Here is a 144,179-nt window from a genome sequence, read left to right on the forward strand (position 1 = left end):
CATCCAATCATGTACAAGCAAAAATGCTGTTTTTTTATTTTCCTTGCATGTCCCCCTCGGATCTGCAGCGACTTTAATTCCAAGTGCACTTGAAGTGCAAAGTGGATTTGCCTTTAGTAAATAACCCCCATTGGTTTTTTTTCAAAATTTTTGCTCTTCTTTTGTTTATAGCGCGAAAAATAAAAACCGCAGAGGTGATCAAATACCACCAAAAGAAAGTTCTATTTGTGGGAAAAAAAGGACGTCAATTTTGTTGGGGGTACAACGTTGCGGGACCGTGCAATTGTCAGTTAAAGCGACGCAGTGCTGAATCGCAAAAAAATGGGCTGGTCATTAAGGGGGAAATCAGCCGGGGCTGAAGTGGTTAAAGGCCGAGTTCCAGGCAAATCAAGGCTGTTTGTACACAGTGGAAGAAATCCCTTATGAAGAGGGGGGAGGAGAAGTGTAGTTCTGTTTTAAGGAAGTTTACCTCAGAAAAAAAAAACCCCAAAAAACCTGCAAGGCAAAGACGTTTACTGCAAGTGTGCATCACATATTAGATCATCATCAAATACCTACTGTAGAATGAAGCGCACACTAATGACACGGCCGACATCTTTCCCGGAACAGATACTGAGAATTACACCCGGCATACAGGACAAGAGAAGTGGTACTGTGCAGAGTCCATACATACAGAATAAGAACAGATACTGAGAATTACACCCGACATACAGGACAAGAGAAGTAGTACTGTGCAGAGTCCATACATACAGAATAAGAACAGATACTGAGAATAACACCCGGCATACAGGACAAGAGAAGTAGTACTGTGCAGAGTCCATACATACAGAATAAGAACAAATACCGAGAATTACACCCGACATACAGGACAAGAGAAGTAGTACTGTGCAGAGTCCATACATACAGAATAAGAACAGATACTGAGAATAACACCCGGCATACAGGACAAGAGAAGTAGTACTGTGCAGAGTCCATACATACAGAATAAGAACAAATACCGAGAATTACACCCGACATACAGGACAAGAGAAGTAGTACTGTGCAGAGTCCATGCATACAGAATAAGAACAGATACTGAGAATTACACCCGACATACAGGACAAGAGAAGTAGTACTGTGCAGAGTCCATACATACAGAATAAGAACAGATACTGAGAATTACACCCGACATACAGGACAAGAGAAGTAGTACTGTGCAGAGTCCATACATACAGAATAAGAAGAGATACTGAGAATTACACCCGACATACAGGACAAGAGAAGTAGTACTGTGCAGAGTCCATACATACAGAATAAGAACAGATACTGAGAATTACACCCGACATACAGGACAAGAGAAGTAGTACTGTGCAGAGTCCATACATACAGAATAAGAACAGATACCGAGAATTACACCCGACATACAGGACAAGAGAAGTGGTACTGTGCAGAGTCCATACATACAGAATAAGAAGAGATACTGAGAATTACACACGGCATACAGGACAAGAGAAGTAGTACTGTGCAGAGTCCATACATACAGAATAAGAACAGATACTGTGAATTACACCCGACATACAGGACAAGAGAAGTAGTACTGTGCAGAGTCCATACATACAGAATAAGAACAGATACTGAGAATTACACCCGACATACAGGACAAGAGAAGTAGTACTGTGCAGAGTCCATACATACAGAATAAGAACAGATACTGAGAATTACACCCGGCATACAGGACAAGAGAAGTAGTACTGTGCAGAGTCCATACATACAGAATAAGAACAGATACTGAGAATTACACCCGGCATACAGGACAGGAGAAGTGGTACTGTGCAGAGTCCATACATACAGAATAAGAACAGATACTGAGAATTACACCCGGCATACAGGACAAGAGAAGTAGTACTGTGCAGAGTCCATACATACAGAATAGGGACTGAGTACAGGATTTGTATCCAGTATTATAATTCTAAAATGAAAATGAAAGTGGAAGTTGTTCTGTTCCTGCAAGTCTGATCTTGCCCAATCTCCCTGCCTATATATATATATTCTCTACAATCTGCAGATTAAAGTCTACAGAGAAATCACTGAGAGATCCTCATCAGCTGCTCACAGTTGGATTGTCCCCTCTAATAGGGAGCGTGAGTTGGGATTGGACGCTCCTGGGACAGGTTAGTTTTACTGATGATTTGTTGTCACAATAGTAACCCTGCCAGGTAATTATGAGAGATTCTAAGCGCTTTCTCCTTGGGATGTGTTATGAATGGAATTGATCCAAGTATTGGTAGTGATATTATAAGGTAGAGCTCTGATTATTTGTCAATTGAATATTTTTTGGGGTGAGCAATTTCTATATGATACAATGTGGAGATTTTCCAGCTTTATGATTATTGAAAATCTGATCTGTCAGAATGGGTGACCAGGATGCTTTAGCCCCGGTTTACACTACGAATCGCCTATTAATCGCAAAAGGAAGCGCACTTCCGGTATCGGTGGAACGCACGCCGCGAACTGCGCTTTTCTAATCACAGCTCCATGTTTTTTTGCCTTTTGTAAGTATTCATTTTTATGCGCAATAAAAGCCAAAGCGGTATTTCACTATAAGCCCTTGTACACACGGTCGGACATTCTGACCGAAAATGTCCGATCGGACCGCGTTGTCCGATAATCCGACCGTGTGTGGGCTCCATCGGACTGTTTCCGTCGGAATATCCGACGGACAACATTTTAGAGCTGGGCTAGAAAACTTTCCGACAACATGATCCGATCGGACTTTGTCCGATTGTGTGTAGATAATTCCGATCGGACAAAGTGCCACGCCTGCTCAGATCAAATTCCTAGACCAAAACTATTGGCTACTAGCCTGAACGTAGTCCCGTCGTAACGAAATAACGTCATCACGTTACGTACGATCGGATTTTCCGACAACTTTGTCCGACCGTGTGTATGCAACAGTTTCGGAACAAACTCTCTTTCACTTTTATTAATGTTGTGTTTGCTAGCGCTGTCATTTATATTTGTATTGTATTTGGTCACATGAATAGCACTTTGTGTACAGGAGCTGCACCTGATATTCCACTTCTAGTTTATTTTTATTTTTTTACATTTGTTACACCATTAGCGCAAGTTTATATAGCGACAATATGTTTGTTCACAAACCAAACATTGGTGACACACAATGAACAACGGCCCAAACCAAGTAAATACAGGAAACACGATATGCGAAGCGTAGTTGAAGCAGAGCCAGGGTCATACACGATTAGGCAGGGAGCTGGGGACAAGACAGGATGGGGAGAGGGTAACAGGAGATGGAGAGAGCAGGTAGGAAGGGATCAGGCTGCAGGGCCAGGTCAGGGTGCAGGAACAGGATCGGGAATGCAGGAACACAGGAAATGCAGGCCAGGGGCACATGGAGACAGAACACCAAGGCAACAGGAGAAGCACAGGTAGGGCTTAACCACTTCCTGCCTGTAGGACATCATATGACGTTCTGGACTTTGGGTGGAGATATTTGAATAATGCCCGCAGCTACAGGCATTATCCAGATACAGTGGAGCCTCGGTTTACGTTAAGTAAACGTTTAAGTTAACGAGCGTGAAAGACAAGCAACTTTAAAAAATTCTGACTCAGTTTGCGAGTGTTGTCTTACAAAACGAAGCAGAATTCAAGCTAATGGGCGGTTCAGTACCACATTTGGCCAGAGGTGTGGGGGTCACAGGGGATACTCAGAACGGTTCAGAGTCGTTCGGAAATACTCAGAAATACTCTGTTCCCGAGTGTTTCTGAGGCTTTCCGAGCTGTCCCCGAGTATTTCCGAAGCTCTCCCCTACCACCTCTGGCCACATGCGGTATTGCATGTAATAGAAGTCAATGCGGAAGAAATTATCTTCGTTTCCATTGACTTCTATTGGGAAACTCGCTTTGAAGTGCAAGTAATTTTGATTACGAGCATTCTCCTGGAACGGATTATGCTCGTAATCCAAGGTTCCACTGTATGTTTTTTTTTTCAGCCAATGATTCCCTGCAGTACAAAAGCCATCAAAGCGGCTGTTTAGTCGCTTTATTGCTTTTAAAGACCTTACCATGGAGCTGGCCATGGACCAGATGGTTCCCGGCCACCTCTATGACCCTTGGAGGCCGGAAGGGACGCCATCGCTTCTGGCTCTGACAAATGTAAACACTGCCATTTTTTTTTTTTTGCTGGAAAGCTTGAAATCAATTGGTTTTTTTTTTTTCAGCCAACGATTCCCTGCAGTACAAAAGCCATCATAGCGGCTGTTTAGTCGCTTTATTGCTTTTAAAGCCCGTGGGAGGGGACCTTACCATAGAGCTGGCCATGGACCAGATGGTTCCCGACCACCTCTATGACCCTTGGAGGCCAGAAGGGACGCTATCGCTTCTGGCTCTGACAAATGTAAACACTGCAATTTTTTTTTTTTGCTGGGAAGCTTGAAATCAATTGTTTTTTTTTCTGATCTCAGCCTTTCCACCATAGAGGAGGGATATGGGGACTTATAGACCCCCCCGATCTCTCCATAAAGAGGACCTGTCATGCCCTATTTCTATTACAAGGGATGTTTACATTCCTTGTAATAGGAATAAAAGTGATCTAAAGAAATAAAAAATCAAAGAGCAAGTGTTAAAAAAAAATATATTTAAAGCACCCCCATCCCCTCGTGCTCGCACGCAGAAGCAAACACGCATGTAGGGCACACCTGTAAATATAAACGCCGTTCAAACCACACATGTGAGATATCGCTGTGATTGTTAGCGTGAGAGCAATATTTCTAGCACTAGATATCCTATGTAAACGGGTAGCCTGTACAATTTTTTTAAAGTGTTGCCTTTGGAGATTTTTTAAGTACTGTAGTTTGGCGCCATTCCACATGCGCAGTTTTAAATCGTGACATGTTTGGTATCTCGATTTTATTGGATACGCTCATGAAATGGCGACAAGCTACGGTACATACAAAAATGATGGTGCCAAATCCGGTGCTAGAATTATTGCTCTCACTATAAAGATACCTTGTATGTGTGGTGCGAACACCGTTAACATATGCATGCGTGACCGCCGTATGCGTTCAGCTTTGCGTGCAAGCACGGAGGGGTGCTTTACATTTTTTTACTATTAGATTTAAAAAAATGTTTTTACACCGCCTCTTTATTTTATTAGCACTTTTATTACTCTCACAAGGGATGAACAACATCCCTTGTGATAGCATGGACAGTGACAGGTACTCTTTACTGAGACATCTGGGGTAAGGCAGCAGAAGGCGGCGGTGGGAAGGGCCCCCCCCCCCCCCCCATTCTGCCACATGCAAAAGTGATGCAGCAGCTATTTAGCTGCTAGGATCACTTTTATGATAAATAGCATTGCCGGCTGAAAAAAAAGATATCGGGGTCATAACTAGACATGTGCACACTGAAATATTTTGTTTCGGAATTTCGTTTTCATCCGAAAAATACATTTATTTAGTAACTCCCGAAATTCGTTTTTATTTATTTTTTTAAAAAATGCATTCGTCCGAAAATCCGAAATAATTAAAGCGGAGGTTTATTGGAACCCTCCCCCCCCTCCGGCGCCACAATTGGCACCTTTCAGGGGGGAGGGGGGTGCAGGCACCTGTACATTACAGGTATCTGCACCCACTTCCGGCATAGTTTCTGCAGAAGCTACGCCCCTTTCCGCAGAATCTACGCCCCTTTCCGAAGGTCCCCCGCTGCCTGCTGGGAAACACATGGATCCCAGAGACAGCGGGGACCATCCTTATTGCGCAGAGCGACTCGCGCATGCGCAGTAGGGAACCGGGAAATGAAGCCGAAAGGCTCCACTTCCTGATTCCTATACCCAAGATGGCGGCGGCAGCACCCGAGAGACGATCGAGAGATCGGCTTCGGGTGCCGACATCGCGGGCGCACTGGGCGGGTAAGTGTCATTATTTTAAAAGTCAGCAGCTGCAGTATTTGTAGCTGCTGGCTTTTAAAAAAAAAAAAAACGGCGGACTCCCGCTTTAAGGTGGAATCTGTCATTGAAGACTTATGGTGTCTGTCGAATGTTCTAAGAAGATTCGACCACGGAGCAGCTAAACTGATTCGACATAGAGAGAAAAGATTCGACATAGAGAGAAAAGGTTCGACAGAGAGAAAAGATTCGACATAGAGAGAAAAGATTCGACATAGAGAGAAAAGATTCGACATAGAGAGAAAAGATTTGACATAGAGAGAAAAGATTAGACATAGAGAAAAGATTCGACATAGAGAGAAAAGATTCGACATGGAGAGAAAAGATTCGACATAGAGAGAAAAGATTCGACATAGAGAAAAGATTCGACATAGAGAGAAAAGATTCGACATGGAGAGAAAAGATTAGACATAGAGAGAAAAGATTCGACATAGAGAGACTTCACCCTGTTTTTAGCCCCGATGAAGGGGGAGTGCTGAGCCCCCAAAATGTGTTGGGTGTTCCAAAATAAAAAATCTTTGAAAAGTCTGTACAAGCTGGTGTGGCACGCCCATCCTTTCAAAAACGTCAACAAACCCCTCTGGGGATCCAGCAAGACCCCACAGTTGCTGGTGAGCAGCCTCTAGGAACACAAACCACCTATCCCACCTACCCCACCAAAATACATCTTCATAAGGTTCAGCACTCCTACATCACAATGCCTCCTGTGAAGTTGCGGCCAGTAGAAATGCAATGAGTGACTGTCCTGTGTAGGGCATTAGTGCATGCAGCCTGTGGAGGGAGAGAAGCAGAGTGCAGCAGCATGTAGATGTAGCAGGAGCAGGGGTGGGCTGACAACTCATGGGGCCCCCGGGCAATAGAAGGTCATGGGGCCCCTGTGTCCCCACACTCAAGCCACACCTGCACAGGGAGACACGAGGGGGGAGAGCACAATGGGGATACTGGGGGGAGCACAATGGGAGACACCGTGGGGGAAGCACACAGGGGGACACTGGAGAGGAAGAGCATAATGGGGGACACTGGGGGGGGCACAATGGAGGACACTGGGGGGGGCAGCACACAGGGGGACACTGGGGAGGAAGAGCATAATGGGGGACACTGGAGGGAGAGCACAATGGGGACACTGGAGGGAGAGCACAATGGGGACACTGGGGGGGAGAGCACAATGGGAGACACTGGGGGGGAGCACAATGGGAGACACTGGGGGGGAGCACAATGGGAGACACTGGGGGGGGAAGCACAATGGGAGACATTGGGGGGAACACAAAGGGGGACACTGAGGAGGGAGACCACAATGGGGACACGGGGGGGCACTGGGAGGAAGCACACAGGGGGACACTGGGGAGGAAGAGCATAATGGGGGACACTGGAGGGAGAGCACACACAGGGGGACACTGTGGGGTGGGGGGACCAGGGGAGTATCATGGGCCTTCCTGCAGTCATGTTGGGGCCGGGCCCATACATCTGTACTCGCCCCCCCCCCCCCATGATGGCCCTGGTGTCTCAGCTTCACTCACCAAGTCAGCCGATGCCGATAATAATACTGCTAACGGCTTGCTGCTCCCCGTCGACCCCTCCACTCTTCTTGTCCATCCCAGGTGATGTCACGAAGCATACAGTACAAGCATCTACGACGGACGGGAGGGAAGGAGGGGCTGGCGGGGAGCAGCGCACCGTTAGCAGTATTATTATCGGCATTATTACAGCCGCTTCAAGTGGCCTCTCATGTGGCCAAGTCCGGGCCCCTAATGGCCTCGGGCCGTGCCCAAGTGCCCGACCGGTCAGTCCGCCCCTGAGCAGAAGGTGACATCCTGTCTATGGCAGTGCTGAATGGAGAGGGGGGGGAGAATGCAGGTGGATCAGACTAAATATAGCAGGAGGTGAGGTTACAGGTATTGTAGCTTATATGTACAGTTATGGCATAATATAAAGCTACTATGACCTCATCTAGTTGGATCCAGCTGCGTGCTCAACCTCTCTGCAGTCACCCATGCCACACACACACACACACACACACACACACAATGTCATCTCCTAATCCAGCCATATGCTGCCATTCTCTGCCCCTGCCTCCCCCTAACCCCCCGCACCCTGCACCACCACTGCCATACAACAGACCCCAACACAGGATCTCACCTCCTGATCCAGCCATGTGCTCCCACCTTCATCTCCTGCTCTCTTCACTACTCCCAGCACCACCCTCTGGGATCACAGGAGCTGGTGCAGCAGCTGGGCTTGGCTACTAAGTCACTGATTCGAATCAGTGAAACAACTCAATGCAGAGTTCCAATGGAGCAGGGCTCGAGTCCTGCGGGAACGCATGAGAACGGCGTTCCCCTACTATTTCCACAACGGGAACGCCATTCCCATTAGCCGCCTGAGGCTATTCAGCGCGTAGTCCGCCGCTCCTCTGCCGCCCGAGTGACTGGTTGCTAGGCAGGGGCCGCTACGCGTCTAGCAACCGGTCACATGACGTCGGCCGTACAAGTGGGCAGTGCTCATACGGCCTCCAGCGCAGCCAGCGACAGACACATGCCGCTGGGATCCGGACTGTCCCCTCCCTCCCCTCTACCCAGTGCCAGACAGTCCAGGCCTCCTGGGGCCACAGCCGCTGCACTGCTACCAGTTTACTTCTCTCCCGAGAAGTAAACCAGGTTAGTCACTAGTGTGTTAAGTTGCACTCTGCATTACCCAATACTCTGCATTACTCCGCCAATACTCTGCATTACCCAATACTCTGCATTACCCCACCAATACTCTGCATTACTCCACCAATACTCTGCATTACCCCGCCAATACTCTGCATTACCCCGCCAATACTCTGCATTACCCCGCCAATACTCTGCATTACTCCGCCAATACTCTGCAATACCCAATACTCTCCATTACCCCACCAATACTCTGCATTACCCCGCCAATACTCTGCATTACCCCACCAATACTCTGCATTACCCCGCCAATACTCTGCATTACCCCGCCAATACTCTGCAATACCCAATACTCTCCATTACCCCACCAATACTCTGCATTACCCGCCAATACTCTGCATTACCCCGCCAATACTCTGCATTACCCAGCCAATACTCTGCATTACTCCACCAATACTCTGCATTACTCCGCCAATACTCTGCAATACCCAATACTCTGCATTACTCCGCCAATACTCTGCATTACCCAATACTCTGCATTACCCCGCCAATACTCTGCATTACCCCGCCAATACTCTGCATTACCCCGCCAATACTCTGCAATACCCAATACTCTGCATTACCCCGCCAATACTCTGCATTACTCCGCCAATACTCTGCATTACCCAATACTCTGCATTACTCCGCCAATACTCTACAATACCCAATACTCTGCATTACTCCGCCAATACTCTGCATTACCCCGCCAATACTCTGCATTACCCCGCCAATACGCTGCATTACCCCGCCAATACTCTGCAATACCCAATACTCTCCATTACCCCACCAATACTCTGCATTACCCCGCCAATACTCTGCATTACCCCGCCAATACTCTGCATTACCCCGCCAATATTCTGCATTACCCCGCCAATACTCTGCATTACCCCGCCAATACTCTGCAATACCCAATACTCTCCATTACCCCACCAATACTCTGCATTACTCCGCCAATACTCTGCATTACTCCGCCAATACTCTGCAATACCCAATACTCTGCATTACCAAATACTCTGCATTACCCAATACTCTGCATTACCCCGCCAATACTCTGCATTACTCCGCCAATACTCTGCAATACCCAATACTCTGCATTACTCCGCCAATACTCTGCATTACCCCGCCAATACTCTGCAATACCCAATACTCTCCATTACCCCGCCAATACTCTGCATTACCCCGCCAATACTCTGCATTACCCCGCCAATACTCTGCAATACCCAATACTCTCCATTACCCCACCAATACTCTGCATTACCCCGCCAATACTCTGCATTACCCCGCCAATACTCTGCATTACTCCGCCAATACTCTGCAATACCCAATACTCTGCATTACCCCGCCAATACTCTGCATTACTCCGCCAATACTCTGCATTACCCCGCCAATACTCTGCATTACCCCGCCAATACTCTGCATTACTCCGCCAATACTCTGCATTAATCCGCCAATACTCTGCAATACCCAATACTCTGCATTACCCCGCCAATACTCTGCATTACCCCGCCAATACTCTGCAATACCCAATACTCTGCATTACCCCGCCAATACTCTGCATTACTCCGCCAATACTCTGCATTACCCAATACTCTGCATTACTCCGCCAATACTCTGCAATACACAATACTCTGCATTACTCCGCCAATACTCTGCATTACCCCGCCAATACTCTGCATTACCCCGCCAATACGCTGCATTACCCCACCAATACGCTGCAATATCCAATACTCTCCATTACCCCACCAATACTCTGCATTACCCCGCCAATACTCTGCATTACCCCGCCAATATTCTGCATTACCCCGCCAATACTCTGCATTACCCGCCAATACTCTGCATTACCCCGCCAATACTCTGCAATACCCAATACTCTCCATTACCCCACCAATACTCTGCATTACCCCGCCAATACTCTGCATTACCCCGCCAATACTCTGCATTACCCCGCCAATACTCTGCAATACCCAATACTCTGCATTACCCCGCCAATACTCTGCATTACTCCGCCAATACTCTGCATTACCCCGCCAATACTCTGCATTACTCCACCAATACTCTGCATTACCCCGCCAATACTCTGCATTACCCCGCCAATACTCTGCATTACCCCGCCAATACTCTGCATTACTCCGCCAATACTCTGCAATACCCAATACTCTCCATTACCCCACCAATACTCTGCATTACCCCGCCAATACTCTGCATTACCCCACCAATACTCTGCATTACCCCGCCAATACTCTGCATTACCCCGCCAATACTCTGCATTACCCCGCCAATACTCTGCAATACCCAATACTCTCCATTACCCCACCAATACTCTGCATTACCCGCCAATACTCTGCATTACCCCGCCAATACTCTGCATTACCCAGCCAATACTCTGCATTACTCCACCAATACTCTGCATTACTCCGCCAATACTCTGCAATACCCAATACTCTGCATTACTCCGCCAATACTCTGCATTACCCAATACTCTGCATTACCCAATACTCTGCATTACCCCGCCAATACTCTGCATTACCCCGCCAATACTCTGCATTACCCCGCCAATACTCTGCAATACCCAATACTCTGCATTACCCCGCCAATACTCTGCATTACTCCGCCAATACTCTGCATTACCCAATACTCTGCATTACTCCGCCAATACTCTACAATACCCAATACTCTGCATTACTCCGCCAATACTCTGCATTACCCCGCCAATACTCTGCATTACCCCGCCAATACGCTGCATTACCCCGCCAATACTCTGCAATACCCAATACTCTCCATTACCCCACCAATACTCTGCATTACCCCGCCAATACTCTGCATTACCCCGCCAATACTCTGCATTACCCCGCCAATATTCTGCATTACCCCGCCAATACTCTGCATTACCCCGCCAATACTCTGCAATACCCAATACTCTCCATTACCCCACCAATACTCTGCATTACTCCGCCAATACTCTGCATTACTCCGCCAATACTCTGCAATACCCAATACTCTGCATTACCAAATACTCTGCATTACCCAATACTCTGCATTACCCCGCCAATACTCTGCATTACTCCGCCAATACTCTGCAATACCCAATACTCTGCATTACTCCGCCAATACTCTGCATTACCCCGCCAATACTCTGCAATACCCAATACTCTCCATTACCCCGCCAATACTCTGCATTACCCCGCCAATACTCTGCATTACCCCGCCAATACTCTGCAATACCCAATACTCTCCATTACCCCACCAATACTCTGCATTACCCCGCCAATACTCTGCATTACCCCGCCAATACTCTGCATTACTCCGCCAATACTCTGCAATACCCAATACTCTGCATTACCCCGCCAATACTCTGCATTACTCCGCCAATACTCTGCATTACCCCGCCAATACTCTGCATTACCCCGCCAATACTCTGCATTACTCCGCCAATACTCTGCATTAATCCGCCAATACTCTGCAATACCCAATACTCTGCATTACCCCGCCAATACTCTGCATTACCCCGCCAATACTCTGCAATACCCAATACTCTGCATTACCCCGCCAATACTCTGCATTACTCCGCCAATACTCTGCATTACCCAATACTCTGCATTACTCCGCCAATACTCTGCAATACACAATACTCTGCATTACTCCGCCAATACTCTGCATTACCCCGCCAATACTCTGCATTACCCCGCCAATACGCTGCATTACCCCACCAATACGCTGCAATATCCAATACTCTCCATTACCCCACCAATACTCTGCATTACCCCGCCAATACTCTGCATTACCCCGCCAATATTCTGCATTACCCCGCCAATACTCTGCATTACCCGCCAATACTCTGCATTACCCCGCCAATACTCTGCAATACCCAATACTCTCCATTACCCCACCAATACTCTGCATTACCCCGCCAATACTCTGCATTACCCCGCCAATACTCTGCATTACCCCGCCAATACTCTGCAATACCCAATACTCTGCATTACCCCGCCAATACTCTGCATTACTCCGCCAATACTCTGCATTACCCCGCCAATACTCTGCATTACTCCACCAATACTCTGCATTACCCCGCCAATACTCTGCATTACCCCGCCAATACTCTGCATTACCCCGCCAATACTCTGCATTACTCCGCCAATACTCTGCAATACCCAATACTCTCCATTACCCCACCAATACTCTGCATTACCCCGCCAATACTCTGCATTACCCCACCAATACTCTGCATTACCCCGCCAATACTCTGCATTACCCCGCCAATACTCTGCATTACCCCGCCAATACTCTGCAATACCCAATACTCTCCATTACCCCACCAATACTCTGCATTACCCGCCAATACTCTGCATTACCCCGCCAATACTCTGCATTACCCAGCCAATACTCTGCATTACTCCACCAATACTCTGCATTACTCCGCCAATACTCTGCAATACCCAATACTCTGCATTACTCCGCCAATACTCTGCATTACCCAATACTCTGCATTACCCCGCCAATACTCTGCATTACCCCGCCAATACTCTGCATTACCCCGCCAATACTCTGCAATACCCAATACTCTGCATTACCCCGCCAATACTCTGCATTACTCCGCCAATACTCTGCATTACCCAATACTCTGCATTACTCCGCCAATACTCTACAATACCCAATACTCTGCATTACTCCGCCAATACTCTGCATTACCCCGCCAATACTCTGCATTACCCCGCCAATACGCTGCATTACCCCGCCAATACTCAGCAATACCCAATACTCTCCATTACCCCACCAATACTCTGCATTACCCCGCCAATACTCTGCATTGCCCCGCCAATACTCTGCATTACCCCGCCAATATTCTGCATTACCCCGCCAATACTCTGCATTACCCCGCCAATACTCTGCAATACCCAATACTCTCCATTACCCCACCAATACTCTGCATTACTCCGCCAATACTCTGCATTACTCCGCCAATACTCTGCAATACCCAATACTCTGCATTACCCAATACTCTGCATTACCCCGCCAATACTCTGCATTACTCCGCCAATACTCTGCAATACCCAATACTCTGCATTACTCCGCCAATACTCTGCATTACCCCGCCAATACTCTGCAATACCCAATACTCTCCATTACCCCGCCAATACTCTGCATTACCCCGCCAATACTCTGCATTACCCCGCCAATACTCTGCAATACCCAATACTCTCCATTACCCCACCAATACTCTGCATTACCCCGCCAATACTCTGCATTACCCCGCCAATACTCTGCATTACTCCGCCAATACTCTGCAATACCCAATACTCTGCATTACCCCGCCAATACTCTGCATTACTCCGCCAATACTCTGCATTACCCCGCCAATACTCTGCATTACCCCGCCAATACTCTGCATTACTCCGCCAATACTCTGCATTACTCCGCCAATACTCTGCAATACCCAATACTCTGCATTACCCCGCCAATACTCTGCATTACCCCGCCAATACTCTGCATTACTCCGCCAATACTCTGCAATACCCAATACTCTGCATTACCCCGCCAATACTCTGCATTACTCCGCCAATACTCTGCATTACCCAATACTCTGCATTACTCCGCCAATACTCTGCAATACACAATACTCTGCATTACTCCGCCAATACTCTGCATTACCCCGCCAATACTCTGCATTACCCCGCCAATACGCTGCATTACCCCACCAATACGCTGCAATATCCAATACTCTCCATTACCCCACCAATACTCTGCATTACTCCGCCAATACACTGCATTACCCCGCCAATACTCTGCATTACCCCGCCAATACTCTGCAATACCCAATACTCTGCATTACCCCGCCAATACTCTGCAGTACCCCGCCAATACTCTGCAATACCCCGCCAATACTCTGCATTACCCCGCCAATACTCTGCATTACCCCGCCAATACTCTGCATTACCCAATACTCTGCATTACCCCCCCAATACTCTGCATTACCCCGCCAATACTCTGCATTACTCCGCCAATACTCTGCAATACCCAATACTCTGCATTACCCCGCCAATACTCTGCAATACCCCGCCAATACTCTGCATTACTCCGCCAATACTCTGCATTACCCCGCCAATACTCTGCATTACCCCGCCAATACTCTGCATTACTCCGCCAATACTCTGCATTACTCGCCAATACTCTGCAATACCCAATACTCTGCATTACCCCGCCAATACTCTGCATTACTCCGCCAATACTCTGCATTACCCCGCCAATACTCTGCATTACCCCGCCAATACTCTGCATTACTCCGCCAATACTCTGCAATACCCAATACTCTGCATTACCCGCCAATACTCTGCAATACCCCGCCAATACTCTGCATTACCCCGCCAATACTCTGCATTACCCCGCCAATACTCTGCATTACCCCGCCAATACTCTGCATTACTCCGCCAATACTCTGCATTACTCCGCCAATACTCTGCAATACCCAATACTCTGCATTACCCCGCCAATACTCTGAATTACCCCACCAATACTCTGAATTACCCCACCAATACTCTGAATTACCCCACCAATACTCTGCATTATTCCACCAATACTCTGCATTACTCCACCAATACTCTGCAATACCCAATACTCTGCATTACCCCACCAATACTCTGCATTACTCCACCAATACTCTGCATTACCCCACCAATACTCTGCATTACCCCACCAATACTCTGCATTACCCCACCAATACTCTGCATTACCCCGCCAATACTCTGCATTACTCCGCCAAAACTCTGCATTACTCAATACTCTGCATTACCCCACCAATACTCTGCATTACTCCACCAATACTCTGCATTACCCCACCAATACTCTGCATTACCCCACCAATACTCTGCAATACCCCACCAATACTCTGCAATACCCCACCAATAATCTGCATTAACCCACCAATAATCTGCATTACCCCACCAATACTCTGCAATACCCAATACTCTGCAATACCCAATACTCTGCAATACGCCACCAAAACTCTGCATTACTCAATACTCTGCATTACCCCACCAATACTCTGCATTACTCCACCAATACTCTGCATTACCCAATACTCTGCATTACCCCACCAATACTCTGCATTACTCAATACTCTGCATTACTCCGCCAAAACTCTGCATTACTCAATACTCTGCAATACCCAATACTCTGCATTACTCCGCCAAAACTCTGCATTACTCAATACTCTGCATTACCCCACCAATACTCTGCATTACCCCACCAATACTCTGCATTACTCCACCAATACTCTGCATTACTCCACCAATACTCTGCATTACCCCACCAATACTCTGCATTACTCCACCAATACTCTGCATTACCCCACCAATACTCTGCATTACCCCACCAATACTCTGAATTACCCCACCAATACTCTGCATTACTCCACCAATACTCTGCAATACCCAATACTCTGCATTACCCCACCAATACTCTGCATTACCCCACCAATACTCTGCATGCAATACCCAATACTCTGCATTACCCCACCAATACTCTGCATTACCCCACCAATACTCTGCATTACCCCACCAATACTCTGCATTACTCAATACTCTGCATTACTCCGCCAAAACTCTGCATTACTCAATACTCTGCATTACCCCACCAATACTCTGCATTACTCCACCAATACTCTGCATTACTCCACTAATACTCTGCAATACCCCACCAATACTCTGCAATACCCCACCAATACTCTGCATTACCCCACCAATACTCTGCATTACCCAATACTCTGCATTACCCAATACTTTGCATTACCCCACCAATACTCTGCATTACCCCACCAATACTCTGCAATACCCAATACTCTGCAATACCCAATACTCTGCAATACCCAATACTCTGCAATACTCCACCAAAACTCTGCATTACTCAATACTCTGCATTACCCCACCAATACTCTGCATTACTCCACCAATACTCTGCATTACCCAATACTCTGCATTACCCCACCAATACTCTGCATTACTCAATACTCTGCATTACTCCGCCAAAACTCTGCATTACTCAATACTCTGCATTACCCCACCAATACTCTGCATTACTCCACCAATATTCTGCATTACTCCACCAATACTCTGCATTACTCCACCAATACTCTGCAATACCCAATACTCTGCAATACCCCACCAATACTCTGCATTACCCCACCAATACTCTGCATTACCCCACCAATACTCTGCATTACTCAATACTCTGCAATACCCAATACTCTGCAATACCCAATACTCTGCAATACCCAATACTCTGCAATACTCCACCAAAAATCTGCATTACTCAATACTCTGCATTACCCCACCAATACTCTGCATTACTCCACCAATACTCTGCATTACTCCACCAATACTCTGCAATACCCAATACTCTGCATTACCCCACCAATACTCTGCATTACCCCACCAATACTCTGCATTACCCCACCAATACTCTGCATTACTCCACCAATACTCTGCCTTACTCCACCAATACTCTACTCCACCAATACTCTGCATTACCCCACCAATACTCTGCATTACCCAACACTCTGCCTTATTCCACCAATACTCTGCATTACTCCACCAATACTCTGCATTACCCAACACTCTGCATTATTCCACCAATACTCTGCATTATTCCACCAATACTCTGCATTACCACACCAATACTCTGCATTACCCCACCAATACGCTGCAATACTCAATACTCTGCAATACCCCACCAATACTCTGCATTACTCAATACTCTGCAATACCCCACCAATACTCTGCAATACCCCACCAATACTCTGCATTACTCGATACTCTGCAATACCCCACCAATACTGCATTACTCCACCAATACTCTGCATTACCCAATACTCTGCAATACCCCGCCAATACTCTGCATTACCCAATACTCCGCAATACCCTGCCAATACTCCGCAATACATACCCTGCCAGTACTCTGCAATACATACCCTGCCATTACTCTGCAATACCCCGCCAATACTCTGCAATACCCCGCCAATACTCTGCAATACCCCGCCAATACTCTGCAATATCCCGCCAATACTCTGCAATGCCCTGCCAATACTCCGCAATACCCTATACTCTGCAATACCCTGCCAATACTCTGCAATACCCTGCCAATACTCTGCATTACCCAATACTCTGCAATACCCTGCCAATACTCTGCATTACCCAAAACTCTGCAATACATACCCTGCCAATACTCTGCAATACATACCCTGCCATTACTCTGCAATACCCTGCCATTACTCTGCAATACCCTGCCATTACTCTGCAATACCCTGCCATTACTCTGCAATACATACCCTGCCAATACTCTGCAATACATACCCTGCCAATACTCTGCAATACATACCCTGCCAATACTCTGCAATACCCTGCCAATACTCTGCAATACCCTGCCAATACTCTGCAATACATACCCTGCCGATACTTACTCTGCAATACTTACCCTGCCAAGACTCTGCAATACTTACCCTGCAATACCCAGCAATGCCCTGCCAATAATCTGCAATACCCAGCAATAATCTGCCATACCCTGCCAATACTCTGCAATACCCTGCCAATACTTATCCTGCCAATATTCTGCAATACCCTGCCAATACATATTCTGCTAATACCCAGCCATACCCATCCATGCTCAGCCAAAATATTATTGTTGGAGATGACGTGGATATTACAGTGGGGGAGATGTATATTGCAGTGGGGACTATATGGTGGTAACATTTTCACAGGTTTTTGCAAATTCAATTATTATTTGCTGATCCGAAAAATGATCCGATCTGTGACTCTGATCCAAGGAATGATCCGATCCGTGAGTTTTTTGATCCGTTGCCGATAATCTTGCATGGCAAGGGCAACGTTATTCCAGTTTGTGGGATATTTTCTAATTTGCTGTATTTGAATTTGGAACAGGGTGTATTTGTGTTAGAAATTCCCTGCGAGGGAAAGATCATCACCCATTGTGTTGATTATTCTGTTTGACAAGTTAACTTATTTTGTTTTTGTAAACTGGCACTTTACAATAAATGTACTGTATTTTCCGTGAAATATATATGCATATGAGCGTACCTTTATTTTTTTTTTTTTTTTTGGTGGGGGAGTGGATCTTGGGTGGGAGTTCCCACGCTTTTTTCCCCAGGACTTGACCCCTGCCTTGTATCTACAGGTAAGTGTATAATAAGGCCTACCTGTGGGTACTGTGAATATCTCCTTAACTTCCACAGTTTAGAAAAAATTCAATGTGCATACAGACGATGACATCATCGGTGCATGCACTCTGAAGGCCTGGCTTACGGTGCCAGACCTTCAGAGCCCGTGGCGGAAACGGTGGCTCCTGCACGCATGCGCAGGAGTGACGTCATTGCGACTCTGGCAACTCACAGCGCCGCAGCCCACAAACCCGGAAGAAACACCGGGGAAGATGTCAGTCATCGCTGCCGTGTACGAGTGCTGCTGGAAGGGCTTTGTTCTAAGCTAAGTATTTCATAGTGTGCTAGTATGCATGTATCTCAGCCAGTTGGCGGTGGTTTCTTTAGCCCCTTGGCCTGCTGGGAGAGCGTATTTATTTGCATGGAGTCAGGTGATCGGGGGTTCTGTGCCACCTGCACACCTGTCTGGGTGGACGTGTGTTATGCTGCCACAGCAGGGACGGACTGACCATTCAGGCACTCGGTCACTGCCCGGAGGTCCCCATGCCACTAAGGGGCCCCATCAGGGTTGCCAGCCTCAATAAAACCAGGGACAGTATGTAAAAATCAGTTTTTTTTAAATCCCAAGATTATAGCTACCCCGCCTTTCCAGTACCTTTTCAGTGTGTTTATTGTGTGTCTGTGTGTATACTGTATGTGTATACTGTGTGGCCCCATAATCTCCAATTGCCCAGGGGCCCCGTAATCTCCAATTGCCCGGGGGCCACATAATCTTCTCCTATTGCCCGCGGGCCCCATAATCTCCTATTGCCTGGGGGCCCCATGAGTTGTCAGTCCGCCCCTGTGCCCCAGGCTGCTGGGTCGGAAGCCTGAGGGCTATCCCGGGGACATCTGGATGCTAGGCTGTCTGAGGGCCTATCCAAAAGCAGGAGAAACGGCGCAGGGTTGGGACTGCAGGATTGGAGTCCAACCAAGAGTAGCGGTTCAGCCGAACGGTGGAACCAGTTGTGGTCGGAGGTAGAGGGGAAGCTGTTTCCACTAAGGGACCATCAACCTTGTTACCCGGAGACAACTGTGAGTAAGCTGGAGCCAGTACCAGAGCAGTCTTCTCACCAGTCGGGGGTGGTGAAGAAGTGGGAAAACTTCAGCAAGTACCAAGCCAGGGACCCAGTGGGTCAGCAGTAGAAGATGCTTGAGGAGCATCAGTAAGTGCCAAGCCAGGGACCTAGCAGGTCAGCAATAGAAGATGCTTGAGGAGCGTCAGTAAGTGCCAAGCCAGGGCCCAGCGGGTCAGTAATAGAAGATGCTTGAGGAGCATCAGTAAATGCCAAGCCAGGGCCCAGCAATAGAAGATGCTTGAGGAGTATCAGTAAATGCCAAGCCAGGGCCCAGCGGGTCAGCAATAGAAGATGCTTGAGGAGTATCAGTAAATGCCAAGCCAGGGCCCAGCGGGTCAGCAATAGAAGATGCTTGAGGAGTATCAGTAAATGCCAAGCCAGGGCCCAGCGGGTCAGCAATAGAAGATGCTTGAGGAGCATCAGTAAATGCCAAGCCAGGGCCCAGCGGGTCAGCAATAGAAGATGCTTGAGGAGTATCAGTAAATGCCAAGCTAGGGACCCAGCGGGTCAGCAGTAGAAGATGCTTGAGGAGCATCAGTAAATGCCAAGCCAGGGCCCAGCGGGTCAGCAATAGAAGATGCTTGAGGAGTATCAGTAAATGCCAAGCCAGGGACCCAGCGGGTCAGCAGTAGAAGATGCTTGAGGAGCATCAGTAAATGCCAAGCCAGGGCCCAGCGGGTCAGCAGTAGAAGATGCTTGAGGAGCATCAGTAAATTCCAAGCCAAGGACCTAGCGGGTCAGCAGAGGTGACGCTTGAGTATCTGTGAGTGCCAAACCAGGGACCCAGCAGGGAAGCGAGGGTGACGCTTGAGGAAGATACCGAGTTATGGTAGTGGAAGAGCTCAGGGGATCCAGTGGCTATTGGATCTGAGAGTCTTGAGAAAAACTGGGAGCTTGATGAGTAAAGACCTACAGTGAGAGACGGTAGAGTGCGAGGAGAACTACTTGTGCTACCAATAGTTAAATACAACTACCGTAAGTGACTGTTACAAGATTGTTGCCATAGGAGACAGCGGTCCTACCTATACAGAAGTGATGTCCGGCTGGAGGCCTTCCACTGTATAGCTGTCTACCTAGTCTCGGAGTCTGCCAATTTTCATTGCATCTACTTATAGTGGCTGTAAACCCTTTTGTGTGACTTTTATCTATAGGTAAGCCTAGAATAAGGCTTACCTATAGGTAGTGGAAATATCTCCTAAACGTGCGCCGTTTAGGAAATATTTTTCACTTGTAGTGCGCCGATGTCGTCATCGGCGCATTCGTTGTGCAGAAACGGACCGCCGTGCCGTTTCTTCTCCCAGTCTCCCGTGCGCATGACGGAACTCCGGCCAGTCACACGGCCGGAGTCCGCGGCCCCCGAAAGGAAGAGGGGTGAAGATGGATGCGGCCTGCACAGGGGACAGCGTGGGCTTCGTTTGCAGGTAAGTGCCATATAATGGGCTAGTATGCTTTTAATTTGCAGGCCTTGCGGGGAGCAAAAGAGGAAGTAAAACCCCATCAGAGTTTACTCTGGAGTACTTCTTTCTGAATACGTGCCAACTCTGTGTTCTTTCTACAACTATTTTCACATTGGCAGGGTGTCACACTGCTTTAGTTATCACTATTTCTACATCACCCATTCCAGAGATGTGGAAAACGACTAATGCCCTGTACACACGATAGGCTTTTCCAACAACAAAAACCGTAGATTTTTTTCCAACGGATGTTGGCTCAAACTTGTCTTGCATACACACGGTCACACAAATGTTGTCGGAAATTCCGAACGTCAAGAACGCGGTGACGTACAACAACGCGTACGACGAGCCGAGAAAATGAAGTTCAATAGCCAGTGCGGCTCTTCCGCTTGATTCCGAGCATGCGTGGACTCTTGTGCGTCTGAATTGTCTATACACGCTCGGAATTTTTTTTTCTCAATACATTTTTATTGTTTTGCAAAGGTGATACAAGGGTAGGTATTACATGACATATTGATTTTATAGTAGCAATTAGTTGTCAATGCAGTTCAGAAAGGGAAGATGATATAAGTGAACAAGGTAACAAAAGGGGAGAGAAAGGAAAAAAAAAAAAAAAAACGAGGAAGAAAATATGTGGTTACACAAACAACAATGCAAGCACTTGCTACTGCACAGAACTGTTCTTATCAGGACTAAGATCTAAGTTGGAGATCTCTTATATTTGGCGTCCAGATTTTCCATGTCGCATCGAATAGTCTGCACTTCAATGCATTTATGGCTAGTGCACGCTCTACAGTATGGTGTTGGTTTACTCTTCTGATCAGGTCAGAGATGTTTACCGTCAGGGCAGTTTTCCAGTGTTGTAATATCAGGGATCTAGCAGAGAGAAGAATGTTGGAAGTCACAATCCTCATGTCATGGGGAAACTTGTCAATACCTATATGTAGGATCGCTAGGGATGGGTTGGGATGAGTGTTGATACCCGTGAGTGACGTTATCAGTTGGAACACTTGGTTCCAGTAGCTAACTAGATTAGGGCACTCCCAGAACATATGCAGTAGATGTCCTGGTTGTCCACAGTTCCTCCAACATGCGCTCGGGGCGCATGGGAAAAATTTTGCTAGTCTACATGGTGTGTATTGCCATCTGTTGATAATTCTAATGGTCATTGCCCAGTGATTAATAGAGTGTGAGGCTTTTTGGATTTCGCGGAATGCAGTCGTCCACTGGTTGTCCGTGAATGTTTTCCCTAAGTCTGCCTCCCATGTATTGATCGCTTTTGTCTTCACAAAGGACTGCTTATCCTGTAGGAGGGAGTAGAAAAGCGAGATGCCTTTCCTAGTGGGGCGCTCGCGAGTAAAGAAGTTCCATGCAATGGATGGCAATTTTAGTGTGGGGGGAGGGTGGTGTTTTAGAAAGTGTGCCACACGAATGCACATGAACTGATATTTGTTGGGGAGATCATATTGAGCCATGATCTGTGCACTGGTGAGAGCCTTACCATTGGACAGTAGATCCTGGATGGTATGGATACCGTGTTTGGGGAACTGCCTTAGGGACAGCATAGGAATTCTAGTTTTGAGTAGGCTAATTGGAAATTTGTAGTCTACGGTGTTGGGAGGTGTATGGGCATGATCTAAGAAGAACCTCCATGCTTGTAAGGAGGCTTGGATGGTAGGGGCGGTGGAGTGGAGAGCCCAAGGCTTCCAGACATCACTCACCTGTAGTGCCACTAGATCCAGTATTGGGGCTATGTGTTTTTCTAACTCAACCCAAAGCGGTACATCTACAGTCTTAAACCAGTGTTGGAGTTGGTCCAGTCTAGTCGACCATAAGTAATCAGGAACGTCAATTAGTCCCACTCCACCTACTTGGCTGTGAGGGGTCAGGTTGGTAGGAGAGCAACAAGCTTTTTTCCCGTTCCACAAGAATTTCCACAGAGTGGTAGACAAAGCCTTAAGGAAATGGGTCGGGATAGGTAAAGGTATGGATCTGAACATATACAGTATGAGAGGGAGAACCAACATCTTACACGCTGCCAATCTACCCATCCATGACAATTCAGTCTTGGCTATGCATTTAAGTGTTTCGTCAATCTTTAGGAGCAGTGGTTTAATGTTGGTAGAGACCAGAGTTTTCGTGGATTTGGTGATTATAATACCTAAGTAGGGTATGCTGCCATCCTTCCATTTATATGGGAGGGTATTTTGAAGCTGGAGTCTGGTACGCTTGTCAATTTCTAAGTCTAAAATCAAGGATTTAGCGAAATTAACTTTGTAATACGATATCTCACCAAAGTTTTTCAAAGTTTCATGAACTAAGGGAAGAAACCGGGATGGGTTTGTTAGCATCAGGACAACGTCATCTGCGAATAAGTTGATAACTTGACTACGGGATCCTAACGTGTGTCCAGAGATATTGACCTGGGATCTAATGGCCTCCACCAGGGGTTCAATCATAAGATTAAAAATAGTTGGGGATAACGGACAGCCCTGACGGGTGCCATTAGAGATAGAGAAGGGTGTGGAGAGCATACCAGCGGTCAAGACTTGGGCAGATGGATTGGAATACAAAGCCAACGTTGCGTTGGAGATAAGACCGCGGAAGCCAAATCTCTGGAGGACTTCTTTCATGTAGCACCATTCCATTCTATCAAACGCCTTCTCTGCGTCTATGGAGAGCAGCAGAGAAGGCGTTTTAGATATATTGGCATAATGAACAATATTGACAATGCGTCTTGTTGCATCAGAAGTTTGTCTCCCCCTTATGAAGCCCATCTGGTCGCTCTTGATTAAGGATGGCATAAACTCCGCTAGTCTAAGGGCGATAAGTTTGCCGTAAATCTTTATATCCGTGTTCAGGAGGGAGATAGGTCTAAAATTACTAGGAGTAGTGGGGTCTTTACCAGGTTTGGGTATGGTGGTCACGTAGGCTTTTAACATCTCATGAGGAAATGATGTCGAGTCTGCTGCTTGTGTGAAAATTCTTTGGAGACATGGGGAGAGGATAGTGGAGAATGTTTTGAAATACTCATTGTTTAGTCCATCAGGACCGGGGGATTTCCCATGAGGAAGTGAGGTGATAACGAATGCTATCTCAGGAATCGTGAAGGTTGAGTTCAACAATTCAAGCTGTGTTTCAGAGAGCATAGGGAGATCTAAATCTTTGAGGAAATGCTGTATCTTAGGAACAGTGGGTTGAGTAGTGTGGGGGTCGGTATTAAGGTTATAGAGCTCACTGTAGTATTGTGCAAATTGGTTTGCGATATCCTGAGGATTAATAATTTTGTGGTGAGATGTAGGATGTATCAAATGGGAAATCCTGTATTGCTCTGATCCTATTGGCAAGGTATTTACCTGCTCTGTTTGCACTGGTGTAGGTACGCAGCTGCGAACGACGAAGGTAAAAATCATAATTTTGGGCCAAGTGGTCTCTCAATTTTTCCCTAAGTGCAGATAGTTGATTGGTCAGCTGGTGGGAGGGTGATGACTTATTGAGGGCTTCTAGGTTGTGGATGTCGGATGTTATGGAGTCTATGGTTGCTGTATATCTCTTTTTTGCTCTAGCGCCTAGCTGGATAACACCTCTGATAAATGCTTTATGAGCATTCCAGAGCGTAAAAGGACTCTCTACTGAGTGTTCATTTTGTTGAAAGTATGTTTGTAGGTTTTGAGATATCAGTTCCCTAGTACTGGGGTCTTGTAGCAATCTAACATTGCAGTGCCAGATGGGTGAAGAGGGGGAGACACCCTTCTCATGAATAGAAAGTGATATGGCAGCGTGGTCCGACCACGTAATGTCATAAATATTAGAGGATGATATATTTTGTAGAGTCCATTTATCCGTTAAAAATAAGTCTATTCTTGAGTAAGAACCATGCCTATGGAAGAAGAAGGTAAAGTCTTTCTCGTTGCCATGCGTACATCTCCACGCGTCGTACAATCCCTCCGTTTGTAGGATCTTGTTAAGGTATGTATTGCTACTACGGGTGACATTAGAAGTGTCTAGTTGTGGATCCCCATTGACAACGTCAGGTATGACGAAACGCGTCTGGGAAGGCACGCAGTGACGCCACCACGTTGTAGGAGAGGAGGACGGGCTCCTGTTTGCCGGCCGGCTTTTTACATTGCTCCTATATGCTGTGTTTTATCTACGTACTTGTAAGTGCAATACTTTTATTTATTAAATTGTTCCTACGTTATTACGCTATGTCAGTCCCTTTCTTTACCGTGGGCCTCTGAGTGCTTTTTATCGAGACCACTGAACAGATTTCTATCTTGGAAATACCGCTAATAGATGGAGTGCTGACCCAGCTGAGGAAGGTTAACCTGGATGTTATCCACCGACCATTCATATATGCTTCATTTCATATATTTTCTGGTAAGCGTATTCAACATAAGGTGACGGGCACTTCACGCGCTTTGGAAAGTGTTGAATCACTGTGGTGCTGTTATTTAAGAACACCAACGTCCGTTATTTGGATTCACTTATGAACTCTTCTTAGATTGGACTTTTTTCTCCCTTTTTGCCATTTGTTGGCCCTTTTTGTTATTTACACATCATTTGAGGTTTTATTTGTATAATTGTATTAGTCCTATTTTTATATTTTATTTATTATTTCACATTGTATTTATTAGAGGGTTGGCGCAGCTTTATATATACTTTACTACTGTTGAATGCCATATCGCATTTATTGCTGCTGCCTATTTTGTTAGTTTGCTAATTTTACACTATTTTCCCTAGCGCGGTTTACATTTTTCCTATTTCTAGTTGTGGATCGACAATTAGGTTGAAATCGCCACCAATAATGAGACTACCATATTGGATAGAGTCCACTTTACGGAGCAGTCTGTTCAGAAATCTGACCTGTCGGGTGTTAGGGGCATATATGGATACAATGGTGTATGGTTTAGAGTTGATATCACCTTGTACAATGACGTAGCGACCGTTGTCGGCTATGATGGAGTTTTTGAGGTGGAAGGAGACAGTGTCACGGAAGGCGAGAAGAACACCACCGCTTTTTTGTTCGGAGTAGGTGCTATGAACACATGTGGGTAATTCCTGTGTGTGCATTTGGGATGGTTGTCTTTTTGGAAATGGGTTTCCTGCACACATAGGATATCTGCTCTTAGTTTCTGGGCTTCGGACCACAACGAGTGGCGTTTAACAGGGTGGTTGAGACCTCTGGCATTAATGGAAACAAATGTAATAGTCATTTTTCAGGTAGGAGAAGGCTTGTAAGCGTACTCACTGTGTCCTCTGAGAATTGCCAAGGTCAACTGAACTCCATGAGGTCGGCATATAGCGTACTGCCATGGTAGCCGGATATGCAGCAGGTGATGTTCCATAATGTGCAGGTCTGGTGCTATGAAAACATAAGGTGTAACCACAAAAGTAAACAAAAACAAACATAATAATAAAAATAGAATCTTGAAAGCGATCCAGATGCAGACAGAGCTGCATATATGACAAATGTCAGGGGTAAGAACAAGGGAAAGATGAAGAGCCCTTGTGTTCCGAGGAGAGAACTGAATGGTTAATGGTGTATGATCATGTATTTCCATCGGTGGCATTTTTGGGGACCCGTCTGCGTGAAACCACTTGCCACTCATCTGGAATTGAGCGGAGTTGTGTGGCGGGTGGTTCCAGAGGGCTTTGCTGTGGTAGTATGCCCCATTGTCGCAAGAGTGCAATACCTTCAGCTAGAGTGGAGATTGTGTGCGTGGTACCATTGTGTGAGATGGACAACTTTGCTGGGTAACGCCACTTGTGAGGCACATTGTGATTGCGCAAGGCCAGGGGAGGGCTGGCAGCCTTAGGCCTGGGGGGCAAGTCCAGTCAAGTGGCCCATTGAACCACCGAATCAGCTCACCATCCATGCCCACCTGGTTTTATAACGGATGATTGATATTATGGAGCAAGAAAAATATGATACAATGTGGTAATTCAATTTTAAATACTTTTTAATGCAAAAGTAAACAAAGTACAGGAGCAAGTAATATTGCATAAACTATTATTGCATAATATTGCATTACCCTTGACTCACTGGTAAGATGGGATTGTTTGATAGCACTGAATACTTGAATACGTTTTAAAGGGGGTACCAAGGCCTCGGAAATTCCATGACATTACAGTACACATTGCAGCCATCATAACAAATAGTGTCATGGGTGCAAAGCACATAAGTACCTAATGTGTGTCAAATTCAGAACCATGTTCTCATGACTTAGAGACCGACAATGCGTCGTGCAAGTTAACCGAGAACACTCGGGTTTAAAATGTCACAAAACTAAAAACATGAAACCGTAAGGAAAACAAGTCCGTCAATAGGGCATTGTCGTCATAGTGCAATGGCATATATAAAGAACATCCATAGGAAAAATAGCCTCTTTAACTCTGTGTTGCGAGTATGGCAGAGAAATCCACTTCAGATGGAAATAAGCCATTGAATAGTTCTGTCCTAGAACCAAAAGTGCATGGCAACATGGTGGAGTGCTCTGTGCTGATTACCATTTGGCTTGTCACCAAGTTGTTCCGGACTGTTCAACCAATGTGCATAGTCATAGTGAGCAGTCGTACATTCAGGAGGATCATATTCAGCAAAAGATAAAGATGGTATTTGGCATGTAATAAACCTTTTGTGCAACTGCTCCGGCAGCCTAAAACAAATAAGAACAAGAAAACACACTAGAGCGTGCCAGGGGACTGTGCAGCATATTCCAGCAGGGTAGGAGAGTAGAGGAGCCACCCAGGCCCATCGCTAGACTGACATCCAACCGAGAACCCCAAAAACAGTGCCAGGGGTAAGAAACAGGCAGAGAATCCCCACACGAACAGGGTGTTCCTTAAACAGGGCATCTGCGCTGCAGGCAAAGCCAATCCTTATGGATAAACCTTCTCACTTAACTTTTTAAAAAAAATATAGAAGCCAAAGAAATATCTATATAAAATGTTTAAACTAAATACTTGTTCAAACAGTTAGCAAAGACCTCATTAAGGAAGAACTCTGACGAATAAATTCCAATACATCAGGAAACTGGACCAATTCTAGAAGATCTCTCTCCACTGACATGAGCTTTAGGGCATCAAGCAGTTCTTGTCCCATTGTGGCTCGAAGTCGGTTCTTGATGATTTTCAACTTGCTGAATGCTCGCTCACATGATACTTGTGTAAGAGAAAGGGTCAACAGGTACTCATAGGTGATTGAAATATTTTCGCCATAAGCTTCAGAATAAAGGTTGTATTTTAGCAACAACCTATGACAGCAAAAAAAGCACTGCTTGCAAAAACCGCACTTTGATTTGTACCCCAACTAGTTTGTCTGTAGGGGAAATCCTGTCATCGCCATCATCATGATCCTCCTCATCATCAAGAATTATTTCCACATTCTGTGTCTCATCTTCAGAAAGACATCCTGTAAGACTAGGAAATAGGTTGGCAAAACTTATTAATTCAGTTTTGAGAGAACATTCATTTACTCTGGCTAACTTAGAAATTCTCTCTAGTGCCCCTCCATCTAGAATTTTGGGATCTGTCCTAATTTTCTGAAAAGTGCGAGGATCCAAGCATTGGGAATCCATGATCAATTGCTTATTTTCTGAAAACCGCTCAGTTAAGCTTTGTATGATTTGGTCCAGAATTGGTCTAAACACACTAGCTCGAAAGTATTGTATTTCATCCTCAGGTCGTTCATCATATGAAGATTCTCCAGCCAAGCGTTTTTTTTTTTCGTGACACTCTTCGAACTGGAAGCATAGTCTCAACTTCCAAGGAGCTGAGAACGTCACTTTTATCCATCAATTCATTCGTTTTTTTTTTTTGCAAAGTGTTCAGCCTTTTGTTTAAGATGGCTGAAATCAATTTTTTTTCAGTTGCTCAACTGCACTTTCGATCATTTCCCATGCTACCATGAAATCAAGGCCACTGGTTTGTAGATACAGTGCCTTGCGAAAGTATTCGGCCCCCTTGAACTTTTCAACCTTTTGCCACATTTCAGGCTTCAAACATAAAGATATAACATTTTTATTTTTTGTGAAGAATCACCAACAAGTGGGACACAATTGTGAAGTGGAACGAAATCTATTGGATATTTGAAACTTTTTTTAACTAATAAAAAAATGAAAAGTGGGGCGTGCAAAATTATTCGGCCCCCTTGCGTTAATACTTTGTAGAGCCACCTTTTGCTGTGATTACAGCTGCAAGTCGCTTGGGGTATGTCTCTATCAGTTTTGCACATCGAGAGACTGAAATTCTTGCCCATTCTTCCTTGCAAAACAGCTGGAGCTCAGTGAGGTTGGATGGAGAGCGTTTGTGAACAGCAGTTTTCAGCTCTTTCCACAGATTCTCGATTGGATTCAGGTCTGGACTTTGACTTGGCCATTCTAACACCTGGATACGTTTATTTGTGAACCATTCCTTTGTAGATTTTGCTGTATGTTTGGGATAATTGTCTTGTTGGAAGATAAATCTCCGTCTCAGTTTCAGGTCTTTCGCAGACTCCAACAGGTTTTCATCCAGAATGGTCCTGTATTTGGCTGCATCCATCTTCCCCTCAATTTTAACCATCTTCCCTGTCCCTGCTGAAGAAAAGCAGGCCCAAACCATGATGCTGCCACCACCATGTTTGACAGTGGGGATGGTGTGTTGAGGGTGATGAGCTGTGTTGCTTTTACGCCAAACATATCGTTTTGCATTGTGGGCAAAAAGTTTGATTTTGGTTTCATCTGACCAGAGCACCTTCTTCCACATGTTTGGTGTGTCTCCCAGGTGGCTTGTGGCAAACTTTAGACGAGACTTTTTATGGATATCTTTGAGAAATGGCTTTCTTCTTGCCACTCTTCCATAAAGGCCAGATTTGTGCAGTGTATGACTGATTGTTGTCCTATGGACAGACTCTCCCACCTCAGCTGTAGTTCTCTGCAGTTCATCCAGAGTGATCATGGGCCTCTTGGCTGCATCTCTGATCAGTCTTCTCCTTGTCTGAGCTGAAAGTTTAGAGGGACGGCCAGGTCTTGGTAGATTTGCAGTGGTCTGATACTCCTTCCATTTCAAAATGATCGCTTGCACAGTGCTCCTTGGGATGTTTAAAACTTGGGAAATCTTTTTGTATCCAAATCCGGCTTTAAACTTCTCCACAACAGTATTACGGACCTGCCTGGTGTGTTCCTTGGTCTTCATGATGCTCTCTGCGCTTTCAACAGAACCCTGAGACTATCACAGAGCAGGTGCATTTATACAGAGACTTGATTACACACAGGTGGATTCTATTTATCACCATCAGTCATTTAGGACAACATTGGATCATTCAGAGATCCTCGCTGAACTTCTGGAGTGAGTTTGCTGCACTGAAAGTAAAGGGGCCGAATAATTTTGCACGCACCACTTTTCAGTTTTTTATTTGCTAAAAAAGTTTAAAATATCCAATAGATTTCGTTCCACTTCACAATTGTGTCCCACTTGTTGGTGATTCTTCACAAAAAAGAAAAATGTTATATCTTTATGTTTGAAGCCTGAAATGTGGCAAAAGGTTGAAAAGTTCAAAGGGGGCCGAATACTTTCGCAAGGCACTGTATTTTGACACTGGACCTATAACATCAAAAACCTGCAAAAATATGTTTGCTATTAAGATAGTCCTAAACTGACAAAGATTGTGAAAAAGGGATGAGGCCTCAGAAGTGGTTTTTGAATCAAACAAGTTGCTCTGGGAAATTACATATAAAACTTCAATGGTGTCTAAAAAAAACAGAGAATGTTTCTCACCAAAAATCCAGTTAAGGGCCTTTTCTTTTGCCCACCATCTTGTCTCTCCAAGTTTTTGTAACTTTAAAAGTTTTTCCTGTCCATGTCTTTTATCCAGTTGATCTCTGCAGATATTCATTCTCTTGTAGGAGTCTCCAATAAAGGTTGCCAAGCGATTTAGGAGACCAAACAAATTTTTGGCTTCCAATACTTGACAGCAATCTGAGACACACAGGTTGAGGATATGACAATAGCACCAAATATAGACGGCATCTGGCACTACCTTTGCGATCTGTGCACGTAGTCCCACATACTCACTCCTCATATTTGCTGCACCATCAAATGATTCGCCAGCAATTTTTTGGGAAATCTAAACCAAGTACATCAAAACAGGACATCAGAAGTTCATAAAATCCTTTCCCAGTAGCATCTTTAAAGAGGGATTCCACCTACAAAAAAAATATTAAAAGCCAGCAGCTATAAATACTACAGCTGCTGACTTTTAATAAATGGACACTCACCTGTCCCGGGTTCCAGCGATGCCGGCAGCTGAGGCCAATCGATCGCTCGGCCCTTGGCTGCTGCCGCCACCATTTTAGGTGAGGGAATCAGGAAGTGGAGCGAATAGGCTTCACTTCCCGGTTCCCTACTGCGCATGCGCGAGTCGCGCAGCGCAATAGGAATTGTCCGCGCTGTCTTTGAGACCCGTGTGTGTCCCAGCAGACAGCGCGGCAGGACAGGAAGAGGCATAGACTCCTACGGGAGTCTATGCCCGGAAGTGGGTGTAAATACCTGTCTTTGACAGGTATCTCCACCCCCCTCCCCCCTGAAAGGTGCCAATTGTGACACCAGAGGGGGGGAGGGTTCCGATCAGCGGAGGTTCCACTTTAGGGTGGAACCCCGCTTTAACAGGGAGAATCGCCACAAGCCGTTCTTTAATTTCTTCACCTTTTACATATCTCACAACCACTGTTGCTTGATCTACGATTCCAACATCCTGTGTGGAGTCAACCTGTATACTGAAACGTTCCTCTCCTATTTCAGACACAATTAAGGTTTTCAGGCATCGAACTATTGCTGAAAATACTTTTTTTTACTGTCTTACTGGACAAAAATGTTATAAGAGATCCACGTCCAGATGTCTGTTTTCCTGATGTTTTTCTGTCTTTCAATCGCTGTTTTCTTTTTTCACTTTCCTGAAAGCATTTATCAAGGTGATTTTTTTTTAGGGGAACATCATACTGCGATAGAAGTAGGACAATTTCTAGAAAGTTCCCATGGTTTATTTCACTGTTATATAAATTGTACAGTGATTCATTAGTGCACGAAATGGCAAACCCTGTTTTCCAAGCAATTTTACTATATCAAATATTCTGTTTAACCACTTCAATACTGGGGGGGGGGACACTTAAACACCTTCCTGCCCAGACCAATTTTGAGCTTTCAGCGCTGTCGCACTTTGAATGACAATTGCGCGGTCATGCTACACTGTACCCAAATGAAATTTTTATCATTTTTTTCCCACAAATAGAGCTTTCTTTTGGTGGTATTTGATCACCTCTACGGTTTTTATTTTTTGCGCTACAAATAAAAAAATACCGAAAATTTTGAAAAAAAATATTTTTTTGTTTCAGTTTCAAAACATTGTAAATAAGTACGTTTTCGCCTTCACTGATGGGGCTACACTGATGGGCACTGATAAGGCGGCACTGATGTGGCACCAATGATGTGGAACCAATGATGTGGCACTGATGAGGTGGCATTGATGGACATTGATATGTGGCATTGATAGGGGGCACTGATGGGCACTGATAGGCGGCACTGATGGGTGGCACTGATGGGCGGCACGGATGGGCACTGATAGGTGGCACAAACTGGAACGGATTGGCATGGATGGGCGGCACAGATGGGCATGGATAGGCGGCACAGATGGGCATGGATAGGCGGCACAGATGGGCATGGGTGGGCAGATAGGCAGCACTGATGGGCACTGATAGGCGGCACAGGTGGGCACTCATAGGCGGCACAGGTGGGCACTCATAGGCGGCATTGTATTATGTTATACTGCACTAATGGATGCCAATCAGTGCCAAACAATAATGTATGCCAATCAGTGATGCTCATTGTGGGCACTGATTGGCATCCATTATGGGCACTGATTGGCATCCATTGTGGCACTGACTGGCATCCCTGGTGGTCTAGGGAGGATTACCTTTTGCTGGGCATCCCTGGTGGTCTGGTGGCGTCCCTGGTGGTCCAGTGTGGGCATCCTGGGGGGGGGCTGTGCTGATAATCAATCAGCACAGACCCCCCCCTGTCAGAGGAGCAGCCGATTGGCTCTCCTCTACTCGCATCTGACAGACGCAAGTGAGGAAAAGCCGATCACCGGCTCTTCCTATTTACACTGTGATCAGCTGTGATTGGACATGGCTGATCACGTGGTAAAGAGTCTCCGTCGGAGACTCTTTACCGAGATCGTAGTTGCCGGGTGTCAGACTGACACCCCGCAACAACGATCGCCGCGATGCGCGCCCCCGGGGGCGACGCAGCGGCTCATAATCCTGATCACGTCATATGACGTCCGGTCAGGATTATGCAACCACTTTGCCACCGTCAATTGCCTATAGGGCGGGCGGCAAAGTGGTTAATACCTCAATATTTTGAAGTATCTCCATTTTTCTTTTGCAGGCATGAGCCTGATTTATTAATGTGTCAATGCTTCTATTCTTTTTCATGGTGAAATAAGCACTAACAGCATCACAATGGCTTTTAGAAGCTTCATGCTTATTTGCTGCCTGATAGCAATGCCGAAAATTAGTACAAGCACTAGTGAACGAGGAAGAGGAATCAGAAAAGGCAATGCATATAGTGCAAAAAAAAATGCTTCTAACTTTCGATTCTTCATTTTACAGCTTAGCCACGAACGCTTAATACGATCCCCATTAGGCTTTTTGCGGTAATAAAAGTCCACTTCTTGAAAAAGGAAGATCTTCGCATTCAGTCCTGGTTGGCTGAAAAGGGTGTTTTTCAACAAAATGTATTTTTTTTCTCCTATGGAACATGCAGGAGGAAGACTAAAAGGTATTTCTGATGGATCACTTATCACAGTTTCTGATATGTCTTCTTCTGGTGCGATACATTCTAATTCAGGAAGGTCTTCAAAAGCATCTGGGTCATTCATATGTGATTGCTCTCTGCACTCTGGCACCAGCTCCTCCTCATCCACCTGTATTTCTGCTTGTGCGCTCACATCCTCTTCGCCACATACAACTGGCATGCTTGAAAAACGACTTGGTCCGGCAGAAACCTCATCAACAGCATTTCTTTCATGTATACCACCAGTCTAAAATGACATTTTTTTGTCAACTTTAAACTTCCAAAAAAGTTCTAGATGTAACAAAGAAACTCAATGCATGGCAAAAAAAAAAAAAAAACATGGAAGAAAATGATATAATTGATACTTACCTTATATGTAAGATTTTATGAGATTTAAAATAATTAAAAACGTATATTAAATTAAAAAACTGTGATCATCAAAGAAAGTCAAGTATGCACACTCCGTGATCATCCATCTTGAATTTTAAAGTGTTACTAAACCAAGAACTTGCATTCACTATATTTGTACTCCCACAGTGCATAGAACATGGAAATGCAATTATAATAGTAAATATAAACTGCTAAATACCTTTTTCTTATCAGCAGTATATAGCAGTCTTGTGACTTCTATCAGTGTCTGGTAAAAGCTTATGAGGAGTTTTCATTCTTCATCGATCCTCTGTCTGGACAGTGCTGATTGGCCCAGTGCCATTCACATGCACCCTCCCAAGGAAAAAAAAAAGCTCTCCAGCAACGCACACCAAACTGAGCATGTACAGAGTGCCCCCAATGCTCTGTTCTATCAGGAGAGGGATTGGAGACAGTAAAAGAAGGGGAGGATCAGAAAAGACAGGATCAAACAGCTTTTTTCCACAATGCGCAGGTTTAAACCCTTATGCCCCGTACACACGAGCGGACTTTTCAACATCCAAAGTCCGACGGACTGATTCCGTCAGACTATTCGATCGTGTATGGGCTGCAACAGACTTTTGACTCACCAAAGTCTGAAGGACTTTAGAATATGGAACATGCTTCAAATTTTTCCGAAGGAACTCCGCCGGACCCGGTCCCTTCGAAAAATTTGCTCGTGTGTGTGCTATTCCGACGGACTAAAACCGACGCTAGGGCAGCTATTGGCTACTGTCTATGAACTTCCTTATTCGAATCCAGTCGTACGTCATCACGTTCGAATCCGTTGGAGTTTAGTGTGATTGTGTGTGGCCAAGTCCGCTCATTCGGAAAGTCCGTCAGAACTCTGTCGGAACTCCGGCAGAACTCCGACGGAACTCCTTCGGAAGTCTGTCGGACATAAGTCCTCTCGTGTGTACGGGGCTTTAGGTTCACATAGAGTGTAACAAGCATGCATTACTGCATATACAGACTGATTTTACTGTTGTGGGTTTAGTAACACTTTAAAGCGGGAGTCCGCCGGGAGTCCGTTTTTTTTTTTTTTTTTTTTAAAAGCCAGCAGCTACAAATACTGCAGCTGCTGACTTTTAAAATAGTGACACTTACCTGTCCAGCGCGCCCGCGATGTCGGCACCCGAAGCTGATCTCTCGATCATCTCTCGGGTGCTGCCGCCACCATCTTGGGTATGGGAATCAGGAAGTGGAGCCTTTCGGCTTCATTTCCCGGTTCCCTACTGCGCATGCACACTGCCCTATACGAACTGCTGGCAGTGCCAGTGAAACGTTAATGACACCCCCAGATCAGTTCGCATATCGCAGTGCGATCTGCAAAATCGGACAGGAATCGGATCGCATGGTGTGAACATCCATGCGATCCGATTCTGCTGCGGACCAAAAAAAAGGGTCCTGTGCGAGTTTGGGCCGGATGCGATGCAAATTCAGCCATACTATCTGTATGGCTGAAATCGCATCGCACAGAGATCGGATGTGATTCGCACTGGAGTGCAGTGGAATCACATCCGATCTCATACACCGCTGCAGTGTGAACCCAGCCTAAAGGTAGAAAAAGTTCTGAAATTATTTATCTTTGTCTCATTTGTTTACATCACAGAAACATGACATTTTTAACAGGGGTCTGTAGACTTTTTATATCTGCTGTATATTTTATCAGCATCTAAAGTCCAGGGATCTCCAAACTACGGCTCTCCAGCTGTTGCAGAACTACGCATCCCATGAGGCATTGTAAAACTCTGACATCCAAAGACATGACTAGGCATGATGGGAATTGTAGTTCCTGAACTGTATGGCCAAAGTTTGGAGACCCCTGAAACCACAAAATTCCCACAAACACTGAACAATAATGCTGTACAGTACGGGCTGGTTCAAACTGCTGTGATGTCAGACATCGCATGTGATTAGGGTTGCCACCTTTTCTTCAAGCCAAACCCGAACACTTTAGCGGTGCATGGCAAATTTTTTTGTGCTATACTCTATAGGATTTTAAAGACCAGGAGGAGAGCAATAATGCGTCGCACGTAACACTCCGCGGCGAACAGTTTGTGTGGCCAATTTTAACAGGTGGCAATGGATTGGTGTCCGACTATCTTGGTAACTTGCGAAGCCACAGTTCGATCTGAATAATGTGACTGGGTCTTAGGCAGAAATTCAGACACGATTGAAAACCTGAGCTATTCAAGTGGACCCCACACAGGTGGCAATCCTAGGCGACATAATAGAGGGGTCAGTATCACCCCCCCTTTTCAAGACACTGGTCGGTGTTAACCCCCATAACACCGGGTCAGTGTCACACACTTAATATAGGGGTCAGTATTATACCCTCTATAATACAGGGACCCCCATAGAGGAACACATTAGATCAGAATCCCTTTATATCAGTCCTCCCCTTAGAGACCCAAACATTTTTTAAATTGAAACAAAATGCAGCACAACCTCAATAATTGTGAATGATGGTGGAAACCCCCAAGGATAATCCAAGTATTAATACACTCCAATCTTTAAAAAAAACAAAAAAAAAACATAGGTATTGTTCATTTCCACACACATACAATAGTGTATGAATAGTGGTGTAAATCCATTCCAAAATGTGTTGTGCTAATATCCAATTTATAAATACCTTTTGAGTTATATACGTTGGATATTAGCACAACACCTTGTGGAATGGATTTACACCACTATTCATACACTATTGTATGTTTGTGGAAATTGAACAATATGTACCGTATGTTTAAATAAGATTGGAGTGTATTAATACTTGGATTATCCTGGGGGGTTTCCACCATCATTCACAATTTATTTTTTCACATTTGAATTAATATAATTATAAGGGGAGGTTGCACTGCATGTTTTATTTTTTTTTATATTTTAGATCAGGGTCCCCTATATCAGATTCCCTTTAGAGACCAGTCTCAGAGGAGAGGGGGGTCTGGCAGAGAAGAGAGGGGGGTCTGAGAGAGAAGAGAGGGGGGTCTGGCAGAGAAGAGAAGGGGGTCTGGCAGAGAAGAGAAGGGGGTCTGGCAGAGAAGAGAAGGGGGTCTGGCAGAGAAGAGGGGGGGTCTGGCAGAGAAGAGAAGGGGGTCTGGCAGAGAAGAGAAGGGGGTCTGGCAGAGAAGAGAAGGGGGTCTGGCAGAGAAGAGGGGGGGGGGTCTGGCAGAGAAGAGAGGGGGGTCTGGCAGAGAAGAGAAGGGGTCTGGCAGAGAAGAGGGGGGGGTCTGGCAGAGAAGAGAGGGGGGGTCTGGCAGAGAGGAGACCAGTCTCTAAAAAGGGGGTTGATATAAGGACACACTGATCCTTATATCATAATGTGGGTCTCTAAAGGGGGTGCATATAAAAAGAGAGTTATCTAATAGAGGTCTCCAAGTAGGGGGAGGGGGTGCTGATATAATAGGGGGTCTCTAAGTGGTCAACAGCAGTCAGAACCCCCCTCCCCACAGACTCCCCCCATTAGCTCAGATTCCCCTTCCCTTATATCGGTCCCCCCCTTGATAGATCAGGGATCCCCACATCAGTGTCCCCTGACCTGAAAGACCCCCATTAGACTGCCTTACCAAGAGCAGCTTCGAGCCAGGAAGTATGGGAGCTGGAGCATTCACTCACAGGCTGCTGTTGGAAATGATTAGGGCCCCCATCACCTGAGGAGGGAAAGAGGTGGGGGGAGGGAGGTAAAAAAGGGTCAGGAGAGAGATAGAGATACAGGAGAGAGGGGGGTCTGGCAGAGAAGAGAGGGGGGTCTGGCAGAGAGGAGAGAGAGACAGGAGAGGCGGGTCTGGCAGAGAAGAGAGGGGGGTCTTGCAGAGAAGAGAGGGGGTCTGGCAGAGAGGAGAGGGGGGGTCTGGCAGAGAGGAGAGGGGGGGGGTCTGGCAGAGAGGAGAGGGGGGGTCTGGCAGAGAGGAGAGGGGGGGTCTGGCAGAGAGAGAGAGAAAGAGAGACATACAGGAGAGGGGGGACTGGCAGAGAGGAGAGGGGAGACTGGCAGAGAGGAGAGGGTGGTCTGGCAGAGAGAGAAGAGAAAGAGACAGGAGAGGGGGGTCTGGCAGAGAGGAGAGGGGGTCTGGCAGAGAGGAGAGGGGGTCTGGCAGAGAGAGAGAGACACACACACATACATACACACACAGGAGAGGGTGGTCTGGCAGAGAGGAGAGGGGAGTCTGGCAGAGAGGAGAGGGGGGGGGGTCTGGCAGATAGACAAGAGAGGGGGGACTGGCAGAGAGGAGAGGGGGGTCTGGCAGAGAGGGGAGGGGGGTCTGGCAGAGAGGGGAGGGGGGTCTGGCAGAGAGGGGAGGGAGGTCTGGAAGAGAGGGGAGGGGGGGTCTGGCAGAGAGGGGAGGGGGGTCTGGCAGAGAGGAGAGGGGGGTCTGGCAGAGAGGAGAGGGGGGGTCTGGCAGATAGAGAGACAGGAGTGGGGGGACTGGCAGAGAGGAGGGGGGTCTGGCAGATAGAGAGCCAGGAGAGGGGGGACTGGCAGAGAGGGGAGGGGGGTCTGGCAGAGAGGAGAGGGGGGGTCTGGCAGAGAGGAGAGGGGGGGTCTGGCAGAGAGGGGAGGGGGGGTCTGGCAGAGAGGGGAGGGGAGTCTGGCAGGGAGGGGAGGGGAGTCTGGCAGAGAGGAGACGGGGGTCTGGCAGATAGAGAGACAGGAGAGGGGGGACTGGCAGAGAGGAGAGGGGGGTCTGGCAGATAGAGAGCCAGGAGAGGGGGGACTGGCAGAGAGGAGAGGGGGGTCTGGCAGAGAGAGAGAGACAGGAGAGGGGGGTCTAGCAGAGAGGAGATGGGGTCTGGCAGAGAGAGAGAGACACACACAGACAGGAGAGGGGGGTCTGGCAGAGAGGAGAGGGGGTACTGGCAGAGAGAGAGACAGGAGAGGGGGGTCTGGCAGAGACGAACGGGAGTCTGGCAGAGAGGAGAGGGGGGGGGCTGGCAGAGAGGGGAGGGGAGTCTGGCAGAGAGGGGAGGGGAGTCTGGCAGAGAGGGGAGGGGGGTCTGGCAGAGAGAAAAACAGGAGAGGGGGGTCTGGCAGAGAGGGGAGGGGGAGTCTGGCAGAGAGGGGAGGGGGGGGTCTGGCAGAGAGGAGAGGGGGGTCTGGCAGAGAGGGGAGGGGAGTGTGGCAGAGAGGGGAGGGGGGTCTGGCAGAGAGGAGAGGGGGGGTCTGGCAGATAGAGAGACAGGAGAGGGGGGTCTGGCAGAGAGGAGAGGGGAGTCTGGCAGAGAGGAGAGGGGGGGGGGTCTGGCAGATAGACAAGAGAGGGGGGACTGGCAGAGAGGAGAGGGGGGGGGGGTCTGGCAGATAGAGAGACAGGAGAGGGGGGACTGGCAGAGAGGAGAGGGGGGTGTGGCAGAGAGGGGAGGGGGGTCTGGCAGAGAGGGGAGGGGGGTCTGGCAGAGAAGAGGGGGGGGGGGTCTGGCAGAGAGGGGAGGGGGGTCTGGCAGAGAGGAGAGGGGGGTCTGGCAGAGAGGAGAGGGGGGGTCTGGCAGATAGAGAGACAGGAGAGGGGGGACTGGCAGAGAGGAGGGGGGGTCTGGCAGATAGAGAGCCAGGAGAGGGGGGACTGGCAGAGAGGAGGGGGGGTCTGGCAGATAAAGAGAGAGAGAGAGACAGGAGAGGGGGGTCTGGCAGATAGAGAGACAGGAGAGGGGGGACTGGCAGAGAGGAGAGGGGGGTCTGGCAGATAGAGAGCCAGGAGAGGGGGGACTGGCAGAGAGGAGAGGGGGGTCTGGCAGAGAGAGAGAGAGAGAGAGACAGGAGAGGGGGGTCTAGCAGAGAGGAGATGGGGTCTGGCAGAGAGAGAGAGACACACACAGACAGGAGAGGGGGGTCTGGCAGAGAGGAGAGGGGGTACTGGCAGAGAGAGAGACAGGAGAGGGGGGTCTGGCAGAGACGAACGGGGGTCTGGCAGAGAGGAGAGGGGGGGGGGCTGGCAGAGAGGGGAGGGGAGTCTGGCAGAGAGGGGAGGGGGGTCTGGCAGAGAGAAAAACAGGAGAGGGGGGTCTGGCAGAGAGGAGAGGGGGGTCTGGCAGAGAGGGGAGGGGGGGTCTGGCAGAGAGGGGAGGGGGGGTCTGGCAGAGAGGAGAGGGGGGTCTGGCAGAGAGGGGAGGGGAGTGTGGCAGAGAGGGGAGGGGGGTCTGGCAGAGAGGAGAGGGGGGTCTGGCAGATAGAGAGACAGGAGAGGGGGGTCTGGCAGAGAGGAGAGGGGAGTCTGGCAGAGAGGAGAGGGGGGGGGTCTGGCAGATAGACAAGAGAGGGGGGACTGGCAGAGAGGAGAGGGGGGGTCTGGCAGATAGAGAGACAGGAGAGGGGGGACTGGCAGAGAGGAGAGGGGGGTCTGGCAGAGAGGGGAGGGGGGTCTGGCAGAGAGGGGAGGGGGGTCTGGCAGAGAAGAGGGGGGGGGGTCTGGCAGAGAGGGGAGGGGGGTCTGGCAGAGAGGAGAGGGGGGTCTGGCAGAGAGGAGAGGGGGGGTCTGGCAGATAGAGAGACAGTAGAGGGGGGACTGGCAGAGAGGAGGGGGGGTCTGGCAGATAGAGAGCCAGGAGAGGGGGGACTGGCAGAGAGGAGGGGGGGTCTGGCAGATAAAGAGAGAGAGAGAGACAGGAGAGGGGGGTCTGGCAGAGAGGAGAGGGGGGTCTGGCAGATAGAGAGCCAGGAGAGGGGGGACTGGCAGAGAGGAGGGGGGGTCTGGCAGATAGAGAGCCAGGAGAGGGGGGACTGGCAGAGAGGAGGGGGGGTCTGGCAGATAAAGAGAGAGAGACAGACAGGAGAGGGGGGTCTGGCAGAGAGGAGAGGGGGGTCTGGCAGATAGAGAGCCAGGAGAGGGGGGACTGGCAGAGAGGAGAGGGGGGTCTGGCAGAGAGAGAGAGAGAGAGACAGGAGAGGGGGGTCTAGCAGAGAGGAGATGGGGTCTGGCAGAGAGAGAGACAAACACACAGACAGGAGAGGGGGGTCTGGCAGAGAGGAGAGGGGGGACTGGCAGAGAGAGAGACAGGAGAGGGGGGTCTGGCAGAGACGAACGGGGGTCTGGCAGAGAGGAGAGGGGGGGCTGGCAGAGAGGGGAGGGGAGTCTGGCAGAGAGGGGAGGGGGGTCTGGCAGAGAGAAAAACAGGAGAGGGGGGTCTGGCAGAGAGGAGAGGGGGGTCTGGCAGAGAGGGGAGGGGAGGTCTGGCAGAGAGGGGAGGGGGGGTCTGGCAGAGAGGGGAGGGGGGGTCTGGTAGAGAGGAGAGGGGGGTCTGGCAGAGAGGGGAGGGGAGTGTGGCAGAGAGGGGAGGGGGGTCTGGCAGAGAGGAGAGGGGGGGTCTGGCAGATAGAGAGACAGGAGAGGGGGGTCTGGCAGAGAGGAGAGGGGGGGTCTGGCAGATAGAGAGACAGGAGAGGGGGGTCTGGCAGAGAGGAGAGGGGAGTCTGGCAGAGAGGAGAGGGGGGGGTCTGGCAGATAGACAAGAGAGGGGGGACTGGCAGAGAGGAGAGGGGGGGTCTGGCAGATAGAGAGACAGGAGAGGGGGGACTGGCAGAGAGGAGAGGGGGGTCTGGCAGAGAGGGGAGGGGGGTCTGGCAGAGAGGGGAGGGGGGTCTGGCAGAGAGGGGAGGGGGGTCTGGCAGAGAAGAGGGGGGGGGTCTGGCAGAGAGCGGAGGGGGGTCGGGCAGATAGAGAGACAGGAGAGGGGGGACTGGCAGAGAGGAGGGGGGAGGTCTGGCAGAGAGGGGAGGGGGGTCTGGCAGAGAGGGGAGGGAGGTCTGGAAGAGAGGGGAGGGGGGTCTGGTAGAGAGGGGAGGGGGGTCTGGCAGAGAGGGGAGGGGGGTCTGGCAGAGAGGAGAGGGGGGTCTGGCAGAGAGGAGAGGGGGGGTCTGGCAGATAGAGAGACAGGAGAGGGGGGACTGGCAGAGAGGAGGGGGGGGTCTGGCAGATAGAGAGCCAGGAGAGGGGGGACTGGCAGAGAGGAGGGGGGGTCTGGCAGATAAATAGAGAGAGAGAGACAGGAGAGGGGGGTCTGGCAGAGAGGAGAGGGGGTCTGGCAGAGAGAGAGACAGACAGGGGAGGGGGGTCTGGCAGAGAGGAGAGGGGGGGTCTGGCAGAGAGGAGAGGGGGGGTCTGGCAGAGAGGAGAGGGGGGGGTCTGGCAGAGAGGAGAGGGGGGGTCTGGCAGATAGAGAGACAGGAGAGGGGGGACTGGCAGAGAGGAGGAGGGGTCTGGCAGATAAATAGAGAGAGAGAGACAGGAGAGGGGGGTCTGGCAGAGAGGAGAGGGGGTCTGGCAGAGAGAGAGACAGACAGGGGAGGGGGGTCTGGCAGAGAGGGGAGGGGGGTCTGGCAGAGAGGAGAGGGGGGGTCTGGCAGAGAGGAGAGGGGGGGTCTGGCAGAGAGGAGAGGGGGGGTCTGGCAGAGAGGGGAGGGGAGTCTGGCAGGGAGGGGTGTCTGGCAGGGAGGGGAGGGGAGTCTGGCAGGGAGGGGAGGGGAGTCTGGCTGGGAGGGGAGGGGAGTCTGGCACAGAGGAGACGGGGGTCTGGCAGATAGAGAGACAGGAGAGGGGGGACTGGCAGAGAGGAGAGGGGGGTCTGGCAGAGAGGGGAGGGGGGGTCTGGCAGAGAGGAGAGGGGGGTCTGGCAGAGAGGGGAGGGGAGTGTGGCAGAGAGGGGAGGGGGGTCTGGCAGAGAGGTGAGGGGGGGTCTGGCAGATAGAGAGACAGGAGAGGGGGGTCTGGCAGAGAGGAGAGGGGGGGTCTGGCAGAGAGGGGAGGGGAGTCTGGCAGATAGGAGAGGGGGGTCTGGCAGATAGAGAGACAGGAGAGGGGGGACTGGCAGAGAGGAGAGGGGGGTCTGGCAGATAGAGACAGGAGAGGGGGGACTGGCAGATAGAGAGCCAGGAGAGGGGGGGTCTGGCAGATAGAGAGCCAGGAGAGGGGGGGGGGGGGTCTGGCAGATAGAGAGCCCGGAAAGGGGGGGGGTCTGTCAGATAGAGAGCCAGGAGAGGGGGGGTCTGGCAGATAGAGAGCCAGGAGAGGGGGGGGGGGGGTCTGGCAGATAGAGAGCCCGGAAAGGGGGGGGGTCTGGCAGATAGAGAGCCAGGAGAGGGGGGGTCTGGCAGATAGAGAGCCAGGAGAGGGGGGGTCTGGCAGATAGAGAGCCCGGAAAGGGGGGGGGGGTCTGGCAGATAGAGAGCCAGGAGAGGGGGGGGTCTGTCAGATAGAAAGCCAGGAGAGGGGGGGGGGGTCTAGCAGATAGAGAGCCAGGAGAGGGGGGGTCTGACAGATAGAGAGCCCGGAAAGGGGGGGGGGTCTGGCAGATAGAAAGCCAGGAGAGGGGGGGTCTGGCAGATAGAGAGCCAGGAGAGGGGGGGGTCTGGCAGATAGAGAGCCCGGAAAGGGGGGGGTCTGGCAGATAGAGAGCCCGGAAAGGGGGGGGTCTGGCAGATAGAGAGCCAGGAGAGGGGGGGGTCTGTCAGATAGAAAGCCAGGAGAGGGGGGGTCTAGCAGATAGAGAGCCAGGAGGGGGGGGGGGCAGCTGACAGAGCGGATGAGAGAGATGGACAGGAGACAGACACACAGCGTGGGTTAGGACTCCGGAGCATGCAGGGCTGTCACGATGATCCAGACACAGTGCAGCCCTGCATCCACATGTGACCAGCAGCTACGGCTTGAGACGAATTATTCAGGGACCTTCATGTTCCCCATCCGGTCCGTCCCACAGATGACCTGCAGCCTACGATGCAACGATGTTTGGGCAGTGTGAACTGAACATTGATAGCATTGATGTTTGTTGCGGCCGCGACGGCCGGAGCCAGAGATCCAGCTGGCACAGGACGGTTGATGTGTGCCCGGGTTTCCGACGGGTGGAAACCCGGGCACATATGTCCAAACCCGGACTGTCCGGGTCAAAACCAGACAGGTGGCAACCCTACATGTGATTCACATCGCACTGCTGTGCAGATCACATGCAATGTCTGTGTGATGTGAATTCAGCCATACAGATAGTATGGCTGAATTTGCATCGCATTGAGACCAAACACGTAGATAACCTTTTTTGGTCCGCACCAGAATTGGATTGCATGGGTGAATTGACAGTTCGCACTGCGATATGCAAACGGATTTAGGCGTGTCATTAACTTTATATTGACACTACCAGCGGTTCACATAGGGCAGTATGAACTATCTGCGAGTCAGGTGCGATGCGGAAAGCCACAGTGGATTTGCAGGGTTCCCACATCGCACCAATGAGAACCGAGCCTATAGGTGGCAATTATTCTGCAACAACATGCCTACTTCCCAGATACATCACTGGTATACAAGTCTAGCTTCAAAACGTACAACAGCATGCACAGCTCTCAAAACACACAGATCAGTGCCCATCAATGCAGCTTCACGGTCACCAATGTAGACAGTGCCCATCAGTGCAGACAGTACCACCCATGAGTGCAGCTTGATCAATGGCCATCAATGCAGCCTAATCAGTGCCAATCAGTGGAGACTCACCAGTGCAGCCTGATTAGTGCCCATAAACACAGCCTCACCAGTCCAAAAAGTGCCCATTAGTGCAACCTGGTCAGTGCCCATGGGATGTGGGGGTCAGCTAGGGCCCAGGGTGTCAAGGCCTGGGTCTGTCTCACAGCCCTCTATACAGAACTGGGAGCTCAAAATCTCTCCAGGCAATTGCAGGAATATATTCTTGTGGGATAGCGAACTCACAGGTCTATGTAGCATAGCAAATCTCTGCATGCCTGTCCTAGCCCTCAGTGCCCACTGCCCAGAGTCAGAATTTCCAAATACACTTCAATGTGTGACTGGGTTAAATTCACAGAAAGCACGGAGGACTCCGTTCAAAACAGAAGAACCAAAATGCAGTGGAGCCCCCTCTCTCCTCTCCTCCCCCTATATGCATCTTGCTGCAATTCACCCTCTGCCTGACCCACCACTAAGATGGGGTAAGTGGCAGGCATGCAGCAGGCGGGTGTCCTCCTGGATCAGTCTGCTCCACTGATCGGGTGGTCTAGGGGGTGGCTGTGTGCGTCTGTGCTTCCTGCCATGTGCGCAGGAGGAGGGGATTGGTTGGACTAGTCCACTGGTGGGGGGGGGGGTGTTAGATAAGTCCGCTGTGGGGGAGGAGGGTATTAGATAAGTCCGCTGTGGGGGAGGAGGGTGTTAGATAATCCGCTGTGGGGGGGAGGGTGTTAGATAAGTCCGCTGTGGGGGAGGGGGGTGTTAGATAAGTCCACTGTGGGGGAGGAGGGTGTTAGATAAGTCCGCTGTGGGGGAGGAGGGTGTTAGATAAGTCCGCTGTGGGGGAGGAGGGTGTTAGATAAGTCCGCTGTGGGGGAGGAGGGTGTTAGATAAGTCCGCTGTGGGGGGGTTAAGTCCGCTGTGGGGGGGGGGTTAAGTCCGCTGTGGGGGAGGAGGGTGTTAAGTCCACTGTGGGGGAGGGGGGTGTTAAGTCCGCTGTGGGGGAGGGGGGTGTTAAGTCCGCTGTGGGGGAAGGGGTGTTAAGTCCACTGGTGGGGGATGGGTGTTAAATCCGCTGGTGGGGGGGAGGGTGTTAAGTCCGCTGGTGGGTGTGTTAAGTCCGCTGGTGGGGGGGAGGGTGTTAAGTCCGCTGGTGGGGGGGTGGAGTCCGCTAGTTGGGGGGTGTTAAGTCCGCTGGTGGGGGGGAGGGGGAGGGTGTTAAGTCTGCTGGTGGGGGGAGGGTGTTAAGTCTGCTGGTGGGGGGAGGGTGTTAAGTCCGCTGGTGGGGGGGAGGGTGTTAAGTCCGCTGGTGGGGGGGAGCGGGAGGGTGTTAAGTCTTTAAGTCTGCTGGAGGGGGAGGGTGTTAAGTCCGCTGGTGGGGGGGTGGAGTCCACTAGTTGGGGGGGTGTTAAGTTCGCTGGTGGGGGGAGGGGGAGGGTGTTAAGTCTGCTGGCGGGGGGAGTTGGAGGGTGTTAAGTCTGCTGGCGGGGGGAGTTGGAGGGTGTTAAGTCTGCTGGTGGGGGGGGGGGGTGTTAAGTCTGCTGGTGGGGGGGGAGGGTGTTAAGTCTGCTGGTGGGGGGGGGGGGTGTTAAGTCTGCTGGTGGGGGGGGGGGGTGTTAAGTCTGCTGGTGGGGGATGTTAGAAAAAAAAAACACACTGCCACTGCCAACATTTTTAATTGTCATGATGACTAACTTCTCCCATTACAGATACCTTACTTCAGGCTGGGGAGCATTGATTGAGAGCACTGGAGACGCCAGGTCCTTGCCACTCTTCGGGGGTGGGCGTGATGAAGCAGGTCTCGTCTTCTCAGCAGACTGCAGCTAGCCACTCCTCCCAGCAGGTCACGTGCGACGTGACGTTCTTGACGCCGGGCGTCCCCTCCCCTGACGTGCCACACACACCTGGCCGGCCTCTGGGACTCCTGGGAGGTGGGAGTTGTAGTTTGCTGCGATCACACCTCCAGGAGCTTTAGCGCAGCTGGACTACAACTCCCACAATGCAGCGCAGGCTGGGCAGCAGCATCGAGCCAGCCAATCGGCGGGGGCTGCGGGGGAGGCTGTTAAGAGAGTGTGACCCAGGCCGCTCCCGTCACAGAATAAAAAAAAAAAATTAAAAAAAAACAGCCAGCAGCCGTTTAAAGATAATATAGACGCCGGCCTGGGGGGAAATTTCCACCCTGCCCCCCGGCCCAGCCCGCCCCTGCGCAAGGCCTTTGTGATGGTCGCCAGGTTTCGGCGCAATTGAAGTGTATGCCTCGACAGGTCAGGGAGGAGGATTAGTTCTGCATATTGAGAGAGGTTGTTGCCTCGTATACGAAACGCAGTCATAATTTGTTCTTTGATATGATAATAATGCATTCTGAGCAAAACATCCCGAGGGGCGCCTTCAGGAAGGAATGCTGGCTTGGGGATCCTATGTATCCTATCAATGGTCAGGTCTTGAGAGGATAACGTAGGGATAATGGTGGAGAATAGCGTGTGTACATATTGCAGCAATTGGTTTGGAGGTATAGCCTCAGGGACACCTCTGATCTTAATGTTACACCTCCTAGAGCGGTCCTCGAGGTCTGCTACCTTACTTTTCAGCCATGCTATTTCCTCACCATGGGACTTGTGGGCCTCCACTAGAGCATTGAAAGAGGTAGTGCATTCCGCCATGCTGCGTTCCACTTGATCCACTCGGTTGCCCAGAGACAAAACTTCTCTATGGCAGTTAGTGACTTCCACAGTGAGGTCAGCTTGTATTGAGGCTTTGAGGGATAGCAACATCTCCTTAAGGACCGTATCCGAGACCGGTCGATCGGAGGTGGGGTAGGCCGCAATCGGGTCGGAGGCCGGCGGTTGTGGAGTAAGGCCTATAGGAGCTGATCCGCTTACCTCCATGTCGCGATCCACTCGGTTTACGTCTGGAGAACAGATCCTCTGCCTTTGCTTGGCTGGGCTTCTTGTCGTCGGGCTATCAGTCCCCGAGGAGGATCCGCTGAGGGAAGTAGCCCGGAGATGTTGTTGTTGTGAGGCCTTCTCCGGATGCTCAGTCTCGCGTTATCCGGCGCCATTTTGTACAGACCCGCGCGCTCCGAAGAAGTTCGGAAGTTTCCGCGGTGTCTGTGGGTTCTTCTTATTTTTGGGCATATTTAGTGGATGCGGCGGTGTCTGCGCTATGTCTCGGATAGATTTATGCAGGTGTATGTCAACGATGGAGTTGCGAGAGGGTGGTTCTCTCCGGTGGCCAAGCGGAGCTCTCAGCTCAGGCCCCTATTTTGGAGCTCGGTCGCCATCGTCCCCTCCACACGCTCGGAATTTTGAGAACCTGCTCTCAAACATTTGTTGGTGGGAAATTCCAACAACAAATGTTATATGGAGCCTACACACGGTCGGGCTTTCAGACAACAAGCTCACATCCAACATTTGTTGGCAGAAAATCCTATCGTGTGTGCGGGGCATTAGTCACATGGCTGATACAATGGCTACCCTGTTTCCCCGAAAATAAGACCTAGCGTGATTGTCGGTGATGGCTACAATATAAGCCCTACCCCCCCAAATAAGCCCTAGTTAAGGTCTTATTTTCAGGGTAGGGCTTATTTTAGGGGGTATGGCTTATATTACAGCCATCACCGACAATCGCACTAGGTCTTATTTTCGGGAAAACAGGGTAGTACAGATATTTCTACTCAAATTGAGGACCTTGTATATTAAGATATAGGATATAGACATACAGTATTCTCCTTTTTTTTTTTAGAAACAATTTGATTTGATCCCCTTTTCACACTTAGATCAGCCATTCGTTTCACAGCTGCCACCTGGGTGAAGATCATGTTGACCATGTTGACTATGTTGACCAAGATCCAACTGGCTGTCAAGAAAATGGGGAACAGACAGGTGAGAGAAAGTGGAACGTTCTTCTATATATGAGTATAACAAAGAGGAAAAAGTTCCTGTCAGGAGAGGAGGTGTACGTTCCAGTGATAACATCAAAGTATTATAAGTATTATAACCACATCTATGATTGAATGAAATAAAAATAAAATAAATAATATAGTCAATTGGTGAAAACCATCCACTCCTATGTGGAGAGTAGGGACCTGAAAAGAGTCCAATCTCCCAATGTGAGTTCAAACACCACAAAGAAAAGTACACAACTGCTGCCAGAGCTCCCTCTTCTCTCATTGATTCAAAATGCCCGTTCTCTTCCCATGCCATCATAAGTTCTGCTCACCTTTATGGTTTTGACCCTGGCATATCAAGAGTTCAAAACTAGCATGATACATTCTTTGGAATGAAGAAGAAATGGCTGCAGATCGACAGAAATCCAAATGCCGTTTATTGATCGAAATGAATGAAATTGTACTGTGTGAAACGCGTCGACAAGACTTGTGTGTTGGTGTCCTTTGATGTCGTTTTGGTGATTATCAATAAACGTAATTTGGATTTCTATTGATGTGCATCCTTTTCTTCTTCATTCCCTATACCCACGGAGGCGGGCCGGGGCTAGAACTTGATCAGAGTTCCTATCAGGCATAGTCAATTCACCTGGAGCGGAGAGTTCTTTATTCCTATGGTATATTCTTTGCCAAGAAATGGGTACGTGTCTCCTTTAACCACGTGCGTTTAACTGGCACTTGCGCGGTCATGCAAATTTAATTTTATCATTTTTTTTTTCACACAGTTTTCTTTTGATTGTATTTGATCATCACTGTTTTTTTTTTTTTTTTGTTTTTTTGTTTTTTACGATATATAAATGAATAAAAGATCGAAATTTTTTGAAAACAAAGCAATTTGATTTGATTGACAGCAGTGCGAGGCAATGGCTGTGCGAGCCAATGGCTCGATCTATCCAATCAGCACACGAGACACCGGCCGAAGCTGGTGTGCTCGTTCCCGTTGTGTGTTAAAAGTGTGTCCGATGTGTCCGCCATAATGTCGCAGTCTCGATAAAAATCGCAGATCACCGCCATTACTAGTAAAAAAATTAAAAAAATAATAATAAAAATGCCAAAAATCTATCCCCTATTTTGTAGACGCTATAACTTTTTGCGATTTTTATTACCAAAAATATGTAGAAAAATACATATCGGCCTAAACTGAGAAAAAAAATTTGCTTTTTTAAAAAAGTAATTGGGGATATTTATTACAACAAAAAGTACCAAATATTGTGGGGTTTTTTTTTCAAAATTTGCAGCTCTTTTTTTTTTGTTTATAGCGCAACAAATAAAAATACAACCAAAAGAAAGCTCTATTTCTGGGGAAAAAAAGACGTCAATTTTGTTTGTGTACAGCTTCGCACGACCGCGCAATTGTCAGTTAAAGCGACGTAGTGCCGTATCGCAAAAAATGGCCCGGTCATTAACCACTTCCCGACCGGTGCATGACTATGTACGTCGGCAGAATGGCAGGCAAACTGGCATACAGGTACGTCCAGTTGAAATTGCCGCCCTGCCATCGCGTGTCGGTCGGGACCCCCATAAGTTCGGAAGCGGGTCCCCCATCGTCTCATGGGGAGGCGGAACAGGGAGATGCGGAAGTAAACAGCATCTCCCCGTTCTGCCTAGCAACAAGTGACACTGATCTCTGCTCCCTGTGATTGGAGCAGAGATCAGTGTTCACTAGCACACAGCCACTCCCCCCCACAGTTAGTAACAGGCCCTTAAGACACACTTAACCCCTACACTGCCACCCCCTGGTTAACCCCTTCACTGCCAGTGTCATTTACACAGGAATCAGTGCATTTGTATAGCAGTGATTGCTGTATAAATGACAATGGTCCCAAAAATGTGTCAAAAATGTCCGATGTGTCTGCCATAATGTCGCAGTCACAACAAAAATCGCTGATCGCCGCCATTATTAGTAAAAAAAAATATATATTAATAAAAATGGCATAAAACTATAAAATATTTTTTAAATGCTATAATTTTTGAGCAAACCAATCAATAATCGCTTATTGCGATTTTTTTTTTACCAAAAATATGTAGAAGAATACATATCGGCCTAAACTGAGGGAAAAAAAAGTTTTTTTTTTATATATATATTTTTGGGGGATATTTATTATAGCAAAAAGTAGAAATGACCTCCTAAAATGAAGGTGCGTGTTATACGACTGTGCGTGTTATATGTGGATAAATACGGTATATCCAAATATTATTTGGCAGCAGTTGCAAACTCTGGCCTCCTGGTCTATTTTCCTTGCCTTGAACAAACAAGAAACTCAATCCACCCCAACTCCTTATTATGGAGCTTCTCTTTTAACATCCCAAACATGGATCATCTACAACAAATGTACAAAAAAAACATCTGGAGGCGAAACAAAGACAAATTCTCGCTTATAACACTCAAATACCATATGACCGCTTCCCATTTTAACCCACCCAACTAATTTCCACAGCCTATGGTTCAGCCCCTGGTGCCAGTGTTCTAATTTTAGGCAAGGATAATTGATGGATGGATGGAGTGAGTAATGCCGTGTACACACGAGCGGACTTTTCGAGGGAGTAGGTCCGGTGGTCTTTCCGACGGAATTTCGGCAGGGTGTTCCCACGGACTTTCCGAATGAACGGACTTGGCCACGCACAATCACACCAAAGTCCGACGGATTCGAACGTGATGACGTACGACCGGACTAGAATAAGGATCGTTCATAGCAAGTAGCCAGTAGCTGCCCTAGCGTCGGTTTTTGTCCGTCGGACCAGCATACACACTAGCGGATTTCTCGATCCGGCGGAGTTCCGGTGGAAAAATTTAAAACATGTTCTATTTCTAAAGTCCGCCGGATTTTTGGCAAGCAAAGGTCCGATGGAGCCCACACACGATCGAATTGTCCAACGGACCTGTTCCGTTGGACCTTTGCTGTCAAAAAGTCCGGTCGTGTGTATACGCGGCATAAGAGATTGCTTTCCTTTTCGGAAATTCAAGACAGATAGTCGATCCCTTCCAAAGCCTTTTAATCATACTTGCAGATCTTCTACTGCACTCAAACTCTCTCACCAACCCAACAGTTATCACCATGTACACCTTTTGAACTGACTTGTAAGGGCCATCTAGAAAAGAGGCTAATCTCCAATATTTATAAATTCCTAATAGCTTCGCCAAGTGACCCATTTTGGAAAAATAACTACATGCTCCACTGGGAAACAGATTCAGATCAGGAACTCGGCTATACAACATGGCCAACTATATGACATAGGCCTAGCTAGGTTCTATCAAGAGAACTCCTTTAAAATGATCTCCCGCTAGTATTACACACAAGAATTTCTATATTCAATCTACTTACCCACCTCCAACCTATGCCTGAGATGGGGAGACTCAGTAGGTGCTTTACACCACCTCTTTTGGACCAAAATACACAATTTTGGCATGCTGTGATGTCTTGGATTTCTAAACTCACCGACAGCACAAATTCTCCAGATGCATTACATTAGCCCTTAAGCCCTTGTACACATGGTCGGACATTCTGACAAACAAATCCGTTGGATTTTGTCCGACAGATTTTGGCCGAAACTGTTGCATACACACGGTCGGACAAAGTTGTTGGAAAATCTGATTGTACATAACATGATGGCGTTATTTCGTTACGATGGGACTACGTTCAGGCTAGTAGCCAATAGCTCTGGTCTAGGAATTTGATCTGAGCATGAGCATTTTGTCCGTCGGAGTAGGCTACACATGATCGGAGTATGTCCGATCGGAGCATTTTGTCGGAAAATTTTACCAGCAAGTTGGAAAAGTTGGTCCGTCGGATATTCCAACTGAAACAGTCCGATGGAGACCACACACAGTCGGAATATCCGACAAAACGGTCCGATAGGACACATTCCGTCAGAATCTCCGACCGTGTGTACAAGGGCTTAGAGTACTCTTAACCATCATTTTCCTCAAGTCTAACGAATTCATATCTCATATCCTGACTGTATCGAAATGCCTTAAAACACTGCATTGGAATAGAACTTCTCCACCCTTGCAAAAAGATCTCTATGCACGTATTGGGGAGATCCAATTGATGGAACGCTTATCGGCCAAACTCCATGACAACCCAGATAATTTCAATACGATATGAGAACGCTGGAATCTCATTAAGTCAGATATATAATGACACTTTGAGTAACCTTGCTGGCACTGAGGTTTCCAGTGACTGGACGTTTCCCCTGTCTTTTTGTCTATTTTCTTTTTTCCACTCTCTTCCATTCTATCCTCTGCCCCTTTCTGGCCGTCACCAAAACCTCACCTCTCTGGCAGTATTTGCTGCACTGTAAACACCAACACTCTGTTCTCTTACCCTGTATGTACTCAGGATAAAGACCATACAAAGGGATCTTTACTTTGCACCTATCTGCCTCAATTAAAATACTTTCTGTAAAGCAGTTTTTATATTCTCTCTCTGTAAATTACCTTAAATAAACAGTTATAGGAAGAAAATAAAAATGAACACACCCCAAATGACTGGTGACTTTTTTTTATATGATTAGATTCCACCTCCAGCCCTTCAGTTGGTGTACAAAGATAGTGATGGAAAACTGCAGCTGAATGAGAGGGTGCTACAGAGTTGCTTCCTGCAGAAGAAGGTGTCAAAGTACCCCCTGTACCTTATATGTGGGATCGGTGAGAGGAGGAAAGGAAAGTCCAGTCTACTGAATTATATCCTGAGAGCCCTTCACTGCCTGGTGAGTAAACCCATCCATATCATATCCTGAGAGCCCTTCATTGCCTGGTGGGTAAACCCGTCCATATCATATCCTGAGAGCCCTTCATTGCCTGGTGGGTAAACCCGTCCATATCATATCCTGAGAGCCCTTCATTGCCTGGTGGATAAACCCATACATATCATATCCTGAGAGCCCTTCACTGTCTGGTGGATAAACCCATCCATATCATATCCTGAGAGCCCTTCACTGCCTTGTTGGTAAACCCGTCCATATCATATCCTGAGAGCCTTTCATTGTCTGGTGAGTAAACCCGTCCATATCATATCCTCAGAGCCCTTCACTGCCTGGTGGATAAACCCGTCCATATCATATCCTGAGAGCCCTTCACTGCCTGGTGAGTAAACCCATCCATATCATATCCTGAGAGCCCTTCACTGTCTGGTGAGTAAACCCGTCCATATCATATCCTGAGAGCCCTTCACTGCCTGGTGAGTAAACCCGTCCATATCATATCCTCAGAGCCCTTCACTGCCTGGTGGGTAAACCCGTCCATATCATATCCTGAGAGCCCTTCACTGCCTGGTGAGTAAACCCGTCCATATCATATCCTGAGTAGGGATGAGCCGAACACCCTCCGGTTCGGTTCGCACCAGAACTTGCGAACGACCCCCGCGTTCGGTACGAACGTTAGAACCCCATTGAAGTCTATGGGACTCGAACGTTCGAATTGGAAAGTGCTAATTTTAACGGCTAATATGCAAGATAGTGTCCTAAAAAGGGTTTGGCGATCTGCCTCCTGCCTCAGGGCACATGGGTCACTGCAAAAAAAAGTTTTAAAAACTACCGTTTTGGCGGGAGCACTGATTTTAATGACGATTAAAGTGAAAAAAAAAAAGTTAAATATTCCTTTAAATATGGTGCCTGGGGGGTGTCTATAGTATGCCTGTGAAGTGCCACGTGTTTCCCGTGTTTAGAACAGTCCCTGCACAAAATGACATTAAACGGAAATAACACCATTTAAAACTGCTTGCGGTTTTAATGTTATATCTGGTTCCTGCAATATGGTTGAAAATCATTCAGAAAAATGGCATGGGTAGCCCTCCCTGCCCATTACCAGCCTATTTGGGTCTTGTACACATATTAAGGGGAACCCCGTACCCATATTAAAAAAAGGAAATGCGTGTGGCCCCCAGGCCCTATATACTCAGAACAGCAGTATACAGGCGGTGCAAACAAGACAGGGACTGTGTAGGTTTGTTGTGTTAAGTTGAATCTGTTTGTCATTTTCAACCGGTACATTTTTAAAGTGTAGCTCCAGTCAAAAAAAATATCTTTAAGCTTTTTGGAAAACATAGGGAAGGGTTATCACCCCTGTATAATTTGTTTTGTCGTCCATCTTTTTTCATCTCACTTGCTGCTGTCTCCTTGCGTTTGCAAGTAGGAGATGTTTGTAAATTGGATGTTTGAAAGTAGGGGCCTGCCCTATATTATAGCGGTATGTACTGGGTACAGAGCACGCAGACAGCACGCACTATATCCTAACACTACTGACTGCAAGCTCTATTATTAACCACTTGTTAGCCCAATGTTTGCATAAAGTGAAAGATGAAGTTATGCTGAGTGAATAGATATCAAACATGTCACTCTTCAAAATTGCACATGCCCGTGGAATGGCGCCAAACGTCGCTACTTAAAAAATCCCCATAGGCGACGCTTTAAATATTTTTTTACTGGTTACATGTTTTGAGTTGCAGAGGAGGTCTAGGACTAGAATTATTGCTCTCGCTCTAACATTCTCGGCGATACCTCACATGTGTGGCACATGCGAGCACATGGGGACATGGGCGCTTTAATTTTTATTTTATTTTTTTATTGTTCATTTTACTTTATTTATTTTAGTTTGACATTTTTTTTCCCAAAAATATATTTTTGATCACTTTTATTCCTATTACAAGAAATGTAAACATCCCTTGTAATAGGAATATGGGGTGACAGGTCCTCTTTACAGTGAAATCTGGGGGGTCAATATGACCCCACATCTCACCTCTAGGCTGGGAAGCCTGAAATAAAAAATAAAAAAAAGATTCTGGCTTTGATTGTACTGGCGAGTTGGTAGAAGCACCGGAGGGCGGTGAGGGGTGGGGGGCGTCTATGGCTGGGTATTTCAGGGTATCACCGAGTATGGCTGGGTATCTCTGAGTATGGCTGGGTATGGCAATTTATGGCAGGGTATTACAGAGTATTGGCGGGGTATTGGCGGGGTACTACAGAGTAATAGCAGGGTACTGCAGAGTATTGGGGGTACTGCAGAGTAATGGCGGGTACTGCAGAGTATTGGGGGGTACTGCAGAGTAATGGGGGTTACTGCAGTGTAATGGGGGGTACTGCAGAGTAATGGCGGGGTACTGCAGAGTAATGGCAGGGTACTGCAGAGTAATGGCAGGGTACTGCACTGCAGAGTAATGGCAGGGTACTGCACTGCAGAGTAATGGCGGGGTACTGCAGAGTAATGGGGGGTACTGCAGAGTAATGGGGGGTACTGCAGAGTAATGGGGGGTACTGCAGAGTAATGGCGGGGTACTGCAGAGTAATGGCAGGGTACTGCACTGCAGAGTAATGGCGGGGTACTGCAGAGTAATGGGGGGTACTGCAGAGTAATGGGGGGTACTGCAGAGTAATGGCGGGGTACTGCAGAGTAATGGCGGGGTACTGCAGAGTAATGGGGGGTACTGCAGAGTAATGGGGGTTACTGCAGAGTAATGGCGGGGTACTGCAGAGTAATGGCAGGGTACTGCAGAGTATGCACTGGTATTGCAGATTATTGGCAGGGAATTGAGGGGTTAAATTCGGTGAGCAGCGATGTGGGCACTGCAGATGCAGCCCACATCGCTGCTGACACCGATCTCTTTCCCCTCCGCTGTACCGATCGGTACAGAAAGGGGAGGGAGGAACAGGCGTCATAACATGACGCCGGTTTGTTTCCAAGTGATCACTCCGTCATTTGACGGAGCAATCACGTGGTAAACGGCCGCTATGAGCAGCCGTTTACCGTGATGCGCCGGGTCCTATGGACCCGGCGGTCACGGATGCTCTCGAGTGCGCACACCTCGGGGCACGCGAGAGCAGAATTCTGGGAGGCCGTTAATTAACGGCCTCTCTGAGTTAAACAACCGCCCTGAAGCCGTTAATCGGCAATGGGCAGTTGTTAAGTGGTTAAAGCTAGATCACTAGCTATATAGGTGAGGTGAATATAGTGGTGTATACTGCAGTCAGGGCACAGACAACAACCACTACACAGCAGCAAGATAGGAAATCAGCCAAAAACGATTGGTGTGTACTGTGTTGAAGGTACACAGAACACCCACTGCTTCAGATGCAAAGTAACACACTACAGGAGGCCGCCTTAAAGGCGGCCTTATATAGTGTGGGGCGTGCACTACACGGCCTGAGCTATGATTGCAGTGCATTGTGGGCCACACGAATTTTGCCGCGAACGGCCCAAACGTTCGGAATTCGGCGAACGCACGAACGACCGATGTTCGAGTCGAACATGTATTCGACTCGAACACGAAGCTCATCCCTAATCCTGAGAGCCCTTCACTGCCTGGTGGGTAAACCCATACATATCATATCCTGAGAGCCCTTCACTGCCTGGTGAGTAAACCCGTCCATATCATATCCTGACAGCCCTTCACTGCCTGGTGAGTAAACCCGTCCATATCATATCCTGAGAGCCCTTCATTGCCTGGTGAGTAAACCCATCCATATCATATCCTGAGAGCCCTTCACTGTCTGGTGGATAAACCCGTCCATATCATATCCTGACAGCCCTTCACTGCCTGGTGAGTAAACCCGTCCATATCATATCCTGACAGCCCTTCACTGCCTGGTGAGTAAACCCGTCCATATCATATCCTGGGAGCCCTTCACTGCCTGGTGAGTAAACCCGTCCATATCATATCCTGAGAGCCCTTCACTGCTTTGTTGGTAAACCCGTCCATATCATATCCTGAGAGCCCTTCATTGCCTGGTGAGTAAACCCATCCATATCATATCCTGAGAGCCCTTCATTGCCTGGTGAGTAAACCCGTCCATATCATATCCTGAGAGCCCTTCACTGCCTGGTGAGTAAACCCGTCCATATCATATCCTGAGAGCCCTTCACTGCTTTGTTGGTAAACCCGTCCATATCATATCCTGAGAGCCCTTCACTGCCTGGTGAGTAAACCCGTCCATATCATATCCTGAGAGCCCTTCACTGCCTGGTGAGTAAACCCGTCCATATCATATCCTGAGAGCCCTTCATTGCCTGGTGAGTAAACCCATCCATATCATATCCTGAGAGCCCTTCACTGCCTGGTGAGTAAACCCGTCCATATCATATCCTGACAGCCCTTCACTGCCTGGTGAGTAAACCCGTCCATATCATATCCTGAGAGCCCTTCATTGTCTGGTGAGTAAACCCGTCCATATCATATCCTGAGAGCCCTTCACTGCTTTGTTGGTAAACCCGTCCATATCATATCCTGAGAGCCCTTCACTGCTTTGTTGGTAAACCCCGTCCATATCATATCCTGAGAGCCCTTCACTGCTTTGTTGGTAAACCCGTCCATATCATATCCTGAGAGCCCTTCACTGCCTGGTGAGTAAACCCGTCCATATCATATCCTGAGAGCCCTTCATTGCCTGGTGAGTAAACCCATCCATATCATATCCTGAGAGCCCTTCACTGCCTGGTGAGTAAACCCGTCCATATCATATCCTGACAGCCCTTCACTGCCTGGTGAGTAAACCCGTCCATATCATATCCTGAGAGCCCTTCATTGTCTGGTGAGTAAACCCGTCCATATCATATCCTGAGAGCCCTTCACTGCCTGGTGAGTAAACCCGTCCATATCATATCCTGAGAGCCCTTCACTGCTTTGTTGGTAAACCCGTCCATATCATATCCTGGGAGCCCTTCACTGCCTGGTGAGTAAACCCGTCCATATCATATCCTGACAGCCCTTCACTGCCTGGTGAGTAAACCCGTCCATATCATATGCTGAGAACCCTTCACTGCCTGGTGGGTAAACCCGTCCATATCATATCCTGAGATCCCTTCACTGCCTGGTGGGTAAACTCGTCCATATCATATCCTGAGAGCCCTTCACTGTCTGGTGGGTAAACCCATCCATATCATATCCTGAGAGCCCTTCACTGCCTGCTGGGTAAACCCATCCATATCATATCCTGAGAGCCCTTCACTGCCTGGTGGGTAAACCCGTCCATATCATATCCTGAGAGCCCTTCACTGCCTTGTTGGTAAACCCGTCCACATCATATCCTGAGAGCCCTTCACTGCCTTGTTGGTAAACCCGTCCATATCATATCCTGAGAGCCCTTCATTGTCTGGTGGGAAAACCCATCCATATCATATCCTGAGAGCTCTGCATTGTGAACACGGGAGGTAGGTGCCATTCAGAAAATACCTTTTCTCGACGAATGCAAAATGCTAAGCATTCTCTGATTGGATGAGGTGAGGAGCGCTATGTCACCACCCCACCTTTCCACCTCATCCATCAGAGACTGCTTTGCATTCATTGATAAAATGCATTCTCTGAATGGCTCCCATGATTAGCAGCCTATCTCCTGTGTTTAGAATGTAGGGCAGGACACGGAGGCAAGTGGTGATCACTATTGTAGTGGTGTCTGCGTCAGTGATTTCCAGCTTCCAGGGCATCGGCCAGGTATGGCATATACATAGTTAAATTGGTCCAAGCTGGAATAAATGTAATTTAGTAAAAATATCTATACCTGGTATTCTTCATTAATATGTGTTTTTCATACCTACCTGAAGTTTATTTTACTGTTTACATGAAGCTGGTCAGGGCCGTCTTTAAGGCAGGGCAAAAGGGGCAGCTGGTCAGGGCCCTGTCATTGTTGGGGGCCCAAAGCAGCTGCCTCATACTTGCTAACTATCCCAATTTAAATTCCCTTGTCCCTTGAAGTTTTAGTCCTGTGCTGTGTCCCGATATCTGGTACTAATGCTGCCCAGCTCTGCCCTATTGTTGTATACAAGTAACTCACCTGTAGACCCTGTGTTTACATGTAAATAACTGGCATTCATATGTAAATAGCAGCAGCATTAGTAAGTAAATAGATGCAGCCGGCGGCATTGATATGTAAATGAAGGCAGCATTCATATGTGAGGTGATGATGTGCTGTAACCTCTAGCAACGAATCAGTGAGCCATAATGTGTGCTGTAACCTCTAGCAACTATTCAGTAAGCAGTAATGATATGCTATAACTTCTGAAAACCAATTGCAATTTCTGCCTGATCTGATACATTAAACTGATTTTAAGTCTAGCTGTTATTTATTGTATGTCTCAGAGCAGATGGAGAGTGAAATTGCATGGGGGGGCAAGAAAATGTTTGCCCAGGGTCCAATCAATATTAAAGACGGCCCTGAAGCTGGTTTATAAAACCTACTTTTTTTTTTTACAGATTGAGTGTGTTGAATTGATGATGATTTTCCTTTGTAGGAGAGAGGCCAGCCGGTCAATCTGGGGCAGGATGATGACCTCCCAGAGTTTGAATGGAGAAGTGGTATTGACAGTGTAACAAAGGGGATTTGGATCTGGAGCAAACCCTTCATCCTGGAGAGGAATGGGGAGAAGGTTTGAAAAAAAAACCTTTCTGTTAAATTATATAGGCTGATATCTTATCATATATAAAGATGGACAAATTATTAGGGATGTAGTCCTGCCATTATCCAAGCTTCCTCACCAAGAAAATCTCAAAGCCTCTCTGGTGCAGCAATGACTGCTAGAGTCCAACAAATAGACAACAAATCTGAATTGTACACGTGAATCATCTCAGGATCACTGCCAATCCATCCGTGCTTCTTAATTTGTCTTTAGATAAATTGCTTGCTTGCGTTGGTATAGAGGACCCATCCCGAGAAATAATACTAAGCCCTTGTACACACGATCGGAGATTCCGACAACCAAATCCATCGGATTTTGTCCGACAGATCTTGTCCGAAACTGTTGCATACACACGGTCGGACGAAGTTGTCGGAAAATCCGATCGTTCAGAACGTGATGACGTTATATCATTACGACGGGACTATGTTCAGCCTAGTAGCCAATAGCTTTGATGTAGGAATTTGATCTGAGCATGCATGGCACTTTGTCCGATCGGAATTCTCTACACATGATCGGAGTATGTCCGATCGGAGCATTTTGTCGGAAAATATTTCCGGCAAGTTGTAAAATTTGGTCCGACGGATATTCCGACGGAAACAGTCCGATGCAGACCACACACAGTCGGAATATCCGACAAAACGCTCCGATCGGACACATTCCGTTGGAATCTCCGATCGTGTGTACAAGGGCTTAGAGAAGTCAGTGCCAAGCCAGATCTGGTATCCCTATAGGCAATGATAGTAGGGCCTGCTATCATCACTATCCAACACAGGTTCAGTACCTGAAATATAGAAGCAACAGTGACAAAAAAGAGCATGTCCTGAAATTGGTTCTGGGTTGTGGGGTGGAGGTTGAGCTCTTTCTTGTTTCACTGGCCCAGTGGATAGGTTGGAACTGTAATTGCAGTCTTGCCTATCTTGGATATTGGCAAACAGACACAGAGAGACAGGTAAGAAAAATATACATTACATACGCATCACATTCATCTGAACTTATTCTGTAATGTTCAGAATTCAACTCTGAGTGTCAGGTACATACCCATCAATTATATTCACATGGGTAACTGTATACATTCCAAGCTATGTTCCCGACACTCCTTAGAACTAAGAGCCACTAGGATCAGGGGTAACATTTCATCAGTATCACAGAAGAAGTCCAGTTTAATGACTAAGTACTAAAAGCTATACAATGATCTGGACAAATGAGAATATTCACAGGCAATTTACAAATAAGCTTTGGTCAAATTTACAGTTTGTTAAAGTGGTTGTAAACCCTTACAAACCACTTTGACCTACAGGTAAGCCTAGATTAAGGCTTACCTGTAGGTCCAAGAAATATCTCCTAAACCTACACGGTTTAGGAGATATTTACCTGAAGACAGCGCCGTAGACAGCGGCGCGCAGGCGCACTGATTAAGCCGCAGATCGCGGCGATATGAGGCGAGTGTCGGCTCCCGTGCGCATGTGCGGGAGTGACGTCTTCGCTGCTCCGGCGAATCACAGCGCCGGAGCAGCGAGACCCACCAAGAAGATGGACGCTCGGAACTACAGGGGACAGCAGTGACTTCGCTGGCTCCTGTGTCAGGTAAGTGACACATAATGGACTACCATGCGATGCATAGTAGTCCATTATGCTTTACCTTTGCAGGGAATCAAAGAGGAAGTAAACCCATCAGGGTTTACTTCCTCTTTAAGCAAAGTTGGATATAATAGATGTACAGTATCAATTTTTTAGTGAAACCATCTGTTCCAAATCTGATATAGTCTAAGCCCTTGTACACACGGTCGGACCTTCCGACAACAAAATCCGGCGGATTTTTTCCAACGGATTTTGTCCGAAACTGGTGTTGCATACACAAAGTTGCCGGAAAATCCAATCGTACGGAACGTGATAACGTTCGGTCGTTACGACAGGACTACGTTCAGGCTAGAAGCCAATAGCTTTGGTCTCGTAATTTGATCTGAGCAGGCGTGGCACTTTGTCCAATAGGAATTCTCTACAAACGATTGGATAAAGTTCCGATCGGATCATGTTGTCAGAAAATTTTATATCCAGCTCTCAAACTTTGTTGGTCGGACATTCTGACGGAAAAAGTCAGATGGAGCCCACACACGGTCGGATTATCCGACAACACAGTCCGATCGGACATTTTCCGTCAGAAATTCCGACCGTGTGTACAAAGGCTAAGGAGTGTCCTTTGGGATTGGTTCATTGACTGCTTTGGTGACCATTTACCTTCTCCTCACAGATGGCGGTATTTGTCCTGGACATGGAGGGCTCGCTGGATATTGAGGGTGACCAGGAGATCTGCCCTAAACTGTCTGCACTGTCTATGTTACTCAGCTCACATCTGGTATTAGATTCTAGATGTCATCTATGTTATATTACATTTTCCAGTAATGTTCTAAGGTATCTGTTTGTTGATAATAATGTGTCATCTTACATGTATTCTGCAGATTATTCATGCGAATGCAACTCTGAACACCACAGAACTGGATTATCTGGAGGTAAGTGGTCTATGAGATCCCATGGTTTAATAAATAATACAAATTGGGTAACCTCAATGGATAGTCAATGGTCCTCTCTCTATGTGGTTATAGTTTCCACATTTGACCAGGTGTGTCCACACTGTTACTTAACCACTTGCTTACTGGGCACTTAAACCCCCCTCCTGCCCAGACCAATTTTCAGCTTTCAGCGCTGATGCACTTTGAATGACAATTGCGTGGCCATACAACACTGTACCCAAATTAAATTTTTATCATTTTTTTCCCACAAATAGAGCTTTCTTTTGGTGGTATTTAATTACAGCTGGGAGTTTTATTAGCAAAAAAAAAAAAATCGTTTAATAGTTTGTTATAAAATTTTGCAAACAGGTCATTTTTCTCCTTCATTGAAGTGCGCTGATGAGGCGGCACTGATAGGCTGCATTGGTGGGCACTGATAGGCTGCATTGGTGGGCACTGATAGGCTGCATTGGTGGGCACTGATAGGCTGCACTGGTGGGCACTGATAGGCATAGTTAAGGCGGTACTAATAGGCACAGATAAGGTGGCACCGATAGGCACAGATAAGGCAGTACTGATGGGCACAGATAAGATGGCACGGATGGGTGGCACGGATGGGTGGCATGGATGGGTGGCACTAAGGGGCACTGATAGGTACCACTGATAGATGGGACTGATGGGCACTGATAGGTGGCACTGATAGGTGGCTCTGATAGGTGGCACTGCTGGGTACTGATGGGCGGCACTGATTTGCACTGATGGGCACTGGTAAATGACACTGATGGGCGCGGATATGTGGCACTGGGGTGCAGCACCGTTGTTGAGGCAGATTGTGGGCACTGATGGGTGGCACTGTGGGCACTGCTGGATGGCACTGACGGGGGGCACTTATTTTTTAATGAGGTGGCACTGGCAGGGGGCAGGTGGGCACTGGCAGGGACGTAGTCCCGGCAAAGGAGGTCCGCGCTGTAGCCATCATTCGGCTATAGTGCGGGTCTCTAGTGGTTAAGATGCAAAATGCAACCAAGGCATCTTCAGACATGTTTATGACATTGACATCCACTGTAACGTTAAGCGTAAATTTTGCTCGGTGCACTAGTAAAATCCCAAATGAAAACATCCTTCTGGGCATTTGTGGCATTTTGGTGTCCTCTTTTGTGACTATGTCTGTCATTGTGGTTAGTACCTGTGTACGACTTTGTGTCAAAGGTCCAACCTGGCACCTTACAAAGCCAAAACAATAATGCCACCTACACACGACCAGTTTCCCCGTCGGAATAAACTCTGAAGGTTTTTCCGACGGAGTTCCTCTGAAACTGTCTTGCCTACACACAGTCACACAAAAGTCCGACCGTCTAGAATGCAGCGACGTACAACGCGTACGACGGGACTAAAAAAAAAAAGGAAGTTCAATAGCCAGTAGCCAATAGCTGCCGTCTCGTACTTGCTTCAGAGAATGCATCGTTTTTTTGGTCCGTCGGAACAGCATACAGACAAGCGGTTTTCCCGATAGGAATTGGTTCAGTCGGAAATATTTAGAACATGTTCTATTTCTAGGTCCGTCAGAATTTTTGAAAAAAAAAAAAGTCAGATGAGGCCCACACACAATCGGAATATCCGATGATAAGATTCCGTCTGACTTTTTCTGCTGGAAAGTCCAACCGTGTGTACGAGGAATTACTCTTTACAATGGTTCTTGGTGAAACCTTGACATACATTGAACTCCATGGGCTAAAGTAGCTGTACCGATCCATACTATTTGTAATATTCCTCAGGCAGTGTCAGGTAAAAATGTTTACCAATTGTTTATAAAAAGGTTAGAAAACTGTGAAAAGGTCAAATAAAGTGAAGTTAACAGCAGATCCTTTGTGAGTTAAGCCACTATTCCAAGAATGCGAAAGCTCATGTAATGCAGACTGATAAGTATTTCGATATAAGGCTACCATTATTGGGGCGGACTGACCATTGGGCCACTTGGGCACTGCCCGAGGGCCCCCTGCCACTAGGGGGCCCCATTAGGGTTGCCAGCCTCAGTAAAACCAGGGAAAGCATGTAAAAATCTGTGTTTTTTTTTACATCTGTCTCTGAAATGTCCCTTACCAACATCCTTTTGGTCTAAAAATTCTTAGATTATAGCTACCCCACCTCTCCAGTACCTTCTCAGCCAATAGAAACATGTCTTGTCTGTGTATATTGTGTGATTGTATACTGTGTGCGTTTGTGTATACTGTGTGGCCCCATAATCTCTGATTGCCTGGGGGCCCCATGAGTTGTCAGTCCGCCCCTGTGGACAGCAACTCTTTTTGAAGGGTTTCCTCAAAGTGATTACCTCTCATCCTCCTCGTCCATTTCTGATTTTCATTGCAGAGCTGCTGTAGAACTATAACATCATGTCTACCTTGGTGTAAAATATTAGTTTGATCAACCATACTCAAAGTGATAACAACCCATTATGTTAGAGAATCTGATTAACATATCTTGTTTTTTTCTTTTTCTTTTCTCATTGATCTTTCCAGAAGTATGTTAATTGGTCCAAGTTGATGGAAGATTCATCTTTACTACAACATCTGCAGGTAAATGAAGCAGTTTATTATCTCATAGAGGTTTTTTACAAGGGACTAAACTTCCTATGTGACAGTGGCAGTCTCCAAATTCACCACTGCTATCAGAACGTGATGATGGCGCTCCCAACAGCATCCGTGAAAACAGAAAATTTCTGGGTTAGAGAACAGCAATGTAAATACCTGCAGAATGAGAGTGATCACCACTAGGGATGAGCCGAACACCCCCCGGTTCGGTTCGTACCAGAACTTTCGAACGGACCCCACGTTCGTTACGAACGTTAGAACCCCATTGAAGTCTATGGGACTCGAACGTTCGAAATGAAAAGTGCTAATTTTAACGGCTAATATGCAAGATACTGTCCTAAAAAGGGTTTGGGGACCTGGCTTCTGCCCCAGGGGACATGGGTCAATGCCTAAAATGTTTTTAAAAATGGCAGTTTTGGCGGGAGCACTGATTTTAATGACGATTAAAGTGAAAAAAAAAGTGAAATATTCCTGTAAATATGGTGCCTGGGGGGTGTCTGTAGTATGCCTGTGAAGTGCCACGTGTTTCCCGTGTTTAGAACAGTCCCTGCACAAAATGACATTAAACGGAAATAACACCATTTAAAACTGCTTGCGGTTTTAATGTTATATCTGGTTCCTGCAATATGGTTGAAAATCATTCAGAAAAATGGCATGGGTAGCCCCCCCTGCCCATTACCAGCCTATTTGGGTCTTGTACGCATATTAAGGGGAACCCTGTACCCATATTAAAAAAAGGAAATGCGTGTGGCCCCCAGGCCCTATATACTCAGAACAGCAGTATACAGGCGGTGCAAACAAGACAGGGACTGTGTAGGTTTGTTGTGTTAAGTTGAATCTGTTTGTAATTTTCAACTGGTACATTTTTAAAGTGTAGCTCCAGTCAAAAAAACTATTTTTAAGCTTTTTGGAAAACATAGGGAAGGGTTATCACCCCTGTATAATTTGTTTTGTCGTCCATCTTTTTTCATCTCACTTGCTGTTGTCTCCTTCCGTTTGCAAGTAGGAGATGTTTGTAAGTTGGATGTTTGAAAGTAGGGGCCTGCCCTATATGCTCTGCAGAAATGGCAGAACAAGGTGTTGGTTTTGCCACAACATTGTAAGCCCTCAAAGTGACTCTTGGTGGGCGCTGGAGCGCCCTGCTGTGAACGATTATATCAAGAATTGTAATTACATGCCATTGTTGAACAGTGGTAGAAAAATTGACCTTTGGTGGTTGTGGTGCTGGTGCCACAACACTATAAGTCCTCACAGTTACTCTGGGTGGGCACAGGAAGGGGCCCTCCTGTGAAATATTATATCAAGAATTGTAATTACATGTCCCTGTTAAACAGGGGCAGAAAAATTTGGCCTTAGGCACTGCTGCTGGTGCCACCACACTGCAACCTCTTCCATATACTCTAGTTTTATTGCAGGAATTAGCCCTGCTGCAAAACATTGCATCAAAAATTGTACTTAATCGCCCCTGTTAAACAGGGGCAGAAAAATTGGGCCTTAGGCACTGGTGCTGGTGCCACTACACTGCAACCTCTGCCATATACTCTAGTTTTATTGCAGGAATTAGCCCTGCTGCAAAGCATTGCATCAAAAATTGTACTTAAACGCCCCTGTTAAACAGGGGCAGAAAAATTGGTCCTTGCTGGCCTTCCAGACATGGTAATGGCCTGAAGGGAGTTGGGTAAAACAACAGTTGGGTAGTTTATATTGTGCTGGAGGCACACAACACCCACTAACTCCTGCAGATGCCTTTTTTATAGAACACCAGAGATAAAGGGGTATATACAGATGTATACTGTGCTGTGCTGGAGGCACACACAACTTCCTACCTCCTGCAGATGGCAAGTGGGCTCAAATAGAGAACAGCTATGTAGGTGGATATAGCGGTATGTACTGGGTACAGAGCACGCAGACAGCACGCACTATCTCCTAACACTACTGACTGCAAGCTCTATTATTAAAGATAGATCACTAGCTATATAGGTGAGGTGAATATCGTGGTGTATACTGCGGTCAGGGCACGCAGACAATAACCAGAAAACAGCAGAGATAAAGGGGTATATACAGATGTATACTGTGCTGTGCTGGAGGCACACACAACTTCCAATAACTCCTGCAGATGACAATTGGGCTCAAATAGAGAACAGCTATGTAGGTGGATATAGTGGTATGTACTGGGTACAGAGCACGCAGACAGCACGCACTAGCTCCTAACACTACTGACTGCAAGCTCTATTATTAAAGATAGATCACTAGCTATATAGGTGAGGTGAATATAGTGGTGTATACTGCGGTCAGGGCACAGACAATAACCACTACACAACAGCAAGATAGGAAATCAGCCAAAAACGATCGGTGTGTAACTGTGTTGAAGGTACACAGAACACCCACTGCTTCAGATGCCAACACACTACACGAGGCCGCCTCAATGGCGGCCTTATATAGTGTGGGGCGTGCACTACACAGCCTGAGCTATGATTGGCCACAGGCATCCTGCCTGTGGCCAATCATGGCTCTCCTCGCTGCTGGCACAGCGATTGGCCAAGCATGTGGGGTCACAGTGCATGCTTGGCCAATCATGAGCCAGCAATGCACTGTGCCATCGCAGTGCATTGTGGGCCGTGAGCGCCACACGAATTTTGACGCGAATGGACCAAGTGTTCGGATTTCGCCGAACGGACGAACAGCCAATGTTCGAGTCGAACGTACGTTCGACTCGAACACGAAGCTCATCCCTAATCACCACTAGGATCAGTTAACTCCACAGTTAAATCCATTACACACACAAACCATGGCCAGGGCTGGACTGGGACAGAAATTTGGCCCTGGACTTCATCCAGACCGGGCCAGTTAAATTTTTTCCGAACACGCACAAAAATAGTATATATATGCTGTTGGGGAGTGGGGTGGAGGACACAGAGGGACAGTGTGGGTGGTGGAGGACACAGGGGGGCACTGTGGGGGGGGGGGGAGGACACAGTTAAACATCGTGGTGGGTGGAGGACACAATTGGAAATAGTGGGCGGTGGAGGACACAGGGGGGTGGAGGACACAGGAGGACACAATGGGGGGGGGGGACACAGTGGAGGGTAGAAGACACAGTGTGGGTGGAGGGCACAGTGGGAGGTAGAGGACATAGTGGGGGTGGAGGACACGGGGGACACAGTGGGGGGTAGAGGACATAGTGTGGGTGGAGGGCACAGTGGGGGGTGGAGGACATAGTGGGGGTGGAGGACACAGGGGGACACAGTGCGGGGTGGAGGACACAGTGTGGGTGGAGGACACAGTGGGGGTGGAGGACAGAAGGGGACAGCGTGGGGGGTGGAGGACAGAGGGGGACAGCATGGGGGGAACAGGAGAGTATCATGGGGCCTCCTGTGATCCTGTTGGAGCCATTACTTTGACAGGCTGTCACCTAAAGTGCCTGACCATGCCTGACCATGGCTGCCACTACCTTGTTTCAACCCAAAAGACCCAGAGTATCTGTTGTAGCAATCCTGATGTAGCACTACCTCCAACGGAGCAGATTGGCAATTTGGATTCTCTGCTCTGCTCCTCAACTCCAAGTACAACCTCAGCCCCTCTGGCACACCTGGTTGAATGAAAGTTACCGCATACACTTATAGGAACAGAATTGTGGATTCCTTTAACTCAACTGTGAATTAGTATCAGGAAAGAGACACAAGACTTTTTAGTGGTAAATGAACTCAATGTATTGGTACGGGTTAGAGTCAATAGTGTTGTGACCATAAATGAGCATACAGAAGGTAGGTTCAGACACAATCTGATAGACAGTATAATCACGCTATCAAAATAACTTAGAATAGAGTTCTATACCACTAGACTGGAATTAACACATACATCAGCAAAGTCAGCAATAAACAGTTTATAAGCATTTACTGCAATGTGAATTATAATACTATAACTAGTCTAGAGTGCACTCTATGAGAATGACTAGGATATGATGCTAAGTCCCCTGAGAGGTACCTCTTAGCATAGGCAATAAGCAAAGGTCCCTGTGTAGCAGCTGTAAAGGGACAGTGTTTAGTCCTAACTCTTCAGCCTGTTAGCGTTGGAGTCCAGTTGAATGGTTGGTGCATATGAGAATAATCCCAGTTAAGCCTGAAGCCTGCAGGCAACAATAAAGCTACTAGATAGCTGTATGATCAGTTCCCAAAGGGCTCAGTCTCTCTAGCAGCAAATAGTAAATCCTCAAAGCAGCAGCTCACCAGTTCCAGAGATATTGCAGCTCATCATCCGGGCACACATGATTAGTCTACTCCCTGTCTGCTCTGCACCCAGGTTACTCTAGCTGTCAGCATTCCCAAACTCAGCACTCTGGACCCCACTCAGGCCGCTGATATGCTGCGGTGATGGTGCACACTGGACAGCGATGTGCACTATCCATTCTCCCTCGCGGCAAGAGAAAGTTGTGTTCTGTACGGCCTGAGAAAATGAAGCTCTTTCCTCTTCCTGGAAATCTCCCTTTGGGAAATGTAGTTCAAATGCTCTTGATTACAGCTGAGTCTCAGATTCAGATTACTTGATTAACCCCAAAGGGAAATCGTTAAGATACAGTTACATTCAATCAAAGCAACACAAAATCACAATAACAACAACACTGCTGCCCAGCTTGGAACCAAATGACCACCCAGCACAGCTGAAGAGAACCAGACCATAACCTAATGCCTGATCATCACCAGCAGTTTTTTTTTACAAATTTATTATGCTTAGAGCGGCACTGCTCTCTTTCCCATATGGTGAAGAAATATTTTGTCATAGGATTAGTAAAGTCCTCAGGTTTCAAAAAACATAACAATTTTATAGATATTAAAGCGTTGAGAAAAAAAAAAAAAAAAAACATTCCCCTCCGAGTGATCTGAGTACATTGCCAGGGGTTTAACGAACGTTGTTGCGGATTTCTACTTTTTGCTATTCTGAAGAAATCACTGTTTGTTCCTCTGCCCCTGGGCTGAGTGATTCTAATGGGAGTGGTTTTATAATTATCAATCAGCTGCAGCACCTGCAGAGCTGTAATGAGTAAAGTTGCAGGGTCTGCACCCCTTTAGACGTTATTGTCTATTGGGAGTATCTCTCCAAAAATAAAAATTTTTGTTGCAGGGATTGCCTGATATCTGACTTGTTTCTTAGTGTAGATTTCTAGGAAAATCAGTGAGCTGATCACACAAGCAGGAAATGATGATGTTTCTGGGGAGGGTGGGGGCGTTTTGTACACATTCTCTGTACAGAACACCTTCAGGTTCCCATATTGCACTTTACAAAAAATTACAGAGCTGCAGATTGAAAGGGAAGGTCATTTTTAATAATATTAAATTACAATGACTTGTGTCGCAATTGTATATGCTATATTATTATTATTTTTTTTATTTTATTTTTTTTATTTGCTATTTGTTTTCCCTATGAAAGTGGAGTTACCCTTTAAAGTGGTTCTAAAGGCAGAAAGTTTTTTTACCTTCATGAATTCTATGCATAAAGGTAAAAAAATCTTCTGTTTGCAGCAGCCCCCCCCCCACCTTAGCCCGTCCTAATACTTACCTGACCCCCAGCTCGATCCTGCAGTGTGCACGGGAGCCTTGGCTCTCTTGCAGGGCCGAGGACAAGGGGTGGGCAGGAGGGACAGCTGCCCCTGGCGCAATGGTTTATTGCAGGGGTAGGGGGCACCCTGACCCTAACCCTAAGGGAAAGGGGGGCGCAGTTTGGCATCTTTGCCCTGGGCGCTGGGTATTATTTTTTTTTATTATTATTTGCTATTTGTTTTCCCTATGAAAGTGGAGTTACCCTTTAAAGTGGTAGAAAGTTACCCTTTAGGTATTATTATTATTATTTTTTATTTGCTATTTGTTTTCCCTATAAAAGTGGAGTTACCCTTTAAAGTGGTAGAAAGTTTTTCTACCTTCATGAATTCTATGCATAAAGGTAAAAAAATCTTCTGTTTGCAGCCGCCCCCCCACCTTAGCCCATCCTAGTACTTACCTGACCCCCATCTTGATCCTGCAGCACGCATGGAAGTCTTGGCTCTCCTGGGTCACTCTCTTCTCATTGGTTGAGATACAGCAGCAGGAGCTATTGGCTCCCCTCCGCTATCAAGCACAGCCAGTGAGGAGGGAGTGAGGGGGCGGAGGTATATAGACACACAGAGGCGACTCGGGAGCAAGCACGCACGAGTGCTCCCAGAGCATGCAGCTTGTTCTGGGGGCAATTAGCAAGGGGGGAGGAGCCAGGTGTGACCCAAGAAGAGGAGGATTGGAGCTTTTCTGTGCAAAAGCATTGCACAGAGCAGGTAAGTATAACATTTGTGTTTTTTTTTTTTTTTTTTTTTTTTAATCAGAACCTTAAGAATGGCTTTAATGAAAAGACTAAACAAAAAATAGTGCAAGCAAAAAAATTACAGAAAATAGCAACAGAAAAATAAAGGGGAATACAAATTAAAGGTAAGCAAATCAAGTATCCAGCACAGCATACTCCTCTAAATCTTCCCTCTACTGCATTAATAGCAACCCAGAGAGAATACATCACAGCAAAGTAGTCCAGGGTTTTGGAGGCACGTGGGACCCCTTTGTCAGGCATGCTGTGTTGTGCTGGCAAATATTTATATTGTTATGTGACGTGGAAAGGGTTACGTGATGGATGGATTTTATCTCAAATCATTACTTCATAAATGAAGATTTTTTTTTTTTGCAGCACTTGGATGTTCTGGTGAGAGACTCGAAGGATCCTGACCGCTGCGGCCGTGAAGCAGTTCATGTCTACCTACAGCACGAGCGTGAGGTATGAGGGTAAATGGGAGGAGGGCTCAGAAAATTAGGAATTTTTCCTACAATCATAAGTTTGAAAAACATATTTCTTTTATTAAATTTGTTTTGCCTGACTTTTATTTCTTGGTCCTGATACTCCTGAGTATGTACAGTATCTCCTTTCCACTCATATTTCCACTCACATTCAGCAGTGTCTAACTACAGTAAATGCATGGGACCTGGTATGACACCACTGTAAGCCACAGACACACAGTTTCTTCCTTTTATAAATACACCTGCTATTGTAGTTGATACATTATATCCTTCTCAAATAGACATCTTCTCCCCCTGAAGAAGACACTTTGTTGAAACGCGTTGGCGTCTTTATGTTCACTCAGTTCAGCTACATTTTACATGCACGGGGCTCACCCCTTTGTATTTACCATATTGAAATTACTGTGTGACTTTTTTTTTATTTTAACGGTGTTGTCAAAATGTTTTTCTTCTTTTTGAGGTTTTTATATATTGATATTGATGTCGGGCGGCACAGGGGTGTTGTGGTTAGCACTCTCACCTAGCAGTAAAAAGGGTCGCTGGTTTGAATCCCCACCATGACACTACCTGCCTGGAGTTTGCATGTTCTCCCTGTGCCTGCGTGGGTTTCCTCCGGGTACTCCGGTTTCCTCCCACACTCCAAAGACATGCAGGTAGGTTAATTGGCTTCTGTCCCAAATTGGCCCTAGTATATGAATGACATAATGCTTGTAATATTTTTACTGAATTAAAACATATACTGTACCTACTCTTGCTACTTTTATTGGCTTATTGGTGCTCACCTCATCTAAAGTCCCAGGGCGAATTTTTCTTTTTTGTTGCATATTATAGGGATGGAGGTGTGTTCCCGGTGACACCAGACCTTATCTTGTTTTCTATAGTATATGAATGGGGACCTTGGATTGTGGGCTCCTTGAGGGTAGGGACTGATGTGAGTGTGCAATGTACAGGGATAGGGACAATTGTAGACACTCACTCAGGTTGAACTGGATGGACTGGTGTCTTTATTCAACCTTACTAACTATGTAACTACTATGTAACTATATTATAAACTTTGTAATTTTTTTTATCTTTACATTACTTTCATTCTCAATATTACCTGGGTATCATATAGTCCCAATTCCCTTCCATACTCCATTGCAGGTTTTCTTTTCCATCGTATTACAGGGATAGATACCATCTTTCTTAACTAGTTCCAGACCGGATCCTGTACCTATAAGTCGGCAGAATGGCATGGCTGGGCAAAGTAACGTACCCTTACATTACTTTGAATTTCCCACCGTGCGAGCGTGCCTGCCGAGAGCTCCGTGACCGTGGTCGTGGGTCCCACGGACTCAATCGTCACAGGTCCCGCGGACTCGATTGCCGTGGGGATACCCACAATCATGTCACGGAGCTCAAGAACGGGGAGATGCCGATGTAAACAGCATCTCCCCGTTCTACCTAATGACAGCACACTGATCGTCTGATCCCTGTCATCGGGAGCAGCGATCAGTGTGGTGTCACACACAGCCACGCCCCCAGACAGTTCGAAACACACCCCTAGGAACACTTAACCCCATACACTGCCACCTAGTGGTTAACCCCTTCACTGCCAGTGACATTTTTACAGTAATCAATGCAATTTTATAGCATCAATCACTGTATTAATGCCAATGGTCCCAAAAATGTGTTAAAATTGTCCGATGTGTCCGCCAAAATGTCGCAGTCATGATAAAAATCGCTGATCACCACCATTACTAGTAAAAAAAAAAAAAAATTATAAAAATGCCATAAAACTATCCCCTATTTTCTGATCTATAACTTTTGCGCAAACCAATCAATAAACGCTTATTGTGATTTTTTTTTTTACCAAAAATATGTAGAAGATTACGTATCGGCCTAAACTGAGGGGAAACGTTTTTTTATACATTTTTGGGGGATATTTATTATAGCAAAAAGTAAAAAATAATGTGTTTCTTTTTCAAAATTTTCACTTTTTTTGTTTATATCGCAAAAAATAAAAACCGCAGAGGTGATCAAATACCACCAAAAGAAAGCTCTATTTGTGGGAAAAAAAAGGACGTCAATTTTGTTTGGCAGCCACATCGCACGATCGCGCAATTGTCAGTTAAATCGACGCAGTGCCGAATCGCAAAAAACGCTCTGGTCAGAAAGGGGGTAAATCCTTTCGGGGGCTGAAGTGGTTAATTTTCTCCAGGCCTAGGAACCTATCAGAAACCATGAAATCAGGCCGAGACAGAAGTACAGTTAAATCACACTTGTTTAATAATAAAAGTAAAAAGAACAAACGTAGTCAAAACATAGCCAGAGTTCAGTAACCGGGACGGATAGTCAGCCAAGCCAGGAGTCAGGGATCAATGTAGTGGAACAGCAAGCAGGATCTGGAGCCAGAAGGGATGTCAGCAAAGCAAGTCTTGAACAGGATCGCAGGAGATCGTTTCTGTGATGTTGATCAAGGCAAAGGCAGAGCTCTTCTGGACTGGACAGCTTAAGTAGGCAGGACTGACGAGCAGGATATCATCAACAGCTGAGTAACTGTGGAGAGATAGGAGCCTGCAATTAGCCGACAGCTGAGCGGCCAGCTCAAAGAAGGAAGGGCTGAGCCCAGCCCTGACAGAACCTAGCTGCATTCAGTGTCTAACTAAACCTTTTTTTCTTAGTTAACTTCAAGAGCAGGGTAATTTTTTAATTTTTTTTTTATATGTAATTGGCTATACGGACACATGGTAGGTTTATCCTCTCTTCCTGTATGTTTATGCTATGTGTCAGGAGGAACAAACAATTGTGGTTTAATTGCTGGATTGTTAAAATGTAAAATGTTTTAAGTTGTGCGCACCATTACTTACTGACCTTAGTATCACAATATATTCAGATTTGTAAATCCTTGTTCTGGTGGTGTAATACGTATTATATTTTATATACAGTATATATTTATATATACACTTACGTTCTATATGGGCAAAAGTATGTGGATTCCCCACCAAATGACAGAGTTCAGGTGTTTCCAGTGAAGGGACCCGTTTATAAGAGAGCATACAAAGACTCTTTGCTCTTCCAACCCTAGTCAACCCATTTGGTATGAGTTGGTATGCCGATTGTGAGCCAGGTGTTCTCAACCAACATCAGTACCTGACCTCACAAATGGGTGAAAATCTCCGGACACACACCTTCCAAAATCTCGTGGAAGTCCTTTTACTGAACAGCAGGGCTGGACTGGGACAGAAATTTGGCCCTGGACTTCATCCAGACCGGCCCACTTATATTTTGAGTGTCCCATCAGCACTCCATTACATCAGAGTGTCCCTTCAGCAGCCCCCTTACATCAGAGTGTCCCATCAGCAGCCCCCTTACATCAGAGTACATCAGAGTGTCCCATCAGCAGCCCCCTTACATCAGAGTGTCCCATCAGCAGCCCCTTACATCAGAGTGTCCCATCAGCAGCCCCTTACATCAGAGTGTCCCATCAGCAGCCCCCTTACATCAGAGTGTCCCATCACCAGCCCCCTTACATCAGAGTGTCCCATCACCAGCCCCCTTACATCAGAGTGTCCCATCACCAGCCCCCTTACATCAGAGTGTCCCATCACCAGCCCCCTTACATCAGAGTGTCCCATCACCAGCCCCCTTACATCAGAGTGTCCCATCAGCCCCCTTACCTCAGAGTGTCCCATCAGCACCCCCTTACATCAGAGTGTCCCATCAGCAGCCCCCTTACATCAGAATGTCCCATCAGCACCCCCTTACGTCAGAGTGTCCCATCAGCAGCCCCCTTACATCAGAGTGTCCCATCAGCACCAACTTACATCAGAGTGTCCCATCACCAGCCCCCTTACATCAGAGTGTCCCATCAGCCCCCTTACATCAGAGTGTCCCATCAGCAGCCCCCTTACATCAGAATGTCCCATCAGCAGCCCCCTTACATCAGAGTGTCCCATCAGCAGCCCCCTTACATCAGAGTGTCCCATCACCAGCCCCCTTACATCAGAGTGTCCCATCAGCCCCCTTACCTCAGAGTGTCCCATCAGCAGACCCCTTACATCAGAGTGTCCCATCAGCAGACCCCTTACATCAGAGTGTCCCATCAGCAGCCCCCTTACATCAGAATGTCCCATCAGCAGCCCCCTTACATCAGAATGTCCCATCAGCAGCCCCCTTACATCAGAGTGTCCCATCAGCACCCCCTTACATCAGAGTGTCCCATCAGCACCCCCTTACATCAGAGTGTCCCATCAGCAGCCCCTTTACATCAGAGTGTCCCATCAGCAGCCCCCTTACAACAGAGTGTCCCATCAGCAGCCCCCTTACAACAGAGTGTCCCATCAGCAGCCCCCTTACAACAGAGTGTCCCATCAGCACCCCCTTACATCAGAGTGTCCCATCAGCAGCCCCTTTACATCAGAGTGTCCCATCAGCAGCCCCCTTACAAAAGAGTGTCCCATTACCAGCCCCCTTACAACAGAGTGTCCCATCACCAGCCCCCTTACATTAGAGTGTCCCATCACCAGCCCTCTTACATCAGAGTGTCCCATCACCAGCCCCCTTACATCAGAGTGCCCCACTGAGCCATCGGCCCACCGGGAAACTCCCGGTAGTCCCGATGGCCAGTACATGCCTGCTGAACAGTGGAGAATGCTATAACCACGAAGAACGGAAAAATTGATATTAATGGGGATGGTTTTGAAATGAGATGCCCAACAAACTCATATTGGCATGATGGCCAGGTGTCCACAAACCTTTGGCTATATATTGTATATTAGTGATAATTGTAACCTGTTACCCAATTATTTCTTTACTACAGAAACTGACAATGCGGGAAGATTCAAAGTACAACCTAGTCATGGACACTCTTAGAAGTCCATCTGTCAGCTGCTTCCTCTTGCCTCCGGGAAACAAGTTCCCGAAATCCAGTCAGGGCACACTGGCAGGTAAATCAGACCCCCGGGGACTGTTACTGCATAGACAAGAGTTATTGAATTAAAATTCATGGAGGTCCAGTCAGTAAAATGTTATTCCAGCAGAGGTCTGAATTGTACAATGGCTCAGACTCTTCATTATCAGAGTCCTCTTCTTGCCTCTGTCCAGAGCCCTCTTCACGTTATAGTCCCCTCCACCCTTTACATCCCAGCCCCCCTTTCCACCAGTGAGTGTCCTCATTCCCACTCTCCTTTCCATCCCCACCAGTTCCCCCTTCACATCAGTTCCCTTTCCTTCAAATCAAGCGTCCTCCTCCCTTTACATTTCTACCCCTGACCTTCCACCATACACGCAGAAATGGGAAGCAGACCTACGATATTCTCTCACCTGCTGATTGGCAAAAGTGCTTCATCCTAACGCATAAGATTTCTCTAGCAACTAACACTCAAGAAAAAGGGTTTAAACTGTTGACAAGATGGTACAGATGCCCTGTGACTATACAACGCGTTAACACTTCTTTGCCAGATGCCTGCTGGCGATGTCTGTCCTGGACTATGCTCCACATTTGGTGGGCTTGCCCTTCTATCCGGAAACTCTGGCAAAGAGTCTTTGACTTATACTGCAGGCTGATGGCGACCTCAATTAAGCCCACACCAGAGGTAGCCCTCTTATCTATGATCCCAGGACCCCTTAAGTCGATAAAAAAAAAAAACCCTGCGTCACTTCCTTGCCGCAGTTAGGACGGTGGTTTCTCGTCATTGGAGATCAACGGAGGTACATTCCCTGGGGGATTGGGCTACTGAAGTAGATTGGATTAGAGATCTGGAGTGTCTGTTGGTCCAGGAAACCGGGAAGGAGAAACAGTTCTCCATCACTTGGTCTTCATGGTCAGTATTTTGTTACTCCGAAGACTTTACCATATGGGCTGAAGATGACCCAACCTCATCTACCGGATAGCCATGCTGGAGTGACCCTTCAACCTCCTTACTCCTTTCTTTTTGTGGTATTTCTCTTTTCTTTCAGTAAATGTTCTCTTTCCCAACTTAAATCAAATACCTGAGTATCTGAACTGCGGTCCTATGTGCAGTTTGGATCCGTGAACTAGTTTTATATTGTAAGATAATGAGGGATCCCTACAGCATACCACCTGTCAAGATTCCCCTTTTATATCCCAGCTCCCCCCCGTACATAAAAGTGCCCCCTTCACATATCACAATTCCCCCCGCCCCCCCCCCCCCCCCCTGGCTTGCACCTCAGTATCCTCAGCAACCCTTCAGAGTCCTATTTTATGCAGGGCAGAGGCAGAGGGCACAGCAGCTCTGGACAGAAGATGGGCGCTGCCCAACTTTTTACGTTAACAAGCTGGGGATTGGTTGCTAAGACCACCCTGCTTTCTAGCAGCCAATCGCCTGCTTGCTAACTTAAAAACGTGCTCATTTGTTGCCCTTCACCCAGAACTACTGCGTCTTCTGCCCTCTACCCTGCTGTCAGGATGATAGAGGCAGCAGCTGGGGGGAAAAGAACCAGCAGAGTGATCCACAAGGTGGCGTGGGGGGCAAGAGAGAGAGGGATCTGTCTCCTAAGTGGTACAACTGCTGTGGTCGAGAGTCACATGGTCCGGATCCAGACCATGGTCCACCATTTAGTGATGCCTGGTGTAGTCAGTTTTCACATTCATTGCATAGCATTTGTAAGCGCCATATCATTACTGCTAAAAAATGATATGGATACAGGGGCGGACTGACCATTCGGGCTCTCGGGCACTGCCTGAGGGCCCCATGCCACTAAGGGGCCCCATCAGGTTTGCCAGCCTCAATAAAACCAGGGACAGTATGTAAAAATCTGTGTTTTTTTTTTTAAATCCCAAGATTATAGCTGCACCGCCTCTCCAGTAACTTTGTGCGTGTGTGTATACTGTGTGTGTATATTGTGTGTCTGTGTGTGTATATACTGTATGTGTGTGTGTATACTGTGTGGCCCCATAATCTTCTATTGCCCGGGGCCCCATAATCTCCTATTGCCCAGGGGCCCCATAATCTTCTCCTATTGCCCAGGGGCCCCATAATCTCCTATTGCCTGGGGGCCCCATGAGTTGTCAGTCTGCCCCTGTATGGATATGTAAAGATAAGGGACATTTCCTCCTATGGCTATGGGCTTTGTGCATAGATAGGTGAATAGAGCTCTTAAGTAATGTTAATAGGGGGAAAATATCCAATATCTATCCCTTTTTTTATATACATGTAAACCAGTTCCATTAATTTCTCCCTTAAAGAACATTACTGGTTAACCCCCTTCTGGTAAGAATCACTCCCGCTAATGCTAAAACATACACCTCAAGTTGCATCACAGTGGCTCAGTGGCCAGCACCTCTGCCTCACACTACAAGGATCCTTGGTTCAAACCCCAACCACAACACCACCCACGTGGAGCTTACCTGGGCACTCTGGCCCCACCCACACGCTAACACATTCCTACTGACCACTTGTCTCCTGTCCCAACTGTTCCTATACATGCATGAATATGATCAAGAGACATCAGACTACAAGCTCCATGGGGTCTACTAATGTCAACTGTGGCCAAAAGGTGATGGGAGTGGGTCGGGAGCTCTGAATAGCATTGAGCACATTATACACTGTATACTGTTGGATCTTAGTGTAAAGTTTAGGTAGGCAGGTGGAGTGTACTTCTTCCACTGCAGGTGGCGCTCGATCGCAGCGGCCCTGCAGCTGGAGAGGAAGTCATGAGAAACATGGTTCCTCTATGGTTTCTTCGGTCACTGGGGAAGCAATCTGAGTGGATGCTGTCACCCCATAGGACTCTGGCAGCCATCTTGTGTCAGGCAGTGCCTACTTAAGGCCCTGGCTCCTGCGTTTGGCGTGCTTTATGCGAGTGAGTAGCATAGACAAAGGTACCTATATGTTAGGGACAGTAAAGGGAATGGTTCCTGATGAGGCAAAGCGTAGGGTCACAACTCTTCTGGACACCTTCCTGACTGGGCACTGATGGCCAGGCCACACTCTGCCCATCTCAACAGTCTCAGTGGGGCTAAAACCTGCTCCTTTCACATTGCTGGAAACCATGAGTGCACCCGGTTGGGCAACCAGGTTGCTGTGAACTGTTGCTGCATTAATTCAGTTCTTAATTTTTTTTATTACTGCAGCACCACGCTGTACCCCACCTACATGCGTGTTTCTCTGGTAAGATCTAAACTGTTACAGCAACTAATCTATGCTATTAAAAACATAAATGCAAATATAAATGAAACATAATGTGTGCTCTATAATAGTATATCACTAATAATCTGAAAAATTTCACTAAAACTTTATCAATAATGCATGTGAATCCCAACATGTAGTCAATAAAATCCAGTGTAGTAGAATGTAACACCCTTTTTTTATTAATGAACAAAAGTCTATGAGTGTCCATAAATATCTGTCTAGCCATCAACTCCTTCATTCTCTCATGATCCCAAAACTTGAAAATCACCCGCCTTTCTTATATACTTTACATAAAAGAAAGGGTATATAGCGTGCAATAACCCTAGTGTAAGGCTCCAATCATGGCGGGAAAACTCCCAATAAAATAAAGACAAAAGACCTCCCAGCAACATATCACCAGATCAACTTGAAAGTAAGCAAGACAAATCACCTGTAGCCTATAACCCCCCGGCTTTCTCAATCTTTTAACCCTAGAGAAGTGATTGCGAACCTTGGCACCCCAGATGTTTTGGAACTACATTTCCCATGATGCTCATCTACACTGCAGAGTGCATGAGCATCATGGGAAATGTAGTTCCAAAACATCTCGGGTGCCGAGGTTTGCCTTAACTGCCCTAGAGGAATCCCAAAAATACTTTTCAGGTCTCGAGGAACCCTTACTAAAACCAATTCATCAGGGGTCAGTAGGAACAATGCCCCTGTCATGGTTATGCAATAGAGTTGGTCTGCTTACCTGTTTCCATGTGTTCATCTCTAGAGACCAGCCGACCCTCACCTGACTGCTTTTGTAATCCATCCTCTGGCATGACTCCACCCTAGTTCCTATCAGAGAACTCTATATTAACCTGTGCACTGCAGGCCAGCCCTGCTGATCAACCATTGTGTATTCCTTTGTGTGTTAGCTTCCTTTTACCTGCCGTGTGCTCTTCTGTTGTTCCGTTACCGACTTTGGCGTGTCTTTGACTATCCCCGTTTGCCTGTGATCCTGACCTTTTGGCGTGTCCCTGACTATTCCTGTCTGCTTGTGGCCCCGACCTTGGCTTTGTCCCTCACCATCCCTATCCTCCTGTTGCCTACTATGGGTGTGAGCTGGGGGACCGTGGGGGTCGCGACCTGGAGCCAGTTGCAGCCAAGTCCATCCTCACCACTCGAGGCTCTGGTGAACACCTGCTGGCTCTTAGACTCCGCGCCCCAGGGAATCTTACGCTCTAACCCCGGTGGGACCTGTCTCCCATCCGCAGCAGTCAGCCGTAGGGTCCACAACCTTGCGGTGCACTCCTGATCCCCACAGTGTGCATCTGTCACCTCGCCTCAAGGTGACCTGACAGCCCCTTATACTGGTGGTCAATAGGAAGAATGTTCCCCTTAAAGTGGTGCTCAGAATGCCACCCTTAAATACAGATAAAAAGATATTTTGTGTCAGGCTGCTGGCTTTGCTAAGTGGTGCTGAACCTTGAACTCTGTAGGCACTAGGCACCATCAAAAAGGTGGTTAATCAGCCACAGCTCAAGGAACCCCTATCAGTCTCTGGAGGAACCCCATGGTTCCACGGAACCCTGGTTGAGAATGACTGGTGTAACCTGTTTAGTTGATTATCAGCTCAAATGGAAGCGTTAACTGCAAGCCCTCTGTGCTCTAACCAGCTTCAACTTTTCATACTCCATCTCTCATTGTATACACAAGATCTCCAACCGGTGCATTTCTTCACTGGGACTTTGTTGTCTTGGAGCCTTAAACAAAATCCTCTGCTGCCATCACGTGTCTTTCCATCCAATCACAGTCCTTCTCTATTCACAGACATGGATGAAGATTTCAGACATCACCTCACAACATACATCTCCGATCTTGTGGAAGGAATTTGGCCCCACCACCAGAATATCAGCGGAGAGAAGATCACCTGCGGCCATGTGGGAAAAGAGCTGAAGGTCAGTCCATCACAGAGACCTCCGGTCACACTATTGGAACATGGAAAGTCATTTGCATAGGGAAAAGTGTGATGATCCATAGCGATCAATTAGAATTACTGATATCCTATTGCTGCTAGATGGAACCCGAATTGTACAAGTTTAACTAATGCAGGTTCTACTGAAGCTCATGTGTGCTGCTGTAAGGAGAATACAGTATTCAGAATTCTCTAGCTCAGTCAACTAAATCTAAGCACCATGGAATGGGTCAAGGCAGTTGTTATATGTCTTATATGTCTAAGGTAGCAAAATTCATGAAACCTCCCAGTTCTATTTTTTTATACACTAAGCCCTTGTACACACGGTCGGAGATTCCGACGGAATGTGTCCGATCGGACCGTTTTGTTGGATATTCCGACTGTGTGTGGTCTCCATTGGACTGTTTCCGTCGGAGTATCTGACGAACCAAGTTTTCCAACTTGTTGGTAAAATTTTCCGACAAAATGCTCCGATCGGATATACTCCGATCATGTGTAGAGAATTTCGATCGGACAAAGTGCCAACGCATGCTCAGATTAAATTCCTACATCAAAGCTATTGGCTACTAGCCTGAACGTAGTCCCCTCGTAACGAAATAACGTCATCACGTTCTGAACGATCGGCTTTTCCGACAACTTTGTCTGACCGTGTGTGTACAACAGTTTCGGACAAAATCAGACGGATTTGGTTGTCGGAATGTCCGACCGTGTGTACAAGGGCTTATACCGTAAGGCAGTGGTCACCAAACTGCAGCCTGTGGGCTGGATGTGGCCCCTTGTTTGACTTTATCTGGCCCTTGGAGCACTATTCCACCAACTGAAACCAATAATGGGGCACTATTCCCCCTACTTACACCATCAAGCGGGCACTATTCTTCTCATTGATATCAATTGAGCACTATTCCTTCCTTTAAAACCCATGATTGGGCACTGATGCCAGGACATTTTCTACTCCTACTGGCCAAAGTCTGCCCCCCTCCCCCCCAAAGCCTGAAGGACAGTAAACTGGCCCTTTGCTTAGAAATGTTTGGAAACCACGTACGTATTGCCATGACATTGTTCTAACTACATTTGCTGAATTTTATTTCTGTTGTCTTTAGTAATAATAAGCCTTCCCAAGAGGAAGATACCAGCTCTTACTGATGTAGCACCCTCCTAAATAGGCTGCTAGGATGTAAGGCAAATGCAGTTCTTTTTGGTTCCTCTGTAATCATTGGAGGAGCTATTGGCTGTTCTAGATCTCACAGATTGCAGGCTTGACTATTTACCCCTGCCTTCTGAAGGTCTCTAGAACATAGGGGCTGGGAGAGTAAAATGGGTAGCTTGAATATTTTTTGTGCTTCAGCTGATCCCTGGGTAGGTGTGAACAGTAGGTGGCTGGGGAGAACATAACTAATTTGGGGTCTGGAGTGGGTCAGTTTCTTGTCCTGCTGTAGAAGATCCACAAAGATCCACAGCCTCAGGGGCTATTGTCCCTTTGGGACAAATCCACTGGAGTTTGCTGATTTACAGAGTCTTAGTTCTGCCCAGCCCTCATTGTTCCTGATTTAAAGACTCCTCAAAGAAGTTCAGCCTAGCAAAGTGTGCCTAATGCCGCGTACACACGACTGGACTTTCCGGCAAACTAGGTCCGACGGGATTAGTCCATCGGACAATCTGATCATGTGTGGGCTAATCCCACCATTTTTTATAAAAAAAAATCAGACGGACCTAGAAATAGAACATGTTTCAAATCTATCCGACGGACTCAATTCCTATCGGGAAAACCATCCGTCTATGTGCTGGTCCGAAGGACCAAATACGATGCAAGGGAAGCTATTGGCTACTGGCTATTGAACTTAAGTTTTTTAGTCGCGTTTACGTCATCACGTTCAAAACAAATGGACTTTCGAACCAACTTAGTCCGTTCATGTGTGACCAAGTCCGTTCGGAAAGTCTGTCGGAACTCAGCCGAAAGTCCGTCAGAAAGACCGTCAGACCTAGTCTGCCGGAAAGTCCGGTCGTGTGTACGCGGCATTACTCTTGCTTTTCAGTATTTCTGGAATATCCCATACCACCCCAACCTCCCCCGTGCTGTTACAAGTTCTACAAGCAATAAAACATAAAAAAAAAAAAAAACAGACAACCCCTAAACCCGTGATGGCGAACCTTGGCACTCCAGATGTTTTGGAACTACATTTCCCATGATGCTCCACTGCACTGCAGTGTAGTGGAGCATCATGGGAAATGTACTGTAGTTCCAAAACATCTGGGGTGCCAAGGTTCGCCATCACTGTCCTAGACTATTTATTAGAGCCAGAGGGAATGGAGTGTTGATTGGGTCTTGGTGGCCTTTGCTCTGTTTGCGGAAGAACCAGTTAAAAACCAGTGGTCCCTATGGAGGTAGCCTTCCACTAGGAATAGTCTAGGGCAGTGATGGCGAACTGTCAGGAAGATCCTCCTCACGGATGTCCGAGCGGCGAAAGTCGCAGAAGATCTTTTGCCCAGTTTCAGGAGCGTTACCGCGATCAGCGGTGCGCGCGTGCGCGTGCACGTGCGCGTGCGCGCGCGGCCGTTTGACGCAAATTGGCGCCAATAGCGCTATTTAAACTGGATTCATGCTTCACTGCCTTGCTGCCTGATCAACAGCGTTCCCGTGCTTCCTGGAGATCCGTATCTGAACCTGAACCTGTACCTGTACCTGTATCCAGATCCATATCTGAACCTGTACCTGTACCTGTATCCTGATCCGTATCGTACCCGGCTTGTTCCCGACTCTGCTGTTTGCTGCCTGCCCCCCGACTTTGGCTTGTACCCGACTACTCTTTGGATTCCGTTTTGTACCTGATCTGCCCGCCTGTGCCTGACCTGGACTGTTACACCATCCGCCAACTGTAAGTTGCTTGCTGTTGTACTACAGGACACCTCCCAGTCCTCTGCAATATTTGGCTGTACTCCCTTTGTGTTTGTAGCCTTCTACCTCCGGCTGCAGACTACTGGACTCTTCCACTTCCACCTGTTCCATTGCACCTGTATCCGTTGTTGGACTACAATACCCCTCCGTTGTTTGTCATTTCCTGCAAACACTTGTATGCCGTTGCTGGACTACAGGAATCCTTCTGCTGTTTGCTGAACCTCACCTCACCTTTGCCTGCATTCTGACACCGGACTACAATACACCTCCTCCCTCAGCGGTCTACTGCCTCTACCACCTGCTATCCAGTCAGGCACTTGTGCCCCTCTGTACTCCTGAGCCCCTGTCATCTCTACCAGGGTCTCCCGAGTCAGAGGTCTACGAGAGGCCACTCCCTGCAATCCGGGCTCTGCTTAAAGGTACGTGACACGAACCTTGGCACTCCAGATGTTTTGGAACTACATTTCCCATGATTCTCATGCACTCTGCAGTGTAGTGGAGCATTATGGGAAATGTAGTTCCAAAACATCTGGGGTGCCAAGGTTCGCCCATCACTGCCCTAGACTATTTATTAGAGCCAGAGGGAATGGAGTGTTGATTGGGTCATTGGTGGCCTCTGTACTGTTTGTGGAAGAACCAGTTAAAAACCAGCGGCCCCTATGGAGGTAACCTTCCACTAGGAATAGTCTAGGGCAGTGATGGCGAACCTTGGCACCCCAGATGTTTTGGAACTACATTTCCCATGATGCTCATGCACTCTGCAGTGTAGTGGAGCATCAAGGGAAATGTAGTTCCAAAACATCTGGGGTGCCAAGGTTCGCCATCACTGCCCTAGACTATTTATTAGAGCCAGAGGGAATGGAGTGTTGATTGGGTCATTGGTGGCCTTTGCGCTGTTTGTGGAAGAACCAGTTAAAAACCAGCGGCCCCTATGGAGGTAGCCTTACACTAGGAAGAAGGATTAAGTCCCGACAATGACAAAATTTCTTATTTTGCAGGACCTTGTCAGCATCCTACAAAGGGAAGAGTGCAGCTTTACTTCCTCCTTGCAGGTAATTATTGCATCATACTAGACATTTGTATATAATGACTGTGTGTAAAATATTATATTGCAATCACAAGTATATATGTCAGCAAGCTTTTAAAAATATAACTTTTAGATGAGCGTTACAATAATAAAGTATCCTAATTGCAAAAGTTTAGAACGTTTAAGGCCGCGTACACACGGGCGGACTGTTCGCCCAACCTTGTCCGCTGAACAGTGTTTCAGCGGACAGTCCGCTCGTGTGTGGGGCTTCAGCGGACAGTTTCAGCGGACAGTTTGACGAACAAAGTTTTTCGGAAATTCTGAAAAACTGTCCGCTGAAACTTGGTTTGAGCGGACAGTCCGCCCGTGTGTGGGCCAGTCCGCTGTACTTTCGAAATGAGCGGACTGTTCCCGCTCGGAGGAAGGTCTGCTCATTTGGAGCGCGTCTCCAGGTAGGTGGGGCCCGCGACGGAGACGTCGCGGGCTCCGCCGCCTGGTATGGACTTAAAGGGGAACCCCAACGCCGAAAAAAATCGGCGTGGGGGTTCCCCCAAAGTCCACAACAGACCCTTGTCCGAGCACGCTACCCGGCCGGCCAGGAAAGGGGGACGAGCGAGCGCGCCCCACCTCCCGAGCCGTACCAGGCCGCGTGCCCTCAACATGGGGGGTGCCTTGGGGAAGGGGGGGGCCACGTGGCCCCCCCCACCCCAAAGCACCTTGTCCCCATGTTGATGAGGACAAGGGCCCCTTCCCGACAACCCTGGCCGTTGGTTGTCGGGGTCTGCGGGCGGGGGGCTTATCGGAATCCGGGAGCCCCCTTTAATAAGGGGGCCCCGGATACCGGCCCCCCACCCTATGTGAATGAGTATGGGGTACAATGTACCCCTACCCATTCACCTGTGAAATAAAGTACAAAAAAAAACACAACACAGGGAAAAAATATTTTATTGCACAGCTCCGGGGGTCTTCCGTCTTCGGGGGTCTTCTCGCCGGACTCCTCCGCTATCTTCTTGTAGCTCTTTTACTAGCGGAGGAGCCCGGCTTTCTTCCTCCCCGCCGCCGGCCTCTTCTCCCGACTTCGGGGGTGTTGTCCCCCTCTTCGGTTCTTCTGCCGGGCCACCGCGCCTTCTTATAGCTCTTTTACAGGCGGTGGCCCGGTCTTCTGTCGCCGCTGTGGCCTTCCGGTCGCCTTCTGGTCGCCTTCCGTTCTTCTTGTTCTTCTTCTCCAGGAGATGTTGACACGTCGCTCTCTCCGGTCGGAATGCCAGAGCCGTGCTGCGCGGCCACTTATATAGTGACAATGGGGCGGTGTCACATGGTATATGTCACATGGGTTGGTCACATGGGTTGATGTCACATGGGGACTATGACATCGTAAGGGGGCGGGGTCACCATGTGACACCAAGCCATGTGACATATACCATGTGACACCGCCCCATTGTCACTATATAAGTGGCCGCATAGCGCGGCTCTGGCATTCCGACCGGAGAGAGCGACGTGTCAACATCTCCTGGAGAAGAAGAACAAGAAGAACGGAAGGCGACCGGAAGGCGACCGGAAGGCCACAGCGGCGACAGAAGACCGGGCCACCGCCTGTAAAAGAGCTATAAGAAGGCGCTGTGGCCCGGCAGAAGAACCGAAGAGGGGGACAACACCCCCGAAGTCGGGAGAAGAGGCCGGCGGCGGGGAGGAAGAAAGCCGGGCTCCTCCGCTAGTAAAAGAGCTACAAGAAGATAGCGGAGGAGTCCGGCGAGAAGACCCCCGAAGACGGAAGACCCCCGGAGCTGTGCAATAAAATATTTTTTCCCTGTGTTGTGTTTTTTTTTGTACTTTATTTCACAGGTGAATGGGTAGGGGTACATTGTACCCCATACTCATTCACATAGGGTGGGGGGCCGGTATCCGGGGCCCCCTTATTAAAGGGGGCTCCCGGATTCCGATAAGCCCCCCGCCCGCAGACCCCGACAACCAACGGCCAGGGTTGTCGGGAAGAGGCCCTTGTCCTCATCAACATGGGGACAAGGTGCTTTGGGGTGGGGGTGCCGCGCGGCCCCCCCTTCCCCAAGGCACCCCCCATGTTGAGGGCACGCGGCCTGGTACGGCTCAGGAGGGGGGGGGGCGCTCGCTCGCCCCCCCTTTCCTGGCCGGCCGGGTAGCGTGCTCGGACAAGGGTCTGTTGTGGACTTTGGGGGAACCCCCACGCCGATTTTTTTCGGCGTTGGGTGTCCCTTTAAGTCCATTCCAGACGGCGGTGCCCGCGACGTCTCCTTCGCGGGCCCCGCCTACCTGTACACGCGCTCGAAATGGGCGGACTTGCCTCCGCCTTACGTGGGCGAGTCCGTTCATTTCAAAAGTTGAGCGAACTGTTTGGCAAACAGTTCGCTGAAACAGTCCGCTCAAAAAGTGCCGTGTGTGGCCATGTCCGTCCATGCTAATTTTGAGCGGACTTTTTGCCGAAACTGTTTGACGGACAAAGTTGGGCGAACAGTCCCCGCGTGTGTACGCGGCCTAACAGTTATATGTGAATAGATTTTCACCAATATATAAAGATATCTGATTATTTACACCAGTCTGTTTGTAAGGGGGCTTGTGATTAGCTGACTGCTGCCACCAAATTACTCAATCTCCCAGCCCGCCTCTTAGATTGCTATATTCTTACTATTTTATTCTATTTTATTCAAAATTTTGGATAACGGCTATGTTCTATTTTTATATATTCTTTCTATTCGATCCTACTGTATTCTACTGTATCCTATACTGTATCCTACTTTATTCTACTGTATTCGATATTCGAATTTCAAAAATCGAATTTCGGAAGCGGCTATCACACATCACAGGTCCCAGAAGATTGCATTCACAGTGCGCAGCGCGGCTCGTGCACGCGCAGTGCGCGCTCGGCTGTGAAGCCACAGCCGGGCGCCCACAGTTGCAATGGCGGCGCCGCAGAGGTGAGGGGGAGAGGGAGCTGGGCTTTGTTCGCTCACATCGCTGGACCATGGGACGGGTGAGCGTCCGATTTATTATTAAAAGTCAACAGCTACACTTTTTGTAGCTGCTGACTTTTAAATGGGTGGAACTCCGCTTTACGTTACACCGTATGGAAGTTTCCTTTTGCAAAACAAACAAACTCTACTGCTTTTGTGTCCAATTCTCTCAACAGATGTCAAATTTTCTTAGAAACTGGAAGCAACTGAAGACCTTCTTACAGGCATACCAAAAGTACTTGGACCAGCAGGTAACAAAACTGACCCTCTTTACCCGATACTCCGATATGCCTTTTTGTTTACGAAATTTCAACAGTTACAGTATCTCACAAAAGTGAGTACACCTCTCACATTTTTGTAAATATTTTCTTCTATCTTTTCTTGTGGCAACACTGAAGAAATGACCTTGTCCACAATGTAAAGTAGTGAGTGTACAGCTTGTATAACAGTGTAAATTTGCTGTCCCCTCAAAATAACTCAACACACAGCCATTAATGTCTAAACTGCTGGCAACAAAAGTCAGTACACCCCTAAGTGAAAATGTCCGAATTGGGCCCAATTAGCCATTTTCCCTCCCCCGGTGTCATGTGACTCTTTAGTGTTACAAGGTCTCCGATGTGAATGGGGAGCAGTTGTGTTAAATTTGGTGTTATCGCTCTCACTCTCTCATACTGGTCACTGGAAGTTCAACATGGAACCTCATGGCAAACTCTGAGGATCTGAAAAAAAAGAATTGTTGCTCTACATAAAGATGGCCTAGGCTATAAGAGGATTCCCAAGACCCTGAAACTGAGCTGCAAGCACAATGGCCAAAACAATTTTGCAAACGGGTAATTTTTCTCTTTCACTGATGTGCGCCGATGAGGCTGCACTGATGGACACTGATAGGCTGCACTGATAGGCACTGATGGGCAGTAACAAGCAGAAATGAAGGACACAGATAGCCCCCAGCTTTCCCTCTGTACATTAGAGGCCACAGAGTCCCCCCTAAATCAAAGTCCTCATCATCCCCACAGAGAGACTGTCTCCCAGAGAGATTGCTACCAATGTTAGTTAAAAAGAAGAGGTCTGGGGCATGGTTTGACTGTAGTACAGGCAGGGGTCAAGTCCTGGGAAAAAAAGTGTGGGAACTCCCACCCAAGATCCATTCCCCCACCAAAAAAAAAAAAAGTACGCTCATATGCATATATACTTCACAGAAAATACAGTACAACATTTATTGTAAAGTGCCAGTTTACAAAAACAAAATAACTTGTCAAACAAAACAATCAACACAATGGGTGATGATCTTTCCCTCGCAGGGAATTTCTACCACAAATACACCCTGTTCCAAATTCTGTTACACAGCCCATTAGAAAATATCCCACAAACAGGAATAACGTTGTCCTTGGCGTTTAAGATTATCAACTTTCTGAGATTTATTATCATCTGCGCTGCGATGTGTGGTCAGCCATTTTGTGACATATGGCAAAGGATCCCATAAATGCACAGGGGGGCCAATGAGACTAATAAACAATAGAGAAGATAGGCGTTCAATGCCAAGCCCACTCCTAATGGGTGACATCACCAAATTCATTGTACTGAAGCCCCTTTCACAATCACCGGATGTCACTGGAAGACTGTTAGCTGCTGTCACCACTGGTTTCAGCTTTTCAGGAATCTCTTCACCACCATTATCAATGTAGTCTCTGAAACCTTCACAGATGGATGGATAATAGCTGAGACGGAATCTTTTGCACAGCTGCTCCAGCTTCACTTCACCTTCAAACCATGGACTGTCCACATTGATTGGCCAGCGTTGTGCATTCAGGATGTCAATTTCAGAAACAAGACTTTCAAATTCACCTGACTGTGATGAAGTGGCAGGTCTGTTGCTTGCAGTTAAAGCAAAGAGTCTGGAGCGCAAATTATCCACCAAACATTGGTAAAACTGAGGGAGGTTTATCTTCACTTGGCCTTTTGAACTCTCTGTATTCATGGTCACACCTTTGAAATTCCCTTTCTCTAGCGATTCCATGACTTCTTTCAGATGTTTACCAGGCATGTCTTTCATTTTTTCAACTGCACGAATTGAACGATTAATCAGCTGATAGGCTCGTGGAAGTGTGATGTCATCTCTTTGTAGAGCTTCAGATAGCAGTCCCATTTCCTGAACAGCATCCGCAACCCCTGCAAGGTTTAACAAATAATCTTCTGATGTCAAGACCTTGTTAAGGCCACTAAATAGAAATTTCTGTTGACTGTTATGAGCTGAGCTCAAACTTGCTTTCAAGAAATGACTGTGTAGTGCAGGATACGACTCCCAAACTGCTCGTATAGCTCTCTGGCTTGAAGCAACCCATCGAACTGAAAAAACTTTTCCAATTTTAAGAATTTGTACTTCTAATTCTTTTGCACATTCAGAGAGCCTTGCCAGTTTTTTCGGTGACTGATGATACACAGCATACAACTTCTCAAAAAATGATGTGAGATGGTGAAGACCAGGAATAGAATGAATTGTATCTGAAATGCACAATTCAAGCCTATGACACAAGCAGTGCCATTTCACAAGCTGTGGATATTTTTGACTGAGTCGTTCCAAAACACCTGACTTTCTTCCAAGCATTACACTTGCACCATCACTGCAAGCACCAATCCAGTTTTTGGCAAGAAAGTCATCACTGAATCCAAATTTAGAAAGGCAAGCTAGAAGAGTGGCTTCAATAGACTGTGCATCTGCTTTAGGCAAATCAAGCAAATCAAGAAAAAAAGTAACTGGGTCTTTTCCGTTAACAGAGGCACGAATATAAACGATTAACACTGAATGTGTAGAAACTGTTGTAGACTCATCAATATAAACAGAAATTTTTGAAGCCTGCTCAACAACTGCTTTGCAAAGCTTTTTCCTCATTTCACTAGCAATGCAATCTATTATTTGTGCTGCTGTGTACTCACTATGGAGAATACTTCCTAAGTCAGCTCCATTTGCAACTTGCAAGCTGATAAGATCTGGGAAGTCTGTGAAAGGGCGATTTTTTTTCACACAAAAGTAGGCAGTGCGAAAGACTTTAGTGGTGGACACAAACTTATGCTTCTGCTGTTCTGCAATATTGGATTGCAGTATCTACTTTCTGGATACTGCTTGGATATTTCCTGCCTTTACATGTGCTTCTGAAATCCGATGTATGTGGATTTTTTTACGCAGTGAGGTCAACATATCTTTTTTGGTTTTGCCATATGGAGTAATTGTACCAGTGCTCCATTCTTTGGAAATGGATACACCCTGTGAAACAGACACTCCAAGGTGTTTAATTTCACGACACAATTTGCACCCTAAAAGACCATTTTCTACAAACTGCCAAGGGTTCTTTTTATTAAATTCTATCCACTGATTCTGGTCCCAACATTCCGGAAGAACAATGATATCACTGGCATTGGCAGTGGTATCTTCAGCCACATCGGTAATGAAGTCAACAACCGATTCACTGACTGGTGTAGTTTCTGCAGCGGACACCGCTTGCTGAAGCAAAGGCTCAGCCTGAGTTGAGCAACTTGCAGAATCAGCATGAGATTTCTTACTGGATGCCTTCATGAAGAAATCTGTAATGCTGCTTTTTCGTTTGCTCATTTCTGTAACAATGAAAACAATAATGGTGTAAAATAAGCAGCCTGGCTGGCCTCAGGGTGCTGGCCTGGCTGGTCTCAGGGTGCTGGCCTGGCTGGTCTCAGGGTGCTGGCCTGGCTGGTCTCAGGGTGCTGGCGTGGCTGGTCTCAGGGTGCTGGCTGGCTGGTCTCAGGGTGCTGGCCTGGCTGGTCTCAGGGTGCTGGCCTGGCTGGTCTCAGGGTGCTGGCCTGGCTGGTCTCAGGGTGCTGGCCTGGCTGGTCTCAGGGTGCTGGCTGGCTGGTCTCAGGGTGCTGGCTGGCCTAGCTGGTCTCAGGGTGCTGGTTGGCTGGCCTCAGGGTACTCGGTAGTTCCCTAGCTGGTCTCATGGCGCTGGCCTGGCTGGTCTCATGGCGCTGGCATGGCTGGTCTCAGGGTGCTGGCTGGCTGGTCTCAGGGTGCTGGCTGGCCTAGCTGGTCTCAGGGTGCTGGTTGGCTGGCCTCAGGGTACTCGGTAGTTCCCTAGCTGGTCTCAGGGCGCTGGCCTGGCTGGTCTCATGGCGCTGGCATGGCTGGTCTCAGGGTGCTGGCCTGGCACTCACCCAAGATTCCCCACTTCAAAAATACAAAAAAAGTGTGTGTGTGTATATATATATATATATATATATATATATATATATATATATATATATAATCATACTCCTTTAACAAATAAACTGCAACATTTATAGTACCAGTTTACAAGGACACCTCCAAAATTCACATGCCTTAAATAAATCTAGAACAGATGTAACAAAATAATTTAAGCTGTATGCTATACTAATAAAAAACCACCACAAATGTGTGAAAACGGTTCCCTCGCAGGGGATTGCAATTACTGGGGGCCCCTTCTGCACTATGTCTCTATGCAAGCTACGATATGTGGGGCCCCTTCTGCCGCAAGATGTCCACACATGTGTTGGTCTGTGCAGGGGAGGGAGGTCGGGCATGCTGAGTCTGCCGGCCCGGAGCTCCTCTTCTCAGGCTGCCTGTATTGTTTCTGCAAAGTGGGGCTCAGGCTCCAGGCCACTCACTCATCTGTTCCCATCAATGCAGCCCGATCAGTGCCCATCAAATGGAGCCTTGTCAGTGCCCCCATCAGAGAGCAGGGGTTCCCTTCAGACAGCCCCCCCATCAGAGTGTCCCCATAACAGTGCCCTCATCAGAGAAGCAGGTGTTTTCACAGAGGGGGGAAGTAGCAGAATGGAGGGGGACACAGAGGAAAACTGGAGGGGGGCAGAGAGGAAAACTGGAGGGGGACAGTAGCAGAACAGAGGGGACAGCAGAACGGAGGGGGACACGGAGGAAAACTGGTAGGGGTGCAACGGATCAAAAAACTCAGGGATCGGATCATTCCTGGGATCAGAGTCACGGATCGGATCATTTTTCGAATCAGCAAATAATTATTGAATTTGCAAAAACCTGTGAAAATGCCACCACCATATAGTCCCCACTGCAATATACATCTCCCCCACTGTAATATTGGCTGAGCATGGATGGGTATGTCTGGGTATTGGCAGAGTAAGTATTGGCAGGGTAAGCATTGGCAGGGTATTGCAGAATATTGGCAGGGTAGGTATTGCAGAGTATTGGCAGGGTATGTATTGCAGAGTATTCGCAGGGTATGTATTGCAGAGTATTGGCAGGGTATTGCAGAGTATTGGCAGGGTATTGCAGAGTATTGGCAGGGTATGTATTGCAGAATATTGGCAGGGTATGTATTGCAGAGTATTGGCCAGGTATGTATTGCAGAGTAGCGGTGGGTTATTGCAGAGTATTGGCAGGGTATTGCAGAGTATTGGCAGGGTATTGCAGAGTATTGGCCGGGTATTGCAGAGTATTGGCTGGGTATGTATTGCAGAGTAGCGGTGGGGTATTGCAGAGTATTGGCAGGGTATTGCAGAGTATTGCAGAGTATGTATTACAGAGTATTGGCAGGGTATTGCAGAGTATTGGCAGGGTATTGCAGAGTATTGATAGGGTATTGCAGAGTATTGATAGGGTATTGCAGAGTATTGATAGGGTATTGCAGAGTATTGGAAGGGTATTGCAGAGTATTGGCAGAGTATTGCAGAGTATTGACAGGGTATTGCAGAGTATTGGCAGGGTATTTATTGGCAGGGTATTGGCAGGGTATTGCAGAGTATTGGCAGAGTATTGCAGAGTATTGGCACAGTATTGCAGAGTATTAATAGGGTATTGCAGAGTATTGGCAGGGTGTTGCAGAGTATTGGCAGGGTATGTATTGGCAGAGTATTGGCAGAGTATTGGCAGAGTATTGACAGGGTATTGCAGGGTATTGGCAGAGTATTGCAGAGTATTGGCACAGTATTGCAGAGTATTAATAGGGTATTGCAGAGTATTGGCAGGGTGTTGCAGAGTATTGGCAGGGTATGTATTGCAGAGTATTGGCAGAGTATTGGCAGGATATTGCAGAGTATTGGCAGGGTATGTATTGGCAGAGTATTGGCAGGGTATTGCAGAGTATTGGCAGGGTATTGCAGAGTATTGCAGAGTATGTATTACAGAGTATTGGCAGGGTATTGTATTGCAGAGTATTGGCAGGGTATTGGCAGAGTATTGGCAGGGTATTGCAGAGTATTGATAGGGTATTGCAGAGTATTGGCAGGGTGTTGCAGAGTATTGGCAGGGTATGTATTGCAGAGTATTGGCAGAGTATTGCAGAGTATTGCCAGGATATTAAAGAGTATTGATAGGGTATTGCAGGGTGTGTATTGGCAGAGTATTGGCAGGGTATTGGCAGAGTATTGGCAAGGTATTGCAGAGTATTGGCACAGTATTGCAGAGTATTGATGGGGTATTGCAGAGTATTGGCAGAGTATTGAAGAGTATTGGCAGAGTATTGAAGAGTATTGGCAGGGTATTGCAGAGTATTGGCAAGGTATTGCAGAGTATTGGCACAGTATTGCAGAGTATTGATGGGGTATTGCAGAGTATTGGCAGGGTATTGCAGAGTATTGATAGGGTATGTATTGCAGAGTATTGGCAGGGTATTGCAGAGTATTGGCAGGGTATTGCAGAGTATTGGCAGGGTATGTATTGGCAGAGTATTGGCAGGGTATTGCAGAGTATTGACAGAGTATTGCAGAGTATTGATAGGGTACTGCAGAGTATTGGCAGGGTATGTATTGCAGAGTATTGGCGGGGTATTGCAGAGTATTTGTGGGGTATTGCAGAGTATTGGCGGGGTATTGCAGAGTATTGGCGGGGTATTGCAGAGTATTGGCGGGGTATTGCAGAGTATTGATAGGGTATTGCAGAGTATTGATAGGGTATTGCAGAGTATTGATAGGGTATTGCAGAGTATTGGCAGGGTATTGCAGAGTATTGATACTGATAGGGTATTGCAGAGTATTGATAGGGTATTGCAGAGTATTGATAGGGTATTGCAGAGTATTGGCAGGGTATTGCAGAGTATTGATAGGGTATTGCAGAGTATTGATAGGGTATTGCAGAGTATTGATACTGATAGGGTATTGCAGAGTATTGATGAGTATTGGCAGGGTATTGCAGAGTATTGATGAGTATTGGCAGGGTATTGCAGAATGCAACTTAGTGACTAACCTGGTATTCTCTTCCCTTCTGTTCTCGGGGGAGAAGTAAACTGGAAAAGTGCTGTGGCCCCAGGAGGCCAGGACTGTCTGGCACTGGGTAGAGGGGAGAGGGGGGGACAGTCCGGAACTCCGTATCCAAGCAGGCGCGCAGCGTGTGTCACACTGCCCACTGACTCGTGCCAGTGCGTGCCCACGTGCACGGCCGAAGTCATGTGACCGGTTGCTAGATGCGGAGCGGCCCCTGCCTAGCAACCAGTCACTCGGCGGCTGAGGAGCGGCGCAGACTACGCGCTGCATAGCCTCAGCCCTCAGACAGCTAATGGGAACGGCGTTCCCGCTGTGGAAATAGTACGGGAACGCCGTTCCCATGCGTTCCCGCAGCACTCGAGCCCTGAGTACAGGAGACATTTCACTAGATGGTCCATAAGAGGAGGAATAATTAGCATTCAGATTAGCTGAGTTGATTGCAATAAGCAGGAGTCAGACAGGAAAATACTGTAAAGACGTAAAAGAGCAATCAGAATAGAAGCAAAGAGGAATGAATAATAAAGGAGTCTGAGAAGAGGATAGAGCAGGGGTGCCCAACTGTTTTAAGAGCGAGGGCCACCTAAAGAGGAAGTAAACCCCGATGAGTTTACTTCCTCTTTCATTCCCTTCAAAGGTAAAGCATAATGGACTACTATGCATCACACAGTAGTCCATTATATGTCACTTACCTGACACAGGAGCCAGCGAAGTCACCGCTGTCCCTTGTAGTCCGGCGCATCCATCTTCTTGGTGGGGTCTCGCTGCTCCGCCGCTGTCATTCGGCGAAGCCGCGATGACGTCACTCCCGCGCATGCGCACGGGAGCCGCCACTTGCGGCGTATCGGCGTTGACCGCGGCGCGCTAAGTGCTCCTGCGCGCCGCTGTCTACGGCGCATGCGCCATAGACAGCGGTGCCTGTCTTCGGGCAAATATCTCCTAAACCGTGTAGGTTTAGGAGATATTTCTTGGACCTACAGGTAAGCCTTAATCTAGGCTTATCTGTAGGTCAAAGTTGGTTGTAATGGTTTACAACCACCTTAAGCAACTTGGTGACAAGTCACGGCTACACTATAGGCTCTCTGATCCGATTCACCCAGATGGAAGGGGGCAAACTCCCTTCTATTTTTTTTATCAGATTTTTAGGACTGGATTGGAGGCAGGCGGGTGTAAACGGACAAGTCTGTTTACATCTGCCGCTCTGTAGAGGTGAATTGAGGGTCCGATTGGGTAGGGCCGATCTTGTGAAAAGGGGCCTAAACTGCTTTCACACTGATGATTACCCACACCGCGGGTGCAGGGTAGTGCTGTGGGTTAACTGAACTTTGCCATAGACTCTGCCTGTGGCAAAAGCCGACGCTGTACAGGAAGCATCGGCTTATGGGCTCTGCTCTGCAGCCGTTTTCTTCCTCTACCACCAGCTTCATTCACAACACCAATGCTGTGGTATGACGGGTCGGCAACCTGTGATCTGGGCTTACTAACCCACCATTCCAGAGCAGGAGGTCGCGGGCAACATCAAAGGGCTCCACGGGCCACATGTGGCCCCCGAGCCACTGGTTGGCCACACTTGGGATCAGGGCCAGATTAAGAACATCATGGGCCTGGTGCTGAGGATTTTGGTGGGGCCTTTTATAAACAATAAATAAATAAAAATGCTAACTATTTTTTGTGATAACAAATTAAATTAAAGAGAGAGAGGGAGGATGAGAGAGAGAGAGAGAGAGAGAGAGAGAGAGAGAGAGAGAGAGAGAAAGGGGGTGAAAGAGGGGTAAGGGAGGGAGGATGTGAGAGAAAGGGGGGGGGGGGGTGAGAGAGAGAGGATGGGAATGACATCAATGCAGCCCGGCCAAGGCAAGTGACCGAAGGCACAGAACCCAGAAGGAAGACCGGGTGAAGATGGAAGTGCCCGGGCCCCGCCGGTTGATCACAGCACAGCACTGGAGGGCTCAGTCTGACAATTTAAGTGTACCCTAATGTGCTAATATGCTGGGCATACTTGTACATTATGGCATAACCTACCCCAGGGCCTCTAAAAAGTCGTAATGTTAGAAAAGTTTACTACTGCTTTAATATCACGAGCCTCTCATGGGGCCCCCTACTGACCCTGTGGCCCTTGGGCAGTGCCTAAGTGCATAGTTGTCAACATTTCAAAAATATTTTCAGGGACGCTTTTCTTTACAAGTGCTATAATTAGAGTAGCTGACATCCCCCGTGTTCCTCTATACATCACAATAGTAATTACAAAATAAAATAAGTACTAATAATGGGGCAGAACAAATATGAGGACTGTGAGGTTTCCTTTAGTTGAACTGACAAAAGTGCCCATTCTAGAACTGGTAACATTGAGGATATTCAGTATAATTTTAAAGAACAGTTTTTGTGGGTAAGAGGCATAGGGGAGGAGTATGGATGGTATAAAAGTGGGAAGTATGTGCAGGTGAGGGAGAGGAATGTGGAGGGTCTAACAGTGGGCACTATGTACAGGAGAGGAGTGCAGAGGGTATGGCAGAAGGCACTATGTACAGGAGAGGAGTGTGAAGGGTAGGGATGAGCCGAACACCCCCCGGTTCGGTTCGCACCAGAACTTTCGAACGGACCCCAAATTCGAACGAACGTTAGAACCCCATTGAAGTCTATGGGACTCGAACGTTCGAAATGAAAAGTGCTAATTTTAACGGCTAATATGCAAGATACTGTCCTAAAAAGGGCTGGGGACCTGGCTCCTGCCCCAGGGGACATGGGTCAATGCCTAAAATGTTTTTAAAAATGGCCGTTTTGGTGGGAGCACTGATTTTAATGATGATTAAAGTGAAAAAAAAAGTGAAATATTCCTTTAAATATGGTGCCTGGGGGGTGTCTGTAGTATGCCTGTGAAGTGCCACGTGTTTCCCGTGTTTAGAACAGTCCCTGCACAAAATGACATTAAACGGAAATAACACCATTTAAAACTGCTTGCGGTTTTAATGTTATATCTGGTTCCTGCAATATGGTTGAAAATCATTGACAAAAATGGCATGGGTAGCCCTCCCTGCCCATTACCAGCCTATTTGGGTCTTGTACGCATATTAAGGGGAACCCTGTACCCATATTAAAAAAAGGAAATGCGTGTGGCCCCCAGGCCCTATATACTCAGAACAGCAGTATACAGGCGGTGCAAACAAGACAGGGACTGTGTAGGTTTGTTGTGTTAAGTTGAATCTGTTTGTAATTTTCAACTGCTACATTTTTAAAGTGTAGCTCCAGTCAAAAAAACTATTTTTAAGCTTTTTGGAAAACATAGGGAAGGGTTATCACCCTTGTATAATTTGTTTTGTCGTCCATCTTTTTTCATCTCACTTGCTGTTGTCTCCTTCCGTTTGCAAGTAGGAGATGTTTGTAAGTTGGATGTTTGAAAGTAGGGGCCTGCCCTATATGCTCTGCAGAAATGGCGGAACAAGGTGTTGGTTTTGCCACAACATTGTAAGCCCTCAAAGTGACTCTTGGTGGGCGCTGGAGCGCCCTGCTGTGAACGATTATATCAAGAATTGTAATTACATGCCATTGTTGAACAGTGGTAGAAAAATTGACCTTTGGTGGTTGTGGTGCTGGTGCCACAACACTATAAGTCCTCACAGTTACTCTGGGTGGGCACAGGAAGGGGCCCTCCTGTGAAATATTATATCAAGAATTGTAATTACATGTCCCTGTTAAACAGGGGCAGAAAAATTTGGCCTTAGGCACTGCTGCTGGTGCCCCCACACTGCAACCTCTGCCATATACTCTAGTTTTATTGCAGGAATTAGCCCTGCTGCAAAGCATTGCATCAAAAATTGTACTTAAACGCCCCTGTTAAACAGGGGCAGAAAAATTGGGCCTTAGGCACTGGTGCTGGTGCCACCACACTGCAACCTCTGCCATATACTCTAGTTTTATTGCAGGAATTAGCCCTGCTGCAAAGCATTGCATCAAAAATCGTACTTAAACGCCCCTGTTAAACAGGGGCAGAAAAATTGGGCCTTAGGCACTGGTGCTGGTGCCACCACACTGCAACCTCTCCCATATACTCTTGTTTTAATGCAGGAATTAGCCCTGCTGCAAAGCATTGCATCAAAAATTGTACTTAAACGCCCCTGTTAAACAGGGGCAGAAAAATTGGGCCTTAGGCACTGGTGCTGGTGCCACGACACTGCAACCTCTCCCATATACTCTAGTTTTATTGCAGGAATTAGCCCTGCTGCAAAGCATTGCATCAAAAATTGTACTTAAACGCCCCTGTTAAACAGGGGAAGAAAAATTGGGCTGATGGCATCAACCAGAACCAGAAATGTTCTTCCAACATATCAGCGGAGGAGGAAGAGGATAGACAATCAACATAACAGGACAGTCACTCAGCATCAGCATAGGCAGTCTTGAAGGGATGTGGTATTTAAAAAAAAATTATTCTGTTACATCAGCTTCAGGTGCTTGGTAGCTGTGGGTGATCCAAGACTGATTCATCTTGATGAAGGTCAGTCGATCAACTGATTCGGTGGACAGGCGCACCCTGTGATCGGTAACAAAGCCACCAGCAGCACTGAAGGTGCGTTCCGAAAGAACGCTGGATGCAGGACAGGCCAGTAGCTCAATTGCATACTGTGCAAGCTCTGGCCAGTGATCCATCCTCAAGACCCAGTAAGCCAGAGGATTTTCGGTGGGAAAGGTGTCCAAGTCTGACCTTGCCCCTAGGTATTCCTGCACCATGTAAATCAGACGCTGGCGATGGGTGCTGGAACCGATCATACCTTGGGGCTGCGGACTAAAAAATTGTCTGAAAGCATCAGTCAGACGGCCACCTTCTCCACCGTTCCTTCTGACTGATGCCTCAGCAACACGTTGTCCAGGACCAGGAGTTTGTAACCTCCCAGTCTCTGGGAACGCGTTGCACAGACCTTTCTGCAAGGCCTCCTGGAGATGTCTCATCCTCTGCTCCCTCTGCGATGGCAAGATAAGGTCGGCAACCTTACCCTTGTACCGTGGATCAAGGAGAGTGGCCAGCCAGTAATGGTCCCTCTCCTTGATCCGAAGAATACGAGGATCCTTCCGCAGGCTTTGCAGGATCAGGGAGGCCATGCAGCGTAGGTTAGCTGAGGCATTCGGTCCGGAGTCCTCTGGGTCACTTAGGACAACATGATCCGCAGCTACCTCCTCCCAGCCACGTACAAGTCCACGTGTTTCTTGGGACTGTAAATCATCCCTACAAGACTGCTGCTGCTGCTGCTGCTGATGCTGAGTGCCAGCCTCCACCTCCATGCTGACACAATCATCCTCCTCCTCCTCTTCCTCCTCCTCATCCTCTTCCTGTGTGATGGGTGGCACAGCAGGAACACTGTCTGGATAAAGGGGGCCTTGAGAGGCAAGGAAGTCCTCCTCTTCCTGCCTCTGTTCTGCCTCAAGTGCCCTGTCCATTATTCCACGCAGTGTATGCTCCAAGAGGTGGACAAGAGGTACAGTGTCACTGATGCATGCACTGTCACTGCTCACCATCCTTGTGGCCTCCTCAAACGGTGACAGGACAGTGCATGCATCCCTGATCATGCCCCACTGGCGTGGTGAGAAAAAACCGAGCTCCTCTGACCCTGTCCTGGTGCCGTAGTCGCACAGGTACTCATTGATGGCCCTCTGCTGCATGTGCAGCCACTGCAGCATGGCCAATGTTGAGTTCCATCTGGTGGGCATGTCACATATAAGGCGGTTCTTGGGCAGGTTCAACTCCTTTTGGAGCTCAGCCAGCCGAGCACAGGCATTAAATGATCGGCGGAAATGCACACAGACTTTCCTGGCCTGCTTCAGGACATCCTGTAAGCCGAGGTACCTGCCCAAGAACCGCTGCACCACCAGGTTAAGGACGTGAGCTACACAGGGCACATGGGTCAGTTGTCCCTGTCGGAGGGCGGAGAGGAGGTTGGTGCCATTGTCGCAAACCACCATTCCTGGCTTAAGCTGGTGTGGCGTCAACCACCTCTCGGCCTGCCCCTGCAGAGCTGACAAAACATCCGCCCCAGTGTGGCTCCTGTCCCCCAAACAAACCAGCGCAAGCACGGCATGGCATCGTTTTGCCTGCGTACTTGCGTAGCCCCTGGAACGCCTACGGAGCACCGCTGGTTCTGAGGACAGAGCACTGGAAGAGGCCATGGAGGAAGAAGAAGAGGAGGGGGTGGAGGAGAGAGGTTTGTCACAACCAATAGTAGCATTTTGGAGGCATGGTGGCGGAACAACCTCCAACACTACTGCACCTTGTCCTGCATCCTTCCCAGCTGCCAGAAGAGTGACCCAATGGGCCGTGAAAGACAGGTAACGTCCCTGTCCATGCCTGCTGGACCATGAGTCAGCGGTAATATGCACCCTACCGCTGACCGCCCTGTCCAGCGAGGCAAGGACATTGCCTTCCACATGCCGGTAGAGAGCCGGAATCGCCTTCCGTGAGAAAAAGTGGCGTTTGGGGACCTGCCACTGAGGAACCGCACATTGTACAAACTCTCGGAAGGGGGCCGAGTCTACCAACTGAAAAGGCAGCAGTTGAAGTGCTAGCAATTTAGCCAAGCTAGCATTCAACCGCTGGGCATGTGGATGGCTGGGAGTGAACTTCTTCCGCCGGTCCAGCAGCTGGGGCAGGGACATTTGCCTGCTATAATCGGACATGGGTGTACTGCTAGCAGAGTTCCCGGAAGCACTTGGCTGTGACACACCTAATTCTACACCTTCATTCCTCTCAGAGCAGGTTTCAGAGAGGACTGAAGGTCTAGTGGGGTTGGAGATGCCAGCTGATGAGGAGCAAGGAGAGGTCCGCTTTGTTCTTTGGTGTGGGTCTTTGAGGTACGCTTGCCAACGAGCTGCATGGCAGGTCAACATATGTCTGGTCAAGCATGTGGTGCCCAAGCGGCTGATGTTTTGGCCACGTGAGATACGCTTGAGACATATGTTGCAAATAGCAGTGGTGCGATCTGATGCACTCATCTCAAAAAAGGCCCACACCAAAGAACTTTTAGAATAACGCGCAGAGGCAGCGCTCTGCACAGGCGGAGCTCTGCGGTGTGATTCAGTCGGTGTGCTGCCCCTAAGCTGGCCCCCGGAGGGCATCCTGCCTCGTTGGACATGTGCCTCCTCCTCCTCCTCCTCCTCTCTCCTTCCAGGCACCCACGTGGAGTCAGTGCCCTCATCATCCCCTCCCTCTTCATCGCTGTAGCAAACCTGGCAGTATGCTGCAGCTTGTGGAACATGACTGCCAGATTGCTGTTCTTCTTGAGCATCCCCTCTCTCTGCGCTCACGCTACTGCCTTCCTCTAGCTGAGTGTCATCATCAGAGCCCACAAAACACTGGGCATCCTCCTGGAGCATGTACCCAACACTGTGCTCAAAGAGTTCAGGAGACTCCTCAGGAGGACGTGGTGGGTCTAGGGAAGGAGTCACTGATGATGACATTGAGAGGAGGGAAGACGATGCGTTGGCAGCTGCTTTGCTACTACCCTGAGACTGGGTGAGAGAGGATGAGGAGGATGAAGAGGGCTTGGTCATCCACTCTACCAAGTCGTTGGCATGTTGCGGTTCAACATGTCCAGCTGCCGAAAAGAAGGACAAGCATGTCCCATGGCCGCATGCTGATGACAATGCACCGCGTCCACGACCAGCACTGTTGTCTCTAGACACAGAGCCTGCTTGCCCTCTTTTATCGGCTCGCGCCTGTCTACCATGTCTGGAAGGCCAGCAAGGAGAGGCAATGGCCTGAAGGGAGTTGGGTAAAACAGCAGTTGGGTAGTGTATATTGTGCTGGAGGGACACAACACCCACTAACTCCTGCAGATGCCTTTATTATAGAACACCAGAGATAAAGGGGTATATACAGATGTATACTGTGCTGTGCTGGAGGCACACACAACTTCCAATAACTCCTGCAGATGGCAAGTGGGCTCAAATAGAGAACAGCTATGTAGGTGGATATAGCGGTATGTACTGGGTACAGAGCACGCAGACAGCACGCATCTCCTAACACTACTGACTGCAAGCTCTATTATTAAAGATAGATCACTAGCTATATAGGTGAGGTGAATATAGAGGTGTATACTGCGGTCAGGGCACGCAGACAATAACCACTACACAACAGCAAGATAGAAAATCGGCCGAAAACGATCGGTGTGTACTGTGTTGAAGGTACACAGAACACCCACTGCTTCAGACGCCAACACACTACACGAGGCCGCCACGATGGCGGCCTTATATAGTGTGGGGCGTGCACTACACAGCCTGAGCTATGATTGGCCACAGGCATCCTGCCTGTGGCCAATCATGGCTCTCCTCGCTGCTGGCGCTGCGATTGGCCAAGCATGCGGGGTCACAGTGCATGCTTGGCCAATCATGAGCCAGCAATGCACTGCGCCATCGCAGTGCATTGTGGTCCGTGAGCGCCACACGAATTTGACGCGAACGGACCAAAATGTTCGGACTTCGCCGAACGGACGAACAGCCAATGTTCGAGTCGAACGTACGTTCGACTCGAACACGAAGCTCATCCCTAGTGAAGGGTATGACAGTGGGCAGTATGCACAGCAGAGGAGTGTAGAGGGTATGACATTGGGCACTATGTATAAGAGAAGAGTGTGGAGGATATAACAGTGAACAATATGTACAGGAGTGTGGAGGGCATGACAGTGGGCACTATGTACAGGAGAGAAGTGTGGAGGGAGGGTATGAAGTGGGCACTATGTATAGGAGAGGAGTATGGAGGGTATGACAGTGAGTAGTATGTACAGGAGAGGAGTGTGGAGAGTATGACAGTGGGCGCTATGTATAGGAGAGAAGTGTTGGAGGTATGACAGTGGGCACTATGTATAGGAGAGAAGTATGGAGGGTATGACAGTGAGTAGTATGTACAGGAGAGGAGTGCGGAGGGTATGACAGTGGGTAGTATGTACAGGAGAGGAGTGCGGAGGGTATGACAGTGGGTGCTATGCATAGGAGAGAAGTGTTGGAGGTATGACAGTGGGCATTATGTATAGGAGAGGAGTATGGAGGGTATGACAGTGAGTAGTATGTATAGGAGAGGAGTATGGAGGGTATGACAGTGGGCAATATGTACAGGAGAGAAGTGTATGACAGTGGGCACTATTTACAAGAGAGGAGGAGTGTGTAGGATATGACAGCGGGCGTTATGTATAGGAGAGGAGTGTGTAGGATATGACAGTGAGCAGTATGTACAGGAGAGAAGTGTGGAGAGTATGACAGCGGGCACTATGTACAGGAGAGGCGTGTAGAGAGTATGACAGCGGGCACTATGTATAGTAGAGAAGTGTAGAGAGTATGACAGCGGGCACTATGTATAGGAGAGAAGTGTGGAGAGTATGACAGCGGGCATTATGTATAGGAGAGAAGTGTGTAGGATATGACAGTGGGCACTATGTATAGGAGAGAAGTGTGGAGGGTATGACAGCGGGCACTATGTATAGGAGAGAAGTGTGGAGAGTATGACAGTGGGCACTATGTATAGGAGAGAAGTGTGTAGGATATGACAGTGGGCACTATGTATAGGAGAGAAGTGTGGAGGGTATGACAGTGGGCACTATGTATAGGAGAGAAGTGTGGAGAGTATGACAGTGGGCACTATGAATAGGAGAGAAGTGTGTAGGATATGACAGTGGGCACTATGAATAGGAGAGGAGTGTGGAGGGTATGACAGTGAGCAGTATGTACAGGAGAGAAGTGTGGAGGGTATGACAGTGGGCACTATGTATAGGCGAGGAGGATGAAGTAATCTGGGAAGGAAAAATGTAAAGGTTTGTGGAAGGATGTATAGGGACAGTGTAGTGGTTAAGCGGGCCAGACATGGATTGAAATTACACCAATTAAGCAAAGGCCAGCCATAGTCGATCTATGTATGGACTAGCTGGTTTTACACAAGTCAACCTATTAACCAACTTGAGTACAACCAGCCTGTCAGGTTTTCCCCAAAACAATCAGTGCTGCCAGCTATAGTTAGCAACACTAATCATTGTATTGACTGGCAGAACACAATAACACTGCGGGAGTGATTGTCCCATTCACAGGTCAGCAGGTGAGAGGGTGTGTGGGGACAGGCTGGGGGGAGATACTAGTCAGTCCCTGGGTAGGCACTGGTTAGTATCAGAGCCAGATACACACAGGTTACATACGCCACGATCATTAGAGCGAGAGCAATAATTCTAGCACTAGACCTCCTCTGTAACTCTAAACATGTAACCTGTAAAAAATGTAAAGCAAAATCGTGTTAAATTTAGTGGTTTTTTTTATGAATGAAACAGTTTCTTTCCAAAAAAAAGTTTGAAAAATTGCTGCGCAAATATCGTGTAACATAAAAAGTTGCAAAGACCACCATTTTATTCCATAGGGTGTCGGCTAAAACAATATATAATGCTTGAGGGTTCTGAGTAATTTTCTAGCATAAAAAAAATGATGATTTTTACATGTAGGAGAGAAGTCTCAGAATGGGCCTGGGTGGCAAGGGGTTAATTATCATAAGTAATATACAAATAATTATTATAAGCTCTGTGAGGTCATCCTCTCAGTCTGCTGCAGAGTGTTCCAGCTGTATTTATACTGCCGCTCTGTATGCAGCTTCTGACAGGCTGCGCAAGGAGCCCCGTATCTCCGGAACCATAGATGATAGCAGCCCCATATTTGAACCAGTGCTGGAGTGGGTCTTTAGCTACCTACCCCCCAAAGGTGGGGTCTCTGTGACTCCTGATCGCCGAGCTACAATTCTCGAAGTCGATCTTTTTTTTTTTTTTTCTTTTGTGATTTTTTTTTTTTTTTTTTTTTTTGGCAAATGGGCAAATCTTGAGAAAGGGGCCTGGAGCTGCAGCTCCAATAGCCCCTATGTTAATCCGGCCCTGCTTGGGATAGAGGAATAGGGAGCGCTCTCCTCTGCTCATACAAGGTGAGCATCTCTGACCTTCCCCTATGAAGATCCAATGACTCGAAGGATGGCGATGGAGCCATTGAATTGTCCTATATCACATATTCTACTATAGCTTGTGAGAGATTTGTAATGTTTTTCTATGCAACATTACAAAAAATATAAATATATATTTTTTTCTTTTTAAGTTTCAAGTGATTGTAAAGGTTCAAGGATTTGTACCTTCATGCATTTTATGGTGAGGCTGAGCCGCTCTTTGTCTGTGTGTCTTAGGGGGTTGATGTTAGACATGTGCACTGACAAAAATTTTGTTTGTTTTTTTGCTTTTTTTGGGAAATTTGAAAATTTGGAAATTCGGAGATGCGAAAATTTGGATTTTCAAATCTCCAAATTTTCTAATTTCTGAATTCCAAATTTCAAATTCTGAATTTCCAAATTTTTGGATTCCGAATTTTCAAATGCCGAATTTCCGAATTTCTGAATTTTTGGATTTTCGGAATTTGAAAATTCGGAAATTCAGAAATGTGAAATAGAACAAATTAATAATATATAAAAATAATACAAAGGTTTTATTATTAATATTTATTATTATTATTAGATTGTTACATTCCATTAGTTTAGATACGGCATACAGTATTTCAGATAATTCTTAACTTCAGATGAATTTGTACTCGTTACGTTCACTAACAGCCAAATTTGAAATGAAATTTCAATACCTATAATTTAATATTTATTATTAGTTGGTTATTATTTCAGATTTTCGGTTTTTGAGTTTTCAGATTTTCATTCTTTTGAATGTTCAGATTTAAATTTTTTGGATTTTCAAATTTCCAAATTTTCAAATTTTCGAATTTCTGTAATTTTGAATTTCAGGAATTTAGAATTTTGGGAATCTTGAATTTCATAAGTCTAGTCTCCCCAATTAGACAGAGATGGCAAAAAAAATGTGTTTGAGGTTATATAGCACTACCCCCATAGGAGTCGTTAATGTCGGGGTTCCCCACTGCTGCACAGCCAGTCACACAGCATTATCTTCTTTCATCCAGGCACAGAAATCAGTCTTTGGCTTGTTTTTTTGTGGTTTTATTAGGGGATGATAATTTGGATGGGGTAAGGCTAGAGGATGCTCAGTAACAACTACGACAATTCAGGGATTCTTACTCCCTATTTACAAAAATGTTCTTCTTCCTTCCTCCTGCACAAACTTGGTTCCTATGTACAGCATCTGCTGCTCACTTCTGGGAAATGAACAGATTCTTTGTTAATTCAGCAACAACCCTTCACTGGGTAGGAACCTCCCGTCCCTCTTTTGGATAGAGTAGCACATTGTGGAGTGATCAGCGTCTCTTTTTGCTTCCCTGTAGACACTGAGCCCAGTTCTACCGCTGCAGAAGACTACCAACCAGCCTGGCTGCTTGCTTCCGCCAGTCCTCCCAACTGGCATACACACATAGAGATTCCCCCGGGGCAAGGTGGATGAAGACAGGGCTGATCCTGGGCGGGTGTGTGGGGTTCAGCTCACCCAGGCGCAGCAAAGGTGGAGTGCTTCCCTCCCTCCTCCTCTCATTGTCTGTGTCCCGAGGTGGCTCTCCGCCGGAAACTGACAGGAGCGAATCAGAGGAGGAGAGACTGCGCCACTGCCGCCACTGTTAGCAACAAGAAGAGGGTTCTCTGTGTTTCCTGCCCAAGCCCATCCCCCCTCCCTCCTCCTGTCAGAGGAGGAGAATGAAGCGGCCGGAGATCGGAGCGGCTGTCTGTGTGGAGAGAGACCAGCTGCTGGCTCTTCTCCCCACCTCTCTCCCTCTCCTCCTCGCGTGCACTGCTGTACTAGTGAGCGGCGCTTGCCACCAGCACAGATGCCCACTATGTTTCTTCCCCCGCTTTAATATTGGCCAGGGAAGAAATAGAATAAAAAAATGAACAGAGAAGAGGATTGTGGGACATGTAGTCCCGAGGACTGGCGGCCCCACTGTAACATGGTAACTGCAGCCCACACAGCAGGCTCAGCTGAATTGGAAAGAGAGAGAGCCAGGAGCCCAGGAAAGCTTTCAGGGAAGTACACCCAGGACTCCAGAGGGAGAGGACAGTGCCGAGAGAACACCATCAGAGAGAGAACCCCGCTGCTCTGTACCACCAGAGGGAAAGACACACAGCCTGGCGCCATCCCTGGGGAAGAAAGGAATGGAGTCATTGTCAGAATACAGATCTGGGCGCTACCCACGGGCAATTCATAGTGAGCTGACTCCTGATCAGAAGAACCATTGTTGCTGTATCGCTGGGTCAGATAAGAGGGCCGATCGGCCATTATCTACTAATGTCCATAGGAACTGCAGTCTCTGACCATCTCCTGTAATATATCTGCAGTCTCTGATCATCTCCTGTATCATGTCTGCAGTCTCTGGCCATCTCCTGTAATATATCTGCAGTCTCTGACCATCTCTTGTATCATGTCTGCAGTCTCTGACCATCTCCTGTATCATGTCTGCAGTTTCTGACCATCTCCTGTAATATATCTGCAGTCTCTGACCATCTCTTGTATCATGTCTGCAGTCTCTGACCATCTCCTGTATCATGTCTGCAGTTTCTGACCATCTCCTGTAATATATCTGCAGTCTCTGACCATCTCTTGTATCATGTCTGCAGTCTCTGACCATCTCTTGTATCATGTCTGCAGTCTCTGACCATCTCCTGTATCATGTCTGCAGTTTCTGACCATCTCCTGTAATATATCTGCAGTCTCTGACCATCTCTTGTATCATGTCTGCAGTCTCTGATCATCTCCTGTATCATGTCTGCAGTCTCTGACCATCTCCTGTGATATATCTGCAGTCTCTGATCATCTCCTGTATCATGTCTGCAGTCTCTGACCATCTCCTGTGATATATCTGCAGTCTCTGACCATCTCTTGTATCATGTCTGCAGTCTCTGACCATCTTCTTTACTATGTCCGGGGACTCTTTCTAACAGAAGCCTTTTCTGTGTGCATCAGAGAGACTCCCCTCCAGGTCTCATTAGTGTAAGCTCTTCCTGTATTTTCTTTATTGTTATAGGATCATGGGAGGATCCCAAGGTAACAAAGACTTCTTAGGGGAGCATCTCTGTGTTTGAGTCGTTGCCATGGAAACATCTGTAAAGGGGAGGAGTTGGTAATATTTTTTACCTACTCTCACTACTCATAGCACACACTAGAGGGTGCTACATTTATAACCTTCCTTACTCTATTAGGTTCAAGTCCAATCTGGCCTTCATCTCTTTAAGAGAATGTAGCAGAATCTCTCACCTCTTCCAGTCTAATGAGAACCTTCAAGGTCAAAGATAGCTGACTTCCTTCAATATGTAGTGCAGGGGTCTCAAACTGGTGGCCCTCCAGCTGTTGAAAAACTAAAAGCCCCATGAGGCATTGCAAGGCTGACAGTTAAGAGCAAGACTCCCAAAGGCAATGGCATGATGGGACTTGTAGTTTTGCAGCATCTGGAGGGCCACCAGTTTGAGACCCCTGATGTAGTGGGTTGTGAGGCATAGTGGGTGCAAGAGCGGTAAAAGTCATTGGGCGCCAGACACTTCTTGGATGCAAAATAGGTTTTATTTCTTTAACATTCCTTTTTATATTTTGCCCGGGGAAGGAGGGTTAGGGCCAGGACACCCTTAAAGTGGTTGTAAACCCTTACAAACCACTTTGACCTACAGGTAAGCCTAGATTAAGGCTTACCTGTAGGTCCAAGAAATATCTCCCACACCTATGCGGTTTAGGAGATATTTGCCCGAAGACGGGCACCGCTATCTACGGCGCATGCGCCATAGACAGCGGCGCGCAGGTGCACTGAGCGGGGCATCGTCGATGACGGCAATGCCGCGAGTCTCGGCTCCCGTGCGCAAGCACGGGAGTGACGTCATCGCTGCTCCGGCGAATCACAGCGCCGGAGCAGCGAGACCCACGGAGACCCACCAAGAAGATGGACGCTCGGAACTACAGGGGACAGCGGTGACTTCGCTGGCTCCTGTGTCAGGTAAGTGACACATAATGGGCTACTATGCGATGCATAGTAGTCCATTATGCTTTGCCTTTACAGGGAATGAAAGAGGAAGTAAACTCATCAGGGTTTACTTCCTCTTTAAGTAGTAGCAATTTCAAGTGGCAGACTCTGGGACTTCAATAGGAGGACAGCCATACAGGGAAAGGCCTCAGCAAGGCGCCACTTCTGCATGTTCAGGATTGCTGTCTCCTATGGCAACAGTAATTAACAGTTTCTAGTTCAAACGTAACAATTCTCTCAGCTTTACTACAACTTCTTCTTGTAGTTCTTCAGCCGCTTGAGCTCCTGGTCTCTCACTGGACCCTCTAATTCACTGACTCTGAATCCCTGGAGCTCCTCAAGGCTTTTTCGGTGGTATCTCCCTCAAGCTTCACCCACGCTTCCCTGCTGGGTCCCTAGCTTGGCACTCCAGATAATTCTCAAGCTTCACCCCCGCTGACCGGCTCGGTCCCTGGCTTGACGCACAAGGCTGCTCTGCAAGCGTCACCTCCGCTGGTTGCGTCCCTGACTTGATCACTGCCTGAACTTTCCAGATTCTCGACCGTGCCCGTTCGATGGGAATGTTGCTCCGGGACTTGCTTCAGTTACTCACTGTGGTCCCTGGTAAAGGTGATTGGTCCCTTAGTGGGGACAGCTTTCCTTCTACCTCGACAGGTTCTCCGGCCGGCAGAACCATCACTTTTGGTTGGGCTGCAAGCCGCAATCCCAACCCAACGCTGCCCTCTTACTTCTGGACAGGCCCTCACACAGCCTGACAGCCAATTGCCCCCGGGATAGGCCCAATCCCCGGCCTAGCAGCCCAGGGCAGACGACACACGTCCACCCAGATGGTAGTCCGGATGGCACAGAACAAAGATCACCTGACTCCACTCCAATATATAAGCTCTCCCAGCAGGCCAAAGGATTCAAGAAAACCCCTGCCCATTGGCTGAGATACCCCATATACTCATAACCTGACCTTGAGTTGTCCTTCTCATATCTAGTACCACCAAGTGCCCGTCCACCTAGTGGTAGAAGAGAAAAGTACAACAAGGCCAAACTGTGGTAGCTTCTCCTGATAAGGAATTTGGTGAGGAGCTCCCTGACCTTACCCCAGGGTGCTACAAGAATATATATATATATATATAAAATAAAAATCCCCAGAATATTATACAAAGTGGCATGTTCCTTTTTAGATATACAAATTCCAGGTTTTAATGCAGGTGATATGTAGCAGCAGAAGTTCTAGTTTCACATTAACCTGGGCAAGTCCAACATTTCATTTAAGTTTTACTGTTTTTTTTTCCTCCCACAGTCTCCCGATGATGCTTCTGCATTGGATATTTTTGGAGTGAGGCCACCTGAGATGAAGTCCAGGGTCAGCAAGAAGATCATTCAATTTCAGGAAAAATATACGCTAAGCCTGAGAGGAGATAACGCTGCGGAGAAGGAGCTGCTCATGGAGGAAATGACATCTCAGTTGACAGAAAAACAAGAACGTTTCTGTGACAAATATTCAAAGCGCTTCACCATGTGTACAATAAATATTGGCAGTGCCATAGGAGGCACAGCCCTGGGCATGGTTGGCCCGATTGCAGGGGAAGTCGGGTTTATTGGACTGCACAACCATAGCGGTGGTCAGAGGGCCCCTCGCAGTTAGAGCTGTTGGAGTGGATGTTGGTGGCATTATTGGACACATGGAAAAGAAAAAAAAAAAAAGACACAACAATGTTTTGTTTTGTGTGAAAGGGGCCTCCGTATTCACGTTAAAGTGGTTGTAAACCCTTTATAACCACTTTTGCCTATAGGTAAGCCTATAATAAGTCTTACATATAGGCAGTAGCGGCGTCTATAAAGGGCGCAGGAGCGCCGTCCCCTCTCTCCTGTCAAAACTCTCTCACTATAGATAGATGCCTGTGGCCAATTATGGCTCTCCTCGCTGCTGGCGCTGTGATTGGCCAAGCATGCGGGGTCACAGTGCATGCTTGGCCAATCAACAGCCAGCAATGCACTGCGACTGGCGCAGTGCATTGTGGGCCGTTCGTATCACACGAATTTGATGCGAACGGCCCACAAAGTTCTGGTTTCGACGAATGGACGACCGGCTGATGTTCAATTCGAACATGGGTTCAAATCAAACACCGGCTCATCCCTAGTGGGTGACAAAGATTAAAGGATCAACAGGCACCCAGAGATGATACGTGGACAATGCTGCCCCTAGAGGCCAATAGAGCAGGAAGGACAGTAATATAATCCCCATGAATACTGATTTGTCAAAAGTCTAGATGGGATGGCACTGAGGTTGGGTTCGGATCAGGGGCGTAACTATAGGGGGTGCAGCAGTCGCGACCGCAACTGGGCCCTGTGATGCAGGGGGCCCATGCAGCCCCCTCTACATATGGCCGGCAGCAGCATAGGCAGCTTGGGGTACCAGTGCACCATGCACACGGGTGGCTGGAGGTGGAGGGTGACTAGCAGAGCTCCACGCTCGACTATCACACTGGCTGCTCTTTAGTAGTGCATTCCCCGCATGACCTGTGTCCTCGGCCGGCTCCTTAGAGTACCCCTCTCCTGCTCCATGCATTGCCGCTCAGTCCGATGTCTGTTCTCCCCAGCCAGAGTCCCCCCCCCCTGAGTCCGGCCCACACTGCACTGCATACTTCTCCCGGGTAAACAAACTTTAAGCACACAGATGCAGTGCAGCCCTATGAGAGCCCCCCGGAGGACACTGCAGGCTTGTCTGCCAGCCCCCCTCCTCCCCCGTCATACACAGATGATGAAAGGTCTTTCTGGGAGATATGCTGATTGCCGTCCAGCACACTGGATGGAGCCCAGGCCAACATGGATGAGTGCGCGCCCTACAGCTTGGTCATGGGGAGTGAGAGGACCCCACCCCCCCCACACACACCATTACATACCCCCTCCATCTCCCCCTGGGGACAGGGACCCCTTCTCACGTGGGGACATGGACCCCCACCTCCCCTGGGGACAGGGACCCCTTCTCACCTGGGTGCAGTAACTTCATCTGCCCTGGAGAAAAGGACCTCATCTCATCTGGGGACGGGGACCCCATCCTGCCTAGGGACAGTCCCCCAGTGGGGCACCTAAAAATGTAAAAAAAAAGAGTAAAAAAAAAAAAGTTGAAAAAGTTACGTTCTGTAACGCAACGCGTCAGGGAAGGAATTTGGTGTCGGACCTATCACTTCCGGTTTACGGCCGAAACCGGAAGTCCGCGATTGCTGCACACTCTGCTGTATTTGTGAATGTAAGTGTGGATTTTACCTGTTTATTTCAATAAAAAAGCGAAGATACTACACATGAAAGCCCTCTGTGTTTTTCCACTTTATATGGCTTGGATTTCCTGGAGCTATTAGGAGGGCATATAATATATAACCTTACAGTGAAATACAAACAGCGGTGGAGCAGTGTGACTGAAAGATTAAGAAGCCAGCAGTTATCCTTTTACACAGTGCCTGTTTACCAGCTATTGGAGGTGAGAGGCTGGGGAAAATAGTTGGTGCACCCATTAAGCACTGAAGTTTGCAGTGATTTGCCACTCTTGGGAATTGATTCTTCACACTTTTTTGCATGAACTTTATTTGTATATTTTTTGCAATTCATCAGTCATCAGTGCACTTTATTTATGGACAATCACGTGTGTATATTGATTATCTAAATAGTCACTACATTTGTTTTTTCACGGATTTTTCACTTTATATATTTTTATACATTTTTATATATATATATATATATTTTTTATACGCTTGTTTATATTTGGATTACTTATGCAAATTATTTCTATTTAATCACTGGATTGATAATTTTTCACAGACTTTTATTCACTAATTGTTGCACATTTATTGCGTGCACACGTATCTTTATTTGGATTATCTATATGGATTCATTTCTTATTATATCCATGTTTCATTTAGTCGATATTATTTGATTTATATTGATTTTGGGATTATTATTCATTTATAAGTTTTAGTACTTTTAGGTAGCGCCGCATTCTTATTAATTTATATAAAAAAAAAATACTGATACCAGTGGTGGAACTACAGGGCTCACAAAGGTCATACCTGTGACCACGCCCTGGAGTTCCACCGCTGGACTCAGAGGGAAGGGCCCTGGCTGGGGTTCAGGGGGGCCCTTCAGGGTTCCTTGCATCGGGGCCCTGAAGGTTCTAGTTACGCCCCTGGTTCGGATGGTGTATGTCTGAAGTATAAAAGACTGAGAGAGTGAGAGAGCTACCTCTTTGCCTCTACCCTTTTCATTGGTGACTCTCCGAGCCGCATGGCTCGCTCTCTTTGACATCTGAGCACAGCCATACAAAGCCTCAAGGAAAGCATTGTGATAAGTATCTTTGATATTCTGATATGATGTGTTTTGTTGGTATATGTTTGTAATATCTTTTAGTACTTTCATGTTAGCCTTTTCTATTTTCTTGGGAAATAAATAAGACTTTGTTATTAAGCCGTGTGTTTGGTTTCATAGCAAACCTTGTATTATTGTGATATCAACAGTAACATGTAATCAGAGTTTTAATAGACTACCTAATTAGGGGAATAAAAAAGGTAATGCAGAGGTGCAATAGATATAGGGAATAACCACCCCCGAATAATATATTATTTGCACCAATTACTTCACCCACGCATGCGCATTGAGTGCTAACCAAGTGTTACCGGCCTCAAAATGTGAATTAAGAGAGCCGATGATTGTAGACGCGATGAGATAAGGTGATCAGCTTGGCGTGGACTGCAAAGAATCACACAAACAGCATGAGATATGACCACTGACTTTATGGCTGGAAGTAGTTTAATTTTTACATAACAATACATATTTTACATTTTTATAGTCACATGTTTATAAACATTAACAATATATATAATACCGATTTTAACTAAAGTATTTTAAAACGTAGTTATAACAATGAACATTACTAAATTTAATAACATATATATCCCTGTTATTCAGTGTTATAGATAATTATCTTTATCTCTCTGGTACACTTTAAGTGTGCAATAATCATACTAGCAATGCATTGCTTTAATACAAATATTTTCATGGTAGTACTCTTTTTTAACCACTAGATGGTGCACATTGCATGTCTGTATGATGCAATACATAAGCTTTACATACAATAGGTTTTTTTCTATATTAAATAACAGAAAACATGTGCTTCTATAAATCTATGCCATTTCCAATAAATCAGGTTTAAATATACCTATTTAGAAAGGTTTAGTGTTTATCATAGACATTTGTTCTGACTAATGCAGTATTTTCATGTTCTTATGCACTTTTCACTTGTTTCTCCCACATGCTGTTCTAAACTTCTAATTACAGCAAAACTATAGCATAAAATCTGCTGAGACTTTTTCTGCATCTGCTCAAGATGTTTAGGAATCTTTCTATCACAGGTTAATACAGATTAGGAACAATTTAGAGTACATACCTGCAAAGAATCACACAAACAGCATGAGATATGACCACTGACTTTATGGCTGGAAGTAGTTTAATTTCCAGTCACATGGTGTGTGGCCTTATATAGACTCTGTTTGTGTACCTTCTCTGCCATCTACTGGTTATTAATAGAATAGAAGGGAGATGTTTAGAAATATAAAAAAAAAAAATGAATATGTACTTTGCTTTGGGGTGTCTGTTTTGGGACCATATAAACCCCAGTCCGTCACACAAGCAAACAACAGACTGCAGCCGGCAAATACACTCTCTCTGCTCCGCATATACCTGGTCCTCCTGTTTTCCCCCTGTAACGTACCCGGTGGTGGAGCCTGAAGAGTTGAGGAAGGCCTCTCTTACAGCTCTGGCTCTGGGGTCCTTGATAGGATGACAGCAGGGCCGGAACAAGGGGTGGGAAGGAGGGGTGACTGTCCTGGGTACTATTGTATCATGTGAGGTTGGTGGGCCACAAGGAGACTGGGAAAGCGGGGATTTGTGTTGGAAGGGGATATTTGTAGTTCGACATGGGATAAGTATTATTCTAGGAGGGGGGAATTGGGGGAGGGGGGGGGCAAAGAAGATACGTGCTAGGAGGGTTTGGGTGGGATTTTGTGCTGGGAGTGAGGAATCTGAAGTAGGGGTAGGGGGGGTGGAAGATGTGTACTAGGAAGGAAGATTTTAGGAGTAGAGGATTTGTGCTAGGAGTGAATTTCTTTTTTTTTGGGGGGGGGGGGGGGGCTGGGACCAGTAGTCACAGGAATAGGACAGCTAACCCCTGGACCTCTTTTCTGCTACACTATCAAAGGGGCCCACGGTCCCTGCCTGCAAAGGGCATTGCTCTGGATCTGACTGAGTCTGTGTTGGATCATTTCAACACAGTCCTGGGAGATGTAGTTCTACAAGCAAGACTGTGCTGGAAGTAGAAGAGGAGAAGTGTATATATACTGAATAGGGTTGTCCCGATACCGATACTAGTATCGGTATCGGCACCGATACCGAGCATTTGCCCAAGTCCTTGTACTTGGGCAAATTCTCCCGGTGCTTCACCTGGACAGTCAGCAGTGATCGGTGTGTGGGGGAGTTACAAGTTTCTTCCCCTGCAGCTTCCAGCTGCTTTAGTGAAATCTATACAGTGGTGATCGGTTCTTGTAACTCTCCCACACACGATCACCACTGACTGTCACCGCATCCTCCATGCCCCCTCCGTTCTGCTGTCCCCCTCTGTTCTTCTTCCATGTCCCCCTCCGTTCTGCTGCTGCCCCCCTCCGTTCTGCTGCTGCCCCCCTCCGTTCTGCTGCTGTTCTCCTCCGTTCTGCTGCTGTTCTCCTCCGTTCTGCTGCTGTTCTCCGTTCTGCTGCTGTTCTCCTCCGTTCTGCTGCTGTTCTCCTCCGTTCTGCTGCTGTTCTCCTCCGTTCTGCTGCTGTTCTCCTCCGTTCTGCTGCTGTTCCCCTCCGTTTTGCTGCTGTTCCCCTCCGTTCTGCTGTCCCCCTCCATTCTTCCTCCGTGTCCCCCTCTGTTCTGCTGCTGCCCCCCTCCGTTCTTCCTCCGTGTCCCCCTCCGTTCTGCTGCTGCCCCCCTCCGTTCTGCTGCTGCCCCCCTCCGTTCTGCTGCTGCCCCCCTCCGTTCTGCTGCTGCCCCCCTCCGTTCTTCCTCCATGTCCCCCTCTGTTCTGCTGCTGCCCCCCTCCGTTCTGCTGCTGCCCCCCTCCGTTCTTCCTCCGTTTCCCCCTTTGTTCTGCTGCTGCCCCCCTCCGTTCTGCTGCTGCCCCCCTCTGTTCTTCCTCCGTATCCCCCTCCGTTCTGCTGCTGCCCCCCTCCGTTCTTCCTCCGTATCCCCCTCTGTTCTGCTGCTGCCCCCCTCCGTTCTGCTGCTGCCCCCCTCCGTTCTTCCTCTGTGTCCTCCTCTTTTCTGCTGCTGCCCCCCTCCATTCTGCTGCTGCCCTCCTCCGTTCTTCCTCCGTGTCCCCCTCTGTTCTGCTGCTGCCCCCTCCATTCTGCTGCTGCCCCCCTCCGTTCTTCCTCCGTGTCCCCCTCTGTTCTGCTGCTGCCCCCCTCCGTTCTGCTGCTGCCCCCCTCCGTTCTTCCTCCGTGTCCCCCTCTTTTCTGCTGCTGCCCCTCTCCATTCTGCTGCTGCCCCTCTCCATTCTGCTGCTGCCCCTCTCCATTCTGCTGCTGCCCCCCTCCGTTCTGCTGCTGCCCCCCTCCGTTCTTCCTCTGTTTCCCCCTCTGTTCTACTGCTGCCCCTATCCGTTCTGCTGCTGCCCCCCTCCAGTTTTCCGCCATGTCCCCCTCTGTTCTGCTGTCCCTCTCCATGTCCTCCTCTTTCCTTTTCTGTATGAACATTCACATAACTGAAACATTGTAACCTCCTGTGATTATGATGTCTCAGTTTATGAATGGAGAGCAGCCGCTGTCTTCTCTCCATTCATGTTCATTGCAGCAGAGGCTGCAGAGAAAGGGACTGGGAAATATCTATCCTCGGTCTCTTTCTCTGTCTCAAGGGGGAGATATTAAGGGTCTGTCAAGATCCCTGATATCTAAACCAAAGCCCCCCAACCGGGCTGATAAAAAAAAAAAAAACACACAAAGTATTGCAATAAATAATAAAAAAAAATATTGTAAAAAATAACAAAAGTTTTGGCCAGGGTCCAATCAATATTAAAGACGGCTCTGTTGCTGCCTCAGTGTATACCATGTCTATCTCCCATGCTGGCAATATGGCACTATGGAAGTAGTACTGTGCAGAGTCCATACATACAGAATAAGAACAGATACTGAGAATTACACCCGGCATACAGGACAAGAGAAGTGGTACTGTGCAGAGTCCATACATACAGAATAAGAACAGATACTGAGAATTACACCCGACATACAGGACAAGAGAAGTGGTACTGTGCAGAGTCCATACATACAGAATAAGAACAGATACCGAGAATTACACCCGGCATACAGGACAAGAGAAGTAGTACTGTGCAGAGTCCATACATACAGAATAAGAACAGATACTGAGAATTACACCCGGCATACAGGACAAGAGAAGTGGTACTGTGCAGAGTCCATACATACAGAATAAGAACAGATACTGAGAATTACACCCGGCATACAGGACAAGAGAAGTAGTACTGTGCAGAGTCCATACATACAGAATAAGAACAGATACTGAGAATTACACCCGGCATACAGGACAAGAGAAGTAGTACTGTGCAGAGTCCATACATACAGAATAAGAACAGATACCGAGAATTACACCCGACATACAGGACAAGAGAAGTGGTACTGTGCAGAGTCCATACATACAGAATAAGAACAGATACCGAGAATTACCCCCGACATACAGGACAAGAGAAGTGGTACTGTGCAGAGTCCATACATACAGAATAAGAACAGATACCGAGAATTACCCCCGACATACAGGACAAGAGAAGTGGTACTGTGCAGAGTCCATACATACAGAATAAGAACAGATACCGAGAATTACACCCGACATACAGGACAAGAGAAGTGGTACTGTGCAGAGTCCATACATACAGAATAAGAACAGATACCGAGAATTACCCCCGACATACAGGACAAGAGAAGTGGTACTGTGCAGAGTCCATACATACAGAATAAGAACAGATACCGAGAATTACCCCCGACATACAGGACAAGAGAAGTGGTACTGTGCAGAGTCCATACATACAGAATAAGAACAGATACCGAGAATTACACCCAACATACAGGATAAGAGAAGTGGTACTGTGCAGAGTCCATACATACAGAATAAGGACAGATACTGAGAATTACACCCGACATACAAGACAAGAGAAGTAGTACTGTGCAGAGTCCATACATACAGAATAAGAACAGATACTGAGAATTACACCAACATACAAGACAAGAGAAGTAGTACTGTGCAGAGTCCGTACATACAGAATAAGAACAGATAATGAGAATTACACCCGACATACAGGACAAGAGAAGTGGTACTGTGCAGACTCCATACATACAGAATAAGAACAGATACTGAGAATTACACCCAGTATACAAGCTATCACATACAGTTTATTCCCGATGTCCATTGTCTGGGATTATCCAGTTGGTGGCCGCCCAACATACCTTTATTGTGGCAGGGTGGCTCATGATGGATCGCCTACCTGGTATGTGATCAGTGCTTCCAGGTAGGGAGCGCCCCAGTTGTGCTGTGATTTGTTACAACACAAGCCAATCAGCGGTCTCTGTCAATGATTGTTCACTGCCATTCACAGAAGAGAGCTCTGTGTTGTTTATGAAGGCTGACAGGTGATCTTGCTGGAAAGCAGGGGGGAAAAAAAAGCAAGATCTCGTAGTAAAAGCCGCGCATATCACACACATTACACATAGTTAGGCACACAGTTAACCCTTTGATCGCCCCCTGATGTTAACCCCTTCCCAGCCAGTGTCATTAGTACAGTGATCAGTGCTAATACTATACACTGTCACTGTACTAGTCTCACTATTGATGTCATTGTCAGTTAGTGTACTCCCCAGTGTCAGTTAGTTCTAGATTGCCCGCCAAACTATCACAGTCCCACTATAGGTTGCTGATCTATTTTTACTAATATAAAAAAATAAAAATAATAAAAATTCCAGTGTATATCCCATAGTTCGTAGACAGTATAATTTACATTTAAACCGATTAATATACACTTATTGGATTTAGACATGTAGCAGAATACATTTTTGGCCTAAATTCATGAAACTTTTTTTTTTTCTTTTTTTTTATTGGACGTTTTATAGCAGAAAGTAAAAAATATATATTTTTTTTTTTTTTCGAAATTTTCGGTCTTTTTTCACAAAGAATAAAAAATCCAGAGGTGATCAAATACCACCAAAAGAAAGCTCTACTTGTGTGAAAAATTATATAAATGTAATTCGGTACAGCGTTGGTTTATAATTAATATATATATATATAATATAATATATATTAATATGGTTAATAATGCATAAGTTGTGTATTGTAGATACATAGGGGTTAATTCGCTAAAGGCAAATACAGTGGAACCTTGGTTTACGAGCAACGTGGTTAACGAGTGTTTTGAAAGACGAGCAACTTTTTTTTTTCTTTTATTCTGACTCGGTTTGCGAGTGTTGTCTCACAAAATGAGCAGAATTCAAGCAAATGGGGTGTGCAGTACCGCATTTGGCCAGAGGTGCCGGAGGGCGCCGGTGACACTCGGAAACAGTTCGGAGCCATTCGGAAATAGTCTTAAGGACTCGGAAATACTCAGAAACACTCGAAAATACTCCATTCCTGAGTGTTTCCGAGCCTTTCTAAAGGCTTTCCGAGTTCAGCCGAGCTGTCCCAGAGTATTTCCAAGGCTCTCCAGTGCCCCCCCCCCACCTCTGGCCACATGCGGTATTGCATGTAATAGAAGTCAATGCGGAACAGATTATGTTCGTTTCCATTGACTTCTATGGGGAAACTCACTTTGATATGCGAGTGCTTTGGATTACAAGCATTCTCCTGGAACGGATTATACTCGTAATCCAAGGTTCCAACTGTACTATACTAAAGATCAGTTGCTCCTGAGCTTTGTAAATGAGCAGAACTAAACTAAAGTGCAAAATACTCAAGCGCTGGTGTGGTGAAGAAATGATCAAAAATAATAATAATGATAAAAGCTGCACCAATATCAGTGAACCTTCACTTTTCAGAAATACAAAAAAAACAATATAAATTATTAGTGCGCTAATATCAGTACTCAATACAATATACTCGTGCCATAAAAATCAATAATTACCGTATTTTTCGGACCATAAGATGCACATTTTTCCTCCAGAAATATGGGGGGAAATGTGCTTGTGTCTTATGGTGAGAATATACGATTGGCACCGCCCCCTGCCGCGATCTGGAGCGGTCCACGGCCTCGGCCTCAGGAAAGGCAGCGGCTTTGGCCTAGCTCCGGAGTGGTGGCCATCTTGGTGCACCCGCCATTTGCAATGTGATTGCTCTGTCAAATGAGCGATCACTTGTAAACAAATCATGACGCTGGTTCCTCTCTCCCCTCTGTGTACAGATCTGTACAGTGGAGGGGAGAGATCAGATGGCAGCAGCGCTGTGGGCTGCATCTGTAGTACCAACAGCTCTGCTCTGTGACAAGTGCAGTCACAGCCATCCCTCCATACTCTGCAATACCCTGCCAATACCCTGCCAATACTCTGCCAATACCTGGCCAATACCCGGCCAATACCCGGCCAATACTCTGCAATACCATGCCAATACTCTGCAATACCCAGCCAATACTCTGCAATACCCAGCCAATACTCTGCCAATACCCTGCCAATACCCTGCCAATACCCTGCCAATGCCCTGCCAATGCCCTGCAATACCCTGCCAATACTCTGCAATACCCTGCCAATACCCTGCCAATACCCTGCCAATACTCTGCCAATACCCTGCCAATACCCTGCAATACCCTGCCAATACTCTGCAGTACCCTGCCAATACTCTGCAGTACCCTGCCAATACTCTGCAATACCCTGTCAATACTCTGAAATACCATGTCAATACTCTGAAATACCATGTCAATACTCTAAAATACCCTGTCAATACTTTGAAATACTCTGCCGATACTCTGAAATACCCTGCCAATACTCTGCCATACCCTGCCAATACTCTGCCATACCCAGCCAATACTCTGCCATACCCCGCCAATACTCTGCCATACCCCGCCAATACTCTGCAATACCCTGTCAATACTCTGAAATACCCTGTCAATACTCTGAAATACCCTGCCAATACTCTGAAATACCCTGCCAATACTCTGAAATACCCTGCCAATACTCTGAAATACCCTGCCAATACTCTGCAATACCCTGCCAATACTCTGCAATACCCTGCCAATACTCTGCCAATACTTTCTATGGTAATGGTCACTCTGCATTTCATGGGCACTGGAAAATATTTTAGTACACCATTTGGTTCAGAATAGTTTTTTTTTTTCTTGTTTTCAACCTCTAAAACCTAGGTGCGTCTTATGGAGCGAAAAATGCGGTATATAGATAAATTAATAATAAATAACCAATGTATATAATTGAATAAATAAATTTAAATTTAAATTCAAATTAAATGTGAATTAAAAATTAGTTAATGCTCCATAATTAGTACACTGTGTATATAAATGAATTAAAAAATATATATATCAATTATTATTCCTTTATTAATGCATTCCATGTGTATAAAAGTCTGCTCCTGATGGGATGGATGGATCACGGATCTGATCAAATACAGCTCTTTTATATAACTGCAATCAGAACACTCCCGTGCGGTGATGTCTACAAGACCCAGGATATAATCCTCAAAATGACTTATCACTCAGTCCCATATATTTTGTCCACAGACACCATACCAAACAAGCTTTCACCGCTGTTCCGCATATACCGCTTATTTCTTGCTCTTTAACCACTTTAGCCCCGGACCAATTGTCAGCCTAATGACCAGAGGTCTTTTTACACTTTGGCACTGCGCTGCTTTAACTGGTAATTGCGCGGTCATGCAATGTTGTACCCAAACGAAATTTGTGTCCTTTTCTTCCCACAAATAGAGCTTTCTTTTGATGGTATTTGATTGCCTCTGCGATTTTTATTTTTTGCGATATAAAAATGGAAAAAGGCCCGAAAATTTTGAGAAAAAAAAATATTTTCTACTTTTTTTTATAAGAAAAATCGAATAAACTCAATTTTAGTCATACATTTAGGGCAAAATTTATTCAGCCACATGTCTTTAGTAAAAAAAATGTCAATAAGCGTATATTTATTGGTTTGCACAAAAGTTATAGCGTCTACAAACTAGAGTACATTTTCTGGAATTTACACAGCTTTTAATTTACGACTGCCTATCTCATTTCTTGAGGTGCTAAAATGGCAGGGCAGTACAACCCCCCCCCCCCAAATGACCCCATTTTGGAAAGTAGACACACCAAGGAAATTGCTGAGGGGCATGTTGAGCCCATTGAATATTTTTTTTTGTCCCAAGTGATTGAATAATGACACAAAAAAAAAAGTTTACTAAAAGTTGTCACTAAATGATATATTGCTCACACTTGCCATAGTTATATGTGGAATTGCACCCCAAAATATATTCTGCTGCTTCTCCTGAGTACGGGGATACCACATATGTGGGATTTTTTGGGAGTCTAGCCGCGTACGGCACCCGGAAAACCAATCACTGCCTTCAGGATTTCTAATGCCGCGTACACACGTAGCTGACTATCCGACGGACTTAGTCTGGCGGACTTCCCACCAGACTGTCCGTCGGACTTTACGAACGGGCTACTTGCCCACACACGGCACTTTTTCAGCGGACTAATACGGCGTACTAAGTCCGCCGTACTATCCGCCCTACTTTTGAAATGAACGGACTCGCCCACACACGCGCAGAAAAGCCGGCTCATTTCGAGCGCGTCTCCAGGTAGGCAGGGCCCGCGAAGGAGACATCGCTGGCCCTGCCACCTGGTATGGACTTAAAGGGGAACCCCAACACCGAAAAAATCGGCGTGGGGGTCCCCCCCAGGTCCACATCAGACCCTTGTCCGAGCACGCTACCCGGCCGGCCAGGAAAGGGGGGGACGAGCGAGCGGCCCCCCCTCCCAACCCCAAAGCACCTTGTCCCCATGTTGATGAGGACAAGGGCCTCTTCCCGACAACCCTGGCCGTTGGTTGTCGGGGTCTGCGGGCAGGGGGGCTTATCGGAATCCAGGAGCCCCCTTTAATAAGGGGGCCCCCGGATACCGGCCCCACCACCCTATGTGAATGAGTATGGGGTACAATGTACCCCTACCCATTCACCTGTAAAATAAAGTACAAAAAAAACACAACACACAAGATAAAATAGTTTTTTTGGCGTTGGGGTTCCCCTTTAAGTCCATACCAGGTGGCGGGGCCAGCGGCGTCTCCTTCGCAGGCCCCGCCTACCTGGAGACCCGCTCAAAATGAGCTGACTTTTCTCCGGGCGGGAAAAGTCCGTTCATTTCAAAAGTATGGCGGACTGGCATACCCACAGCCGGATTGTCTGCCTAAATGCAAGTCCGGCGGGAAGATTGGAGTGCAAAACTACTTTCTAAGTCCACCGTACTTTCGGGTCAAAAAAGAATGCCGGAGGCTACACACGGGGGGATTGTCTGGCGGACTTGAGTTTGCCGGACTTTTCCACCCGATTGTTTGATCGTGTGTACGCGGCATTAGGGTGCAAATTTTTGATTTCACTCCTCACTACCTATCACAGTTTCGAAGGCCATAAAATGCCAAAATAACACAAAACCTCCCCAAATGACCCCATTTTGGAAAGTAGACACCCCAAGCTATTTACTGAGAGGCATGCTGAGTCCATGAAATATTTTATATTTTGCCACAAGTTGCAGGAATATTACAATTTTTTTTTTTTTTGCACAAAGTTGTCACTAAATGATATATTGCTCACACATGCTATGGGCATAAGTCAAATTACACCCCAAAATAAATTCTGCTGCTTCTCCCGAGTACGGGGATACCACATACGGGGGACTTTTTGGGAGCCTAGCCACGTACGGGACCCCGAAAACCAAGCACTTCAATCCGGATTTAAATATAAAACGCTACCAAAAAAAACTGTTAGCGATCGCAGGGATCAGGCTTGACTCTGCGAAAGCTGCAGTTATGTGTTTAGTGTTTTGTAAGTGACAGTGATCGATCGATACTGCACTTGGGTGGGCTGGGCGGAGGGGCAAAATGCAGGTGCCAGCAGGTATCTGGGCTGATCCTGCTAACAATGCGTTTTTTTGGAACCCTAAACTGCTGGGGACGCTAGTATAGATCTGATCAGTCAGATATTGATCTGTTCAGATTCTATACCACTACGGGAGGTGTATGCTTTGCGCATGGGTGTTAGCGGTACTGGCACTAACCTAGCGCTGCCTGGGGCGACGCAGACCCTGACCCTAAAACCTAATTGATATCACCCGCCGGGTGATCAGGGGGTTAAACCTTTATTGGGTAATAAATGGTGGGTGCCCTGATGCTATAAAAGCAAACTAACTAACCAGCGTCACCAGTGACACTTATACGGTGATCGCTGGTGAAAGGGTTAACTAGGGGCAATCAGGGGGTTAAAACCATTATTGGGTAGTATATGGGGGTACCTAACGCTATAAAAACCTGGCGGTGAACCTAAAAAAATAACTAGCTACCTAGCGACACTAGTGACACTAATGCAGCGATCAGAAAAATGATCGCTTAGTGACACTGGCAAAAGGGGGTGAAAGGGTTAACTAGGGGCAATCAGGGGGTTAAAACCATTATTGGGTAGTATATCGGGGTACCTAGCGCTATAAAAACCTGGCGGTGAACATAAAAAATAACTAGCTACTTAGCGGCACTAGTGACACTAATGCAGCGATCAGAAAAACGATCGCTTAGTGACACTGGCAAAAGGGGGTGAAAGGGTTAACTCTAAGGGCAATCAGGGGGTTAAACCTTTATTGGGGGGTGGTAGGGGGCTACCCTGGACCTAACACTAACTGCCCTGACAGTTTTTACTTTTACAACTGACACTGAATGCAGTGATCAGTAAATAAATGATCGCTGCAATCAGTGACACTGTGACTGGGAGGGGGAGGGGGGGCGATCTGGGGGGTGATTGGGGGGGGGGGGGGGGTTTGTGTGCCTATGTGTGCCTACATGTCAGTGTAGTGTTGGTGCACACTTACTTTTAGTCTTCTCCTCGTAGACCGCCCCGAGGAGAATGACATCCCTTCCTCCCTGCCTGAGTTTACTATACACAGCGGGAGGAAGCTTCTCATTCGCCAGGAGCGATCGAGAGGGGGTGGCCAGAAACCAACGGCCATCCCCTCATCCCGGATCGCTCCTGAAGCGAAACGGACCGCCGCATCCAGCGGGAGGGGGTCTGATCGGACCCCCCACCCGCTGGAAGGCAAGCACGTACATGTACGTGCTTGTGCCTGTACATGCCATTGTGATGACGTACATTGGCATGCGGCGGTCCTTAAGTGGTTAACTTTCATTTGCCATAAAAGAGAAAAGAGACAGACAACGCTTTATATATGCACATCGATCCACTCACAAAACCTTTCCAGTCAAAGCATAGGATAACGGCAAAACTTCAGATTGTACTCCTCCTCTCAGCCCCTCCGTGGGCACTGTGGGCTTGACGTCACTGGCTCCTCCTCCCGATGTGTTGCGTCACAGGTCACGTGACATTCTCAAGGGAAAAAAAAAAATATTTGAATTTATTTATTCAATTATATACACTGGTTATTTATTATTAATTTATCTACATAATTATTGATTTTTATGGCACGAGTATATTGTATTGAGTACTGATATTAGCGCACTAATACTTTATATAGTTTTTTTGTAAATGAGCAGAAGTGCTGCCGACTTCCATCATCCAATCATCTGCAAGAAAAAAATTATTTTTTTTTCCTTGCATATGATTGGGTATTCTTTGCAAAGTGAAGCCTCCCCGCATTTATTAAGTTCTGGAGCCATTGCTCCTTGCAAAGTGCACAATCTATTTGCCTTTAGTAAATCAACCCCCATCATATGATGATAGATCGGAGCTCTCAGTATTATGGAGATCATTGTATACAATCTCGGTACATGGGTGGGATTATAGATGACGGAGCAAAGAGTGAAAATGAAAGCAGAATTCAGTTGCAGGAAGTATGTTATTTCCCGTAAATCCCCCCCCTCCCCCTACAGTCAGAGTAACTACATACAGTATAAGTGTCACCGACTGACTGCAGTCTACAGAGCGATCGCTGAGAGCTCACACGTCGTCTTCTCCCAGTACAGGTAACTGGAACCAGTTCTTTCTTATACTGGATCTTGTACAGTCTATATACAGTGCCTTGCAAAAGTACAGGGATATTCTTGAGCAAAACCTGTAGCACTCTGTGTGTGATTTGAGGCTAGGACGGAGGTTCACCTTCCAGCAGGACAATGACCCCAAACACACTGCTAAAGCAACACTTGAGTGGTTTAAGGGGAAACATGTAAATGTGTTGGAAAAGCCCAGACCTCAATCCAATAGAAAATCTGTGGTCAGACTTAAAGATTGCTGTTCACAAGCGCAAACCATCCAACTTGAAGGAATTGGAGCAGTTTTGCAAGGAGGAATGGCCAAAAATCCCAGTGGTAAGATGTGGCAAGACTCATAGAGACTTATCCAAAGTGACTTAGAGCTGTGATAAGAGGCTCTACAAAGTATTGACTTTAGGGGGGTGAATAGTTTTGCACATTGACCTTTTCCGTTATTTTGTCCTATTTGTTGTTTGCTTCACAATAAAAAAAAAACAACTTCAAAATTGTGGACACGTTCTGTGAATTAAATGATGCAAATCCTCAAACAATCCATGTTAATTCCAGGTTGTGAGGCAACAAAACATGAAAAATGCCAAAGGGGGGTGAATACTTTTGCATGGCACTGTACACTCCTCAGCTTCCTCCAGCACATCACTTGCTTGCAGGACAAAGTCACAGATCCATCTGGCACACTAATAGTTGATCTGACAAAAGGCAAAAGTCAGATGAAGCAAAGGCTCTTTACAGGCAGGGACCGCGGGGCCCCTTGGTTGTGTAGCAAAAGTCAGTGTCCAGCTTCCATTCCTGTGGCTACTGATCCCGGCACCACCTCTTCAGGCACTGCCAGCCCGCCTGGCCGCAGCTGCCTCTCTCACTAGCCCTCCTGGCTAATTCCCACCGTCCTGCCAGACTGCACACTCACCAACCCTCTTGGCCGACTCCTCCCTGGAGATCTCCCGGACGGGTCTCTCTCCCGCTGTTCTCACACCTGTTTCTGTGCATCCAGGCAGGACACCTCTGTGTGTTGTAGAGGGTCCCTCCGTCACCCGAGCCCCCGGCCCAAGGTCACCCACCACCCCCCAGACTAAGGGGCACCTTCAGGGGACTCAGATACCCTTCTCAGCACTTCAACAATCTTCCACCCGACACCACTGCTGGACTGAGCCTGAGTATAAAAGAGGGGCCTGCCTGCTAACTTGCTGGGGATTGAATGGGCCCTCTTCAGTACTCCAGGCAGTGCCACCTAACCTCCCTCCCATTCTTATGGAAACTTCTCCAAGGTTCCAGCAAGTATGGGAAGGTATCGGAGATGCTGCCCGATGAGTCATCCAGCCTCCCTGAGCCACTCACCCTGACCCAGATTTAACACAGACTTGGCTGGCAGCCAAACCAAATTTACCTACACTATCAAAAAAAAATATTTACACTAGCGCTCTACACTAGAGGCTGCTACACAATATATCTCTTTTATTGAATGATGTGTATAGGGCGAGCGCCCTTCTAATTATAGTTTGGGTGAGGCAAGTAGTTAAGAATCTTCACTCAAAAAAATATGTGAATACTCACTTCAGTTATCCAATCATGTGAAGAGCAAATTCCTGATCATTGTGATTGATCATATGTAGATGAAATAAGTGAACCGGAAGCTGCTTGGCGCATGATTGGGTAATTTAAAGTGGTTGTTAACCCACTTCTATGAAATCTTCTTATCCCCTCTGTACCTTAATATGATGTGTCCCTGTGCCTGTGGTCTGTAAAAAATCCACCGATCTGTACAGATATAAGCTTCGCTCTGGACGCACATCTGATTCCTCTCCTCGCTTCTCTCTCCAGCTCACAGCTGCAGTGGGCAGGGCCAAGCCATCCCACTGATGTCAGCAGGGAAGAGGGGGAGAGAGGGGAGAGAGGAGAGAGAGGAGAGAGAGGAGAGAGAGGAGAGAGTAAGCCGACAATCAGCTGAGCCCCTGGAGCCACGCTCATATAAGGTACAGACGGCAGATTTTTTTTTACATTAAACAGGCACAGGGACACATCTTATTAAGGTACAGAGGGGAGGGGAGGAAGACAGAGGACACAGACACAAGGAGAGCTGCAGAGAACAGGCTGCGGCTGACTGAATCATGCAAACTGACCACAACGTCAGGGCTCAGCAGCCATGATCATCGTGGTCTGTTTGCAGAGAGAAGGGTATAGCCAGGCAGGACCAGACAGGTTTTTTAGGGTATACAGTGGGCCAAATGACACAGCACAAGCACTGTGCTGTATAACATGCTTTAAAGGAACAGTATCTTTTTTTTTGGCTTAACAAACAAACGCTTTAAAGGGGTTGTAAACCCTCATGGTTTTTCACCTTAATGCATTCTATGCATTAAGGTGAAAAACCTTCTGTGGGGCTGCAGCCCCCCACCCGTTTTACTTACCTGAACGCTGTCATCCTCCGGCCAGGAACGAGCACAACAGCTCTAGCTGATGTCTCGTGTCCTGATTGGATAGACTTATAGCAGCACAGCCATTGGCTCCCATTGCTGTCAATCAAATCCAATGACGCTGTGCCAGGGGGCGGGGCTGCTACAACTACATTGCCGTTCCGACCACAGAATTTCAAAAGGTCAGAACGGCAACATAAAAGCCAGATACACCCTGTGAAGACTGACAGACTGTGTGTAAAGGAATGTGATTTTAGCCCTGTGTAGTGTGTGTGTAGTGTGTGGGTGTGGGGGGGGGGGGGGCTGTATACAGTGCTGGGATGGGAAAGGAGCTCTGCCAAGTGACCTGCCAGGGATCCCTGTCCTCTGATTCTCTAGTGATAATCCCTGTCCTCCGATTCTCCAGTGATAATCCCTGTCCTCTGATCCTTCAGTGATAATCCCTGTCCTCTAATTCTCCAGTGATAATCAGTGATAAATGTATTTGCACGCATGTTGAGTAGTGGGGGGGGGGGGCCCAGGTCAACTTTTGCATAGGGGCCCACAAGCTTCAAGCTATGCCTCTGGTGAGAGATGTTGGAAGAATTCGCCCCTACCAATCACACAGGTGATCTACATACACATCCCATAATATCCATGGCAGACAGACACAATAGAACAGTGATGGCAAACCTTGGCACCCCAGATGTTTTGGAACTACATTTCACACGATGCTGCACTACACCGCAGAGTGCATGAGCATCATGGGAAATGTAGTTCCAAAACATCTAGGGTGCCGAGGTTCACCATCACTGCAATAGAACATTGGAATACAGCCACACCCCAAACGACCCAGCAAAAAGTACACAACAAAATGAAACAATAAATTATTGGGTGAAAGACCCAGGCTTTCCAGATCTCATTAATCAGCATTCCTTTCACATCCATCTGTCCACCGAGTCCCAAGCTGGCAGAGACCATCATGGCCTCCTTAATAATGTCCTTTTGCATTACATAACAGAAAATCTTCCTAAATGCTTGTAGCTCCCTCAAATGCCAGGGCCCATAGTCGGTATGCAAGAGGCTAGCATTCAGTCCCCGCCAAAAGCCTCTGTCCCGGGTGAGCCTATCACAGTGTTAATAATATTATATTGAATGTACTCTTGTGGCTGGCAGAAATCACTGTATACATAAGACTAGAAAAAACGTAAGGCAAATACTTCTCCTGGACCAGATGGCTTACACCAAAGAGTACTCAAAGAACTTAGCCACGTTATAGCCAGACCATTGTTCCTAATTTTTAAGGACAGCTTACTGACTGAAATGGTACCAGATGACTGGCGAAAAGCAAATGTGGTATCAATATTCAAACAAAGGGCCAAAATATATCACTGGCAACTACAGACCAGTCAGACTAACATCAATAGTATGTAAACTATTGGAAGGAATGCTAAGTGACCATATCCAAGAATTTGCTGATGATAATAGTATCATCAGTAGTAACCAACTAGGATTTCTGAAAGACCATTTTTGCAAGACCAACCTGTTAACAGGTGGAGATGAGATGAAATTTGGATAGAGGAAGGCTTGCGGATGTATTACTATCCATATTTCACTTAGGCATGTCATACAGTCCCGAATACAAGCTTAATCTACAAATGAAGGCCTTTTGGCATTGATAATGTTGTATGTACCTGGATAGAAAATTGTTAGGCTATGTACACACAGTAGGATTTTCCGACAACAAAACCATGGATTTTTTTCTGACGGATGTTGGCTCAAACTTGTCTTGCATAAACGCGGTCACACAAATGTTGTCGGAAATTCCGAACGTCAAGAGCGCAGTGACTAACAACACATACGACGAGCCGAGAAAAATTGAAGTTCAATAGCCAGTGCGGCTCTTCTGCTTGATTCCGAGCGTGCGTGGACTTGTGCGTCGGAATTGTGTACACATGCTCGGAATTTCCAACAAGTCTTGTTGTCGGAAAATTTGAGAACCTGCTCTCAAACATGGTAGAAATTCTGACAACAAATGTTCTATGGAGCATATGCACGGTTGGACTTTCCGACAACAAGCTCACGTCCAACATTTCCCGTCGGAAAATCCGATTGTGTGCACGCGGCATTAGAGTGTGTGCAGTGTGAGGTAATTAAAGCGGGAGTCCACCGGGACTCCGCGTTTTTTTTTTTTTTTTAAAAGCCAGCAGCTACAAATACTGCAGCTGCTGACTTTTAAAATAGTGACACTTACCTGTCCAGCGCGCCCGCGATGTCGGCACCCGAAGCCGATCTCTAGATCGCTCTGTCGGGTCCTGCCGCCGCCATCTTGGGTATGGGAATCAGGAAATGGAGCCTTTCGGCTTCATTTCCCGGTTCCCTACTGCGCATGCGCGAATCGCCCTGCGCAATAAGGACGGTCCCCGCTGCCTCTGGGAGCTGTGTGTTTCCCAGCAGGCAGCGGGGCACTTGCGGAAAGGGGCGTAAGTTACGCCCCTTTCCGCAGAGAGCTATCCCGGAAGTGGGTGCAGTTACCTGGATTATCCAGGTAACTGCACCCCCCTCCCCCCTGAAAGGTGCCGATTGTGGCACCGGAGGGGGGAGGGTTTCCGATGAGCGGAAGGTCCACTTTAGGGTGGACCTCCGCTTTAATGGCATATTTTCTGAATGATCTAGAGTTAGGAGTGGGATGCCCCGAGGCTCTGTCCTGAGACCAATTCTGTTTAACTTGTTTATAAATGATTTAGAAGTTGGAAAAACATAGTTAAATGTCAACATAGGCTGATGATACAAAACTAACCGGGGTGATAATATCACAACAGGAATAGCAAGTTTACAAGATGACCTCGAGAAAAAAAAAAGGGGTGGGCCGCTAAATGGCCTATTTCTGACATTCGGTGTTTGCAAGTTAAAATCCCTATTTTTTGCTAGAAAATTACTTAGAACCCCCAAACATTATATATATATATATATATATATATATATATATATATATATATATTATATTTTATATATTTTAGCAGAGAATCTATATAATAAAATGGTTGCAATATTTTATGTCACACGGTATTTGTGCAGCAGTGTTTTAAACGCAATTTTTGGGGAAAAGGGACACTTTCATGAATTAAAAAACAAACAAAACAGTACAGTTATCCCAATTTTTTTATATAATGTGAAAGATGATGTTACGCCAAGTAAATAGACACCAAACATGTTACACTTTATAATTGCACACACACTCATGGAATGGCGACTTTGGTACCTAAAAATCTCCATAGGCGACACTTAATTTTTTTTTTTTTACGGTTACCAGATTAGAGTAAGGCCGCGTACACACGGGCGGACTGTTCGCCCAACTTTGTCCGCTGAACAGTGTTTCAGCGGACAATCCGCCCGTGTGTGGGCTTCAGCGGACTGTTTCAGCGGACAGTTTGACGAACAAAGTCTTACGGAATTTCCGTAAGACAGTTCGTTCAAACTTGGTTTTGTCCGTCCAAACTTGGTTTCAGCGGACAGTCCGCTCGTGTGTAGGCAAGTTGGACGGACTAAGTATCGCGCATACTCAGAAAGGATTTACACGGCCGAAGGTTGCATTGCAGTGTATAGGACGTTGTTTTCCTAGTCCCGTTGTACGTGATGTAGACGTCATCGCGCACGGTTTCAGCGGACTGTCTGCTCATCGTGTGTGGTCAAGTCCGCTCATGCAAATTTTGAGCGGACTGTTTGTCGGATTGTTTGACAAACTAAGTTGGGCGAACAGTCCGCCCGTGTGTACGCGGCCTTACAGAGAAGGTCTGATTCTAGAATTATTACTCTTGCTCTGACGATCACGGCGATACTTCACATGTGTGATTTGAACACTGTTTACATATGCGGGCACGACTTCCGTAAGTGTTTTCTTTGCTGCGCGAGCTCGCGGTGATGGGGGCGGTTTGAACATTTTTAGTTATTTTTTCTTATTTATTTTATTTATTTTTATTTTATGAAATTGTGTTTTTAACCACTCTCCTACTGGGCACTTAAACCCCCCTCCTGCCCAGACCAATTTTCAGCTTTCGGTGCTCTCACACTTTGAATGATAATTAGTCATGTAACACTGTAACCAAATGTAATTTTTTGTCCTTTTTTTCCCACAAATAGAGCTTTCTTTTGGTGGTATTTGATCACCTCTGGGTTTTTTATTTTTTGCGCTATAAATGAAAAAAGACCGAAAATTTTGAACAAAAAAAAGTTTTCTTTGTTTCTGTGATAAAATTTAGCAAATTATTAATTTTTCTTCATAAATTTTGGCCACAATTTATACTGCTACATATCTTTGGTAAAAATAACCCAAATTAGTGGATATTATTTGGTCTTTGTGAAAGTTTTAGCCCTTGTACACACGGTCGGACATTCCGACAACAAAATCCGTCCGATTTTGTCCGAAGGATTTTGGCCGAAACTTGTGTTGCATACACGCGGTCGGACAAAGTTGTCGGAAAATCCGATCGTTCGTAAAGTGATGACGTTATTTCGTTACGACGGGACTACGTTCAGGCTAGTAGCCAATAGCTTTGGTCTAGGAATTTGATCTGAGCATGCGTGGCACTTTGTCCGATCAGAATTCTCTACAAAGTCCGATCGGATCATGTTGTCGGAAAATTTTATAGCCCAGCTCTAAAACGTTGTCGGTCAGATATTCCAACAGAAACAGTCCAATGGAGCCCACACAGGGTCGTATTATCCGACAACGCGGTCCGATAGGACATTTTCCGTCGGAATGTCCAACCGTGTGTACAAGGGCATAGAGTCTACAAACTGTGGTGCAAATCATACAAAATTGATCACATCTGATATACTGGTGGCCGATCTCATTTCTTGTGACCTGAACAAGCCAGGAAAGTGCAAATACCCCCCAAATTACCCATTTTTTGAAAGTAGACATTCCAAGGTATTTAGTAAGAGGCATAGTGAGGTTTTTGATGTTGTAATTTTTTCCCACAATTCTTTGCAAAATTAAGATTTTTTTTATTTTTTTCCACAAAATTGTCATTGTAATATGTTATTTCTCTCACATGGCATGTCTATACCACAAATGACACCCCAAAATACATTCTGCTACTCCTCCTGAGTATTACAATACCACATGTGTGGGACTTTTCCACAGCCTGGCCACATAGAGAGGCCCAACATGCAGGGAGCGCCGTCAGGTGTTCTAGGAGCATAAATTACACATCTAACTTGTTGACTACTTATTACACTTTTGAAGGCCCTGGAGCACCGGGACAATGACACGTGACACTGATGTGGCACTGGTGACACTGATGTGGCACTGGTGACAGATGCCACTAATACGGGCCACTGATGACACGTGACACTGATGACAGATGGCACTAACATGTAGCACGGATGACAGATGGCACTTATATGTGGCACTGATGACACGTGGCACTAATACGTGGCACTGATGACGGATGGCACTAATATGTGGCACTGATGACAAGTGACACTGATGACAGATGGCACTGATACGTGGCATTGATGACATGTGACACTGATAACAGATGGCACGTGACACTGACAGGTGGTACTGATGACAGATGTCACTGATACGTTGCACTGATGACAGATGGCACTAATATGTGGCACTGATGACATGTGACACTGATATGTGGCATTGATGACAGATGGCAGTATGTGGCATTGATGACATGTGGCACTGATGACAGATGGCACTGATACATGGCACTGATGACATATGGCACTGATACGTGGCACTGGGGACAAATGGCACTGACAGGTGGCACTGGGGACAGGTGGCACTTTATTTTCAGTTTATTTTATTTTTTTTACTTACGGCTGCTGCAGCTGTTTATCTCTCCCTCCTCACACGCTGTCTCTGTGTGAGGAGGGAGAGCCGGCGCTGAGAGATTATCTTATATGTTCACATATGAGATCATCTCTCATTGAACACGCCGATTGTGCTGTAAATGGCCGCTGTGATTGGCCATTTACAGCGATCTGTGACTGGCTGTGTCCAAGGGACATGGCCAGCACAGAACTTCCCCGATGCGCGCCCCCAGGAGCGCACATTGCGTAAATAAACAGGAGAACATCCAGGGACGCCCTCCCGGCAGTTAGCGTCTTTCGGCTATAGTGCGGGTGCGAAGTGGTTAAAAAAAAAATGTATCACTTTTATTGCTGTCACAAGGAATTTAAACATCCCTTGTGACAGTAATAGGTGGTGACAGGTCCTCTTTATGGAGGGATCGGGGGGTCTAAAAGACCTCAAATCCCTCCTTTGCACTTCAAAGTATTCAGATCACCGAAAACGAATCTGAATACTGTATTTATTTATTTTTTTTAAACCGGCACCATTGTCAGCCGAGTAAACCGGAAGTCGTGACGTCACTTCCGTGTTTACATTCAGGAGCCTGGAAGGAAGCTGTTTCCAGCTTCATTCCAGTCTGTCACTAGGCACCGGAAGCGGTGCGACGCAGATCGGAGCTCCCGGTGGGACGGGAAGCCCGGTAAGAGCGGCGCGAGGCAGCAGGAGGGGGAGGGGATGTCCCCCCCTGCTCCTCCTGTATAACAGCCGATCGGCTTTTAGCCGCATCGGTTGTTATACCTGGAAAGCCGATCGCCGGCTCTAAAAAACAGTACCGGGATGATGCCTGCAGCTGCGGGCATCATCCTGGTATAACGCTAGGTTCACACTGCTGCCATGCGGGAACGCTGCGAATCCACTGTGGGTTCTCGCATCGCATGTCTCCCGGCGGCAGTTCACACTGCCCTATGCGAACTGCTGGGAGTGTCAGTTAAAAGTTAATGACACCTCGAAATCAGTTCGCATATCACAGTGCGATCTGCAAACTCGGACAGGAATCGGATCGCATGGTGTGAACACCCATGCGATCCGATTTTGCTGTGGACCAAAAAAAGGGTCCTGTATGAATTTGGGCCGGATGCGATGCGAATCCAGCCATACTATCTGTATGGCTGAAATCGCATCGCACAGAGATCGCATGTGATTTGCACTGCAGTGCGGTGTGAATCACATCCGATCATGGACATCGCAGAAGTGTGAACCTAGCCTAACCCCTGAAAGCGGAGTACGCACATCTGCGTACGCTCGGCGGGAAGGGGATAATATCAAATTAACCCTAAATAAATAGTTTAAAGCTGTAATAAAATACAATTCTTTTTCATTTTATATACTGTATTAGTCAAATTCATTTTCCAACACCTTAAAAGTCCCGAGGTTTTGTTACCTTCCTAAATTATTTCTTGGCTTTTCTTGGTTTAGGGTCTGAGTTACAAAGACCCACAGTTATGCAGGCCATACATGGGTCGAATTTCGAACAAATTTTCTTTTCAAAATCAGAAAATTCATTTTTGTTTGTGATCAGATGGCGCCACCATTGATTTTCGAAATTCGGCCGACCAAGCCTTCAATTTCACCTCATGTTGCTACAGAAAAGAATTTTCTTGGCCGGGAATCTTCTTTTCTCTCCGTAAATTTCCTTTTCTTATTACATTTCTCGCACGATTCTCCCATCATTGATTAGAAAATCGTTTGTTTTTCAAAAAATTTCCAACATGTCCGATTCCTCAAATTTTATTTCCGCACGAAAATCGGCTGTTGCCGCAGAAATTCATACGAAAAATTCTTAGATACGATTTTCGTAAGAAAATTCTTTTGAAAAATTCGAACCGTGTATGGCTGGCATTAGTAATTTCCTTGGACTATCTGGATACTTGTTCCAGGTCAGTGAGCAAGTGATAGCCAAGCAATCGGCATTTTCAGAAACAGCCTCATATCTCTATGGACATCTTTGGGCTGGTGCTACACGTACCTTAACCTTTTATTAGCTTGTAATGTTCCCCTAGAGACAATTCCAGAGTCAGAGTTTGATTTTACGGCAGGATATTTTGTGGTTACGGCAGCAACATATCCACAATGTTTCTTACTGCACCTCTTCTAAGGGGGGGTTGCTGGTATTAGGATGTCATGTATATTACATGTTATGTTATATAGTACCCTATATATTGTTAAGGAAGCTATGTGTAGGTATAGCATCAGATTTATGTTCTTGCCTGTCCCCCCTCTCCAATAATAAACAGAATTCCTATTCTGCAACTTATTTTCCATACACGCTCTTCCCCCTCCACATACCTCCCCCCATTCAGGAAATTTAGAAAATTTGGTGAAAATTTCTGGTCTCTGGAGTTTCGTTTCTCAGTAAAATCTTCTATTAAACGTCATTCTCATCTAGCAACAAAGATCAATTTACAGACTCCACAAAAGTGAAGCGGGGCCCTGGAAAGTCCCATAAGGGACAGCAACAGAAAAACGTAAGTTTTTTTCATTCAAATATTTATGTGTATTTATATATTTTTATTTTATTACCTTTTATACATTTATATGGCTCTGACATATACTGCAGTGCTGTACAGAGAGCACTGAGCCAGTCACATCAGTCTCTGTACCATAGGAGCTTACACTCTAATGTCCCCCCACAGTCACATCAGTCTCTGTACCAGAGGAGCTTACACTCTAATGCCCCCCCCCCCCCCCCCCAGTCACATCAGTCTCTGTACCAGAGGAGCTTACACTCTAATGTCCCCCCACAGTCAGACACTATTATTATTATACATTTATATAGCTCTGATATATACCGCAGTGCTGTACAAAGAGCACTGGGCCAATCACATCAGTCTCTGTACCAGAGGAGCTTACGCTCTAATGTCCCCCCACAGTCGCATCAGTCTCTGTACCAGAGGAACTTACGCTCTAATGTCCCCCCACAGTCACATCAGTCTCTGTACCAGAGGAGCTTACACTCTAATGTCCCCCCACAATCACACACTATTATTATTATACATTTATATAGCTCTGACATATACCGCAGTACTGTACAGAGAACACTGAGCCAGTCACATCAGCCTCTGTACCAGAGGAGGTTACGCTCTAATGTCCCCCCACAGTCACATCAGTCTCTGTACCAGAGGAGCTTACGCTCTAATGTCCCCCCACAGGCATATAAGATGACCCCCTAATCTTACAGGACAAAAACACTTTTAAAACTGTACTTACCGTATAAGACGACCCGGCTTCTGAGGCTTCATATTTCTTTCTTCTTCCTGCTTTTGCTGGAGCCAATCGCAGCGAGCGATGTATTATAGTAATGAATACAAAGCCTGCTTGGATTGGCAGAGGCTGTAACATCATCAGCCCGCGCCTCTCTGACTCTCAAAGCCAATCCGAGCAGGCGATTGGCAGAGGTTGTTACTCCAATCCGAGCAGGCTCTGTATTCATTTGAATACATCGCTCACCAGGATTGGCTCAGCGGTATATACTGTATGTAGCCGAAGCTAGATACAGTATTACCGAACACCAAGCAGGCACCTGAGGGGCTGACCCGGCGTACAAGACGACCCCTGCTTTTTGGCCATTTTTTTTTTACATGTAAAAGGTCGTCTTATACGCCTTGAAAATACGGTATAATTATTATACATTTATATAGCTCTGACATATACCGCAGTGCTGTACAGAGAACACGGAGCCAGTCACATCAGTCTCTGCACCAGAAGAGCTTACACTTTAATGTCCCTCAGCAGTCACACACTATTATTATTATACATTTATATAGCTCTGACTTATACTGTAGTGCTGTACAGAGAACACTGAGCCAGTCACATCAGTCTCTGCACCAGAGGAGCTTACAATCTAATGTCCCTTCCCCCACAGTCACATCAGTCTCTGCACCAGAGGAGCTTCTCCACCAGGTGGTGCTGTTTTGCAAGGTGCTGTTGGCTCACTCTGCTTTGCTCTCAGTTAGAAAAATCATCAACCCTGGGCCTGTCCTGCAGGCTTCTTCCCCAACTACCATGCAGTGGGTTGGGGAGACGAAGGTGGAGGCTCTCCAGAGGTACTGAGGCCTACTCCATGTGCTCAAGCTGCAATGGATCCTGGGCCTGTCCCCATGCAAGAGGAGTTCCTTTGAATATGATTTGTAATTTGTGCGTCCAGAATCGCTGGATCTGTTGTGGGAGCAGTTTGAGCATGTGTATGGGGTCCAGCTGGACTGGAAGGGGCTTGTCCCCAAAGTTGTCTCATGTCAGCCCTTGATTATGATTGTGACTATCCTGACAAGGAATGAGGCTATAGCCCCTGAGGATTTATGGGTCTGGTGGAGGAGGTTTGGTGAAACGTTGTGTCCCATAAAAAAGATTGTGGATGATAGAGGAATCTGGACAGGTAGGTTGTCGGTGTCAATGAGGTTGAGTGTGTGTGGGAATGTGGTCCAGCATTTTCCCTCCTCTGCCTTTATTGGTAGAGATAGGATTACTGTCTTCTACCCTGGTCAACCTAAGCTGTGCCATAAATGTGGAGCCAAGGGAAATTTCTCCTCTAAATGTCCAAAACAGAAGTGCTCCTTGTGCCGGTGTCCTAGTGCATGCGCAGTACACAGCAACACAGATTCCGAAAATTGCCGAGGATGAACGGCGCTATCCCCACTATCCAAGTGGACATAGAGTAAGAATATAAAAGAGCCGAGCCCGAAGCGTGGCGAGCGAAGCTCATCCGCGAGGGGCCCTCTAATATTCACAACCCTATGTCCGCTTGGATGGTGGGGCCACCACCTCCACTCACGGCGCAGGCGCCGTTCAGCTTCGGAGATTTTCCGAAGCTTCGTCTGCTCCGACTAAATCATGGCTGGACACTATATGGCAGAACACCGGGAACTGGGACCAGTGTTGGTCATATTACTTTAAAAAAGTAATTAGTTAAGTTACAAGTGACTTCTCCCAAAATGTAATTGCATTAGTAACTCAATTACTACATTGGAAAAGTAATTAGTTACTCAGCAAAGTAACTGACTTTTTTTTTATATTCTATAATGTAATTACGGTTTTTCTGCTCAGGCTGTGGCTGCTTTCTGCTTTAGTTTTGCACATGGCTGATTTAGCTGCCATGTAAATCGCTACATTGGTGCTTTGTACAGTGGCTGCACACTGATGTATGGACTGCATATGTGCATTGTTGATGTTGGTGCCTGTGTTCTGGCAGATAGTGTCCGGCCATCATATAGTGTCCTCCCCGTACTGCACATGCGCAGTACGGAGCAGACGAAGCTTCGGAAAATCTCCGAAGATGAACGGCGCCTGCGCCGTGAGTGGAGGTGGCAGCCCCACCATCCAAACGGACATAGGGTTGGGCAAATTAGAGAGCCGCTCTTCATGCTTCGGGCTCGGCCTCGCTGCGCTCGGCTCTTTTATATTCCAACTCTATGTCCACTTGGATGGTGGGGATAGAACCTGGACTGATGGCGCAGGTGCCGTTCATCTTCGGCTATTTTCGGAATCTGTGTGTGCTGCGCATGCGCAGTGGACACTATCCGATGGGGGACAGTATATGATAGGACACCGGTTCTATTGAACAGGGCACATTTGTCCCCTCAGTCCTCTGGTTCCAGAGCAGCAGACATGCTGACCACAGCAAACAATACTCAAAATACCGTAAATGACATAGCAATAAAACAAGTGAGAAAACCTTATCCAATCATTATTACATTCTCCCAAAATAAACGGCAGCAGATATACCTGGCACCTGCTCTTACCTTTCTCACACAACATGCCCACTTGGGCAGGAGCAGTGGCGTCACTAGGGTTAGTGTCACCTGGTGCGGTAAAACATGGTGTCACCCCCCCCCCCCCCATACCCCCTGCTATTTTCGAGCTGGCAGCCCAGCGTTGGAGATCATTGGTTCATGTTGGATCGGTCAATAAGGCCTACAGGCAGTATTAGGGCTAGAGGATAGCAGGTTAGGCAGTTCTTAATGGCTCAGTCTCTAGGATCAGTAATGGATAATAGCCGACAGGCCTATTTACCAGACCCAGCGAGACAGCGCAGTGATCCCTCCGGCTGAACAATTGCTCACTGCCCAGGATGAATCTGGTCAAAAGTGTAGGACGTCTGTACCCTGGCTTAGTCTTTCTCTCTGGTGGCGCTGGACAGCGTGGTTCTCTCTCTGGTGGCGCTGGACAGCGTGGTTCTCTCTCTGGTGGCGCTGGGCAGTGTGTCGCTTTCTCTGGTGGTGCTGGGCAGTGTGTCGCTTTCTCTGGTGGCACTGGGCAGTGTCGCTTTCTCTGGTGGCGCTGGGCAGTGTGTCGCTTTCTCTGGTGGCTCTGGGCAGTGTGTCGCTTTCTCTGGTGGCGCCAGGCAGGGTGTTGCTTTCTCTGGTGGCGCCAGGCAGGGTGGTTCTTTTTCTGGTGGCGCTGGGCATTATGGCGCTCTCTCTCTGATGGCACTTGGCAGCGTGGTTCTCTTTCTGGTGGCCCGTGGCAGCGTGGTTCTCTTTCTGGTGGCCCGTGGCGGTGTGGCGGTGTGGTTCTCTTTCTGGTGGCCCGTGGCGGTGTGGTTCTCTTTCTGGTGGCCCGTGGCGGTGTGGTTCTCTTTCTGGTGGCCCGTGGCGGTGTGGTTCTCTCTCTGTTGGCACCGGGCAGCGTGGAGTTCTCTCTGGTGGCGCTGGGCAGCGTGGTTCTCTTTCTGGTGGTGATGGGCAGCGTGGTTCTCTTTCTGGTGGCACTGGGCAGCGTGGTTCTCTTTCTGGTGGCGCTGGGCAGTGTGTCGCTTTCTCTGGTGGCGCTGGGCAGTGTGTCGCTTTCTCTGGTGGTGCTGGGCAGTGTGTCGCTTTCTCTGGTGGTGCTGGGCAGTGTGTCGCTTTCTCTGGTGGTGCTGGGCAGTGTGTCGCTTTCTCTGGTGGCGCTGGGCAGTGTGTCGCTTTCTCTGGTGGCGCTGGGCAGTGTGTCGCTTTCTCTGGTGGTGCTGGGCAGTGTGTCGCTTTCTCTGGTGCCGCTGGGCAGGGTGGTTCTTTTTCTGGTGGCGCTGGGCAGTATATCGCTCTCTCTGGTGGCACTTAGCAGCGTGGTTCTCTTTCTGGTGGCCCGTGGCAGCGTGGTTCTCTTTCTGGTGGCCCGTGGCAGTGTGGTTCTCTTTCTGGTGGCCCGTGGCAGTGTGGTTCTCTTTCTGGTGGCGCTGGGCAGCGTGGTTCTCTTTCTGGTGGCGCTGGGCAGCGTGGTTCTCTTTCTGGTGGCGCTGGGCAGCGTGGTTCTCTTTCTGGTGGCGCTGG

At 47.3% G+C, this 144,179-nt stretch overlaps 1 protein-coding gene across 1 annotated transcript; it reads left to right on the plus strand.

Moving 5' to 3' along the window:
• The first annotated feature begins 48,823 nt into the window (after positions 1 to 48,823).
• LOC143923410 (RING finger protein 112-like) lies at positions 48,824 to 115,076 on the plus strand. The gene is made up of 12 exons (XM_077447067.1): positions 48,824 to 48,921; positions 53,499 to 53,693; positions 60,202 to 60,336; positions 62,615 to 62,719; positions 62,823 to 62,873; positions 65,390 to 65,446; positions 72,161 to 72,247; positions 77,069 to 77,195; positions 82,200 to 82,327; positions 86,236 to 86,289; positions 89,425 to 89,499; positions 112,698 to 115,076. Exons 1-12 carry the CDS (start codon positions 48,856 to 48,858, stop codon positions 113,040 to 113,042), a joined length of 1,425 nt encoding a protein of 474 aa, XP_077303193.1. The 5' UTR covers positions 48,824 to 48,855; the 3' UTR covers positions 113,043 to 115,076.
• The last annotated feature ends 29,103 nt before the right edge of the window (positions 115,077 to 144,179 follow it).

Source organism: Lithobates pipiens, unplaced genomic scaffold, assembly GCF_037356315.1.
Source record: "Lithobates pipiens isolate NorthernLeopardFrog02 unplaced genomic scaffold, aLitPip1_a1.2 Scaffold_22, whole genome shotgun sequence".
NCBI lineage: Eukaryota > Metazoa > Chordata > Amphibia > Anura > Ranidae > Lithobates > Lithobates pipiens.

Coding starts and splice junctions, on each gene's coding strand:
- LOC143923410 (XM_077447067.1), top strand. CDS start 48,856: ATGTTGACCATGTTGACTATGTTGACCAAGATCCAACTGGCTGTCAAG. Junction 62,720..62,822: donor TGTTACTCAGCTCACATCTG/GTATTAGATTCT, acceptor TGTATTCTGCAG/ATTATTCATGCGAATGCAAC. Junction 86,290..89,424: donor GCTTTACTTCCTCCTTGCAG/GTAATTATTGCA, acceptor TTCTCTCAACAG/ATGTCAAATTTTCTTAGAAA.